This window comes from Gallinula chloropus (genome assembly GCF_964237585.1).
Source record: "Gallinula chloropus genome assembly, chromosome: 12".
In the NCBI taxonomy this organism is placed as follows: Eukaryota; Metazoa; Chordata; class Aves; order Gruiformes; family Rallidae; genus Gallinula; species Gallinula chloropus.
Window position 1 is genome coordinate 14838638 of NC_140097.1, and position 137019 is coordinate 14975656.

General features: G+C 49.2%; 4 protein-coding genes across 4 annotated transcripts; 3 read left to right on the forward strand and 1 right to left on the reverse strand.

The window, feature by feature from the left end:
- Window positions 1-2200: 2200 nt before the first annotated feature.
- PLXNB1 (plexin B1) lies at window positions 2201-38483 on the forward strand (the record flags this gene model as incomplete). Its single annotated transcript, XM_084269845.1, has 36 exons — window positions 2201-3334; window positions 7534-7716; window positions 8135-8263; window positions 9858-9958; window positions 10632-10764; window positions 11446-11602; window positions 14446-14554; window positions 14648-14756; window positions 15351-16205; window positions 16638-16763; window positions 17868-17990; window positions 18975-19068; window positions 19311-19477; window positions 20522-20673; window positions 22550-22655; window positions 24554-24690; window positions 25309-25485; window positions 25680-25848; window positions 26952-27194; window positions 28532-28708; window positions 29049-29197; window positions 29575-29675; window positions 30478-30695; window positions 30892-31070; window positions 31786-31852; window positions 32333-32479; window positions 32949-33126; window positions 33461-33564; window positions 34185-34269; window positions 34802-34968; window positions 35942-36102; window positions 36351-36498; window positions 37188-37252; window positions 37340-37415; window positions 37775-37849; window positions 38379-38483. The coding sequence occupies 36 exons, from the start codon at window positions 2201-2203 to the stop codon at window positions 38481-38483; spliced, it is 6606 nt and encodes a 2201-aa protein (XP_084125971.1).
- A 4849-nt stretch (window positions 38484-43332) lies between these two features.
- LOC311196068 (SRSF protein kinase 3-like) lies at window positions 43333-54212 on the forward strand (the record flags this gene model as incomplete). Its single annotated transcript, XM_084269563.1, has 14 exons — window positions 43333-43415; window positions 43948-44100; window positions 44392-44452; window positions 46177-46243; window positions 46421-46529; window positions 46981-47068; window positions 48052-48139; window positions 48358-48464; window positions 50565-50727; window positions 51621-51706; window positions 52141-52248; window positions 52583-52652; window positions 52735-52827; window positions 54025-54212. 14 exons carry the CDS (start codon window positions 43333-43335, stop codon window positions 54210-54212), a joined length of 1464 nt encoding a protein of 487 aa, XP_084125689.1.
- Window positions 54213-82382: 28170 nt separating this feature from the next.
- On the forward strand, window positions 82383-122053 carry SETD5 (SET domain containing 5; the record flags this gene model as incomplete). Its single annotated transcript, XM_084269780.1, has 23 exons — window positions 82383-82453; window positions 86240-86345; window positions 87212-87423; window positions 87730-87788; window positions 88176-88363; window positions 90027-90065; window positions 91554-91796; window positions 96627-96775; window positions 97090-97207; window positions 97643-97752; window positions 98039-98285; window positions 98464-98544; window positions 100777-101040; window positions 101898-102218; window positions 102814-103056; window positions 106586-106715; window positions 107937-108190; window positions 109278-109334; window positions 110782-111249; window positions 112653-112939; window positions 115872-116005; window positions 120110-120183; window positions 120372-122053. The coding sequence occupies 23 exons, from the start codon at window positions 82383-82385 to the stop codon at window positions 120963-120965; spliced, it is 4449 nt and encodes a 1482-aa protein (XP_084125906.1). The 3' UTR covers window positions 120966-122053.
- Window positions 122054-125740: 3687 nt separating this feature from the next.
- LHFPL4 (LHFPL tetraspan subfamily member 4) lies at window positions 125741-135797 on the reverse strand (the record flags this gene model as incomplete). Its single annotated transcript, XM_084269564.1, has 4 exons — window positions 125741-125749; window positions 125997-126013; window positions 126206-126442; window positions 135392-135797. The coding sequence occupies 4 exons, from the start codon at window positions 135795-135797 to the stop codon at window positions 125741-125743; spliced, it is 669 nt and encodes a 222-aa protein (XP_084125690.1).
- Between the last annotated feature and the right edge of the window lie 1222 nt (window positions 135798-137019).

Sequence of the window (137019 nt, forward strand, 5' to 3'; positions counted from 1 at the left end):
GCAAACAAAAGCCCCAGTGTGCACAGAACCTAAACACTGCGCTGGTACGGTGTGTGTTGGCAACTGTGTGCTCCAGGGGAAAGCTGCCAGCCTAGAGGCAGCATTCCTGTGTGTGGGTGTATCCTGACAGTACTACCTACTTACCTACAATAGCCCTGTGAAGCAGAGCTTTTCCAGAGCTTCACAAAGCCTATATTTAATAACGTGTTGTATTTATAATACCTTCCATCCGCTGGATTTCACAAGTGGACTAATCCTCTCAGCTGGTCTTTTGGTAGAGCAAAGATGCCTGTTTTACTGACAAAGGAGCTGGAAAGCAGACTTTTGTGTTTGGTGGTTTGTTTTGTTTGTGGGGGTTTTGTTGGGTGTTTTGGTGAGGTTTTTTTTGCAGTAGCAGGGAAATAAAAGCCGGATCTAGAGTCTTAGACTTATTGTTCTCCTCACCGTTACTGTGTTTTCTGCACGCTGCGTGCTGGGTGTTGCACAGAACAAGCGTAAGACACAGTTTGTGTGGTGAGAAGCTTGTGACCTAGATTGGCTAAATCCTGCAGTAAATGCTGGGGTAGTCTTCTTCTGAGGTGCTGCAGACCTTTTTCCACCTCTGTGCTCTAAGCACTGCTGGGCTAACAGCACTTTGAGTTGCCAAGAAGATCCAAGAAGGAAGATGCTGTAGGAAGGAAGCGATGATAGTTTGCCTTGCTTTAACTACAAAATTAACATCACCCCTGAGGAGCTGCCAAAATGAGCACAGCAGATTACAGGCCAGTTCTGGAGGAGCTACTGTGTTCATCAGCTCTGAGCCTCTGGCCCAGCTTGGCATCTGTGTAGCTACGTAGCTTTGATACCTTGTCTGCAAGAGGGAGGGGGAAGGGAGTAGATTCACAGCTGCATCACCACCTACTTCTCAATTCAAATAATGTGGTACTCATAGTAAATTGTGAGTAGTTGCAGCTGCTGCCCTTTCTCTGTGGGGAAAGCATTAATCTAAAGGTTGCAGGTACTTATCACCACATTTCCATCCTGCTGTGGGATTCCCTATGCCTGTTCCCTGTCCTATTCAGGGCAGTTGTTCCCATCTGTGGCATGGCTTGGGTGGGTCATGGTGGATTTCAATTGGGGTTGATCTAAGGACTATCTGGAGAGGAGAAGAACAGGTCTGGTAGTTCCCTGGGTCTGTCCAAAACCCACCCCATCTGGCCTTACCTGCACTTTGGGACTTGAGACAGGGAAGGAGAAAATCATGGTCCACAGAGCAGGCACATTTAGATGGCTTTTTACAGTACCAGTAGAGATGCTGCGGGGAGGTGAGTGCCAGCAAGAGACCTCTCCCCTAAAGAGTGCAGGAACAAATGGGCAGGATATAGTGATCTTCCCCTTCTCCTGGACGTGCTGCATATGCCCAAGGAGATAGGGGCTGGACAAGGCATGGGAAGGTTCTTTCTGAAGCACTAGTGGAAGTGGTTTAGACCCAAAAGAGTCTGATAGCCATAAGTGATAAAAAAGAGAAGGATTAATTAAGGTATCTAGATCAAACACAGAGCAAAGGGGCTATTAGTTTGCTCTGAATTGGATCCCAGCTGCAGTTTTATTTAAACAATGGTCCTGCAGGTTGTTGGTCTTGGACAGTGGTTTGTGTTACTGTAGTGTTGCTTGCTAACAACGAATGCGATGTCCAGTACAGCATCATAGGAGAGAGTCATGCAGGAGTCATGTTAAACTCTGCTTATTCTGATCTTACAAGAATAGTGATCAACTGTGATGTTGGAAAAAACCTTCTGGAACAGCATAGAAATGACCTTCCTCCTTAGATTTTGTCCTTGGTTTGATGAATCTGTGCATCTGACTGTTTATTTAGCAAGTTTAGTACAAGTCCTGGGCTTGTGGAGAGCAGCTTTCCCCAGTCCCACTCAGCAGGCTCTGGGAAAGCTCCTAGCAACTTCACTTGTGATATTGAAGCTGTGCCTGTCGTGCTCGTTGTGGAGGTGATTGAGTGAAGTCTCTGATACTCCTGCAGGCCTCTTTCTGCTGGTGGTACTGCAGATGTCTTGTGTTGGCTCTCAGTATCTAGTACTTTGCTTTGTATGTTTTTTCGTGTCCTCTTTCATAAGAGTGCTGTTGAATGGTTTTGAATGAGTGTTAAAACTTCACTCCTGCTTTACAAGGAGTTGTAACAGCTTTTCTTCTCTGCAGAGTGTTTACCATGCCTCTGGGAACATTCCTCCTTCCTGTTCTCTGTTTCTTGGGAGCAGCAATTCCACGGGGACTGCAGTATGTCACGTTCTCACGCAATGCTACGAAATTCCTCCACCTTTCTATGGACTTGGAATCTGGGACCATTTACCTGGGCGCCACCAACTTTCTCTTTCAGCTGACATCTGACCTGCTGATGAAGAACGTGGTTCAGACTGGACCCGTTCTGGACAGTAAAGATTGCCTCCCCCCAGTCTCAAAGCTAGAGTGCCCTCAGGCACACCACACCGACAATCACAACAAGCTGCTGCTGGTGAACGCGGTGCAGAAGGAGCTCATTGTGTGTGGCAGTGTGCACCAGGGCATCTGTGAGAAGAGGAGCCTCACATCCATAGACCACGTCCTGTTCCGACCAGAGAGCCCTGGTGACACTCAGTACGTTGCTGCCAACGATCCCAATATCACCACTGTGGGCCTCATAGCCTACTCAAAGGATGAGGTCCCCTTGCTGTTTGTGGGACGAGGGTACACTAGCCGAGGAGTTGGAGGAGGGATTCCTCCCATCACTACCCGAAATCTCAGGGCCCACGGGGGGGATGTTCAAGCAACAGACTCTCACTCCATTTTCTCCTATGAAGAAACAGCAAAACTGGCTGTGGGCCGGCTCTCTGAGTACAACCACCACTTCATTAAATCCTTCACCTACCGCTCAAGCGTCTATTTCCTATTCTACCGTCGGGACCTCAAGTCTCAGTCACGTGAGTACAAGACCTACATCTCACGGATCTGCCTGGATGACTCCCATTATTACTCCTATGTGGAGCTACCTCTGCTCTGCCAGAGCAAATCCACTACGTACAGCCTCCTGCAAGCAGCCTACGTCACCCAGCCGGGAGAAGGGCTGGCCCAGGGGCAGCTGGACACCAAGGGAGAAGTGCTGTTTGCAGCCTTCTCTGCCTGGCAGGCGTCTTCGGGCAAACTGAGCGAGGAGTCTGCTCTCTGTGTCTACGCAATGGAGGAGGTGGATCGCCTGACCAACTGGACTAGGGATGTTTGCTACATGAGAGATGGGAAGTCAGAAGAAGGGACGGAAGTGGCGTATATTGAATATGATGTCAGCTCCAACTGTGTCCAGCTGCCAGCGGTAAGTTGCTTTGCACCATTACAGGGAGAAAGAGTCATCTGCAGTGTGTTCTTGTGTTGCTTGGTGTTCCCAAAGTCAGCCTGATTCCCACAGGCAGACGTGGAATTTTTTGGGCTCAGACTGTTTCTTTGCTTCTACAGCAATGTGATGTAGGAATGGTTGTCCCCTGTCCCATAGCTGCTGCAGCTCATGCCCCGTGTGGGCACGTTTCCTTGCAGAGGGAAATGGACTGTGTGTGGGCAGGGCATCTGGTGTGACATGGTCCTATGGCCTCTCGAAGCAGCAGTTCAGGTTGTTCTTTGTCAGTTTCTACCCGTCCTGAGCTGTGCTGCAGACAAGGGGAGGAGTTACATGCCTGTACACCTGTCTGTTGGGAAGGGAATTCAAGGGGTGTGCTGGGTCCCTGATGCTTATGTTGAGGTGCAACTCACAACAGCTTCCTGGAAGGCCACCCAGGAACAAAAGCCAACACAAGCAAAACCAAGTGTCAACAGAATCCTAATTTCCTATAGACTGCGTGAGTCCCACAGACTTTGGTCCCCGAGGAAGACCTTTTCCTGACCTGGCTTTCTGTCTCCAGAGCAGTAAGAGGTGATAATCCTTCTTTAAATGCTACGACAAAGGCGTGATAGGATGTTGCAGGATAAAGATGTGAGCTGAAGCGGCTGTGACCCTGAAATCTGTCAGCCACACTGACTGGTGCTGCGATATGGGGGCCAGGGACACAAGCCCAGCGCAGCAGCTGTCTCCTGGGGCGGTGCTGGATGCAGGATCCCAGCATGAGGCTCTGTGGCTTTGGACAGCCTGTTTTCACCAAGGGCGTTGCTAGCCCTTAGCAGAACCGCATGTTATCTTGTGTCTTCCTTCCACAGAACAAGCTGTCCAGATAATTGTCTCTTCCCAGCCTTGTGCTACAAAGAGCGAAGTGGTCCCACAGAGCTTTGGAAATCTCTGGATTTGGATGCGTGGTCCAAAACCAGCTTTAAAATTATGATTTTCCTTTCAGTAGCTAAAGCTGACTGTAGAATATTTGTGGGACAAGGGAAGGGTAAAGAACAGGCTTGAAGCAGGCCACATGAAAGGTCAGGAGGAGTATATTAGGAGTTGGGAAGCAAGACACTGCCCAACTCGATGTCCTGCTTTCATAGTACTTCTTATCCATGTCCCATGTGTCCTTTGCAGGGCTACATGGAAGGAATCACCACAGTTTAGGGCAACTTGTGGCAGTTTAATGTCAAACTGGTGTGATCACTTCAGAAAAATCCTTCATTCAAAATGATGTCGAGTCCCCCCTGTACCATTTGGTCCAGTAGAGAAGAGGCTGCACAGGGTGGGAGAAAAAGGCCAGTCTCTGCTGTGTGATTCCTGGCGCCTCATCCTGGGGTCCCAGCTGCACGGTTTGGCACTAGCAGGCTGACTGAAGTATGGTATCTTATTAACAAGTGTGTCCAATGATATGTAAATGTCCTAACAAACTTTATCCTTCACCATTCAGTCCATGGTAGCGGTTGTCGTTAAGATTGTATCTAACAACACGTAAGGGTCTGTGCCAGCTCCAGCCCGCTCCATTCAGTGCTGGCTGGACGCGACTGTCAATGAGTATTTTATGCAGGAACAGTTTTAACTGGGTTTCAATGGTGGCAGCTTGTGCTGTATGTAAGGATAATGCTAATTAATTTCACGTTTTTCTGCCTCCAAACCAGCCTGTGCACAAGGTGTGCCCTTTTCCCTAGTTAGCACTGCCTCAGATTTGTAACTCATCAGAGAAGCTGAGGTTGAGTTTTACAGTTCAATACAATCTCTTCAACTGGGGAAAAAACAAGGCTTGTTTTTGTAAGGATTTCAGAACCAGTTCATCCGTTCGGTTTGCTGGAGATCCATTAGTCCTGAGATGCAGGAGATTATGTAGATGCTGTTAGTGCCTCAGTAATTGAACGTGTGTAACATGTTTCTGCAAGGCTTGGGAAGGCTGCATATCTTCTGTGGGTGTAGTTTCCAAGGTATGTAACTTGTCCTTTTGCACTGAGCTTTCAATCTCCTTCATGTACAGATAGAGATTTGTCCTATTGTCGCTTCCTACCTGTGGGATGTAGGATGTGGATGCCAGAATCCATGACAGCAGCTTCATCCAAACTTGGTCCATCACAGTAGGATGCTGGATGATTCCTCGAGTGTATTTTCCTCTACAGTGTTATTCACTGAAAAAAAACCATTCAGATCCTCGCAAATAATTCCTAATAAATCTTACAGGATCTGGACAAGTGGAGAAGTAGAAATGCTCAGGTTACAAGAAGGCGCTTGGAAGAAGTTTATGAATCAATCAACAGAGCTGATACGAAAAATCTGTGACTAAAACTGAATGATAGCTTAGAGAATGGAAAAAACTAATGATGGTTAGAAGTTGTGCTGTCCTCTGAGGCGTGAAGTCAGAGCCTTCTGCCTCATGTGCAGAAACTCAGTTGAGTTTGTATTTGAAAGAAAAAGCATAAAGCATGAGAATGAAAGTAGTGTTAGTCTAACCAGCGTGGTTTGTTACGGGGAATGTTGTGTTCGAGCTTTGCTTCCCTGATTAAACAGCAATGCATTTGAGAAGTGAATGGAGGTCAGCAGGCTAAATATATTTTACCGTGGGATTTCCACAGACTTTGTCCAAAGGTCCTGGTTTCAGTTTTTCCAGGAAGCAGTTGAGTATTAAAAAAAAACCCAAAACCCAACCCCCTCAAAAAAAAACCAACAAAAAACCCCCCAAAGTACCACACCAAAAAAATAACACACAAAACAATAAAAATTAAAGAAAAAACCCCAAGCCCAACAACAAAGCCCCCTGGAGAAATGGCAGGAGAGGGGATGGGGAAATGTCAGGTTTTCCGTGGGGTTGGCAAGCAGATGCCTCAAGAATGCCACGTTGTGCCGTTATCTCTGACCTCTGCGGGGGCAGCTCTGTTGCCTGGTGCTGGATGGTACCGTGCAGCTCAGCGCTGCCAAATGCAAAGCTACAGACACCAGGCAGAAGGAACACATAACCCTGCTCACAAGGAGTGTAAATTCAACCTCATTGCCCGAGGGAAGAGGGAGCTGGAGTCAGTGTGGACTGCGCAGTTAATGCCTCTGCTCCACACACAGCTTTGTAAAAGTAATTAGTAAGGGACTGGAGAGGAGGGTGAAAATATTATCCATAATGGATTTCATGATGAGAATCATTAGTTTACACAAGCCGCATTGTTTGGAGACAAGCCACTTATTGATTAAAAGATGGTGTTTTTAATGGTGATGGTTGTGTGAACAATCCTGCCTTCATTCTCCAAAAGGATACCCTAAAATTAAAGTGGACGCAGAACAAGGTGTCAGGAAAGAGAGAAAGCAATAGAGGAACTATCCTAGACAAGTCAGAGTTTGTTATGTAGGAAAAAGATGAATCATAATAGAATATCTTCTCTCTACACATACAAATAGTACATAAGTTAGCAGCTTTCAGTCAGTGAAGGGAGGGATCTAACAGGAACAGAAGGATGACTGTTTTTGCACAGTGCTGTGGACTTAATTTTCAGGAATCTCGCAAGCCTCAGAAGAATTGGAGCAGTGTGTGGAGATGACTCTTGTTTTGACATTTTGTGGGTATCTAGTTCCATGCACAGTACAATTTCTGTGTGTAGTCAGTAAGCTCTTTGGAGCAGGTTGTGCTCCACCCTGGGTTTATATATGTCCCAATGCTTCTGGATTCTACTTCAGGCTTAGAATTTGCAAGTGATACAACAAAAGCATGCTGATTGTTGGAGGTGATGCTTGTGGCCCATGCTTTGCACTGGAAGCAGAAATTCTTATCATCTTATTCCATTCTGAAAAAACACAGTGAATCTTCCCTGAAGCTGTATCACGGCAGCGTAGAGCTGGTAACGGGTTCCGAGTGCTTACGAGTTTAGCAGCTTTGATGTGTTTTGTTGCTGATGCTCAATGGACTTGTTGAAATGTCTGCAGGATTCTGTGAGGGTGCACACAGCCAGTATACCAAAACTAATTCTTAGAAGCTGGGGTGTTTTTTTTTTTTCTCTCAGTCAAAAAGCTTAGAGGGCTTCAAACCTGAATTCACATCTGGGGTACTTTAAGGAATCTGAGTGGAAGGAGATGGTGGGAAGTGCTGATGTTCCTGATGTCTGTGGGTTTTTGTACTGATTTCCATGTTCTTTCCACTCCCCCAAAAGGATACCCTGTATGCATACCCCTGTGGCTCTGATCACACTCCCAGTCCTATGGCCAGCCGGGTGCCCTTGGAAGCAGCTCCACTCCTGGAGAAGACAGATGCCCGTCTGACAGCTGTAGCAGTGAATGTGGAAGATGGCCACACCATTGCTTTTCTGGGAGACAGCAAAGGGAGACTGCACAAGGTATGACGTGGGTAGGAAGCAAAGAGGATAAAAGTAATCAGGGATGCTCAGGTGGAAGGGGGAAAAAAGCCAGTTTCTCTTATCCCTTGGGAAGTCAAGTTGATACCAAAGATCATTCCTATCAGATGGTCTCTTCTCACACTGGTGCGGGCTGTTGAGAATTTGAATGCCCTGAACAGTGGCCACGCTGTCTTTGGTTACATCTGCACTGAGCCAGTGTCAGGACTGGTGCACCCAAGTGGCTTCTGCATGTATTGTAGGCACATGCTTATGTGCTTGGACTCCCTGTGTTGATATATTTGGTGGGAGGTTGAAATCCTCGCGCACAGCCCAGGTTCCAGTTTGTTCCTGATGTAGGATGGGTGCCCCCAACTCCTGCTGTGATACTTTGCCTGCAACAACTGTGACTCTCTTCCAGGTGTACTTAGGAGCAATGGGAGATGCACATATATACGCTTCTTTAGCTATCCAGTTAAACAGCATGGTGAGCGGAGACCTGCTGTTTGACCAGCTGCAGGAGCACCTCTTTGTCATGACCCAGTCAATGGTAAGAGCAATCAAATCCCTTCCACAGCAGAGTTGAAAATGTCTGAGGTCCAGAATGTGAATTGCAGGCTATAAAAGGCTGCACTATTGGTATGAAACAAGGGACTGCAAACTCCTGGGTTCCTCTTGCGTTGAGCAGGAACTGTTTGGACAACAGTTTGCATCTCCGTCCGAGCAGAAGATTGTGAGCTTTCTGGGTTCACAAGTAGTGTGACCTGTCTTGGTTTTGCAAAAGATTAAAAAGAGAAAAGGGAGGGTTTGTGTAGTTAAAACTATGGCTTTTTCCTGGTTTTAATCAGTTAAAAGATGAAGCTGTTCTTCTGTAGGCATTTAACCTACAAAAAGCAGAAATGTATGGGAAATGTCTTCAGATAACAGCAGTGTGCTCTGAGGGGCATACTGTAGCCGTCCAGCAGATCAAGTCAAGCTGTGTAAGGAACCATTCAAGGCACCTTTCCCTCTTCTCTGACTTTCTGTAACTCTGTGCCCAGTGGCATTTGGAGGAGAAGAGGCATTGCAATGCCTCATGCTCTTGGGATATTTTTGTCTGCTGAGCGGGAAAACCAACTATGGATAACTTATTTGAGAGCATCTGTACATAACCCCTCGTGTCACTTCCTTGAGCTGGAAAGAAAAGGATCTTCCTAGCAAATAAAAAAACAGCCTTTAAGTTACTCTGAAGGAAATAACAGACAAAAAATGAGAGCATGCTGGAAAACCTCTGCTTCCCTTCAACCCCCTCAGCATGCTTTGAGATACTTAGAAATTCTCTAGTGCTTCAAAGCAGGAGTTGAAATCCATGAGTAGAAGATGATTAGGGAAATCTGAAATATATCCTTAACGGTAATTGTTCTGTCAATTACAAAATGCAAATTACATCATATACTTAGCAAAAGTAATAGGCTAGGGATTAGAAGATGGTATTTTAAAGTAACCGACAGTGTGGTAGTAGTAGCTGCAGTGTAGTAGTGGATTAAAGAGAGGACAAAAGGCTGAAAGCAGCAAGGAGAGTAAGTTAAAGCAGAAGTGTTTTGCAAGTGAAACTTAGCCCCAGGTGACAGAAGGGTTTTGTTCCACATTGATCAAAGCTTCTCGAGCCACTTTCAGTCAAAATGATGGTTCTGCCAGATAGAGCTGGGCAATAGTGCAGATGGATTCAGAGACCTCAGCTGGAGCTGCTGTCTCCAGCTTCAGTCACCTACACATCAAGAGACATGTTCTCCCATGAGTCCAGAAAAGCAGGAGTGGATGGTGTTCAGTCTGCTATTCTTTGATCCATTCTGTTAAAACACAGTTGTATTACTAAATGAAGTCTCCTTACAAGAAGTGTGGCAGATAACCCATTAATAGCAGTATGCTTTGCTTGCCTTGGTGCCTTTGTACAGCCTGATGTTTAGATGACCTTCTCCATTGTGTTTAGTGGCCGTTCACATGGTCTCTGTAAACTTGTTATTGTTTTCTTGAAATTTATGCAATATTGGGGATTAAGAAGTTGTTTCCACGAGCATGCGGGTGGTGGGACTCGAGCAGAAGAAGCCACAGACCTAGGCCTGTGCTGTGTGTGCTGTGTTGTCACCAATTTCTTTCTCTGACAGGTGGTAAAGGTTCCCATACTGGAATGTTCCCTGTACTTAGACTGTGAATCCTGTCTGGCGCTGAAAGATCCCTACTGTGGCTGGTGTGTCCTTCAGGGACGGTAAGAGAGATCCCTGTTCCCCTATAAGGATTTTGGAGGGATACTGCTTCAGGATTGGCTCTACTTAGTCTTTTCCTTACGTCTACATGTCTGGATTTAGTTTGTTTTCAGTTCCTTCCTGGGATTCCTCACTAACTTACCATTCCTCTGTCTGCCTCCCTAGAATGCAGTCAGCAGGCAGTTGCACACAAGAGTATTGTTTTTTTTGAACACCTCTCACGATGCTCCTGTTAAGTGGATTTCAGCCTGATTTTAGTCTGGTTGCAGCTCAAACTGTCTAATTTCAAATGTAGAGAAACCATCTCATCTCTTCTTCTGATGTCACTCTCTTATTTAACACTCTTTCACTTCTTTTTTCCCCTACTGATGTTGCACAGTGAGACATGGTTTATTCCAGCTTGTCTGTCTGCCTGCTGGCTCTGTCTCCCTCTAGAATGCCATAGGAACTAGTTTATGACCCTTGAAGCCCAAAAAGTGTCTACACATCTATATTTTGGCAGCAGTTCTTGCTTTTACTGAAGGCGGTAGGAGGCTGGGCCTTTTGTGGATTGTGTAGCACCTACCCCAAGACTCTAGCAAGGCTTCAGACAGCCAGTGTCAGCTTGGAAGCCAAATGGGTCCTGCTGGGGCTGCACAGCTCTCTCATATAAGGCTTCTTGCTATTTCCTTGCAGGTGCAGCCGTCGCTCCGAGTGCTTGCGGTCCAGGTTGAGTGAGCAGTGGCTCTGGAGCTTTAACTCCACACAGCAGTGTCTGTCTGTCCAGTCACTAACTCCAGCCAATATTAGCAGAGAGGAAAAGAGAAATGTGAGTGGTGATGATCCTCTGATGATGCTCAAGCATGTAGAAAGTTCCCTGAAAACTCTGGGGAGTCGCAAGTCTTCCTGTTGCTTGCAGTGGGATACTGAATCACTGAGCCTTCAAGTGTGTATTGTCTGTCTCATGTAAGGGACTTAACAGCTTGACTGTGCCAGGAGATAATCAGGCTTTCTCATAAAACTAAATGCTCTTGACTGCTAAGAGTTACTGGGTGTTCTGCACTTGATGGCTGTTTGGGGGGGATCCCTCCTGGGCTTATTATCTAAAAGGTGCCTGTGTCTGTGGTTTCACAGTGGTCCTGACTCTCACTGTCAGGAAGATCTGAAAGGAACTACTCAAAATTATGGCTTCAGTCTGGCATCCAAGAGCTGGCAGAAAAGCTAAGAAGGTGCCACAGTGTTTTGAAGTCTGTCATTGTGTCAGCAAGAACCCATCTTTTGATGGAGATTTGGGCACAGGGGGAAGTTGCCAATTGCTTACTGGGTGTCAAGCTTCTGGGAACGGCAGGAGATGAAATAGGCTTAGGAGGCATTGTAGGAAAATGGGTGTGTATGTATACAGCTACTTGGTGGGGTTCTGACCTTGAAAAAACAGAAACAGAAAATTAGAGGAAATAAAGAAGAATGTGTTAGAAGGCAAATTATCTACTGGATGTTATTGACTTGGTAGATATTCCTGGCCATCTCGGACTTACCCTCTCTGCGTGAGGAGGAATTTTACTCATGTTACTTTGAAGACTATGAAAGCCCAGCAGTCCTGACAGAGTCAGGAATCATGTGTCCTTCTCCAGATCCCAGCCGAGCACCAGCTTTGCCAACAGGAGCAGGTCAGTGAAATGCTTTAAATGGAGCATGAGAACTCTGATAACATTGTTGGGAGAGAGCGCGTCGTGGGTCCGACAGATTGCCAGGATTAACAGCCCTGAATGTATGTGGTCTGTCAGCAGGTGTTCATTTCATTTTGTCATAATATCTGTTTGCTTTCTACTTGTGTCACACACATCCTGTGCTATTTTGGGCTGTTGCCAAATTCCAATGCCAAATACTTGTAGTTGGAAAGGAGATCCTGCTTGAAGGGTTGTATGCAAATCTCAATGTGATATCAAATGCAGTCTAGAGTGGTGACTGGTTTGGCAACTTTGTCATAAATCTGGAGAGAGAATTGTCTTAAATACTGCTTTATTATTTAAATCAAACCAAAATGCAAACCACCTCAGAATCCACGTAGCAGTGGGAGAATGAATGCATATAAGAAAAGCAAGAAGACACCCATGATCCTTCAAGTTAGAAATAATCTGCAATGCAGCATAACCTCAGAAAATACATAGTCAGCCTTCTATTAGTATGAACAATAACTGGCTGAGTATTGCTAATTGGCCACTCTAAAGAACCTGGAAACTTCTCAGTTCATAGTCTTTGCCTTGGGTTTTACCCAGCCTGTCAGCGTGAGCTCTGATGAGCTGATGATCTCTTCTAAGAGGTGGTTCATCTGTAGTCAAAGGCAGGTGCTGGTTGGGAAACATTCCACACGAGTCACCTAAATGGCTGAACAGATTTTCCATGCAAGTATGCATCTGGCTAATAGGTCTGAAGCAATTTCTGTGGACACAACATGACAGCAGAACCCACCTGACAGCCTTATTTAGCCTCAAACACCTCCATTTTCAGTATTATTAACAATATTTCTATATCTGATGTTCTTCATAGTGATTTAGTCTGGAATAAACCAACCAGGTCTCCATTTAGGATGATCAGGCACAGAGAGAAAGGGCTTCATTTGCTGCCACTCCAGGCAGAGTGGGCAGGATTGGCTTCCCTGGTTAGTTCTGCAAATGTGGGTCTGAATTTAAGCCCAAATGTGAAGAATCAGTGTAGATAAAGCCACAGTTCAGTTCTCATTATTTCAGGCTTCAGATGTTCCTATTGACTCCTTTGGAAGTCTGTCTTGCTTTTATTTCAAGATTTCATAGATCCTTTACCCGTGTTACTTTGATACTGCATCTCTGAGGCTTAACAAATCATTTCTGTTTGCCAGCCTGAACTTGCTCATGAATGGTTTGTGTCCATTTGATCTGGCTGTGATGTCCTTTTGCTTCCACAGCTCTTCTCCTGCCCAGTGACCTATGGCCAGCCATTCTTAGTTTTGCCCTGTTGACTGTGCCAACTCCATGTTGTTACTCAGGCTTCCTCTTGCCTTCACTGTATCGCCAGCCCTTCTTTGCACTGTGTCTGTGCTCTGCTGCAATGCATTTGAATCAAGTAACCAGAGTCATATGCCATTTTCTAAACGAGGTCTCATGAGGGCCCTAAATACTGACACTTCCCTATTCCTGCTTATAATACTTACCCAAATATTTGCCTTTTTTCAGCTTTGCTTTAAACATTACATCCCAGCTCATCTGTCACTTGTAGCTGCTGAGCTCCAAGGTGATAGCACAAAGTCTTGCTCTTGATTTGCAAGCACTCAACCTCATTTTCTGTGCTGTTGAACAGGTTTATTGGCAGTCATGAGAAATAATGGCCTTTTTGGAGAAAGGAATATTTATAAATATGGTGTCATAACCCTGAAATCCTGGGAGGTGTTAGTCCTTCCACTACTGCCAAACGCAATCACCTCTGACAGTGATGGGAGCTGACAGTACTGCAGTGACTCCTGCTTCCAGCTGAGCGTTACCCTTGTTTACTCCTAACCATGGGTTTTCACACACACCTCATCATCAGCTGCTTTACCCAGCATACTGCTTCTCTTGTCATCCTAATCAGGAACCCAGTTTAGGCTTGACTGATCCTTCACCAAGCCAGTTAATTGCTTTGTTGTGAATAGAACTTGCTTGCTTGCTTGCATTGCTCTGTGAGGAGCAATGGATAAGCTTCTTGTTACTTTTTTTTTCTCAATAGCAAACTGTCTTGGAGAAATGGCAGCTCCTGGAGTTGAGCAGAGCATGCAGTCTGTCCCCATTATTTGGAGAACTAATACCCAACTCTAGGGTTGGAGGCATTTGTCTGGAACAAGATTAATTAGCTGTTAGTACAGTCATATGCAAAATATCTCCCTCAGGCTCACGGTATCAGCAGCAGTAAGGTTTTACCATCTCTACAGGTATTTGGTCTATCAGAAGACAGTGTTAGTCTGTTCCCAAAGAGAACTGGGCTATCCTGAGGCTTGTAGTTGACATGAGACCTGAATTTAAAGCAGATAAGCCTTCAGTTATTACAAGTGAGATTACAAGCCTTACAAACCTCTTCACTGACTCACTTGTTAGTCTGGACGTAGAACAAAGCTCTCATGGCGAAAGCAGTATGTGAAGGGCATGTCAGTTCCAAGGGCTTGGTTTTCCTTTGGATGACAAAGGGAGACTATCAGCTTTGAGACAGGAATGTTGCATCTTCCTCTAATACAGAGATGACGGTGGAATTACAGCAGATAAAGATGGAGGGATCTCCAGACTAGTCTTCCTTCCCATGGGTTGGCAAGAGTTGTCATTCTGACAAACTTGTCCAACTCGCTTTTAGTGTCCATAGGATAATCCAGTGATTGAGATGCTAGAAGCCTGTAAGGGAATCTGTCTCCATGTTTGAGACTGTTTTTCCCAAAGCATGCCGTGTCTCTTAACAGTATGGCAGACTTAGAGTGGCTCCATTTCTGAGAAATTTTTGGTTTCATTTTCAGATTATGTCACCATAAAGCTCGTAGTGCGTTTCCATGACATCTTCATTGCTTCTGTGGACTTCTCTTTCTATGACTGTGCTGCAGTGGCCCTGCTGTGGAAATCGGCACCGTGAGCACCTGTTTTTTCTTGCCTGTAGTTATAGGGAGGGTGGCTGTCCCTTCCTGGGTTGTCTGAGCAGCTGCTTGTCTATCGTTATTCCAGGTGCCAGAAGTGTGTGAGCAGTCTCTGGGGATGTAACTGGTGCATCCAGCAGCATCTCTGCACCCACAAAGCAGCCTGCGAGGAGGGAGTCATTATCTACAATGAAAGGGTGCGTCTCCTACTCGGTCCTAGTCCTGTAACAGCCTCATTGAGTTGCAGTGAGTCAGATCTCAGGTAAAACAGCAGCTGTCAGTCACATCGGATGAGGAGGTGAGCCCCCCATTGGAGTGACACAAGACTCTGCATCTCTGACGTTAGAAGGTCCAGCTAGGTTTCTGGAGAAGTGTCATCAGATGAAGTAGGGTCGCCTGGAGTTATCCAGCCTGTGTGTTCCAAGTGAGGGATGAGAGCAAGCTGTCAGGGAAGCTGTGAGTGGGGAGGTGGAACAGGTACCTGGTTTGTGGCTGCCATGGGTGGCCTTGCAGTTTTGTGGGGGATGAAGGCAGGCAGACCTCTCTCTGAGTGGAGGTGAGTGCAGGCATCTGTGGGAAGCAGGAATGTCACCAGTCTTCTGCACTGTGAGCACTCTCCAGTCCCATCCCAAGACAAGGTGCCATGAGGTGAAGCTCTCACTGGAATCCAGAGGGTGAAGCAGGCTCTTGTTAACACTGCTGCGGGAAGCGATATGGAGTGGGTTTCTGTCTGCATTTGGTTGTTTCATTTCTTTCTCTCTTCTTACCTCACTATGTCGGTTTTTTTCTAGGCCCAGATCCCAACCTCAAGCGTGTTTCCTTCTTCAGCAGCTCCCCTCACCAAGTCCTCTACTACAGCCCCAACCATGGCCACAAAACCCGTCGCTCCCCCGGTGCGTGTGGTACCAAGCACCGTCCCCCCCACAGAGCCCAACCATGCCACGCTTTCTGTGGCCTCTGATATGATGACTGAGCCTACAGACACCCTCAGCTATACATACCTGACTCTCTCAACTGAAGCAGCCTCTCTCCAGGCTGTCACAGAATCCCCTCTGCCACCACCAGCAGACAAACCTGCTGTCACCATGCCAGAGATGACTTCTCCTGCTGTGTCTGTCCTCACCAGCCCATCCAAAGCCATGGATCAGGCAGCCATGCCCACTGAAGAGCCCACCACTGTCCAGGAGCCACGGCACTCTGACCCACCCACCACCCTCGTGGGTAGCCCTCTGCACACATCTGCAGCAGCTGTAACACCTTCCCCTCATGTCACTGGTTTCAAGTGGCCTCTGAGTCCTTTTCCTACCACTGAGGCACTGACCTCTGCCATCCCATCTCCCCAAACCCCCAGCCAGGTGCCAGGGGGCCCTGCTGCCTCTGACTCTCCTGGATTGCTGGGAACTGAACTACCTCCTTCAGAGCTCCCACCGTCAGCTCCCCCAGACTGGCTGCTGGAGGAGGGCACGGAGCTCCAGGACACAGAGGACTGGATGGATTTACTGCAGGCTGAGAATGAGACATCTCCCTTCTCTGCTTCTACTCTTCTGTCGGGTGATGGTGATTCTTCAGAGAGGGATGTCCCTGACTTTCCCAGGATCCTCCACCCTGACCTTGACTATCAGTACGATGCTCCTGAGTTTTGGGAAGATGTAAGTTTCTGGGGTTTGGAATTTGCTATTTAAGGCTGTATCACTTGGAAATTTTCAGACAGGTTGCTGGTCTGGCATTTCAGCACCTGGGAGAGGTTGAGGTTGTGCCCTCTAAGAGTGTAAAAGCTGACTGCTGTAATGTGCAGTGAGAAGCAGCAGCCTGAGGAAGAAAAATGTGTGAGATACACAGGCCTCATAGAAATGCTCCTGGCCTAAAGGAGGCAGCTGCTGTGATGGGCAGCATTTTCCCAGCTTTCTGCTGCTCACCTCTCTGGGCTCTTGCATTGCTTTCTTGTGACTTCCTGGTAAAAAAGCACAGCTGTGTCTCCATTCAGGCAGGGTTTGTTTCTCTGTTGATGTGTTAGGCTTTGATTCCCTGTATCAGAGCCATGGAGGTCTCTTTCTCTGAAGACCTGTGTCTGTTCCCAGAATGAAGAGCTTAGCTGGGGTCCAGATGCATGCCCCTGTGTGCAGCGAATCCAGGGATCTTCGCTGTTTCCAGTCAACGTGGCAAGGAAGATAACCCTGCTGGGAAGGAACTTCCACCTCTACCAGGTAGTCACCTCGACCCTTTTAGCACTAAGAAACTGTTCTAATGCAGGGTGCTGTTTGGGCAACGAGTCCTCTGGACTGATAAAGATACATGTAAGTCACAGTCGTGGCTCTGCCTTAGGTTGCTGCTGTGTGCAGAAACACCTAGAGGAATGACCTACTTCTGTGAATAAAGAATTGCAGAGCTGGATTTATGGGTGGGTAGGAGGTCACCCAGAGAAAGGGGGAGTACAGGTGTACCTCAACCTGCTGGAAAAGATCTGCATGCATTTGGATTAAGCTGCACCTGTGTAGACAGTAGTTCTTGGAATAACTTCCTGCTGAATCTCCTCTGATCGTGTCTCTAAGCTAAAGATAAGGCATCTGTTCCCTTCCCTTTCCTTCCTGGCATGCTCACAGTAATGAGCCTGTACCTGTCCTACCTGAAACTTCTGTAGTGGGGAAAACCACCCTGGAAAGCTATGTTTCTTGGGTGTGCCTCTGATAAAAATTCACTTTGCTTCTCAAGGCAGGAGACTGATTTAGTAACCTTTTCCAAACCACCGCCTTGGAACACACAGCCCACAGACTAATTGTTACTTTGTATGTTAAACCTGATATACTGCACTGCTCCCAGGAGCAGAGCTGGGCACAGGCTCATATTCCGTCTTTCTTACAGGAAGTGTTGAAGAAATTGAGTGGAAGATTTTCAGAAGAGAGAGAAGAAAAATGCACTTCCTGTGTTTTGATGTGCACTGCCCTAATCTGTGTGCTCCACTCTTTGTTTCCAAGATGTTATTTCAGGGACATACCAAGTCAGAACTTCAGTCACACTGTTTTTTCTTTAATTCCTCCTCCTGTGCAGCGTTCTCCTCACACTGACATCAAGTGCTCCCTTCTAGGTGTTTTGTTTTGTGTTGATTTACCTTTAATAAATGGAGGCAGTGACAGCACAGAGGGCCCTTGAATATAATGTAGAGTTGGTGTAATGAAGGGAATGAGGAGCACGCTGCTCACACAATAAGAGGCTTGGTAAAAGGTTCTGAATTGGAGAGGCAGGAGGACGCTGTCACGTAGCACGAAGCTCTGTGTAGTTGAGAAATGGTGTCATGTGTATCTTCTCTGCAGGACCAGCAGTGTGACTATGAGTGTGTCCTGAATTTGGAGGGGAGGACAGTGGTGATGGATGCTTCTGTGGAGGGAGAAGAAACCAACCAGTCCCTCTGTTACATCACCTGCCAGATGAACCAGGTGAGTGCTTGGAACGTGATGTTGTTTCAGAGCTCGTGCTGGTGCTGGTTTTGCTCAGCAAAGCAGCAGGCTGGAAGGCAAGCTCTTTGGGGGGTGGGGAGAGCATAATTTGTGATAATATGGAATATTTAGCTCTCTGGGTCCTTCAGTGTGATGCTGCTGCCAGGTGGTACTGGTACCTTCAACTTGCAGGAAGACAGGGCAGTCTGAACCTCACGACCTCTTGCTGTACTTACTGTAGTACAGGATGATGCCGCCTCTGAATCACTGCTTATTGCAGCCTGCCAGGACACTGCCACTCTGGCTTTAGCTTCAGGCCCTGTTGTTCATGGCTCTCAGGATCCTGACTTCTTCTGTGACAGCAGTTATTTCGTGAAAAGAAAAATTATATTTATTCTGGGTTTGTTCCTGGTGGCAGAAGCTACAGCCTGTGTGTAACACAGGCAAAATCAAAACAGCCCTGTGCCTTTCTGGATGATACGTGGATTTTACTTAGGGCCAGGTTTGCAAGCAGAGGCAGTATTTTTAGTTCACAAACTACTATAATTAAGGGAGAGGAACAGCATAGGCTCTTGTGTACATGAGCTCTCCAGACCAGTTGCAGTCCTACATCTTCAGCCCCAGTGATGCAGAGATGCCGGCTTGAGCGCTTTTCTGCGCAGACAGCTCGTAGCCAGGAATTGGCCACCTCAGAGTGGAGTTAGGAAGTTAGATGAGTACTGTTGTGAGTGCACATTTTCAGTGTTCACCCTAGTGAACCAAATGCCCGCTCCTCTTTCTGGAGCAGAACTGTGAACCAGTGAGGACAGGCCCATGCTGCCAGTGCCCCAGCTAACGCTGCCTCGTCTGCGTTCATGGGAAGCTCTGCATAGGCTCTACACACCGGTGCGCTATGCTGGAGGGATGCTGATGCTTTTTTTGCCTATTCAGTTGGCTTGTTTGTGCCTCTTAAGCCCTTTGTGTTGATCATCTCTGTCTTTGCAGTACAGTTACACAGCGCCGCAACTCGAATTCAACGCTGTGGTGTTTGTGCAGAGGCGACGACACCTTCGAGTGGACAGTGCTGCAGACCTTCATGGTAGGAGCACGACACCTCCCCAGCAAAGAGACAGCAGATGAGGTGGAAGGGAATTGAGGAATCCTTGAAAGAGGTTTTTTTGCATCTGTAGTAGTCCTATTGCAGGAAATCATGCAGCCTCATTTCTGTTGCTTGTCACAGGGAAGGAGGAGAGGGTTCTGTGTAAGGTGCTGAGTTGATGGGTTATTCTGTGCTTTGGGGGATGTTTGCAGATGCCTCTCAATTTTTTTTCTCCTCTGCAGTGACTTTTTACAACTGCTCTGTGGGACACACTGATTGTAGCCGTTGCCAAACGGCTGACTCAAAGTACAACTGTGTATGGTGTGGAGGTGACAACCCCAGCTGCATCTTCAGAGGTTCCTGCAAAGAAGAGATAGAAGACTTATGTCCAGCACCTCTCATTCACTCTGTGAGTAACTTGCTCTCTGGTGCACTGCACCCAGAGCAAGGAGGGCTCTATTCTCCAGTTGAAATCTAAGGGCTGTGATCTCAGAGTGTGAACAGTGCGGCTCAATAGTACGTTGGCCATCTGAAGAGCAAGTTAGTCCTGTTCTGCTGTGATCCCTTGGTGATGTGAGGATGCTAGACTTTTTTGTTGAGCTTTCAGTTTGCTGAGAGAGCACAGAGGGGAAATGTGCATTTGTATCTCATGTGAGCTGAAACTGGCACACCAGAAGGAGCAGAACCATTCAGGAGCTGGGAAAGGATCCACAGATTGGATCCTCCAACTGTCCCAAGCCAGATCCTGAAACATGTTGGCCAAACTGAGCCTGGGGCAAAGGAGAGCAGAACGTAATGGTAACAGCACAGCAAGGATGGGAAAAGCATGACAGGTTACTGGAATGAATTATTTTTGTCTGTTTATTTTAAATGTTTCTTGCTAACTGCCACATGACAAGTGTCTGTAGCCATGTGTCCCTTTTGCTGTCAGCTTGTCCTCCCTCCGGTGGCACACAACATCCATGTGCTGCATCTTGTCTTAGTTTATCCTGGATGCTGCTCAGGGACAAAGCTTTGATGTTTGTGCAGCATGCAATTCATTGTCGTACTGATGCTGAGGAGAGAATGGTGCTTGCTGCTTCACACAAGTAACATGGATTGGCTTGAGCATTCCCACTCTTCAGCAGAAATGCCCTGTAGAGTGGTCAGCATGTTGATGAGAAGGAAAAGTGGGGCCGTCCTTGCCTTAGAAGTCAGTAGTGAATTCTCACCTCCAGGGGGGACTGCTCTCACAACAGCTGAGGTATAGGAAAGAAGGCTCCAACTAGTGTTCTTTCTTCTCATGAGAGTGCAGCCTGGTACTAGTCCAAGCTGGTAAAAGAATCTATAGCAGTGATCTGACCAGGCAGAGTTTGTAACGGGGCAGCTGAAGGTCCCTGTGCTGTAGACCAGTTGCCAGACTGGACAGGTCTGAGTTACTGTGACATTTATACATGCGCGGATGTCTTTGCAGGTGTATCCCCTGTCTGGACCAGTGGAAGGTGGCACTAGAATCACCATCACTGGCTCAAACCTCGGGCAGAAACATCAAGACATTGCAGAAACTGTCACTGTTGCAGGAATTCCCTGTGCCGTAGATGCTCAAGAGTATGAGATCTCTAGCAGGTAGAGTATCTGTGAAACCTCCTCCCAGAGGCAGGCACTGGCTTTCCCTTGGCTGCTGACACCAGCCTGAGATGTCGTTGCCTTTGCTGTAGCAGGTATTGAGCCTTGCCTGTTCCCCAGGACACCTGGGGTACTCCCCTGCATAATGTTGCTCTCCAATTAGTTACTCTGCAGTAACTCCCAGAGAGAAGGTCGTGTACAAGGCGATGACCAAACAGTACTGCCGTATGCTGACCGTGCTGCCAGCCCAATCAGGGAGTCACAGGCACAGAACCACACGCCTTTGTGGGTGTCTCTCCCAGCCACAGGGTGACATCAGTTAAGGGAAGGACGTGGCTTGAGCAAGTGTCACTGCTAGGAAAATATCCTGAGCATGCTAACGGAGGGTGAGGATGGAAACGCATGGTTGGAGGTGCAGCCTCTGCTTGAGTCAGCACACCCCTAGACTCATTCTTCACTTCCCAGCCCGACTTCCACCTCCCAGGAACAAACCCAGTGAAAGGACCCTCTCAACCTGGGACAGACCAGGGAGTCCTGGTGGACTCTTTGCCAGCCTTCTGGTGGCTACAAGTACCTCACAGGTCACACAATGCTGGGAGGACTGTTAGGAGGATGAGAAGCAGAGACACCTGTCCTGCTGAATCCAGCTAAGGTCCATGACAGAGGACTGGGTAGTGTGTGCTTGGCCAGGGCAGGACCATATAACATGGCACCGTAGTCAGGTATGCTGTGACGGGGGTGTAGCTAGGAACCAGGGAGAAAGGAATGCTTGTGTAGTTGGGCTGTGGCAGGGCAGGTAGGTGGGAGCCTTGGATGAGGGAGGGAGAGGAGCCAAGCCACCAGCAGGAGAAGAGGAGAGCAATTGTGAGTAACCTCTCATCGGAGCTGTCACAAACCCATTTTCCATTCCATGGTAGCAGTAGTTGTAGCACCCTTCCCTCTGGGAGCCAGGTAAGATCCTGCTGGGAAATGGCCTGCTGTGTTGAGCAGTGTTGTCCTGTCTGTGCGTCTTGTTTGTCTGGATCCATCTGCTTTCTGTTTTCATCCTAGAATTAGAATGTAATCTCCCTGGGGTTAGCGCTGTCTTTGTTCCGTGTCTGTAAATCACCTGGCATCACGGGGGCCTGGCTTGGGACCACACTGCCAAAGTGCAAATTCCTCAGCCTCTGTGGTTGGTGGGGGGGTGTAGCTGTGAACCTAGAACCTGCTCCTGAGCAAGGCCCAGACAAATTAATCTCCTGCTTTGGAGGAAGGCTGGGAATTTTCCTGCACAGTAGCTGTTCTGTTAGCAAGTCAGAGCTGTAACATGGGATTCCTTGCTGCCCTGTTCAAAGTACAGTCTGACGTCACCTTGTCAGTATCTCCCACACCAAATTGCAGTTGGAAAAAGGGCTGGGAAGAATGGGTTGTACAGATCAGGGGGACTGGCTGGTCCCAAAGAGGCTGGTCCCTACTGACTGAAGACCAATGCCAACTAAACCTACAGTCTTGAGTTTTCTTCTGCATCTGACACAGTGCTAATGTGTGGATTGAGCACCACTAACTGCGGGTCACTGCAGATGTGACTGATTTGATCAGCCCTGGACAATAGCAGTTTTCCTGGACTCTGTACCTGTGATACAGTGGGCTTCATCCTGTCTGTCCCCAAAATAATTTTGGCTAGGATGGCCCTGTTCGGAACCACCCCCTGCTTTTTTCCTGCTGCACCTAATGCAGCTTTTAAAGGTATTTCTCAATGCTCAGTTGTATGTTCTGAGCATGGGATAAGGCTTTAAGAAAGGACCTGTGTTTGCTGGATGGTTTTAGGACATGAGCTGTATCCATTGCATCATCTGCTCTTCCCCTGTGTGACACTGTTCTTGGATTATCCCTGCAGCATCGTGTGTGTCACTGGTGGGAGCTGGACAGAGAGATCTGGGCCCATTGAGGTGGAAGTGCCTGGAGGAGGACGTGGAGTTTCTGCACATAGTTTCACCTATCAGGTAACATAATATTGCTTCTCTAATACCTCTCCCTGCTCTTCCTGTGTCTCTGCTAAATGGCTGGCTGGTGCATGGACTCATGAGACTCTGACAGGCAGTTGCTGCTGGTGGTTTTGTGTGATTTTTTTCTGGTGTTTGTGTTGTGTGGTGGGTTGAGGTGGGCTGTTTGTTCCCTCTTTAGATTATAGGAACAGCTGTATTAGGTAATGCCAAAGCTCCTGTAGCGTGAGGGTACCTTTCTGGCTTGGAGATTATTTTTTTCATTCATGACTTAACACCTTACTGAGACTTTTGACTTTCCTTTTATTAATTTGCAAATTGCTTGAACACCCTTTTAGCTTCTGACCTTCAGCAGCTACTGGCAGCAAGTCCAAAGTTACTGGCATTGTGTGGAGAAGTGTTTAGTATTTTTTTTTATGTGTTTCTGATAACTTTTTCACAATTTGAACCCAGCAACTATGAAATAAAACATTGAAGTTGTTTTTAGATACAGTTACTCACATTTCATCCTTGCTGTGCACCTTACAAGTTGTATACCTAGCTGCATGCCTCCCCTTCCCATTGGCTGCTTCGTTTTGAGCTGTATAGAACCATTTTACATACTGGATTGTATTTGGTGCTCTTCTCTTGGTTTTGGTTCTGTTATCAGGGCCAGGAAGATGATTAGAGGGCTGGAGCACCTCCCCTATGGAGAGAGGCTGAGGGAGCTGGGCTTGTTCAGCCCAGAGAAGAGAAGGCTGCGGGGGGACCTCATTGCAGCCTTCCAGTACCTGAAGGGAGCAGAGAAACAGGAAGGGAATCAGCTTGTTAAAAGGGTAGATAATGGCAGGACAAGGGGGATGGATTAAAGCTAAAGGAGGAAAGGCTCAGATTAGATATTGGGAGAAGTTATTAACAGAGAGAGTGGAGAGGTGCTGGAACCGGCTGCCCAGAGAGGTGCTGGATGCCCCGTCCATGGAGGTGTTCAAGGCCAGGTTGGATGGGGCCCTGAGCAACCTCGTGTAGATCCAGGCTGGAGATTGGTTGCCCTGCCTGTGGCAGGGGGATTGGAACTATATGATCCTTGGGGTCCCTTCCAACACAGATGTGGGGACAAAAGGTATTTTTACTGTGGTGTAAAAATCTCTCCTTAATTTGCCTTTGCAGCAATTCCTACGCTTGCTGTGGTTTTGCTGCCGTCTGTGCTTAGAGCTGGCAGAGTCGTCGTAGCTACCAAAGCACTGTTATATGGACAGGAGCTATGTTGGGTTGCTTTTTTTTGCTGTAGTCTCCCTGCTCCTTCTCATTTTTGATGTATCTTGCTCTTCACTGATCAGCAGTGACTTACTTGAGTCACTCTGCCTGGCTCCTCTAAATTTTGCTGTGGCTCCTCAGCTATACTAATGGTTTGTTACTCCAAGTACTTTTATCACATTTAATTTCCCCTTTCCAGGTCACACACAAGTATGTTTTACAGTGCAGGTCTCAACACAGATTCTTAGGGCTCCCTGCTGATAATCTCCTCATGTACTAGACAAGCAGGCAACTTATTTGCTACCTTGTTTTTCCTAACCTGAGTTATTAATCCAGTTACTGATCTGAACAATCCCTTTGAACTGCTAATCCTTGGGATTGTGTGTGAGGCTCACAGCTCTGCTGTTTGCAGCATCCATCTGTCTTTTGCAATCTGTGGTCCCCAACTTGTGGTTCTTGTCGGTGTGATTGCCCCTGCTCTGCTGCCCCTGCTCCATAGGGTAACTGCTGGAGCCCAGCCGAGACCTGCCTGTAACTGGGATCTAGAGCTTCTGTTTTCAGAGCACTGGAGGCCACTGGACTTGTTCTGCTGTTTTCTTTCCTCACCTTACCTTTGGAGGTCTTTGTCACTCACCTTTTTGGTTTTCTTCTTTCCCCTTTTCTAGAACCCAGAGCTGAAATCCATCGTTCCGACTCAGGGCCCCAAAGCGGGAGGAACCTGCCTCACCCTTCTGGGCTCCAAGCTGCTGACTGGGCATCCTAATGAGATCAGTGTCCTGCTTGGAGACCTGCCTTGCCACATGTAAGACCAGAGCCTGCCCATGTGCTGGCAGTGCACTGTCCTGAGTCCTCCCCAGAGCCCTGCAGGGCATGATGCTGGCTGGCTCAGCCCTTAGCACAGGCTGCTGGAGCTTCGCTCTCCTCTGCATTCAGGACATCCTCCTCTAGAGGGTCATGGCAGCATCCACAGCCATCTTACACTCTTGCCCACGTTCCCTTGGATGCAAACACAGTCTCTGTTCTGCATACCTCTTGACAGGACTGTACCCCACCCTGACAGCTCTGCTTTTGCTGATGGGGAGCTGCAGTTGGCTACTACAGAATAACACTAAGAGCTGCTTGTTCTCTCGCATCCTGGGGTGCATACACCTGACAGCACTGCTGGTGAGAAGGTGCACATGCCTTGGTAGCATGCTTCCAGTCTCTTCGGCCTGGACAGTGGCTGTACCCGCTTTTTGTCCATGTGCTGCTCACTGACAACTGCCCAGCAATTACTGCTTGCTTACATAAGCACGTTTCAGCATTACATTGGGGAAATACCAGAAGAGGTTTGCAGATGGTCTGCAATGAGCAAGGCACAGTACTATGAAATCTGTCTCTGACTGTTAACCCCTTGTTCTCTCTTTTCTGTCTCTCCAAGCCTCTCGGAGATGACAGAGGATCAGTTGGCGTGCCAGACGAGCCCCAGCAATGTGTCTGCAGAACTCCCAGTCACTATCAAATATGGGGACCAAGAGCGGAGATTGGAAGGATCCCTCTTCAGATATACTCTGGATCCCAACATCACTTTTGCAGAACCACCTAAAAGCTTCCTCAGGTAGAAAGGCTGAGTGCAGCTTCCCCAGGGCTGTGTGCTGAGGCAGGTACTACAGCACCAATGGCATCTCTCTCAGTTGTGCTTTGGAGTAAAGCTAGGCTTGTCGGAATGAGCATGAGCGGAAGGGTGGGAGCATGGGCACGACACAGCTAATGAACAATAGGTGGGTAAGGTCAGCTACTCTTCTCTTTCAGTGGAGGGAGAGTGATCAGAGTTCATGGGTACAACTTGGATGTTGTACAGAAGCCGAAGATCCGAGTTACGGTTTCTCCGTCTGAGCGCCGGCGGCGAGGACTGGGGCGGTGGCGCAGAATCATCCCGGACACCGAGTGCCCTGAGGATGCTCTGTGCGGCGTCCACCAGGTACCATGGCAGAGTGCTCAGCGGAGCTGAGGGTGCATAAGGGTTGATGTGTTGCTCTGGAGAAGTGGACTTTCTGTCCCTAGGGCTTTGTCCCCCACTTGCTGTTACCTGCTTGGGTCGTGCCAACAGTCTTGGCCAGGTGGAAGTGCTCCTGTCAGGCTGAGAGGCTAAGCGCTTTCACAGACATTCCCCTGAGCTGGGTCTGCCTCTGCTTAGCGATGTGCAGGACTTGTGATGTGGGGCAGGAACAGCAGGGCAGCGGTGTGGAGATAAAGAAATCTGCAGCTGAGCCAGAGACCTTGCATGGCTCAGCAGGTCCTCGCTCCAGACTCTTCCTTTTGCACAGTGCAATCCATCTCTCTACCCCCTGGGCCCTCTTTCACTCTGAGATGCAGAACCAGGCAGAGCTCAGTGAATTTACCAGTTCCACCAACATCTTGTGCTCTCCTGCTGCTAGTTGTCCTGAGATGGGTCGCTACAGAGGTATAGATGTGGTCACACAGCATGCAGCAGAATTTGCAGAGGTACAGGGTGTCTGGCAGCCAAAGGGCAAGAAGGATTTGCTTTATTAGTGCAAATGATGGAAGGCTTCCGGTAGGTAAACTGGGAGAACGTGCTCCAGATGCACGTGCTGCACTAATAGCTGGGTTACCTACATTCTTAGGTGTTTGTGGCTGGGGGGAGGAAAAAAGGAATACTTTCACTTGGTGTATAAAGCAATCCTATAAACGCTTCTGCCACAGAAACATTCAGGCCAGGAAATCAGCGTTGCATTCAGGGTCTAGAGCAGGAAGCTGATACCTCTCCAGAACTTGGTGCCAGGGGAATTTAGTGCCAGAATTTGCTATCAGAGCTGATTCCCACTGCTGAGACCTAAGTACATGCAGCAAATCCGGTGCTCTGGAAACTTCCTTTAGAGGAACACGGGGATTTCCACAGATCTTGGATTCTTCCCTCTACAGTTAAGCGGAGTTCCTCTGGCACTGCTCCTCTGAGAGGAATGCAGACTGACCCCAGATGGCTGAGAGCTGGGAGGTATTGCAAAGCTGCAGGACCAGCATTAGTGTTTCACTACTGACGCATTTTTTGCCTTTCACATTTAGTTTGAAGAACCCTGTCTTGTCAACTCCTCCTACCTGATCTTGTGCAAAACTCCAGCCATTAACCTGCTGTTGCGGAGTGTCCATATCAAACTGGAATTTATTCTGGATAATCTGAGCTTTGACTTCAACTCATTGCATCCCATGCCCTTCTCTTATGAAGTCAACCCCATCCTAAAACCATTGAATGCTGAAGATCCTGCCAAACCATATCGCCACAAGCCAGGAAGTGTCATCTCTGTGGAGGTAACACAAATAACTTGTAAATAATGCTCTTTGCACAGATTTCTCTCTAATCTGAGTGTTTTAAATTGGTGTCATGCAGCATCTAAGGTTTTAAAATACCTGACAGGCTTGGAAGCTGTCACAGCACATCTGCTCTGGCCTTTGAGAAATGATACTGAAGAGGAAGGAAAAGAGTGCATGAAAAAAGCCTCTTGACTCCATAAATCATTATTAAGGGCCTTGTGGAAGCTGCTGTGCTTGGTTATTTTTTATCCTAATAAATGATTTGTATATGAGATATTGGTACTAAACAAACCCCACATCCTGCTTTCAGCTGCCAGCTTTTTCATAACTTATTAAGTTTCCTCTAGAAGTAACTTAGGAGTAAAAGAATCCTGGCAGCAGGGAAGACATGTTACTAGGTAGAGGTAGGAAAATCATTCTTTAAAGTTGATACAGAAGGGCAGAGTGGCTGATGTTTTTCCCTGTACGTGCAAGAAAAACAACAGAGGTATTTCTTTTGTCTGGCAAGGGAGTTTCTAATCCAATTCTCATTCCACAAGGTAACACCTGCAGCTGAAAACACACTTTCACCACTTGCTCTTTTCTCACATGAGTAAAAACTGTGAGGATGTACTAAGCTAGAAACATCTAGACTGCTGCCATATGGGTACTGAATGCATCTTGGATGAATAGGGCTGTTTGAGAAGACTGAAAGAGAACTAACAAGACACAAACTTTCAAAGCCCAAGGAGGTTTGATCTGCCAACCTGTCAGAATATCCTGACGCAGCTCTGGGCAAAAGCATGAAGAAGCTGCTGCAAGATTCATCTTGGAAAATATTTAAACATAAAATATGTAATTAACATCAGTCAGCATGTTTCTATAAAAAAAAAAAAATCCAACCAAACAAACAAAACCCAAAGTCTTAATCCCCAAAACTTAAAGCAGGTTTGTGTTAGGAAGAGCATAAATGTGTTACACCTTTGCAAGTCATTGACTGACTCACTTCTGAGTGCTTAGGTTAACTGCCACGACCTTTTTACATGTACACATTGTGTGTATGTATATATTTTATGTGTATATGCACATACAGTGACCTTAGTCAGGCTGTGGCTGAAGCACCTTAAGATGACTGGCGATTTATGCAGCATGGTGTGGGGCTCATTTAAATTGCATGCAAGGGAAGCTTTTCACTTACAAAATGAGCTTCTGAGGCCATTTCACTTGCAAGCCCAGTCAGAGAAGAGAAAAGGCTGTTTTCACCCTATGGTATTTGTTTCCTCCATCTTCTCTGGAGCCATGGAAACAGAGTTGTGTTTTCCCCAATTCAGTGTCCTGTTCTACATCTGTTCCAGGGGGAAAATCTAGATCTGGCTATTTCCAAGGATGAAGTTATGGCTATGATTGGGGAAGGAGTCTGTGTGGTGAAGACACTAACAAGGAATCATCTCTACTGTGAGCCTCCCTCTGAGCAGCCAGCTCCACGGCACCGCACGAAGCGGGAGGGCACAGACTTGCTCCCAGAGTTCACGGTAGGGATCAGCAGTGCCATAAGGAATCCTGTTGTTTGCTGAAGCACAAGCAAGAAGTAGTGGGGGAGGCAGGGAGTGAGATGGGAAGAGGAAGAAAGGCAGGAGCCGTGGTGGGGGACAGGGAAGGTACTAGGGGGCCAAGGAGCTGCTCTTGTTCTCAACTCTACTCTTATGTACCAAACATTGCCTGAAAGCAAATGGTGTAGCTGGATTCAGGAGTTTGCTGTAGGACAGCTTTGCTACAGCTGTGTGCCACCTGTACCCATTCTGGAGAAACCCTGTGGCTTTGCACCCCGTTGCTGTGCTGAGCTCACATCATGGCACACGCTTTCCTACACAGGTGCAGATGGGAAACCTGAACTTCCTCCTGGGCCGAGTGCAGTATGACACAGAAAGCCAGCTCACCTTCCCGCTGGAGGCACAGATTGGCTTGGGTGTTGGTGCATCCTTTGTGGCACTGATTGTTCTGGTCATTGTCTTCATATATAGGTAAGAAACTCTGGAGTTGTATGAGGTCTTTAGGTTCCATTACCACGTTTCTCACTGGATATGGCCATATGTAAACATCTTGAGCCTAAACAACGTTCTGGTTATCTTTATTTGGAGCCAAATTCTGAACCCCTAGTGTTGTGGAGTGTGTGAGGCATGCTGTACCTGATGGTCACAGCCTGCATTGTGGTTCCTTCAGAGCCCATGCCAAATGGGTGCTCTAAGAGATACATCTAGTTTACAGGACACTGGTATCCTGGGAAAATGATATTCAGTAGAAGTCATTTCAACACTATTGCATTTGGCAGCAACACAATAGTTGGCAAGGACAATCCCTGGGCTAGGGCCACTGGGAACAATTCTACTTCTTATTGCAGGAGGAAGAGCAAACAGGCTCTCAGAGATTACAAGAAAGTTCAAATCCAGCTGGAAAATCTGGAAACAAGTGTTCGGGACAGATGCAAAAAGGAATTCACAGGTCAGTCACAGAGCTCTTAAATTCTTGCAGCTTCAGGGAAGCTTGAAGAACCACTCTCAGCCCTTCCTCTCTCCCTTCCTGTATACTTGCTTGGGCAGCTCAGAGCAGGCAATAACTTTACCTTCTGCCAGTCCATTGAAACATAGAGCCAAATTCTTTCATTTTTAATTCTTTCTTTAATTCAGAGCACAGTGATCTATCCAGAGATCCCTCTGATTCTCCAGTTCATTATCCAGGTTCAGATGAAGAGCTAAAGGTCAGAGAGATCTTGGAGAGATCTTAAGGACAGCTAGCCCGGCCTCTGTGCAGGACAAGGTGAATGACCCCCTGTCTTCTGGGCCCACAAACCTTGTACTTAGAGCAGTGAGCCCTTGTGTGGGAGACCTGGGGTTCTGAAACTGGTCGAGTGACTCAGGCTGTGATGCCCAACTAATGTGGGAAGCAGTGAAGAGCAGGAGATCTCTAATCCTCTTGTAGGTGGTGCCTGTAACCACAGATCTGGGCTGAACAGTGGCTTCCTCGTTATAAAACTGGAAGCCAGCTGCCAGCCCCTGACTGTAAATAAGAACAATCACCAGATTCACCTTTTGGTTCTCCCCCCAAGGCTGGAAGTTTATTAGTGCACTTTCTCCCAGGGCCTGGTCTAGTTTTAAATATTCTAGCAATGGGATCCCAATGTGCCTCTTCCTAACAGGAAACAGCCTTCTTCTTCCTCAGTCCCTGCTGGCCCTAGCTCCTGCACTCATCTCATGCTCTGCATGAGATTCTATGGTCAACCTCATGGGCATTTCCTTTCCCTCAGACCTGATGACTGAGATGATGGACCTCACAAGTGACCTTGTGGGCACAGGAATCCCCTTCTTGGACTACAAGTCCTATGCAGAGCGTATTTTCTTCCCGGGCCACCGTGAGTCACCACTGCAAAGGGACCTGGACATCCCTGAGTGCCGACGGCAAACTGTGGAGCAGGGCTTGGTCCAGCTCTCCAACCTGCTCAACAGCAAACTTTTCCTCACCAAGGTAACGTCCCTCTCCCTGCTTGCAGCCTGCTGTGGGGTCAGGGCCACGATACTGTAGCTGGTGGCAGGAAGCAGGCAGTGCTGTTAAGGTTCATTCCTGAATTGCTCCCTGCAGCATGACTTCTCCCAAGAGCCAGCAGCTGTGACTGCCTTGTCTTCAGTAGGTTCACACACTGACTTCTCTCTCTCCCCACCAGTTCATCCACACTCTGGAAATCCAGCGCACTTTCTCTCCGAGAGACCGGGCCTATGTGGCATCACTGCTCACCGTGTCGCTGCACGGGAAGCTGGAGTACTTCACTGACATCCTCAAAACTCTCCTGAATGACCTTGTGGAGCAGTATGTGGCCAAGAACCCCAAGCTGATGCTGCGGAGGTGAGTCCACCAGCCACAGTCCCACTGCAAGCTACCTGAGGGGACAGAGCCTTTCTGCCCACCTGGCAAGCTCTGAAGCTCCAGTGAGTAGGATAACATCATGGCACAGGCTGCAGCTGTGAAACCAGCATGTGTCCAGACAACGTGCATCAGGAGGAAGCAGTAACAGTGGTAGTTCTCTCTGGTCAGCAATTGGCAGGGAGTATAGCAGGAAAGGTGTAAAAGAAGTAGGAAGCTGGAATTGTCCACTCCAAATCTCTCTTTGGAACTCTGTCCTTGTGTTCAGGTATCAGGGTTCTGCCAAATGTGCTACCCTTGCTTTGCTGTGTAGAGGTCCCTGGGCTCACAGTCAGGCCATGTTTGGAAGCTCACCTGAAGCATCTCCTGTATTTGGATCCCCATTAGCCTCCAGTCTGTCCTGATCTGAATAAATTTCCCTTGTTTGAGGCCTACCAGAGGCTTTCCTCTGTCCCCTGCTTGCTTGTCTCCCCATTTCTGTAATTTGGTGCCTCCTTCAGGCTAACAAGTGCCTCAGTAAGTGGTACCAAAAGCATTAACCTTACTGGTCTCTGAAGTCCTTTCAAGTTATTTGGGTTTTCCCCCCCCTTGATCCTGTATCACCACTTAATCTTTTCTCAAGGGGAGTGACCTTTATCTCCAAATCCCTCCCTGCTCTGCACCTTATTCCTGTGACCAACCTCATGCTCTCTTTCAGGACAGAAACGGTGGTAGAGAAGCTGTTAACCAACTGGATGTCCATCTGCCTGTACGCGTTTGTGAGGGTGAGCTCTTTGTCCCTTTGGGGTGTAGAGGGGTGACAGCCATGGCTTTGCTTGGTGCCTTGCTCATGGTGAAACAGTGCTGGAATTATCCTGCATTTCGGGGTGGGAGTGAGAGAGCTGGGGGACAGGGATGCTTACCCAGCCTGCATGCTGTTCATTGCTTCCAGGATGGCTCACTAGATCATGGAGGGCTCGGGGTAGCTCTTTCACCCCCTTGGAAAGGGGGTGGCAAGGAGACTCTCTCTGATTAGTAACACGGAGGCAGAGCAAACTCTTTGTCTTGTGTGTCCCCGTGGTAGCTGGCCCGTGCAGTGTTCCAGTGTCCCTGTGCATGGAGCAGAGCTGGCAGCAGAGGCTCTGTCCTTGCCTGCTGTGACTTACGCTGCTGTATCCTCCTCTGCTCGGGGGTCTGTCGTTGGGCACTGCTGGGAGGAACAAGCTGAATTTGTCTCAGGTGAAACTCCTTCCTTTCTGTGCCAGGATTCCGTTGGGGAGCCCCTTTACATGCTGTTCCGGGGAATCAAGCACCAGGTGGACAAAGGGCCAGTTGACTGGGTGACAGGGAAAGCCAAATATACCCTGAATGACAACCGCCTCTTGAGAGAGGACCTGGAGTACCGGACTCTGGTAAGCACCAAAGCTTTTGTTCCCCCTGGGCTCTCTGGTGTGCAGGGCTGGATGTCTCTGCTCCCATTGTGAATGCAGAAGGGCAGCATCCTGCCACTGTCTCCTGGGAGCCTGGTTTAGCCCAGCAGTGTGACTCCACAGATGAACAAGAGCTCTGGTAAATCAGGTGCTTTAGCCCTAGGCTGCTGGGAGCCATTGCCAGAGTCACCTGGTGTATGTGCTGTGCTCTGCCCTAGAAATAAGGGGATGAAATTGCTGATGACACGTCAAAGCCCCTCCCCTGCTGCTGAACTGGCTTCCAGCTCTTGACACCAGCCTGAGAACAGTGTGTTTAACATCTGTGTTTTCTGAAACTCTTCCTGTGAAAGGGCTAGCTGTTAACTTGCCTTTGATGCCGACCATCAAAGGCGTAAATGTGTGATGTAATCTTATCAGCTGAGTCTCTGTGACCTTTTCTTTCCTTCCCTAGACCTTAAATGCTTTGACACAAGCAGGAGTTGCTGCAGGAGGGGCAGAGGACTCCCAGGGGATTTCTGCAAAAGTGCTGGACTGTGACACCATAACACAGGTGAAGGAGAAAATCCTAGATCAGATCTATAAAGGGACACCGTACTGTCACCGACCGGACCCAGACACCCTGGACCTTGGTGAGCTGAACTTCTTGGTGCCAGAACTCAGTGAGGAAATGAGAGAGTGGTCGTCTGCTCAGTGCAGCGCCCTGCCATGTGTGTCTGTCATTGTCTGAGCATGCAGAACCTGGGGGGCTGTGAGTCCGCCTGTCCCTGTGCCAGAGACGCTGTCCTGTGGCTGCCAGACAGTGTTGTTACAAGCACTTGCTCAGGGCTGTGAAACAGCATGAGTAAAGGCAGACGAGGATCAGTGGATGTGTAATGAGGTCAATAAAGATGAAGCACAGCAGACTTCAGGGATCCCTCCAATTAACAGTTTATCTCTCCATTTTCTTTGCTTTAATGGATGCAGAGTGGAGGTCAGGGCTGGCAGGTCACCTGATACTGTCCGATGAGGATGTGACATCTGTTGTTCAGGGAACCTGGAAACGCCTGAACACTCTGCAGCATTACAAGGTCAGAACTCAGTCTACCACTGTCTTGTCTCTCCTTGTCTTCTATACACTGCTATGCTCTGTGGCTCTGGTCTCCCAGTGGATCACTGTCAAAAGGTTGGAGCTTTCTTGCAGTAGTACATTTAGTTTAAGTCAGCACTGAGGCTTGTGCTCTGACTTCAGCAAGCCCCCTCCTTAGCCCGTACCTGAGGCAGGGGCAGGTGCTGAGCTTGGAAGGAGATGGACAAGTTCATGCCTGGTGGCCGTTGCAATGAAGGCAATGTTGCTGGATCTGTTCATGTTCCAGTCCAAATCAGTAGGTGATGAGAAGTAGTTTCTAGGAATGGAAAGAGGGTTTAACTACCTTGCACCATGTGTCATACCTTGCTGCAACAAGTTCTAGTTGTGAATGACCTCAGTCCCTGAGTATTATCAGCTTCATCGTCCTTTGCACATCAGTTTTTTTAGTTGGTACAAACAAGATTCTCACACCACTAGGAATGACAGTAATGGTGCCTCAAAATCCCTGTTTCTGCCCTTATTTCCACTAATGGTACAGTCTGCTTTGGCCTACAAGCACTTCCCTGTTGTGCTGAGGAAAAACATGCCATTTGTTTGAATGTTGATTTGTCTTCTCTGCAGGTGCCTGACGGAGCAACAGTAGCACTGGTGCCACGCCTGACCAAGCACATCCATAGGGAGAATCAGGATTACATCCCAGGAGAGAGTGAGTTTTATGAGTCTTTGCTCTCTTAAAATTATGTTATAGCACTTGCTAGTTAGTTGGACAAGTCTCTTGGTTGATACACAATTTGGACCCTCACAGGATTGTCAGAAAACTGGAAGCTTGGGCAGGTGAGATGGGAGAGAAACAGGAGTGTGAGAGCAGGGGAAGGCCAGGGTGGGCATGGAAAGGCAGGCTGAGCGCAGTCTGCACCTTGTAGGGCTGTTAATACCTTCAGGCACTGAGCACTGCCAAGGGTGGTGTTGGGACACCTGGTAGTTACCCTACTGTCTGGCCAAGCCAACAGCCCCGTGGATACTCGTGTTACTCCTTGAAGGTTTTGGGTGGACAAAGACAACCTGCCATAGTACTAACAGCAGCCGTAGTCTGTGCAGGAGGATGGATCGAGGCCTCCAGAGGTTCCCTCCTGTTGGTGTTTCTATCATACTGTGAAGTCACACTTCCTTGGACCGCAGCTGGTCGAGCTCTACCGTGAGAGAACGGGCACTCATCTGTGAACAACTGTGTGTTTCAGAAACACCAATGCTGGAGGATGCAGATGAAGGTGGCATCAAACTTTGGCACTTGGTAAAACCGACAGAAGAGCCAGAGCTTCCCAAGCATCGGCGTGGGAGCCTGAGAGATCGGGAGCGAGCCAAGGCAATCCCAGAGATCTACCTGACACGTCTACTCTCAATGAAGGTGAGAAAAAACACAGATTGTGTTGTGCTTGGGATCTTGCCTTCCTTCACATCCCCTGGGCAGATTGCAGGGATGTGTACAAGAGCTCCTTTGCCTGGGTTGATGCACATGCCAGTAGTTTCCCATACAATCCCATCACTGCCATGCCAGGCTTCTACTATTGGGTGAAGTTTTGCAGAGCCTCTAGGAGAGTGAGAAATAGTTTTGTCCCCCATGTCCACCCCATGTTTGTCTTTGTGTGTCCCACCAGTAAAAAGCAGGTATGTTGTGTTTCACAGCAGAGTTTCTTTGGCAAGAGTATCTGCCGGGCTACTGTGTCTTTCCACCTTCCACCTCACACAGGGCCATGAATATATGACAGACCTGTTACCTCCTGGAGCCAGCTGATGCTCATAGTGCGTGCCTGTTGTGTACAGATTCAGCTGTACTCATAAATTGGGTGTAGCGCTTGCTCACACCTCCTCTTTGCTTTATTCCAGTGTCATTGTTAAAAAATTGATGCAGGAGAACTTGTTCTTCTGCTCTGTTCTCAAGAGGATCAACTTTTGGCACTGTGGTTCCCCAGCAGTGCCCTGCTTGCAGTAGCACCGTTCCTCAAGGGACCGTGCAGGCACTTTGCCAGGCAGTGCCTGTGTTCTTCCCACACTTACTGAACTTCCTCTCAGTGCTGAGGAAAGTCCTTCTCCTTGTTCCTGTCTGGCTGAATGCAGCAGCTGGCAGCCAGCAGCCCCTCACTGGGAAGTCTCTACGGCTCGGTGACGTTCCACCACATTGGGAGCTCTGTTCTTGAGCTTCTCCCTAGCCTCAGAAACTGCTGTAGCCTCCTTTCTCCTTTGCTGCTCTCTGCAGCAGAGGGAAGCAGCTTTGGACCGATGAGGGGAGGTTGCTGAGCAAAAGAGGGTAACCTCATACCTGTGCGAAGCCTGAGCTCTCCTCTGCCTGTGCTGACTCTGTCCTGCTTGGCTCTCCACAGGGCACGCTGCAGAAGTTTGTGGATGACTTGTTCCAGGTGATCCTTAGTACCAACCGACCTGTCCCTCTGGCAGTCAAATACTTCTTCGACCTGTTGGATGAGCAGGCGATGCACTATGGGATCGCAGACCCCGAGACCATCCATATCTGGAAGACAAACAGGTACGGTGCTCCTGTGGGCCCTGGAGGAGGCACTGCTGGGCTGTCCAGAGCTGATTGATCCTTTGCCAAGCGACAGCCACCTTTGCCTACTGAGGAGGAGAGAAATGAGTGAGGCAGCAGACCATGGTGTGAAGAGCTGGTTTTGCTGGGATGGCAAAGCTGGGAGATGCCATCATGTGCAGATTATCTTTCAGCACCATAGCTGCTACCTTTGCTCATACCCTGGTGTGCTTCTGTCTTCTCCGTAGCCTGCCCCTGCGGTTCTGGATCAACATCATCAAGAATCCCCAGTTTGTTTTTGATGTGCAGACGTCGGATAACGTAGATGCTGTGCTCCTGGTCATTGCCCAGACCTTCATGGACTCCTGTACAATAGCTGACCATAAGCTAGGGCGGGTAAGTACAGCCGGAGAAAGGAGCCTGGCTGGCACAGGTAGTTGAGCAGTGCTGACCCAGGGAGGAGATAAGGTTTACACAGCACTGCTGGGACAGCAAGCCAGGCTCCCCCTCACTCCTGTGTGCCACTGGAGATCTGGGGAGTGATGTGGACTCCTGGGAAGAGAGGAGGGAGTTGATGGAGTCAAGCATACAGAAGAAGTCTTTATTTATGGCTTGAATCTACTTGGGGGACAGAGCTAAAGTCTAGCTGACTGTGGCAGCCAGTGTAAGTCTCAGAGTTTGCTTTGGAAGGTTCAGGTTGGCCATCAAACTTCTTACCACCACTGCTCCGTCCCATGCAGAGAGTGGAACAGTCCTGCATGGGTCACCAGAGATGGGACAGGTGGCTCTCTGGAGGAGTTCAGGATATGCAAAACCATAGCCAGTGTGATCTCATACTAGTGATCACCCAGCTCCAAGTGAAGGCTGGACTAGTCATCCCTTCACCCAACACATCCCATGGTTCCTCAGATGCATTACTAGAAGGGAGCCTGGTATTCAAAGTACCTCTCCATGCAGAGGACAAAAATTCCCAATCCTGAATGAATGAAGGAGAGAGAACAGTGGTGATGGTGTTACCTGCTAAGGTTAGTCCACAGCATGATGAAGGAGCCTTTGGTAATCAGTTGTGCTTTTGGATGTTCAAGGACTCTCCAATCAATAAGCTGCTCTATGCCCGGGACATTCCTCGCTACAAGCAGATGGTGGAAAGGTAAGTAATGAACCTGAGGAGTCATTGCTCAAGCAGTAAGGAGGAGGCTAGGAGGGTCAAATGCTAATTGTCTGTGTACCTGTGTAGGTATTACGCAGACATTCGTCAGACCATCTCTGCCAGCGACCAGGAGATGAATTCTGCCCTGGCTGAGCTATCACGGGTAAATAACTTTCAGACATCATCCTCGCTCCTCCCCTGTGCATCTAAGTAGTAATGCAATGATGAGCTACTGCAGGTGAGCACACAGTTCTGCTCAGACCTACTGACCCTTCCCGGTGGCTGCTCTGCTTTGTGGCACCAGCAGGAGAGTGAGGGCCTGCCCTGCTAGGGCTGAAAAGTGTAGTCAGGGATTCAGGGCAAGGAGTTACAAGTTTTTCCTTCCCTAGGAACTACTGGTGAATTCCCTTTCCTGTTTCTTTGTGCAACAGGCGCGTTTCCTAATGAGTTGTGAGGATGCAGAACTTAGAAGAACAATTGTTTGGTGTCTCATGGTGTTCTCTAATTTCCTCTCTTATTCAGAATTACTCAGGTGACCTCAATTCCCTGGTGGCTCTGCATGAATTGTACAAATACATCAATAAGTACTATGACCAGGTGAGTGTGTGTTTCCAGCAGCTATGAATGTGTCCTTCTCCTTTTACCATCCAACCAAAAAACCTCCAAAAATTAATAACTGAAGGGCAGCCAGACTGGTGCAGGACTCTGTATTGTTTCATTGGTGTGCGTAACTTCCATGTCATAAATTTGCTTTATTGTTATCCAAGGGAAAGGGAGGAAATCACACACACACAAAAAAGATTTATCTCTCTATTGGAGGCTGTTGGTCTTTCACCTGTGCTTCTTGTTTTGACTTTGATACCCAAATACTCTACTTTAAATGAAATGCAATTAGTTTGGATTCATTCACTAAATCAATTGATTCCAGGTGAGAAGTTTAGCATTCTTCTTGCCCTGAGAAGTCTCTGAGTTATTAGGATGAATCCAGAATATTTATTCTGTGGTTAATTTGAGATTAATTACCACATAGCTGCTCTAGTCTTGAGCACACTGGATTCTACCTTGGGGCTGGCTGGCGGTGCTGCGTGCTGGAGAAAGGCTGCCCGTGAGCTCTGTCTCGTTGCAGATCATTACTGCCTTGGAAGAAGACCCAACGGCACAGAAGATGCAGCTCGGATACAGACTGCAACAGATCGCAGCTGCTGTGGAGAATAAAGTCACAGACTTGTGACAGGCTCAGACAGACTGAACGGGACAGTGCTCATCCCAGCCCTACGCAGGGTGTCCTGCTGCCATTGGAACCAGACTCTCCAAGGAACCCACGGGTGACGTGAGAGGGGATGGCCAAGGCAGCACAAAGTACAAGCATCTTTGCATCTCAGAGAATATTTTTTTACAGGTTTTTCTTTTTAAAAACAAAACACACACACAAAAAAAACAAACCCCAAACCCAGACTTTGGTTTTCCTCTGACAGACCGTCAGGGGACTGCACAGCTCCTTCCTACAGATGTGAACGTGCCAAGTTTCCAGCCAACATTGTGGAAGAGCAAGGTGACAACACCAAGCACCATGTCTGTGGAGCCCTCAGCCTTGCACGTATGCCCTTGCCAGTGCTGGAGGGTTCCCTTGCTGCAGTCAGCCGCTTCAGCGGGGACACAGGAAGGATGCAGGATGTTTTCCCCAGGCTGACAGCTGGGCATACCTCTGGTCCTGGCTAGCAGGCGCTTCTGCAGTATCCAACCTGAGAAACTTCCTTGCCACAAAGTCCCCACTGGTTCTGGATGTTGGATGTGGGAAGAAGTGTCTGATGGCAAAGGTCTCTTGCTCCCCCGTGTTCTGGTCTCTGACAGCTCGTGTGGAACACCTGCTTGGATGCAATGTGCTCACCATGTGCACGCTTGCCCAGAGGCCTACTGTAAAGGGACAGCACCCTGCACCCTTTGCCTCTGGACAAATTCAGCTGCCAGTGAGAGTCGCTGTCTGTCTCTCCTCTGTCGCTGCTGACACAGCTCAGCCAGCTCAGGATCCATCTTCCTGGTTCCTTGTGGGTCACAGGTTGCCCAGCTCTTTGGAAAAGCACAACAAATGCCTTGTGCCACGTCCCTTTCCTCCGGTGTCTAGCTGTTCTGCTGCTCTGAACTGGACTTGTAAATACCCTCAGAAAGTTAATGTATTTAAATGCTAAAGGAGAATGTTTAATTTTGTGGCTTTGAGACAAAGTTTTCTTGGAGAAGTATCTCTGTGCACTTCTACTGACAAACGTCTGTCAGCACTGGAGCAAAGTTTTCTCCGCTGCTTTGTCTGCAGGGGTAACTCGTAGATGTGTCTGTTGTTGTCACAGCAGCTTGCTTTTCCCCGCTGCTCAGTTCAAGGCTTAGCTGTGTGCTGTTCTGTTAGGCTCACCTTACACCCGGCTCAGCTTCACTTCCCAAACTCCCACTGCAGCACATCGAAGGGTTGCTGGTGAGCTGTGACCTCGAGGAAGCACAACTTGTGCTCTTCCTGGGGAGCGTCGGGTGTCCTACGAATGGGGATGGTTTCTGCGAGGAAGGAGAGGCTGGAGCAGGCACAAGCACAGTTCATTGCCAGCTGTCACCGGGCAGCTCCTCACCACTCCCTCCTCGGTCCCTGCACCTTGGGTGCAGAGTACTCTGCCCTCCTGGGAGCAAATCCCTGTTTATGAGGGTTCCCTACTCTTACCCCTGCTGCTAATTCCATGCTTGTGTCCTGTGTCCCCAGGGCAGGCAGGCAGACAGGTCTGACTCCTCTGTCGCTTCCCTCAGCCAGGGTGATGTGCTGCCTGGGAAGGACTAGAGCTAAGACAGGGCAGGATCATGGCCCTACCTCTCTTTACACTGTGTACAGCAGTAATTCCAGGCCCATTCCCTCAGCCCTGTGTCTTTGTGTGAGTGCTGTGCAGTTGTAAAGCTCTTCTCTGAGCTGTGTAACAGCTGATGCTGGACACTCTCCCTACAGAGCCAGCTCTTCCCTGTCACGCTCTCTCAGCAGTATTTCTGGGTGCTCTGTGTGCCCGGAGAACAGCTGGCATCTCAATGGCATCTCCTGCTTCTGTCCCGCCGTACAGAGCAGTGGTAAGCTGGCTGCTGCCAGGCAGAAAGGGGAGGGGATGGGCAGAGTTTTGCCCCTCTTTCCCCAGGTGGACACCAGTTTGGGTCTTGCTCCTGCCCTGACCACCCGTTTCCATGAAACTTAGGGAAGCTTAAGCACCTCCAGCACCTCTGCCTCCAGCAAATACAATTACACCAGCCCAGAAAAGACGTGGTGGAGGAAAGGACTGGCAGGAGGTTGGTTTGAGGCAGACGCAGGAATAGCAGTGGAGTAACATTGTCCCTTTGGGTGTTGACTGGAGGACTTCCCGCCACAGGCAGTGAGGTGTAGTTTGTGACTGCTCCAACCCGCTGCGTGCCAGGAGCTGGATTTGTGGCTCTGCAGACTGTCCGTGTCTGCCCCTGTTTCTGCGGAATTATCTCCGTGCTTTCCCAGAGCACGGTGATGTAATTCTGAATCCACCTCACGCTGGCAAAGGGAGGAGGACTTGGTGGCTCTCCTGGGTGGTGATGACAGGAGTCCAGGTGTATCTGAGAGTGCAGCCTTTCCGGGGGTGCTGCCTGAGGCCTCCCTGCCTCTCGGTAGTGCTCCTGCCTATTGGGAAGGATCCACTTTCTCCAGGTGCATCTGTGAGTCATCTGTGATTAGAGCAATAATCAAGACTTCAAAATAGAGCTAAATAGAGGTGATTGACATATTTAACATCTTGAGCTTGTCCGTGAATCACTGGACAGGAGGCACTACCACTGCAGTGAGGGTGGAAAGCCCGTAGCACCCATCTCTTCTCATCTGTCTGCCCTCGGGGCTGTGGGTACTGGCACCCTCCTCGCCTGCGGACACGCAGCGATGGCCCCTCGCTGGGTGGTGAGGCATGTCCCCTCTTCTCTCCGTCCGTGCCCCTTTCCTGTGGCAAAATCCGTTACTACAACAGGGTTCTGTTGCATTTAAATTTGCACAAAACAGGTTTTATTATGAAATTCCCTATTGCGGGGAAGGCTTATTTATTTATTTCTCACGATCCTTCCAAGTTTCTTCCAGTCTCTGCCTGATTCCACGACCAGCTTGTTGGACACTCTGGAGAGGGACGGATGGAGAGTCCTCTCCAGGTGGTCCTGTTCTTCATACAGGTAGCGAGTTCTGCGGGCGGTGGGAGCCCCGGCACGGTGACCGTTCCCGAGCCACAAGTGCGGCAAGGGGACGTCGCGGTTTAATCGCGTTCTCAGGCGACGTTCTCGAAGGGCGGGCGGTACGAGTGAGGTAGTGCTGCAGTCAGAGAAGGGAACTTGCTTCCACGGTGGTCTGGATGAAAGGCCAAGAACTGATCAGTATTAAGGTACATCCCCGTTAGTGTGTTTGAATGTCTCTCCTGTTGGTGTGACTACGAGTAGCTGGCGCCCGTGTGATGTAGATGTGAGAGCGCTTGTTTTCATCCGTCTGGTGGCAAATTTAGGCTGCACCTGGAAGCTTCTTTTTTCTTTTTCTTTTTTTTTCTTTTTGGTAGAAATGATGGATTGTTGTTGTTTTGGTTTTTTTAATGGAAGTAGAAGGTTCTTGGATGCTGCTGTCTTGGTGGAATGCCATTTCTTTTTCAGGGTGTGCCCTGGTTGCAGCGAGATGCTGCTTTTTTGGTGCCTTTCTTGTCAGGATGATTCGTTTGGTTTCTAGAACAGCCAGTGCGTTTGCTCTAATAGTCTTTCTCCCGGCCCCTGTCCTGGTGACTCTGCCCCCTCCCAGCCTTGTGACTTGGTGTCTCTCCGTCTGTTGCGGTATGGTCCGACCTGCATTTTTGCCCTGCCATACCTTGAGCTCTGCTCAGAGCACCCGAGGTACTGTCTTTCTCAAATTGGAATTAATAATTAATATAAAAAGCTTGAAAAAAAAAAATCTGAATTTTGTTACATAGTGTAATAACTATTTGTAGATACTGTTCTGAGATGTAGGAATCTATTGGTGATACGAGAGGTTTTGTCTGTAAATAATCAGTTTAGAGTCCAAATGATTTTAATAAAGAGAATTCTTACACAATAATTCAATAAATTTTAATATACAACCTGAGTGTCATGCCTGCGTTACACGATGCTGCTGTTGCCCAGAATCTCTTTGCCTCTCTGTACTCCTGAGTGCAGGTCCGGGGCTGTGCCAGCAGCATGGGGCTCTTCCCTCCTGCCCCACCACAGGCTCCAAGCCCCCGGCCGCCGCTCTTGGAGATAACCCTGTGCCACCTTCTGCTGATGGCTCCTACATCCCGGTGTCTCCCGCTGTAGGTGCGAGGGGAAGGGGGTGGGGGGTAGAGCTGTTCTGGGGCACAGCCCAGCTCTGCGTGTGGTTTTCACAGTGGGTAAGCAGTGAGGGGGTTGCTGGAGGTACAGTTTATGTTGGTGGCTGCTGTCCACCACTGTTTCAAAATCAGCAAAACAGCTCTTCAACTAACTGTACAGCTCCTCGCCAACACAGAGCTGGCGCCTGGCCCCTCTCCCCTGCCTTTCCCTCTACCCCACCTCACTGTCCCCCTTCACGAGCGGAGCTTTGGCTGCCCCCTCATATCTGCTGCTCCCCCTCATATCTGTGTAATATTGCTGCTCCTTCCCATACAGTGCATGTTCTCGCCGGCCTTTCAGGCGTGATGAATGGCTCAGCACCAAGCCTGGTGCAGCCTCTGCCTCCTCCCCTGTTATTTTTGGTGTGGGAAAGGCAGGTGAGAGGAGAGGGGCACAGGCAAGGGGAGAAGTGCTCCAGGAGGCCCCGACCTGGGGTTGGCAGCCAGGATCAGCAGCACAAACCAGCCTTAACCCTTTGCTTCAGGGCTGGGCCTTGTTCTCTGTGCCTGGAAACCTGAGCTGGAACAGCCATGGGCCCCAGTGCGGAGGAGGCCACAGCCTGCCCAGCTCTGGTAGTGGGGAAAGGAAAAAATAAGAGTGGTTTGGGGTAGTTTTTCAAAATTTTTTTTTGTTGTTACAATGTGTGGCTCCTCAGTGTTGTGTGGGGGCTGGAGGCCGGGTACCACCTAGGCATGACAGGGCTGCTGGGCGAGCAAGGCTGCCTGGACGATGCTGCTGAGGTCATGATTCTCTGTGAAAAGGGATCAGGGAAAGAGTGAGCTCTGCGGTCACCAGTACCAAGCTGTGATTGCATTGGGGTGCCTGCGGGCTCTGCTGGGGGGCTGAAGAGCTTCAGGCACATGGGTGGGTTTGGGGAGCTTGGCCCCCAGCAGCCAGGGGGACTGTTTCCCCCAGGCTGAGGACAGCTGTGCCGAGCAGGAGACGGTGCCAAAGCGGAAAGGCTGGGCCATGAGCCCTGCTGCCATGCTGCTGGGAGGAGTGGGAAGTGCCTGGCAGCCCCACGGTTTCTGGGTCTGGGGACAGTGGAGCAGAGAGGAAGGATTTCTCTGTTTCCATCTCAGTAGAGCTGTGAATTTCCCTCTATAAATAGTTGCTGTGGAGACTGCGGAGCCGCAGCGGGCTGATAGACCTGCTGCCAGGGAAGCTGGGGGAAGCAGAGAGAAGCCAGCAGTAAAGTGAATCCACTGCAGCTGTCCTAGGTCTCCTGCTATCCCGAAGCCAAGGTTGTTCCCAGAAGCGGTGCTGTGATCTGATACCCTACCCTGCTCCTCACCACGTCCATCCAGCGATGCAGAAGACTTAGGTCTGCTCAAGGACACCCCTCCCAGGCAGCGCAGACTGAAAGGAGAGCAGGACCAGCTGGTATCTCACTTCAGGGAGCTCCAGATCAAGCCAGATGACAAAGGGAGCAGCGTTCCCTGCCTGCAAGCTGCTGCACGGTAAGTCTGTGCAGGGTCCCTGGGGCTCGGAGCCCTGTGCACCGACGGGGCTGAGTTTCCACTGCATGTTGTGGCTTGCAGGGATGCTGCACTCAGCAGGGGCTTGCCAGGGCTGCGTTTGTGCAGACAAAGGTACGTGTTGCTCTGACGAGCTCTGTGACTCCAGAGGTCCAGGCAGTGTAAGGTATGACTGTGGGTGGGCAGCTCTGTACACTGTCCCATGCAGGTCAGGTGGAGGAGTTGTGGGCAGAGGTGAAGCACTGCTCCCTGCCCATGGTTCTTGTGGAGCAGGCAGGACTGGAAGGGTTTTGGGACAAAGTTCTCTGACCTGGTGCAGGCCAGCAGCAAGCCAGTAGGATCTGCACAACTTGGCTCTGAATGACAGAAGGGGAATAACAGCAGGTTTTAATGTAAAGACATTGAGCAACGAAGGACTCTACAGCATCCGTCATCCTTTATCACAAAGCTTAGAAAAGTACGTTTCGCTCTCCTACACCAAGTTGCATAGCAACGCTCCGCATCCTTGGCCAGTGCGTCCGTGTAACCAGGGTGGTTGGAGCTGAAGTCTTGCAGCCCTAAAGGCGGACTTGGCTCGCCTCCGCAGCAAGGAGGACACCGGGGCCCGTGCGCCTGGGGTGTATCCGCTATGCTCAGTCTGTGCACAAATAAGGGAAATTCTTCTTTCCATCTCTCTTTCATGGCTAAGCCGTTAGTGAGTGTCTGGTGAAGAGCGGCCACACGGATGCACAGCACCCCAGGGATTTATGCCTAAAAGGCTGATTCTGAACAGTAGAGCCCCTGTGGTTAGAGGCAGAGGAGAGATTTTTGAGCTCCTCTCAGAATGTTGCACCGGCTTGGGTGAATGGAGGAATGTCAGCTCTGGCAGTTTGGGTTGTCCTAGGCAGGATCAGAGTCTTGAGCCTGCTCTGACCCATAATTAGCCCCATGCTGGGAGCCTGAAGGCAGGCTGCGTCTTGGGCTCATCAGTGTGTGGAAGGAAACTTCAGTGCTTTGAGGAAGTCGGGCCTCCTGTCCCAGAGCAACTCCCCATCACCGCACCCGCTGCCACCGCCAGCCCACAAATGCTATCTCTGAAAATCCTCCAGGGCAGACAAGCTCTTAGCTGTAGTGACTCGCCATGAAGGATTTAAAAATCAGTATTTCTACCCCTGCCAATGGGCTAGTTGGGATTATTATCTCCTGTTACGAGCTCTGGCAGCGCGTGCTACCCTGAAGCTTCGGCCGTACACCGAGTGCCGTTCCCAGCTCCCAGAAGGCTGGGTTGCAATACCCTGGCCGCACAGCTCACATCTATATTTCCATTAGCAGCACAGGCTCTGGGCTGCTATTTCAGGTGATGGGTGCTGAAGCCAAATCTACACCAGGGCTGTGGGGTGGGGAGGCAGCAGTTGCATCAGTCTGTCTGCGCTGTCTCGGTGTTTGTACCTTGGGCTGTCATAGTAACAAACCCCAGGAACAGCCTCCACTCAGTCACAGCCTCTTGCTAGGGTGTCACAGGACGGTCATGGCAAACCCTGCTCTGGCGCAGGGCTGCAGACAGATGTGCAGCGCTGCAGTGTTTCACACGTGGGCTCTGTTTCGCACACAGCTGGAGTGTGAGGCTCCTCCGGCCAGCAGAAACCCAGACGTGTCCCCTCCTCAGCTGGGATGGGATGGGGAGCGGGTGTGTTCCCCAGCTGTGTCCATGGGAGGGGATCCCACGGTCCCCGCTGAGCCCCTGAAAATCTACCCTGGGCACAGGGAAACCTGAGACTCCCACCTGGCCCCATCCTGGCCGTGCACCGCCGGGATCCCTGCCCAGCTCCAGCCTGCCAGCTTTCTTCTGAGCTCTTAAAATAATCCCTGCCTCCACGTGTACCAGCCTGGCACCGGGCCTGGCAAAGGGAATGGGAAAGAAGGGGGCAAGGGGACAGCAGGGTAGAGGAGGGAGCCCTTGTGCGCAGCCAGTGGTACGGCTGCCCTCCAGCACTCCCAACTCTCTTTGAAGGAGTAATACACTGAGGATATCACACTGCCCAGAAGTGGTTCCCTGCTGCCTCCCTCCCCTCGTGCCAGGAGCCGCTGCTGCGCTGTGCCATGGAGGAGCAGGAACGGGAGGAGGTGCCAGCAGCCCAGTGCACAGGTCAGTCCTCTGATGCACAGCTCCAGAACCGAGATTGTGCCAGGCTCATCCCAGGCCAGAGGAAGCCACCAGGACCTGTCTGGCCATTCCTCTGGGAGGACGGCTGTCCTCAGCAGCTCTTCCAGCCTACAAGTGGCAAGAGACATCAGTAATGTCTCTTGGCCATGGTCCCCACAGGCGGCCACCACCCTGCCCGGGAAGGAGAGGTGTTCAACACGCGATACCAGGCTCTGTGCGAGCTGGGCTGCGGTGCCTTTGCCACCGTCTGGCTGTGCCAGGACATGAGGTGAGGAGCTGACCGTCTTTCAGGGAGGTGGGAAGGGGTGGCCAATCTCCTGGGCAGGACCTGCCCCTCTCCCAGAAGCCGCAGAGCACAGTTGCCTGCCTGGGAGCACATCGGCGTCCCCGAGCACCAGGGAAACCTGGCAGCAGGATGGGTGAGATACAACGAAGACCCTGAAAAATCAAGGAACGTAAATGAGGTGGGATCAGCTCTTGCTCTGCATTTGCTCCTCTTGTTAGACACTGCAGTACCCCTGCTCTGCCTGTTTCTTTCCAGTCCCTCCCCAGTCCCTGGGGCAGCGTCACCAGGAGGGCTGCCAATGGGTCTGGCATGCAAGGCTGCTTCCAAGAGGGCAGCACCCTCTCTGGGGAGCCCAGGGCCAGGAGAAGGGGAGGTACTGCTGGTTAGTGCCACACTGGCACGTGTCAGCTGGCAGCTGTGATCTGTTTCCCAGGAGGAAGAAACATGTGGCTGTGAAGGTCCTGAAAAGCCGGGAGAGCTTTGCTGAGGCTGCCCAGGACGAGGTTGCTCTCCTCCGCTGTGTATGTATATTCTGGGGCTCTCTGCTTTGCTCTGCAGGAATGGTCACCACATTCAGGTCTTGGTATCAGCCTCATCAGCCCTTGTCCTTCCAGGTCTCAGGCTGAGCAGCTAGGTAGGGATTGGGGTGGGTTGTGGCAGGGAAGGGGGGAACCCCCAGAAGGTAGGTAATTCGTGGAAATTGCCTTGGCTTGGTGCTGGTCTCTGAAATGGGCTCCTTCTCCTTCCTCCTGTCACACTGGGACATACTGGCTGTGTCCCACCTGCCCTGTCAGCCCACTTCTTTCAGCTGAGACTGAAATTCAGGAAACAGAAGGAACGTAGAGGAAGAGAAAGTGGAAAAGCAACAGAAAAAAGTGGCACTGATGTCCTTGTGCAGGAGATGGGAGTGTTTCCAATGTATTTGTGTCATTCCCCGCTCAGAGGGCTCTATCGCAACACTGATCTGTAAGTAAAGGGAAATACCTGGGAAAAAAACCCACCCAAAAAAGCAGGATGCAGCAAAAACATCATAAACATCTGAAGTCAGACAGCTTCCTCCTGCCTCTGCTAACGGCTGTGGTAATTAGGTGCTTGTATCTGGGTCTCAGCTAGTTGCCTCTGAAGACCCCTTGACCTGACAGTTTTAGAAAGCTCCTGGTCACAATTCTCCGAAATGCAAAGTGACATCAGCTCTAGATGAGCAAAAGCCATTGAACCATGAGGCCTTTCACCGGCAGGTTTGAGAGGTTTGGCTCACACTGTGTGAGTGTGCAGTGCTGGCACAGCGTAGCACCCAACCCAGCACCCTGGGCCAGCAGCAGATGGGTGTGAGGACAAGCTAAGCACAGTGTTGCTCCCCTGGCCTACAGCAGCTTCCAGTTGGAGATCTCTTAGGCCAAGGGTCATGAAGTGCCAGCTCCTGGAAGAGTCTGTAGAGCAGAATAAAACAGGCACAAGATGTCTATATATATATGTCTCTGCACCTTTCTTGGAATCTCCTCAGGTGAGCAATATGAAGAAGAAGGACCAGGCAGGAGAAAACATCGTCTGTCTGTTAGATGACTTCAGAATGATTGGAGAGAATGGCTTCCATATCCTTCTGCTAGCGCTGCCGCTCCGGGGCAGCAAAGCCCAGAGTCACAGGATGCTGTGCTCCCATGAGGATGAGCAGAGCAGCAGTGGGGCCAGGGCACGTGGAGGTGGCTGGAGGGGAGAGGCTGGATCGTGAGATATTTTGGGGGCTCTGGTGAAGGGCAAAAGGCTGGTGGTAGCATCTTCTCTCTGTTAGCAAATCCCTGACTCTTTCCACATGTGTGCTTGGTGTTTGAGGCACTGGGTCCTTCCCTGCGATGTCTGATGGGTAACTACGCAGCCCAGGGACTCCCTCTGCCTTTTGTGAAGAAGTCTTTACAGCAGGTGAGAACTTGGCTGGAACAGGGTGAGGGCACCAAGGGACCATTGGCTGGGGAACATGCCATAGTCTTCATCCTGGGCCAGCTGCCACCACCTCCTGTGGGACTGTATCTGCAAAGAAAGGGACGATACAGACTGAGCTATTTTTTTAAGGAAAACAGTACCTTTTTCAGGTGTAAGGAGAGAAAACATTCAAAAAGATGCAGCGCAGAAAGTCATGTTCCCATTAACATAGGGGCACCGTGCATTACTGGCCAAGCCTTCAGCCTCATTGGGTTTGGGAAGGAGACACTGCAGACCCGCACTGGGGACGCGGTGGCACTTGTGTTCCCATCACCGAGTTCCCTAGCAGTCCTGCTGCTCGCAAGGACAAATAGCCTTGCCAGCATTATGCTCCTTGTTGGTGAGCCATGTACCTCTCTGCCCTCCTGCTGCCTTGAGAAGTCCCCTCTGGCAGCAATGCCAGCACCGGCATTCCCCTCAGCATCCAGCCGTGGGCAGCACTGGCAGAGCCAGCAGCTTTCTGCCTGGTCCCACCGAAGGCTGCTGGAGATCTCCCTGGACACCGATGTCTTTCCAAGGCTTTCTTTCTAAATTGCTGGTTCAGTTGGCCAGACCTGCCCTCCCAGGGTGAGGTTTCCCTGCTCAGAGCCAGCTCTTCCTTCGTCCCTTGTGAGGATGTGGTGTGCTGATCAAACCAGGCATGAAAACCGAGGGGTTTATGCATTGGCCAGGAATAGCTAAGGAATGGGAAACTGGAGTGAGGCCTCAGAGCGGTTGAAATGGCATTTTGCCTCTCATGCTGAGACTTATCAGAGTCTGCACCTCTGCCAAGATGAAGACTGGCCGCCCCGATTCCTGTGCCCTTCTGGGCACACTAAGAAAGAAAACCGCTTTCTCCTTCATCCCCTTTTCGGGAGTAGCCTCTTCTTCCTCTAAAGAAGCTCCACTAACACCTGAATAAGTCACACCAAAATGTAGTGGCACTACTCTCTGGTCCCTATTTCACACCCAAGGGTTTTGTTTGATCCATCCCCTTATCTGTTTTAATTGTAAAATCTCAGAATCTCTCTTCCCCCCGGGATCAGCGCTCAGGCAGTATTTACTTCTGATTCATTCCAGTTCAGCTATTTAAATCTTTCCCCGTGTTTCACAGTTACCATTTAAGGTTGGTATTTCCCCAGGGCTGATGTTCATCCCAAAATAGAACTGGATAAGGCAGACAATACTTGCCAGCCCTTTATGACTGACCAGAGTGTTTAAAAAATATATATAAATCTCCCAGCAGCGTTTTCACCGTTATTGATTCCTGATAGCGACTCTTACTCTCCAGCAGCTGTTGTTTCTCTCTCCCCTGTGACAGGCCACTCTCCTGCTCCATCGCAAGCTGTTCTTTCCCTACATGGCTCTCCTGCACTACCCTTAGGGCCTCTACACCACACGCTGGCTCATCGCCTCTCCCTCCTCCTGCCCCAGTTACGCTGCACCCCCACGTCTTTCCTTGTAAGACGGAACACCCTCCCCCCCCTCCCCATGCCATGTCACTCTGTAGCTGGCTCCCAAATTCCACTGGAATGACAATCAGCGGGAAGGCATGGGGGGTGAACGGGCACACAAACAGGGGGGCTTTTTTCAGGAGAAAGTTCAGCTTTGTGATCGCAATGCCTCCTCCTAGCCCTCTGCTCTTTCCATCTCTCCGGGCTTGCCCATCCACACTGGTACCTGTGTATTTTTCAGGCAACCTTCTGCTGCATGTCACCCCCTAGCCCCAAACAGCCCCTTCTCTGCTGGGCTCCTTAGGTCCTCTTACTCAGCGTGCTGGGCACATGGGGCTCCAGCACCTGTTTCTGCAATGAATCCCCTTGTCCCTGCTCCCACAAGGCCACCCCAACCCAAGGCACCACTCTGCTGGCTGCCCTCCAGCACAGCTCAGTGAAATCGCTGTCCAAAACCAACCTATTGGTTAATTATCATCAGTGGCCCCTTTCTGTAACACCAAAACATCTGCAATGTTGCTGTGCCCAGCTGCTGCACCGGCTGCTGGGACAGGGGATGAGGTGGGGACCCTTGTGTTGCTGACGTGATCGCTGCCCGCTCCCCCAGGTGCTGGCGGGGCTGCACTTCCTGCACAAGCGCTGCCGCATCATCCACGCGGACATCAAACCGGAGAACATCTTGCTGTACAGACGCGACAAAAGCCTCCGAGGGCTTCTGCGTGATACGCTCGACTGTGGGCAGAGAACGGATTTGAGGTTAAAGGGACCAGGTGAGCGCTCCGGGGTGTGTGTGTGTGGTGGTGTTTTTCACAAGAAAAGGGACTTAGGTGTTATTGCCAGGAGGGGAAAGGGGAGGTGGCAGATAGAGAGAACTCAGGAGTAAGCTCCCATCTCCTGCAACACCCAGTACAAAACGGCGCAGCCAGCTTCTGCTGCGATGCCTCTCCTCTCTCTGCTGAAGGCATACATGAGGCCAAGCAGCTCGAAGCTACTCAAGACACCTCTGGAAATGTGGCCTGGCAGGTAGGTTTGTGTGGAGGACAGCCACAGATCCTGGGCATCTGCTAACAGCCCCACCACGACCTCGGGACCCACTCCTGCTTTCGTGCAGGACAGTTCCCTTGTGTCTGTCATTTGCAGCCATCAAAAGGTTTACATACGCCATGGGTTGACTGAAAAGCTGCATGACATGGCACTTCTGCTCTTCATTTCCCATATTTCTAAGGTTTGGAGGAGACTTTTATGTACCCTCTTCTGGGGTCAGATGAAAATGTAACCTTTGCAGTGCTTGCCAAGCAGACTGTGTCCAAGCTCCATGACAGCCAGGACTGATGAAGTCTATGGAGGCATGATGTTTTGTGTCTAACCAGTGCTTTCCTCTGAGCCCACTGTAACCTTGGTGCTAGAGGATCCTTGCAGTAGGACAGGAGCATGTGGTCACACTGCTCCACTCCAAACTATTTTCCTCCCAAACACCCTCTTCAATTTTGACTGGACACCAGCTGTTCCTTTGTGTTTCCTCAGAAAACAGAGATGGTGACAAGAAGTGTTTCGGGACCTTTTAATTTGAAAAACTTTAAAGGCAGGCCCACAGTCCCTCTCCTGTGGCGATACATGGCTGTTAGTTCAGAAAGGCACAATTTCTCCCTGCTTCTCCCTCTAGGTGACGATCCTGGCCATCGATTGGAAGAATCTGATTTGATGAGCATAGACGTGAAAATCGCAGATCTGGGCAGCGCATGCTGGACAGTGAGTCTGCTCAGTGTCTCAATCCCACGCTGCTGCAGGATGCTGGGTGCTGCATTTCCACCCTGCATGTCTGACCTCTTGCAGCTGAGGGGTTATTTCAGTGTGCTGCCAAGATGCTAATTTTGGGGGGTGTTATATTCAGGGGGGAAAGGAATTAGATTCAGCACTCCCCACTCGGAGCAGGCGCTGTGCTCCTAGAGACAACAGTCAACTTGGGACATTTCTGCAGTTTGCAGTTAGTCCCTACAATTCAAGATTCAACCCCATGTTGGGAAGTTTAATTCACCCTGGTGTGAGGGGGGCTGAGAATGGGCCTGCCCTGTCCTGCACGGAGATTAGTGTGTGCACTGTTCCCCTCCTGCTCTGCGGGATGCTCGTGATCACAAGTGTTGCTGTTACTCCTTTATGGACGCTAACCAGCTTGTTTGTTTCAGTACAAGCCTTTCTCCAAGGAGATACAGACCCAGCCGTACCGTGCCCTGGAAGTGCTGCTTGGATTGGACTACAGCACTCCTGCAGATATCTGGAGCACGGGCTGCCTGGTAGGACAGGGGACATGGCTGCACCTGCTGCATGGGGAGCAAGGCTTCCTTGCCTCTGCATGCATTCCCTTGGGATTGAAAGTATGCTCCTGATAAAATGCACCGAGTAGTTTACACTAGAAGGTAATTCGTGCTCTGTGTTACACATAGATGTGACCAAATGGAGGGCACACAGGTGTTCCAGTGGTTCTGTTTCACTGTGATATGGATCTGAGGAGTGTACTTCCATGCTGTAGGATCAGTTTGTGCGATAGCAAGGGAAACCGGTGCTCTCAGAGTTACCCGGGGGAAAACCCCTGGGCCAGTTAATGAATTAACACTACTCCGGTTCTAGGCATTTGAAATGGCAACTGGGCAGCGTCTGTTTGACCCTCAACCTGGGAAATACTTCTCCAGAGATGATGGTAGGACACCATCTTATTAGTCATTTCACCAGCAGAAGCAACACAATCTGTGTGTCTTGATGCATTCTCTCTCCCTGTTTAGATCATGTTGCTCGTATTATTGAACTCCTGGGAAGAATTCCTCCCCACATCGCTTTGTCCTGGAACAAGTTAACTAAATTTTTCAGCAGGCCAGGTAAGAATTGGAGTAAGGAAGTTTGCTCTAAAAATCTCTGTGGATCTCCAACATACCTACTCAGCTCACAGTTTTCACCCTGAAAGTTGTACAGTGAAGGCTACGAGCAGGGAGAGATGAGTGGAGATTTCATAGAAAGCAGTGACCCCTCCTGCCCTGCCTACCTTTGCAATCCAGGAGCATTCCAGGGATGAATGCAAAAAACCCAACCCTAGCTAACTCCTGTTAGGGAAAACATTGCTATTCTTTCCATTCTGTTCTAATCCAAAGGAGAAATAGGGACAGGAAACAGCTACATGTCAGGAAGGCTGAAGAGCACGTAACTGGTTGGGTTTCACCCATTCACTGGCAGAGAACAGTGATGACCAGGAAAAAGACACTCATATCCCTCCATCCTTCCACCGCAGCCACTATATTTAGGATTCTGACCCAACTGTAATGTCTCTTCTGCTTTATTCCCCCAGTTCCCTTCCCTTTTGACTCAGTAGGCTTGAAATCCCATTCTTTGCCTTCAAGGCGTCACATGACTCCATCCTTCTGCAATTTAGCCTTGTCATCCTCACTCCCTGCTTTCACGAGCCACCCAGCCTCAGCCCCCCCCCCACTCCATTCACCACCGAGTGCTAGTCTCAGGCTGTAGTTCAACAAGCACACCTGTACCCTGTGCTCCCACTTAGTCCCTCTGCAGTGCTCAAAAGGAATGAGTCAAAACTTGCTCTTGTTTTATATTCATTCTCCCTACGAACCAAACTGGTCCAACCTGAATCACTTCATTTACACTATCTGCTCCTGGGGCCAGGGATAGCTTCTCGGTCAGCAGTGGCGTTCTTCCGGGCCAAAACCGAATTAAATGCGAGCAGCTTGGGAGCTCTGGCGCTGAAATGGGCCAGGGCATGTGGGGTCATGCTTGGCTAGGCCCAGGGCACCAGCAGCGGTGGTTTCAGCAGGGCTAGTCTGGGAAGGCTTCACTCACTCGGGGCATGTTCCCTACGTGGTGCTTGGTAACGGGGAAACTCCCAGCACGGGCTCGGGAAGATGATTGCTGAGAAACACCCCGGGGCTGAACCTGAAAGGGGCAATGCAGGTGCTGCTTAAGCGAGTCGAAGGGACGCTTCGGGCTGCCTCGGAGGAGCCGCCCGCGGGAAGCGAGCGATCTCGGTCCTGCCGGGCGGTGACGGTGGTGTGCTTCCTTGCCAGGCGCTCTCCTGCGGCTCTCCAGGCTTCGCCCCCGCAGCATTCCCGCCACCCTGCAAGACGGACACAACTGGACCAAACAGGAGGCCGCCCCCTTCGCCGGCTTCCTCCTGCCCGCGCTGCAGTACGCACCCGAGCGCCGCGCCACCGCCGCCCAGTGCCTGCGGCACGCCTGGCTCGGCGCCCCGTGAGCTGCCGCCAGCCAGAGAGGCACGGCGGGCCCCGCCCGGCACCTCCGCCGGAGCCGCTTCTTCCTCTCCGCCGCGGGCCCCGCCGCAGCGGCCGGGCCCGCCCTCCCGCGGGGGTGGCGGCGGGGCGGGCCCAGCCCGGCCGCCGTGGCGGGGAGTGGGGGGGAGCAGCAGTGGGCGCTGCGCACAAGATGGCGGCCGGAGCGGGCCCTCCCTGCTGAGCCCCCGGGGTGCGCGGCGCGGCCCTTCCGAGTGACCCCCGGAGCGGGGCGGTGGCCGCAACCCCCTCTGCGCTGCCTCCGGCTTTGTTCCGCGGCTCCGTTCGCCCCTCTCAAGTGTCCCCTTTGCTCGGCAGCGATTCCTGTCCTCTGCTCCCCGCGTCGCTGGGCTGTTTCCGCGGGGGGTGAAGGGCACAAAGAGCCTTGCCACGCCAGCCCCTCCTTGCGGAGCGCCCGTTCCCGGCCGCGGGAGGGACCGCTGGCCGCCGGCGCAGCCCGCCTTCCGCTCGCCCCAGCCGGGAGAAGGGCGGGGAGCTCCGCAAATCGGCGGAGCAGCGCTGGGTGCGCTCCGCGTCCTCCCAGGGAAGAAGAGGGTCGCGGGCACACCGCAGGGACAGCCCCTGGGCTGGACACGGGCGCAGACACAGGCCTCGTGCCGCTGGGCGCCTCCTGCCCCGCTTAGCGGGAATCAGTCTCCCGCGCCCCACTTCCCACCGCGCCCCCCCTCCCGCCTCACGCTGCCGTCCCGCCGCCAGCGCCCGACGCCCTTTGTTTGGTGCTCCGGGGAGAGAGAACCAGGCCAGCGCCGCGCCCCAGCGGTGTGCTGGCACCGGCACCTCTCCCCGCCGGCCGCCGCCTGTGAGAAGGCGGCAGCCCTGACGCGTCCTGCCACCCTCGCCTCAGGAGGGCCCACCGGGCCGTGAGCGCAGCCCGGGTAAGCGGGGAGCAGGGGCGGCGGGCTGCCTTCCCGGCTTCCCCCGACGGGAGCCCGACCTCACGGCCGCCCCCTCCCCCCGCGGCGCGGACGTGCCGAGTGGCAGGCCCCGCACAGCCGCGCATGCACCCTGTCTCCCTCCCTCGCCCCCTTCAGTCCGCGCATGCGCAGCAGAGGCGGCGGCTGCCGCCCAGGAATCCCGGCCGTCCGCGCCGCCCCTTCTTTCTGCCACGTGTCCCGACGCGGGAGTTACCCCGCGGCGAGCGGCGCCTCGGCGGGGGCGGTGACGGGCCCCGCCCCTCGGCACGTAGCGCGGCTCGGCCGGCAGGCACTGTCGCAGCACGCCCGGCTGCACCGCGTCGACACTGACGGCCGCCTGTTCCCCTCCCGCCCCCTGCCGACTAGCAGCTCCGCCCGCCAATGGGACGCGTTGACCGTGGGGCGAACGGCGGGGCGGACTCGCGGCTCCCAATGAGACGGGAGCGCGGGCGGGGCCAGGAGGAGATACAACCAATGGAAAGTGTGGGTGGGCGGGGACGCAGAGGCGGCGGGCGTCCCGGCGGGGCGGGGTGTAGCACCGCGGCAGCCAACGGGGAGCGGGAGTGGGCGTGTTTGGGGCGCCCCTGGCGCCGGCGCCGGGGATCCCCGTGCGCCCAGTGCCGTTTCCGCCCGGCCTGGGGAGAAGCCGCCGCTACTGCTGCCAGGGGGAGGGGCTGGCGCTGCGGCCGCCGCTGAGGGCTTGCTCCCGCCGGCCGCCTAGGAGACGCCGTGGCGCTGAGCCGGGCCTAGTGCCGCGCGGGGGCCCGGGGAACGGGCCGGCCAGGTAGGCGCGGACCGGCGGGCTCGGACTGGTCGTGTCTGGTGGCGGGACTGGCGGGAAGGGACGCCGGGGAGGGCGGCCGTGGGGGGCTCCCGATGCGGGCTACGGCCCGACGCTCCGCCCTGCTCTGCCTGGGGGGCCCGGGCGTCAGGGCTCCGCCGCGGCGGTGGGGCAGCGGCCCCGGAGGCCCGGCCCAGCGGCGCGGGCCATCATGGCGGTCCCGGTAGTTCGCGCCCGTTCGCGGTGGCCGGGCTTGGGCCGGTGGTGGCAGGCCTGTGCGGGGCCGGGGCCGGGCCTGGCCGTGGGGCTTTGTCGGCGGAGGACAGCGCCTGGGAAGCCCCGCTGTAGGCTGGTCTCCTCCGATCCCCGTTTTTCCCCCTTGTTGTCCCGGGGGGCCTCGGGGGTCGCTGTCCGTCTCGGGGCAGCCTCCTCCGGGCCGCCGCTGCCTGCCGCCGCCGCCCGCCCCGAGCCGCCGGCCCCTCCGGGCCTTGGGGGAGGCGGTGTTTGACCTGCATTTCTGCTTTCTCATGGGGCCCGTGCGGCGCCTTCCCCCGTAACCCCCTGCTCCCAGCCCGCCCGGCGCCGGGGGCTGCAGCGCGGATTCTCCCGCATTTCTCCGTCCGTCACGGGTGGCCGCCGAGGGTGCGTTCCCGGCCGGCCGGCCCCGCTTCGTCCCCCGCCGCCTCTCCTCCGAAGGCACCGGCAAGGTCACTGTCGCTCGGCGGCTCGTCCTTGGGTGCCGGTGACCGGAGTTCACCCCCGTGTCGGGCGGGGAAGCGGTGGCGGGCAGCGTCTCGCTGTCCCCGGGGGGAGGGAGGGAGGTGAGGTGCGAGGCCGCGTGTGGCCCTGTGGAAGCGGGGAAATGGGTGTAGCAGCGGGGGGGGGGGGGGGGGCGGTGAGGGGGGGGCGGGGGGAGCGCAGCCGCTTCCCGGCCCTGTCCTCACGCTCGTCTGCCAGAAACTAAGATCCCCCGGGTGGATTTGGGAAGGAGGAGGAAGGGGGGGATTATCTGCGGGGTTGTAGGGAGCACAGTGCACTGCAAGGCTGCGGTGGCTGCTGCGGGCTCTGGCCATGAGGTAATGGGAACACGAAGGTATGGCTGGGCAAGGGAGCGAATGCCTCCCCTTGTGCGAAGGGTGCAGCTGGGTCTTGAGGAACTTAGTGTTTGGTGTCCGATGGTGCACCGGTACATCGTGGGTTTCATATGGTTGCGCTCCCCCCACCCCCACTTTGGCTCTGCATTACTGGCAGAACCTAAACCCTGAAAATGAATTTCTTATTTCATCAGTAGATGCAGGAAATTCCCTTTTTCACTTGAATAGGAAATAGTAGGATTTCTTTTCTTTTTTTTTTTTTTCTTATTGGTTGACCTAGGAAGTCATCTTGACACCAGCCTTCTGGTTGGGCTTTTGTTGGGCCTTTTTTTGGTGTCAGGTTTTTTTTTTTTCCTCTGGAGATGCAGAGAGGAGGGTGTTGCTTTGCTCTGGATCCTGTGGGTAAGCGTTGAAGGCAGTGACAGCAGCTGCTGTTGGCTCTGGAGCTCTGGTTGCTATGAGAGAAGCTTCAGTAGACTTGGCTGCTATCTCCAGGGAAGGACAGCAGAGCAGCCTCCATTAGTGTGGTGGAGGAGAGATGGCTGGCTCACATTCAGCAAAGGGTTTTACTTTTCGGGCCGTTTCCAGAGGTCCAAAGCAGAAACAGGGGATGTATTTTGATCCAGTGAGACAAAAACCTACAAGGTGGGCTTTGTCACTGTTCTCGACTGGATGGAATTGCAATAAAGTGTGGGTTGGAAACCCCGAGTTACCCTTTCCAGGTATTTCAGTCTGTGTGGAAAGTAGGGCAGCGAGAATTGATATGATCTTCCTGTTAACTGAAGGCTGCAGTCGTGTCTCTTTTGAACTCCAGTCTCCTTTCCAGCCAGTAACAGAGCCAGATGCTTTTCTTATTGTTTGTATGTCTCCTTCCTCCCCTTCCATCGCCTGGGCCCCACTTGCCTTATTGACTGGAATTTCTGCTGTGTGCAGTGGGTGTGTGCGGCAGACACCAGCCTGCTAGTGCTGAGAAGGGATTTTTCCATTCACAGGCCAGGGAACCGTCAAAATAAAGGCCCAGCTCAACTTTGGGACCGCAGACAGAAAGCACAGAGAGGAGTTTCCCTCTGCTGCAGAGTAAAATTTATCCTCTGTGCTTCTTAGGCAGTCGTGTGTCAGAATGTATAAAAATCTCTGCTGTGCTGTGGGACAGGGAGGTGAAACCTCCTGTGAATAATGGAGAAGATTCCTCTCTTTTGGTTGACTCAAATCCTTGATGAAGGAACAGTTTGCAGGAGGCCATTTTTACCGTGACTCTGTATTATGGAATCTGCCAGCCTCTCTCTGTCTGCTTGACTGCAATAGCTTCCTTTTTTTTTTTTTTTTTAGGAAGAATGAGCCTTTCTTATCTGCTGAACTAACCGTTTGGCGCTGGCTGTGTCATATTGTATTGTTGACGTGGAGCTATCGGTGTGTTCTAGTGCACTTGTTAAAGACAAAGCTCGTAGTTGAGGTATGAGGTATGGGAATACGTTAGCATTGGAAAACAACTGCCAGCTTTGCAAACTTAACAGCTATAATGGGGAGTCCCTTGCCCTGGCCTGAGTTCCCAAACTTGGAATTAACTATGAGCTTGAAGCAAAAATTCCGGACCAGAATAATGTGAGAGAGATTAAAACATGCCCATAAATCCGCTTGACTGGCAGCAATCATGTGGTAGATGCCAAACACTGAGTGTTTCTTGTATTGAGCACCCAAATTGTTTCACAAAGTGGGGTGAGCAACTTTTAACCCACCTAAGATGGGGCTGAATGTGGTATCTGCTGCCCAGCACAGAGCAGCGTGACTAGAGTAATGAATTTAGGATTTAGGGAGTATGGAAGCTAGCTCCTCACTTTAATAAAATATAGCAAGTGATCTTTGTGGGCCCTTAGTCTTTGTTTACAGTCTCTCTGGATGTTATAACGGGGAATTAATCTGCTGCCTCGCATCCTGTTGGACAACTGGCACCGCTTTGACAAGGCCCTGGCTTTTCGTTTTACTGTCATCTCCCAAGTGACCTGAAAATAATATTCCTCAGCTAATGCTGCCTACAATTTCACCACCCCAAGGTGAGGCAGTGAAATCCCACGTACGTTTAAATCCCTTTTTAGACAGAGGACACAGTTACAGCCAGATCTTTTTTGAAAAGTAATAGGTCAAAGATGGGGGTGGGAAAACCACCATAGGAAAGGGATAGTAGTGAACTGGCATCACAGAATGTGCAAAAGTTTATGCTCTTTTTCTGAGGGGGAAATCCAACAAGAACTGCTGATTTAAATTTTCCAGGTGTTCACTGAAGTAAAAATAAAAACGGCGTTTTGAATTCAAACTTCCAGGTGCAAAACATGCAAGGGAGAACGAAATGTGTGATGTCCCAGCCCTGTAATTTATTAGTCTGCCTGGCCTATTCTTCCTCCCATTTTGGGTGATCAGACTTTTACAAACTTGTTTTGAATGACACAATGAGATTAAAATGTTTCTATCTGTTCTGGTAATAGTAAACCAGGCATAGTGAGCATCCAGAGGTTTGAAACTTCAAAAATCATTGTTCTCATGGCAATATTACTGTATTACAGATGCACGTTTGTGTTCTTACTCTGGTGTTGTGTGTGTGTAACTCTGAAATCTGGCCAGTGAACTCTCCTGTTATGTGCAGCGTGTAAGAAAGGGTGCAATAGCAAAGTGGTTTTATATATACAAGATGTAGTAGCAGCACTTGAGTCAAAAGCACTAAATGTATGTTTAAACATGTAGCATGTGAGATATTAGATCTCAGTTGCCCCGATGAAACTTAAGCTGCTATTTGATTTTAAAATAAAGACTTTGTTGCATTTTACTTGTCTGTTGAGGTTTTTCTTTTCCAAATCAAGAAAAAAGAAAGGGGGGGGGAGGGAGGGCGGAGTTAAAGCTGTTACAGATTCTACAGAGCGAGACTTTGGCTTCCATGACCAACTTGTGGCAGGAGTTAGTGCACAGTAAGTTTGCATTCGCACCATTAACAGACAGTTTTGTATAAATCTGTCTTAGCCTAAAGCTTTTGCTTATGGTGATGATGGAAAAAGTCCCAGACAGTAATACAGCAAGAGTTCAACATCTTGAAATTGTGGGAGCTGAGGGTGGGAGGGTTTTTTCCACTTTTTCCTTAATTCCCTATTGAAATTGCTTGGGGGTTTCTTTTGGTGTTTTTGGATTTGGGTGGTTTTTTTGTTTAGAGTTTTTTGGTTTTTTAATAGGATTTGCTATTTTGGTGGCAATTTTCCAGTATTCCTGTAGCAAATCAGCCGAGCAGCGGCCCCTGTCCCTGCTGAGCAGGGGGAATGTGCTGTGCTCCTGGCCTCCCCGCTGAGCTCACGCAGGGGTGGGACTCACTAAGCTGCTGAAGTTGCAGCTAGTGCCCACCAAGCATGCTGAGAAAGAGTTCTTCAACTGCTCCTAGTTTAATTCCACACAGCCCCCTTAATTAGTAAAGATGCTCTTTGTCTTGGAGGATGATAGACGCGACAAATCAGGAGATTCTTGTTCATCGTCCCCCCTTCCTCCTCACCCAAGCTAGTGGTGAAGTACTATTTTCCTGTAACAAAAATAGCTAAGGGGATTTTTCCCTCACTTCAACTGATGAGTCTGAACTTGAAAAGTTGTAGCCCAAAAGAAGAAATCTGCAGGGAATAATAGCCCTAATGCTAGGTTTTGTTGCCACAAGCCTGTAAGCATCAATATTGTTGTTTAAATTGTAAATCTGCCACTTTCTGATCCTGAAATCTGATTTAAATGCTTAAACAGTAGAACGAGCAAATTATATTTTTAAATAATAAACTTGAGAAAGAAAAGCTTTCTTGGTGAGTTTTATTTTCCTCCTACCAGACATATACAAACCCCAATTATTTTAATGAGCAATATGGGAAAAACTCAGAAAAGTGTACTGATGTGCTCAGACTTCAAGGTGGAAAAATGTGGGAAGACTTGTCAGCAGTTTGAGCAGCAAGCTTTTAGTGGGCAGGAGAAGTAATTTCTTTTGTGGTCAGGAATCTAATAGTCCCACATTCACCAACATGAAGAAAAAAAGGGGGAGCAAAGAGGGAGTAACACAGAAGAGTGGCGTTGAGAAACAGTCAGGAATTTGGCTTTTAGAGTGAAGTTTAGAAGTGATCTGTTGTTTATGCTAAAGTTTAATCCTTATAAACTTGATAACGTAGACAGGTCTTGCATTCCTCCCTGAGGGTCATGGAAGGGCTAAGTTTAGCAAAGGGGAGGTATCCCAAGCAGTCAGATCTATGCAGTTTTCAAGGCAACAAACTTTTTTGCTTATTCATCCTGTTCTGAACAAGCTTAAGTTATTTTTTCCCCCCTTACAGGCAGCCTTTTGAGACAGAATGAGTGTGAGTTAGTTTTAAAACCAAAATGCTTAAGCCTTAAAATATTTCAGAGTAATTTTGGAGTAGAAAGGTCATGGTGCTTTTGATGTGCTCGTATTTAGAGCGTGATTACAATTGCAATCATACACATTGACAAGAAGATATTGTCTGGATTTGGTAGCTGCTCATTTAGTGACTCAGGCTTATTCCTGTTGTCCTTACAGAGCTCATACCAGGGTTTTCTCCTGCAGCCTTGTTGGTTTACAGCACAAATTTTTTTTCAGTGACTCTGCCAGAAGCCCGGAAAACAGTTTGAAGTTTTGATACCGAGAAGAATCCTCTTGACTTTGAAATGAGCAGTTTGAAATGCAAGCCCTTGATAGGGAAGGAGGGTGAAGCCTTGCCATCAAACTTTTTAACAGAACATGCCTGCCACTGCTGATTCAGTTGGGGGAAGGATGCAGCTTGGAGTTGTAGTTTGCTGGTGCCAGATAATACAGTCTTGGTTTTGCATAGACTTTGAATTATGAAAATAAGTGGCTGGAGGACTTCTGAGGATTGTGTTGCATGGAAATATTTGGATAACGAAGCCTGTACAGGACAGCGTTGCTCACACTGGAGTAGGGAAAGATGCAGCTTGCTTTTGGCAGTAGAATACAGAAGCTGCAGAGGAGATAGCTGGTGGGAGGATGGGACTGGGAAGGCTGAGACCTCATCACAGCTCCAGATCGCGCAGAGAATGGGAGCAGAGCAGTGTTTTCTGGTGTGGCCCTGTTTCCCAGCTGGGCATCTACCCAAGTGGCACCTTTCTGGTTGCTCTCTAGGCCTGATACCCCTTCAGGATGCTGGTGTGGAAGCTGCTCCCAAAGAGCAATTATCAGATGTTTTTATGGGAGAGTGAGGAGGTGAGAAGGCAGGAAGGAATACAGCAGGAAAAGTTTGAGAACCGGTGATTTAGGAAACTGAAATGCCTGGGGGAGTTGAGTGTGGAGCCCTTAAAATGGTGAACATGTTTCAGCCTGAGTGCAGTATCAATTTATAGATACTTGGAAGAATGTGAGCCTTTTGCATTCATGTGGCCCTTAACTAAAGACAGTAAAACAAATTATTTCCTGTCTTTCGGTGGCATTAGGTTGGAATAACTTATAATCATGCTGCAAGAATGCTTTCAGTAATGTGGCTGTAGATTAACTTTCGCCACAGCAAAGATCTGGAAGCTTCCTGTATAAATACAGCTAAAGTGAACCTTTGAAGAGCAGACAACTGCTTGATCGAGTTAAGTAGAGTCTGCTTGACTGTAGAGGAGGCTGGCTTTCTGTTTCAAAGTTCTCTTGTAGTTCCACAAAATTCAAGGATGTTGGGGCTCAAGATGCCCTGAAGGTTAGTAAGGAACAAGGGTACTTGTAGGGTGAAAGTCAGGTTCTAAGCTTGCTACAAACGTGCTTTGTTGTGTAGTACTAATACCCACCTCAGGGTTTGCTCCTATATGGAAATGTGTGTGTTGAAACTGGAATGGGCATTTGTGACACACTGCATGCTCTTTGCATGACTTTGTGTGGGATTTTGGCATACACTAGTGCTACAGTTCCATAGCAGTTCAAGCTGACCTGACGTGCTGCTGCCACAGTCCTGCTTGCCTTCCCACTGCTGCTTTTGCCTGTTCTGACCCACGCCTGCACTGGTAGGGAACGGTTTGGGAAGGCTACCATGATGAAAACAAGTGCATTTCATTTTTGGAAGTAAAGAGTTTTCTGTAGGTTTCTGTCTGAACTGCTCGACCGTGGGGTCAGGTTAGCACCAGTGCAGAAAAAGAGATGGAGAGGCTGCACTGAAGCTCTGCCAGCTGAAGTCAGCTTGAAACTATTGCAGAACTGCACCCTGTGAGTGAGGTTACTCCGGGTGAAGTTACACGAGACAGCTGAGTGCATCCAACAGCCCTGCTGCTGAATGGGGGAAGTTTTGCTCCCCCTTCCTCTCTCACCCAAGGGGGACTTCTGCCTTTTCTCTTTGCCAGCTCTGGTTCTCACTGCATCCCTTTTCTGAACTCCTTCATCTTGCTAACCCAGCAGAAAGCTCTGTTGGGGGTTATTTTATGTTTTGGGTTTTGCTGGATTCCTTTTTTTTTTTTTCTTTTTGCCTAGATAGCAAACAGAATTGGCTCACCAAGGGATTTGACAAGCTTCCAGAACCCTCACAAAATAAATAGGGGAGAGCATATGAGTGGAAGTGCAGAGGATGTGGTGGGGACCGGAGAAAGGGAGCAGGGTCTCTCCTTTCCAAGCCAGCACAGTGCGGTGCTGTCCCATGTAACTTCGTGCTCCTTTTAAAGGACACTGAGCTACCCTCTGCTGCGGGTGAGCAGTGTGTGAAATACTGTGAAAGGGGTTGTGCCTTTGGTTGCTGTGCTTGGAGTGCTTTCTTCAGGCAAACCTTAGTTCCCTGCTTGAAAGTTGATGGTGTAGTCTTTCCTTCGGCTGCCCTCGTTTGCTCAGGAAGCTGGTCAGATATGAGCTTTAATGTAGGCTTGATCTATGATGTTGGAATAGTGTTACAACCTAAGCATGGCACTTAACTGCTTTCAAAATTGCAAGTTCTTGTAGGTATAAGAAAATAAATACAGCAGAAAGCTGGACTGTTGTCTCCTTTTGGAAGATGGCAAAATGTTTACTGGTATACAAGTGTTAGAAATGTCTGTAAGTAAATGTACCACACAGTGTTCCTTATCCTTCTTTTATAACCTGGCAATTAGAAAGTCTTTATTTTGCATTTGCTTCCCAGTCACCTTGACTTGTGAGATACCAAGGCATGCAGAAAATTATGAATTACTGAAGATACATTGTCTATCGCATGTGTAACAAGAATATAGTAGTAAAAAAAAATCCTGGCGTGAATTCCGTGTAACCTTGCTGAAAACAGAGAGCCAGAGTGCTGCTGGAACAAGGCGAAACTGTGATTTAGTCAAGGCCAGCTGCAGCAGGAACGTGAATCCTATTTCTTTAATAGGGAAAACTTGGTTATAGCAACATATATTTGAAATAGAGCGATTGACTGTGTATTGCAAATCCCAGAGTGTGCTGCTCTGTCCTATCACTGAGCTGAGGCTTTTAGTTTCATACCTAGTGAGGCTGTTTGGTCTAGTAGAAGTTAAGGCAGCATTTTGGCTATTTGTATTTGAATAGAGTTATTTAAACGTCAGCATGTCATGACGTGTCCAAATGCACATTGCTGTGCAAAAATCTTACGTTGGGCGTTTCTTATGTCTCGGGAATCTCATCTGTTGCAAGGATAATCTTTTATTTAATGAAAGCCTTTGCAAACAGCCCTGCATCAGTCACTTTGCAGTAAGGGAACTAATCAGATTGTATTTGCTGTCTTATGCTTCACAGCCGATAGCGTTTGTTCTGACTTTGCAGTGTGGTAGCTGAATACTTAGGTGACCTAGGGAGAGATCCTGTGTGCTTTATCTGAACGGTTGTGTCCACTCCCTGCCTCTGTGCCCAGGAAGTACCCAGGATTTGGACACATCCTTTGTCTGACAGTGGCTGGGTAGAAGGTGGAAAAATTTACAAAGTAATAGATGCTGTGTTTTGGGGTATGCCATCCCAAACCTGTCTCTTTAGAGAAGTGTCTTGTCAGTAGGAAGATCTCTGCTGAGGTTGAAACTGCAACTTGTGAGATATGTAAAGGAAATGCTTTAATGCTGCCCTGCAACGGTTCTGTTCAGAGGGGCTGTTCTTTGGGGTGGGGGACGCTAGGAAGCTGAAGTCCCAATCTGACAGCATCTTTTATTTACCTATGGAAAACACCTTTAGTGCTGCTAGAAGAGTGGTGCTCCTTTCCTTTCCAGCTTACCTCCTGAAACTCTTGGAGCACAGTGAGGATCAGTTAGAGAAGCTCAAGAAGCTGAGCACAGAAGTGTTAGCATGTGGCAGCACAGGTCTGCTGGGGGATTCTCTTCAACTGCTGCAGGTTCGGAGCAGCCTTCAGGAAAAACCCAGGTACACACGTTGTAAGAAGATGAAAAACTCACAAACTGGGAGAAGACTTCCCTCACAAGCTGCCAGAGAATGTAAGAGTGAAATTTGTGTGTCAGTTCCTATTTTTTGCTCCTGTATTTCTAAGTCTTACATACACAGATTGAAGTAATAAATTAATAAGGAATAAAGCATGAGCGTATTCTAAAAGTGGGACTAAACCTGGGGTCATTAGTTAGGCCGTTCTTGGGCACAGCTTGGGACTGTCAGCTTGAGACTGGTCAGCAGAGATTCACTGAATCGTGTGTGGAGCAGAGGGCCTTGTAGGAGCAGGGAGAATGAAATGGTATGGCCAGATGTTGAGGTAGCTTCTCTGGTTTTTGCAGAACTCCATGAAAACATACCCAGGACCATTGTGGCGAAATCCTTTGACTGAAAATTCCTCCTGTTTTTTTAAAATCATATTGCAGAGTGGAGATGGATGGGGTCATTTGGGAGCAGGCTGTTCTTGGGAGCACAGCTTGTAGCTTTCTGTTGCTTTTCGAGTGTCAGAGTTTAAGGCATCATTCCTTTTTCTGAGCAATAGTGAAGTAGGCAGTTCCCATGAGAGTTACTGTGTTGGGATAACATTGCAAGGAATTCTGATACTTTCAGTTTTACGTGAAGAGAAGGTTGTGAGGGAGGAAATAAATGGCCTTGACACATACTTGAAGAATGATGGAAACTTTTCAGCGTTTTGTAAAACAAAATTACCTAAGTTATTAAGAAAGATGGTTGTTACTGAAATGGCATGTGGGTTTTAAATGTAAAAATTCATCTGGAACAATGGGACTTGCTGTGGAGTTCTGTTAGTATTGAGGAGGTGTAATTTACCTTAGGTTAAAATCTCCTGATCATCCCTGCTCTTTGGGAGGCTGCCCCTTTGCACCTGGGATGCGCGCGTGGGTCCTTACCCTGTACAGACTGTGAATGACACAAATGAAATGGACACAGCAATTTAGCTTTTTTTTCAGGGTTGTGGGGTTTTTTCCCCCACCCAGATGTTGAAGATGCAAAGTTCAGCCAGAGCAGCTTGTCCCCAGTCCTGTTCTGTGCATCTATTGCTTTAGCTCTGGCTTTCATGTGCGTGGCTCCAAACGCTGAGTATGATATCTCAGAAGCAGTTTTCTGGTTTTACTGATGGGAAAAGTAAGGCACAAAAAAGACATCAGCTTGAGTAGGACATGTTACAGTCAATGAGGAGGTAAAGCATGGATTATTTCTTTGGACCCCTGGTTTAGTGGTGCAGATTGCTTTTCTTGGGCTTTTTAAAGCAGCTGTCTCACACATGCCAGTCCTTGCCTCTGCCCATGTGTCCCATGTTCTATACTGCTGTGTGGCTTCTGTATATACACCTTTGGCTTTGTTCAGGAAAGCAGTCAGTGGGTTTAATGCTGATGTTAATAGATGCAGTGGGGAATACACTGTGTAGCAGATGGGTGAAAAAAATCTGTACGAGGAGTCGATGGGGGGAGTGTAGTAGCACGAGCCAGGGTAAATTTTTCTGCTTGTTTTCACTAGCAGCATAATGCTGCAAGATAGTTTGGGTTAAGAACAATGTTGCTACTCATTTGTAGCAATCAGGACTGATAAACTATGCGAAGGACTTTCAGAGTATCTTGACAAACTGTGTTTGGATGCGTAGGGCACACAAAGTCTATCTGCATTATTCAGGAAGATAATTCCTGTCTGTGCCATTTTCCTCCTGTGTTGAGATTGTTCTCCTATCCGACTGCTACCCAGCTGAGGTCTTGATAGTTCTCAGTTTTTCCATAATGACAAAATCAAATTAGCCCTGCAATGACTGGTGCGTGTGAAATTCCTCTCGGTTAAAGCTTGTTGCCCTGAATATTCTCTGACTAATTTTTATTGGGAGAATTCAGCATCTTGCATTTGAAAGGGAAAGGAGAAAAGATGCAGATTGGGAAATGCTGGTGTTCAAGGTACAGGGAGGAGCACGTAGCTTCCTTCCAGAACATAATCTGTCCAGCTGTGACTTAGTCATCTTCAGTCTTACATAAAATGTGTCCAATCTAAATAGTTGAGCATCTCCCTCCTGAATGCGGCAAACCAACGTCTTTTATGCTTATGTGAGGCTGTAACAGGCACAAGCCATCTTCTTTGGAGTGCCTTCATACTTGTGAACCTGCAGCATCCATCATGCTGTCAAGCCTCATTTACTCATGCAATGGGATTTTTTTTTTTTATTATTCTGTTCCACAATTTCTCCAGGTTTAAAGAGGTTCCTTGCTGTTGGCAGGGAATGCAGCAATGATAGTCCCAGATAGCAGAGCAGAGAACGTAACGTGAGAACCAGAGTGACTCTCCCGAGTCAGACTGAAGGTTTTATTCATCTCTGACAGGGCCAAAAATTGATGCTTAGGGAAGAATGTAAGGTGAGAGGATCACAGGATCTTGGCTAACATCTTTCACTTCAGTGTAGTTCATGCTCTTACATTTAATACAGCCCTGCTCTCGGTTGCTTTGATTTCACAGAGCTGTTTTTCGTGGAGAGTGGGATAACTTGACTGCTGTTACATACTTTTGTATGGATAGATATATGTCCACATTAACCCTTCATTGATAAAATGATGGGGTTTTTTGGAGGGGCAGGGGAGATTTTTTATTTAGTGACTGAAGCAAGAGCTGGTAAGGTTTGTAGGGACTGGCCTGTGTGAGTTCAGAGATACTCTGTGCTAGTGAAGGGATGACGGATATCCTTCCTTAGCTAGTTAAGGAACCATTTCCTGTGAGTGTGGTGTTAAAGAAACATATTGATAAAGATAGGTGCTGGCAAACCTTACCACTGTGGACGTGGAAGGTAACACTTAAAATGATATCAATACATTCGCCACTAATATGTTTCATGAAACTGTGGGGAAGTTAACATCTTAAGTCTTCCACTGCATATGTGGGTGAAGAGTCATCTTTGGAGACATAGTTAGAGCTGCAGCTTCGCTCGGGCAGTTTGAAGCATTCTTCAAAGGCTTCTCAGAAAGTGTTTGATGTAGTTTTAGTTTTAAAACAGAAAGTTTTACACTTTTTTCATAAGTACTACCAATGTGCTGTGTTCACTGTGAAGACTTAATGGCTTGGGTTGGTGCTGCCTGGGGACTCGTAGGCTGCCATCGTCTGCGTGATTTCAAGATTTCCCCCAAAGAATTGTGATAAATCCATACGCTGGTTTTTGCCCTGTGCTCAACAAACATGGTCTAGCTCGTTTGTAAGCTGCGATGCCCAGTGTAGAAATGACTAGGTGAGATTTTCCAGGCTTTGTTAGGTGGAAAGTCAGACCATCAAAACGTTATTTTTGGCCTCAAAATGCATAGTTACGCAAACACTTAGTGGCCCTAGAGAAATGAGCGATGCCATGAGCAACCTGATCCAAACTGCCCCTGTTTTGAGGAGAGGAGGGGGTTTCAGTAATCCCTTCCAACCAGGATTATTTTGTGTGTCTCTGAAAGTTGGACTGGGTGCCGGAGGTGTGCAGGCCATGCCTGTCTTGGGTGGAGAGGGAAGAGTCAGGAGGAAGATGGTGGGGCACTCTGACGCCAGAGTGGTTGTGCTGGAGGAGCTGCATTAACAGCAGAGATATAAAATGCCTAGGATTGTGACTTGGAAAGGACTCACCTAGCTTTATGGAAGGTTGAGAGATGAAATCAGCTTTTAACGTACTGTTCTTCAGAATCTTTTTGTCTGGATAGCATCAAATATTTGATAAAGCTTCTGTCAGAGAGACACTAGTGGGATAATAAAGTATGTTTAGGGAGCTCCGAATTATTTTACCCTGTTTCACAAAAGATATGAAATCATCCAGTTGCAAGGTGATGCATTTGGTAGTAAAACTGCAAACCCACCTATATGTTGTGGGTATTTTGGAAAGCCACAGCTCAAAGGGCTGTAAGGTTATAGCTAGTGAGCTCTACATGATCCTTGAGCCAGTATTTTATTTGAAACGATTAATGCGTTTCTGGGACATATTGAGGAGAGAAAAAAAAACCTGGGGGAAAGGAATGTGAAGCAAAAATAAGTAATCTTATAAACACAGCAACATTGAGACTGATACTGGAATTGAATTTTGGTTTCCATGCTTCAAGAAGAATGCCAGTGTATTTGGAGAGAATTCAAAGGACAGCTGCAGAAATGATCCAGGGACTGGAAAATAAGCCTCATGATGTGAGGCTTAAAGGAGCTCAACTTACTCAGCTTATTGAAAAGACAATTGAGAAAGGACTTCATCCTTCTCTAAAAGGACTTGTGAGATTTGCTGACAAAGGCATAGCAATATCAACTGAGGTTAGACTAATTCAATCTTGGAAGTACAAATTCGTAGCAATGATAGTAATTAAATATTGGAACGGTTTATAGGCAAGGGGAAGGGAGCAAACATTCATCTTAAATGAGTTTGGTCTATTTTAAAAAGTTTTTTCAAGAGAAAATAATTGTGGTGGTACTCTTTGGTTTGGTATTTTGTTATTAGTTGTTTTTCCAAAGATGATAATACTCCTTTCCCAACACCAGACTTAAAGACTCTTTAAAGGTTTCATACATTGATCAGTTGGAGCAGGTTCAGATATATGCATTTGCAGTCAAAGCCACGATTGTGAGGTTAAGCTGGATTCAGAGTAGAAATAGTTAACCCGGTGCTAGAATACTGCCTTGCATAAGACACATTAGATGTGAAGGGAACTCTGAAATTTAATGCTTTGTGGCTTGCATCATTGGAACTCGGTTCTTTCCCATACTGCATTTTTTCAGATGTTTAAGATATGGTTAAGGCTTTCTGAAAGCCTCTACAGAGAAGCCCTGATGTAACTGTGTACACTCCCTGTATTCAGATGAGCATTTTTGAATTCCAGTTGACCGCAGCAGAAGTCTGTAAATCTTTTTCATCCTTTTTTAGAAACAGTATTAAAAAAATTGCACAATAGCAATATGATTGTAATTCCTCTGAGAGGCAAAGTTAAGTACAAGCTCTCCTGGTAGGGTTCATTCTTAAATTAATGTAAGATACTCTCTGTGTCTCAAGTTAACTGGACTTAGTCGGAAAGTTGATTTGTGTTTGAAAATATGAAATAATTGTCAGAAGCAGTATTCTGATGGCACTTGTTTGCTGGTTTTCGTGCCATCCAAATGAGAGTCATTCAGTGATTCTGCTCCTCCCTCACTTTGTAAATTCACCTGGGGAATTGAGTGACTCAGTTTGGTAATGGCTCCAGATTGTGCTTCTACATTTTATTTGCGTTTGTCCGTTCCACCACTCCCTCGATGGCTGCCCGGTTTCTGTACTTCCATAGCTGCAGAGCCCTTGAATTCCCTTGTGGTAGCTCTCCAAATGTGCTGCTTGGTGCAGGCAGAGCTCTGGTCGGCCCTGCCAGTGTGCACGCTCATCCTTGCCTGCGCAGAGGTGGATGTGGAGCCACCTGGGCTGCTCTCACCTCTTCTGCATGGCTGCATTCCTGCCTCTCCTCCTCTGAGTCCAGCCAGGGAGGAGCCCCATAGCTCTCATCTCTGCAGCTGTGCAGTAAGCAACTGCTCCCATGTCCCAGGGAATAAGCAGCACCTCAAAACTCTGTAGCTTTTTGAACATTGAGCCTGTTGATTAGTCACATAAATTGAGCCCTTTCCGAGGTGGGAAAGAAGTTGTTTGGCAACTGCAAGTTTCTTTGCTTAGGGCTAAAGGGATAGCAAACTGCAGAAACGTGTTGGGGCACTATGCAGCGTAAAGGCAAGGCCTACAGCTTCAAGATCTAGTGCAGCAGTCCCTGCTACTCACCTTGTCCAGACAGCCCTATCTGTCTTAACCTGCAGCAGCGACTCACAGAAAATGCTGTGCACAAAAGAGGTTGTGAAGGCTTAGGAGCAAAGAAATCTCACCCTTCCCTTGCCTGCCTTCCTTCTTGCCATAGAGTGGCTGGTGGAGAAGACCTGTCAGCCTCCTCAGGGTGAGCAGCTCTCGTGTTTCAACCTCTCAGTTTCATGCTGTACATACCTGCTCTTAGTTGCGTTTTGTGATAATGGTGGAAACATCCTCAATATATTATTCTGCTTGTAATTCAACGTTCAAAAACTGCAGCGGTTGTGGTGCAGGGAGCATTTCGTTACTCATGTGTTACAGAACCACTTGCTCAGCATCGCGTTCGTGTGAGCACTCTTGGCCAAGTGTTTGATGTCAGTACTCCTGTGTTACCACCCACATGCAGTTAAGGTAGCTGGTTACAGCGTTGTGTGCTTATAGACCAGCTCGTCTCAAAGGAAGAAATTACTAATTAATTTGCAAGTCACCAGAAATGAGTCGGGTTTAAGTGACTTTTGTCTTTATTCAGTCCCTGGTTGCAGGTTTGTGACTGCTGATATCTGGTGATCTGCATTTACTTTGAAAATGTGTTCAACTGGATTATCCACTTTTCATCTTGTTAATAAAAAATGGGCTGGTTAAAAAGTGACTGTGGCTCTTGGTGCTGTCTGTACTGCTGAGCTTTGCATGTCTTGCCAGCAGTTATGAAGCAGGAGCTTCCTGAGTATGTCACACCTTTTCTGTGATTGTGAGAGCAAGCCTTTGGTTACCTTGTTTTACAAAAAAAATGATAACTTATCAAAACTTTTATTCCTTAAAGATTGATGGTCTGGTATGTTGGTTTTTTGGTGGTTTATTCTGTAAATCTGACTACTGTGACATTGTAATTGGGTGACCGTTCATCCAGCACAGAGAATCCAATGTGCAGAGCTGGGACGTGCCATGCTACCCCCCACGTTTTGGGATCGTGTGTCTCAGTGCCAAAATACCATGTAACACAAGATGCAAGGTAGCCAGAAAAGTGAGCCCCTGTAAAGAGTCTCTCTTGAATATAATTCAGTATCAGCGAGTGGGTGGAAGCCCCAGAAGGGGAAATGTGGCTGATATGCTGCCTTTGTGATTGATCTCTGGCACGGTGCTACTGACTTCTCCAACTGGTTTTATGCTGGGAAAAGTAGATCTGCAGGAAATGCGTCAGTTTTCTAGGGGTCCCAGAACCATCTTAAATGACTAAAAGTGCCGCTGGCACCCGTGCCTGGGCAAGTGGCACAGTTGGTGGTGTACCCTACAAAGACATCCCTGAGAAGGGGATGTAGTGGGGCAGAGCTTTGAAAACTGCCACAAAACTGAAAGATTGATGAAGCCCTTATTAACCATGTAAAACTTCACTGGGTTGTAATGCTTCTCAGTGATTACATAGCTCAATTAGTGAATGCATCTGTGTGTCTTGCTGTGTGAAGTGCGGGTTGCAGGTGCTTTCATAGCCAGGTTTCCCACTCAAGGTGCGTCAGGCAAACTGGTGTTTGTTGGGACGCAGCACATGAGCATTACGTAAGCTTGGAGTAACTTCCTTATAACGTGGAGGAAAATGTATTTGCATGATCTTGAGCCCAGGTGCAAGGCTGCAAAACTGGCCGGTCACAAACCGCAGAGGCCAGCCCACAGCTGGGAGGGCACTCAGTGGTGGTCTGAGCTGGGGGGAAGGATGGAAACAAGGCCGATAATGGAAAGCAAGGCCGAACCTTGGCTTGGGAGCCATAGATCTGTAATTGCCACACTGTGATGTTGCCATGGCTGCTCAGGCTGTCCCTTCATGGTTTCCTGGTGTGTGAGAGCAGGGCCAAGGCTGCCGGTGAGCAGAGAGCTGCCATACGTGTTTGGGGAGCTCAGGCATGCGCTGGCAAAGCCCTGGACATGGGAGGATCCCGGCTGGGAGATTTGAGGCTTTGAGCTCGGTCTCTCCCCATCTCTTCCCTCCAACAGATCAGAGGACGAGCTGTGATTTTTGCAGGACTTTAAAAATCTTTTTACTTCTTTCTTGCTCTCGTAAGGTCCTTCGTTCTACCTGAAGCTGTGGCCATGCTAGGAGCGAGGTGGCAGAGTGAAATGGAGGGTCCTGGGGGGCATGAAGAGAGGCCTGGGGAGGCTTGCTGGGCCTGGATGGGCTCCGGCATGTTTTGATCTGAGATCCTTTGGCCGTGTTGCCATCTGCATAGCCTGTGAATAGTTTTCTCTGGCACAGACCTTGTTCCTCAGTGTTGCATCATCTCTGGGAGAAAAGCCAGGTCCGGAGCCCCAGCACAAAGGCTTTCTGAAGCAGATGAAGCTTGTTCTGTGTGCAGAGCATCTCCCTCCTTCCTGTCGTCCTTTCCACAGGATTCCTGAAGCGGCCTCAGTCCTAGAGCCCCTTTGTCAACAGCTGCTTTATCTCCTGTCGCTTCCTGCACACCTGGCTGATGCAATGTCTGCTTTGGAAGCGGCTGCTGGAGTCTCCTCTGGAGCTGGGTTGTTTGCCCTGGCTGGGAGTGGCCAGGCAGGCAGCCTTCATCACGTGGAGGCCTTAAATAGATGTATAAAGGACGTACAGCCAGACCTGCGAGCAGGGAGTATTTAGCGGGATTACGGAGAAATCTTTTTTCCAATTCTAGGACTGGAGGTTGCAATCCTACTCCTGGCAACTTGTTTGTGGTTAGCCTTGCACTGGTTGCAACTTCGGAACGCTGCTCCACTGCTCTGTGCCAGTAAATTCTGCTGATTCCCCTTCTATATTCAGCAACTTCCCGTGACTCTGGACTGTCTGGATTCTCATGGGAACTGTAATTCTCTGGGTTTGGATTTGATCCTAGTTATTGCCCTTTATTGCTCTTTCCCTCTGACCTTGCATGTGGTATAGGCTTTTCTCTGAAATCCCTTCAAAACACAGTGTCAAGGTCTGGAGGTGCTAGAGGTGGTGGCTTGTGGAGTTGTTTTGTTGTTGGTTTGCAGGGGGAAAATATTTTAACAGCCTTTTTAATTTAGGCTTTATGCATTTAGGAAAGTTTAATAATTGCACAGGTACAACCATTCATGTGAATACTGTTACATTCACAAGCAACAAAATCTAGAACAAAGAAACACTTGGGTCTGCAAGGTTTGAACCAGTGCCACTCACATTATTTAAATTAATCTTGAGTCTTTAATTGCAGCCATTTTCTAGTGAAGGGAGGCCTCTTAAATTGAATCTGAAAACATAGGATTTATATAGATGAGGTGTGGCAGACTGAGCAGTGGTGCTTTCTAGTATTGCTGTTCCCAGTTGTCTGCTGTGCCCCACTGCAGAAATTTATTGCCCCTACAACTGTATCTAAAAAGGAATAAGTATTTTACCTGCTTCTGCTTTTAGTCCAGTTCTCTTGGCATCAACTTGATGGGACATGGCAACATTTCCTTCCTGCCAGCTGTTTTGGCAAAGGCTTAGAAGGGACAGTCAGAGCAGTAACATCAGCTGGCACAGCTGGATTCACTGGAGGTTAGTTGTCAAGCCCTTAATCTCCAAATATCAGTTCTGAACCTTTTTGTTTGCTTTTTTCTTTTTGACATACAGACTTTTGACTGTTCTTCACCCCGTGGGAAAAGAGACCAACTATCTTGGAGTATAGAACCAGGGCAGCAATTAGGATATGGTGTTCCTCTCTCTGCACTTTTTTTTTCCCCCTGCAACTGTCCCAAATCGAAAGTTAGTAGTAACTGTAGAACTCCTTCCTGTTTCATTTATTTGGGTAATTTTTGTGTAATTTCTGTGGGGTCTCACGTATAAGTGATCTTATTTTTGCTCTTGTACCTGTGTGTGTCTGTCAGGAAAGAATAGAAAACAATATTTGCAAAAAATAAAAGTGTTTTGGGGGGTGGGTCACCTTCCTTTCATTTTTGAAAATATAACTTTAAAAGCTTCAGTATTTGAAGAATGTCACCTTCAATGACTTGTTATGCTGTGAGATAGTGGAGAACTTCAGAAAAATCCCATAGACACAGAAAATCCCAATAGTTCTTGGCCTCTTTCTATGCTAAAAATACTGGTTTACATTGCCTTTATTACCTTTATTTTAATTTTTTAAATTTTGAATAACATTTTACAGTGGTATTATATAATATAGGTTGCTAGACTTTGAAAGCATTATATTGTAAAGTTTTCTTGAATACATCCTCTGTTTATGGCCCTTAAAATTATGAGGACTTTGATATGAAGTTCTCAGTTGGGATAGGCCTTTTCCATTTACACTGAGGTTGTTATTCCTTTAAAACACCATCTCTGTGGTCACCCAGCTCAGCAGCCTGTGCATGCAGACTGTACATATGCAGCTAGGTCCCTTCTCATTACATCCTGCTGTCTGCCTGTCACCTCTCTGTTCTAATTTGGCATCTATTTATTTGTGAAATTATCCTTATGTATGACTTTTCAACCAATTTCAATTTTGTATAAATTAAACTTTCTAGCAAGGTCCTGTGATGGAAATCTGATGTTTTAAGAAAGTCCAAACAAACCCTTGTCTGTCGTCTCCATCTCCGGAGTGTGTTAGACTGTAAAGAATGAGGTTGAATTGTCTGGTAGGAGGTATTTCTGGAAGTCTTATCTGCTCTTCCTTTGTATTTTATGTTAAGAAACAGAAGCACAATTAAATAATACCTGAAATCTTTTGTGATTCCAACAGAAAAACACAGGAGATTGGGGAAGGGGGTACTACAAGACAAAGAAGTTACGCAAAACTTCTTCACTGCTGAAGCAGCAGCAGCAAAGTTTTGAGGTTATTCTTTTTGCTTTCCTGAGTAATCCTTACAGTCTTGGGTCAGTTGCTGAGAATACTTGACTATGCATTTTGTAATTTCCCTGCTTGATGGTTTAATTCCTTTCAGTTGCTCACTGTCATCGTTTGTAGTCCCTTTGGGTGTAGTTTGTGAAGGAGTTAAGCTAAAATTGTTTTCTTCGTCAGATGAAATGATGGAATCCCATGGATGGACATGATGAAAATTGCCTTATAAAAGAGCTTAAACCTCATTTAAGTAAATTAAATCAAAAGATTTTTAATTTCCAGCTGTTTACCAAATTTTGTCAAAATCCATTAAGCATGCTTGTTCCTCAGTTTTAAAGGTGGCTTAGATAGCCTTCACTGAACTGCCCTATCACCCTGACTTCAGCTGAGTACATGTATTCGTAGACATGTGTTGAAGTAGTTTCTAGCGCTTTTATAAAGTAGAATCATAGAATCTTCTGAGTTGGAAGGGACCCATAAGGATTGTTGAGTCCAACTCCTTGCTCCACACAGGGTCAGACAAGTTGGAGCCTGTAATTTAAGAATAATGGGAATCGTTCATGTGATTTCACATCTCGTGTGGAACAACCTGACCAGTGCATAGCCCCATGGATACCAGAAGCTTTTTGACATCACCTGTGTCCTAACTTGATCCTTGACTCCAAGTCTGGTATGGCCTTGTGAGCAGGATCAGGTCTTGCCAGGTTGCTGCTTTTTGATGCTCTTAATTTTTAAATGTCGTTATTCTTGTTCCAAGAGCATGTTGGCGCTTTATCGTGGCTCTCTAGGTCCCAGAGAGCAAGAACTAAATATAGGCATACAAGCCTTTCTTTTTGCACATACTTACTTATGTATGAAACAGGAGAGAGTCTTAAGAAAGCTCTAAGACAGATAAATCTTTAAACATTGCACATACTTGTCAATAATTTGGCTATCACTGTATGCCTACATAGCTAGCAATGAGTACTTGTGTTGCCTGTTATTTTGATCCTTTCTGTTGTAGACAAGGACTGAGTTCTTCCAGACCCCATGGGATGGAAGGATGGATGGATGGATGGATTGTTGTCTGGCTTTGTCAGTCAGCTAGCAGATGATATATGGTACTAATGATAATAGCAAATACTTCTGTCAATATTTCATTTTTTAAAACTGGCACAGTTGTTTCCTCGCTGATTAGTGAAATCAGCTTGGTTTCAGTGCAGAGCTGAGCATTTATATCAGTAGATTGTGGCACAGTTTGGGTACTCTAAGGAATCTGTATGTTTCAGAGTAAGTTTGAGCTAAATGCCTGCTGTGCCTCTGCCTCTGTGTTGGTGTCCTTACAGAAATGCACGCCTGAAATTCTGGACATCTAGTGTTGTGGTTTGGTTTTGGGGTTCTCTGTTTTGTACATGAAACCCCTTGATCTGATTCTGTTTGTACTAAAGGTGCTTGTCCTTCTGTGAGCATCTGCCCATGTCTTGAGGTTTATGGGTGTGCTGGAAAGAACAGGCAATGCTTGCTCGGGTGGACTGCACATGTGTTTGGGTGGTACCAGCTGAGACATGATGCTTGAACTGCTTCAGCATCATGGTGCATGATGCTGAAGCAGTTCATGTTTATGTTAGATGTCTCTGAGATTCTTGTCTATTCTGAAATGTACAGGGGAAAAGATGGATGAATAGGATCCATAAGCCTGCTAACACTTTTTATACTGCTCCACTTGCAGAGAGGTTTGATGCAAATGGCAACACAAGTATGAACTTTGCTGGCTTGGACCCAGATGCGGTTGATGGAGAGGATGCCAAGGAAGGCTGCATGGCAGAGCTGCTATTTCCAGTTTGCCACCACAGTGTGAGATGCAGGAGAAAGACACGCTGTCCGTTTTGTGACTGGGAATGGCTTGGGAGCATAAAGATGCATAGCTTGTTACAAATGGAGCCTGTCCTATAGAGGTGACCTGCAGGCCTGTTGCTGAGCACAGAGAGATGGGTGGCAGTTACTGTTTGGCTAGCAATCCTGGGTTGTCAGAAGTCTTGGGTCTGCATCCAGTTTGGGGAATTCAGTAACTGGGAGTGTGGGGAGTGGCAAGGGAAGTGCTTGTTTGTCCTGTGCTATCTGTGAGCAAGAGGTATGTGAGAAGTGGCCATTGTCAATGCAGGCCAAGGGGACTTTCCTGTCTGCTTTCCCCCAGCACACCTGTTGAATTTGTGTATCATCAGAAAAGGCTTTTCTTGGTTTGTCCACGGTGTGTTTTGTACTGGCATTACCTCCTTACAATTCTTGGCAATGCAGGAGACACTGGATGCAGGACGTTATTTGAAGTCCTCTGTAGATGTAGACTCAAAAATGTGTACTGATGCTACAGAAGAGTGGGCTGAATCTCTGTCCTCCCCCTGCTTGGTAACTGCTTTCCCATTGGCAATCAGAGGGTATAAGGCAGGTGCTCTTCCTGCCCACCCAACCCCCCCCCCCCACCTCCCCTGCCTCCCACCACCACCCCAAGTTTTGTCTAACACCACCTGAGCAGCACCCAGTTGTGGTGGACCTGGGCATCTGGATTGAAGTAGCTGCACCAGGGGAGGTTTCAGCTCGGTGTCAGGAAGAGGTTCTTTACTGAGAGCAGGGTCAGGCACTGGAACAGGCTCCCCAGGGAAGCGGTCACAGCACCAAGCTTGACTGAGTTCAAGAAGCATCTGGACAATGCACTCAGTCACATGCTCTGACTTGGCTGGCCTTGTGTGGAGCCGGGGGTTGGACTCGATGATCCTTGTGGGTCCCTTCCAGCTCAGGAGATTCTATGTGCAGTTTGTGAGGCCTGCCCAGTGGTTTTGTCTAGGGGTGAATTTTTCCACAGCTCTCACCAGTATTTGTATACCATCTGTCACCAAGTGACATACTGCGGGTGCCCAGAGGTGTCTGAGAGACTGGGGCACTAGTGAAAATGGGATCAACAAACCTCGAAGAGGAAGCTCTAGCAAGCTGTTGGATTAACCATGCTTGATTGTCCCTGTTAATACTGATTTTTAACACCACAGGTAATGAAAAGTGTTTCCAACAGTACAATTTCTGCATCAGCTCTGTCTGTGACATGGATGGCAGTGGCTGTGAGCCAGTGCAGCGCTGCGGCTGTTGCATCCTGAACAGTTTTGAAAATTAAATTCACTGTTAGAGCAGGTGTTGCCTAACCTCCACTTGGCCAGCTGAGATTTATTACAGGCCTTCCCATTGATACAGGATGTTACCTGAACTAATTGGATACCATATATTTACATTTTAGCTACTTCAGTTTAGGTCTGAATGTGGGTGAGTCCATTGGTGTGTGACTTGTGTCGAGTGAGAGCAGGGGATGCCAGCACTGGGGTGACTGTGGGTGGATGCTCACCTGGGCTGTTCTGATGATGTTGGGGAAGACCAGGTGTCTTTCTACTGGTATGACTGGTTAAGGAGGATGGGGTGCAGATAGAAAAGTGGGGGGAGGGGGAGGTATATCTTTACTCATTTTTCAAAACCAGCTAAGTATTATTTGACTGATAGACCATGACAATTCTTGTGTCTGATTGACTTCAGGAGGAATTGTATCACCAGGTTTGTGCTGTGGTCTAAAATTCATCAAATTTTCATTAAGACTTTGAAGTTTAGGGAAACTTCTTCCAATGGCACTGGAGAGAACTTGATACAACTTTTTCTTCAGATGCAGCTGTATATTTTAGGGGAGGGAGGTAGGAAGGAGCTCAGGGATTGTATATACAGGAAATGAGCCAGTTCAGTGAGTGAACGTTCCAATCCCAACCACAGTATTTTCTGTGCAGACTCATGTTTTGGGTGTTACCAGGCCAAGTTTTGTGAAGACCAGGCTGTAATCTAGCCCATGTGGTCATGGACAGTACTTGAGGTTGGTCTCAGCAGTACATTTTGAATGTTGCGTTGCCAGAGTTGAAAGTATGCATGAAACAGCAGCAACAAACAGCAAAATCTGCACATGGATGGTGGCTGGGCAAGTACTGATGGGTCAACACAAGAGTGACTGAGTTGGGACTTGCCTTGTCTAACCTTTCTGTTTGGTGTTTCACCTTACTCCAGTAATCTCTGTCCCAAAAGTGTGAGTTACAGTTGCACTGAAACAGTCTGGTGTTTCTACGGTTGATAGAAAGAGGGTTTCAGATGAAAAGTGGCTGAAAACTTGTTCCAGTTAGCCCAGGACTGACCAGATAACCTGTGACTGTCGAGTGCAGAAGCTGCACCTGAAATGCTCTCATTCTGCTGAGTCATGAGCAGGCGGGAGGCTGGAATTTGTCCTGATGAAATCTCTGGTTGCTGCCAGCTGGGGATGGTCATGGCAAAAGGCAAGAGATCAGTAGGGGGTGGGGTAGAAAAAAATCAAGTATGTAAAAAGAGGTGGTTTTTGGTCCTATTTCAGTTGACCTTGTACTGGTGTTTTATGTGACTCTGGGTTGAAGCAGAAATGGATGTCTGTGGCTTTTAGCTGCATTTTCGCAGCTGTTTGTTTCATCTGGGGTCAGTGTAGAAAGCACAATTCTATCACAAGCATGAAAGGGTAAATGAGATACTTCCTAAGGTCCTTTTATTTTTCTTTTTCAACAAAACACAGTCAAGGACACCTGAGCAGTCTTGGGTTGGAGCTGCTTGTGACCATAGTCCTGCCCTGTTTTCTTTTTCATCTCTCACCTCCCCGCAAGACTTGCTTTGGGGTGTAACAGGGAATTGCAGCAGACAGGTTAGAGATCTTTATGTGCTACTTCTGTAACTCACTGTACACCTGTCACACTGTCAGAAAGATTTCTCTTGGGGATGCATACTGAAGGAGGAAAATACTCCCTTCTGCAAAGAGCAGCAGCCTGCCTTTTAAGACAGGAAAATGCAGTAAAGCGTGTGGCATTTAAACTTCCTGACTCTCTCACTCTTCCTTTGTTTGCCCTTGTAGTGAGTCTGTGTTTTTATGTTTCTGGGCTTTTTTGTGTGTTAAACAATGGCTGGACTATGGTGTCCAAAGGCAGCTCCCTGTGAGAAATTCACTACCCGCAGGAAAACTTGGCTCGTGGCCTCCCTGTAGCCCAGGAGGGTTTGCTGGCAGAGCCCCCGAGATGCCGGGGAGCATGTGACGGCCGGCTGCGAGCGCAGGCTGGCTCCGCCGCGCTGCCGGAGCCAGGAGAAGACTGCGGAAAGTTATTCAAGGCTGCCCTCAAAGTTAAACGTGCAGAGAGGTTGGCTAAATGATAAACGCTTTCCTTGGGGTTCAGAGCTACCCTTGCTATTTGCCAAAATGCAGCCTTGCTCTCTGTCGTGGGGGTTTCCTTTGGAGCTGTGTAGAATAATCACTCCTTTATGAAGGTCTGTGCTATTGAGGTTATTTATATAATGAGGAGCTGGTCCTGTTTTACCTCCGTCCGCCATCCGACCCTTGGAAGTCTGCATTTGTCGGCGGTTTCCCTCGCTGTGGTCAGCAGGGAAGGTGGAGCCTGGGCGGGGTGGGGGGGGAGGGGGGGCTTCCCTCCCGGCACAGCCGGCGGCTGCGCCCCGTGATGCCGCCGTGACTCACCCCAGCTCCCCACGCTGAGCCAATGGCCCTGCCGTGTTTCTCGTTGGAGTGGCCTATACGCGCGCGCCCAGACGTCTGACGTGGCTCTGCCGCGGGGAGGTGTCAGCTGGGATTTCGGAAAGTCGGGGCCCGCTGCGTCAGGGCTTGCCAGACTGAGTAATCGGTGCAGAATCCAGGACAGGCCTCGCTTTTCAGGGGAGGCCGTTGGTGGCGCGGGGATAGCCGCTCTGCCGGTCATGCTTGCCCGTGATGTGCAGCCAGTGAATGCAGATACAAGCTGATCTGGAGCGAGAGGTCTCAGCTCAGTCCACCTCTGCTCTGTCTCATTGTCCTCCCAGATGGGGCTTTGCCTGCCACTTGTTTGGGGAAGGAGTTAGGCAATGCTGATGAAGGGCTGTGGGTGATAGGTGACAGCGCCTGCTTATATGCAGAAACAGCTAATAGGTTGCTTAGCTGATAATTAGTCCTAAGTTTACTTGCGGGGAACTATCATTGGCTTTATGGCAGAGCAGCTCGTTGCATATCAGAATAACACTGTAATGAGAAAGGTTAAAAAAAAACCCAACCCAAAACCAAACTACTGCTCTCTGCCTCTGCCCTGGCCCCACTTATGAAAATGAAGTAAAAACGATGCAGCATGTGACTGATGGAAATCTATTTCTGCTTTTCTTTTGCTGTGAAAACCTTCTTTAGGGGAATACAGGGACACCTCATCCTGTAACAGAGATGCAATTCTTTTTCTACCCTGGTAGGTTTCCCCATGTCCGTGACGTGTTGGCCGAGGCTCTGCGGCTCCTCTCCGCCCTCGGAGCGGCCAGTCGCTGCCCTCTGGACTCCGTGATCCCCGACGGGCGTCATGAGCATTGCAATCCCTCTGGGAGTCACCACACCAGATACGTCCTACTCCGACATGGCTGCAGGATCGGAGTGAGTGTTACCCCACGGAGGCTGGGAGGGTGTCGGAGATCTGTCCTAGAGTGGTGCTGCAGGATCAGAGCTCCTGCTTTCTCCGCTCGGGAGAAAGGGGGTGCTGGTCCACTGGCTGTGTGAGATGTGAATGCAGAAGCAGACTGAGTGTTTAACAAATGCAGTGTTATGGAAGTTGGTAAGTTTGTCAGGAGATGAGGAGAAGGAGAATTCCAGCAGCATTAGGCACTCAACCATGGGTTTTGGATCAACTTGGCTATTAAGTTAAGTATTCCTGCTCAAGTGCAGGAAGTTATGCGTTTTCTGTGTCCATGCTTAACATTGGCAAGGTACAAGCCAGCTCCTTCTCCAAAAACTGTTATATATGAGGGATGGATGAGTATGCTCAGCCTCCTTCTCAGTAGAGCCTACTAGGTCTGTAACTCAGTGCCAATCTTACATGGTAGATTTTGGAGCCTGGCCAGAGATGTGAGACAGCACTAGCTCATGTAGGCATCTTTATGTTGTTTCTGGCCTTGAGCAGGTTCCAAGAAGCACACTGCAGTGGGTGATCCTTGAGGGTCCCCACCACAGGACCCGGTGCAGGGCTCTTGCCACGGTTCCATCTCTGAGGCCTGCAGGAGGGGCCTTATCATTTATTTGAAAAGACTCTGCTTCTGTAGGAGTCAGGAACATTTCAAATAAGGAAAATATTGCATTGTGATCTTGTTAGAATGATGTCATCGAGGATGAGTACTATGTTTCTGTCAGGGGCGAAAGGGAGGGCTCAAGTTGTTTCTGTGTGCTTCTACCTCCTGCTTTCTCGTACCCTTCTTTGAAATACAGACTGTAGCATCTCATTACAGAAATTTACAAAAAGCATTTTGGAGATAGATTTCCCCCATGTATTATTTAAAGGTACCTACTGTGCAAATGCCTGTGTGTCACATTGATCAATGTAGAACAGATATTGCTCCAGACTATTAATTTTGAGCTGTGAGAGCAGTGGGCTGGGGTATGAATCATTGTTTTTCCCTTCCATCTTGCCCTGATTTGACTATGCACAGGGTTTGACTACGCGGTTGCACTCTCTGCAAGACTGCTAATGCTCTTTTTTTCCTTTCGGTCTGTCTTGGCACTGGCCCCATTTTAGGTGTTGTTAATGATGCTTCATTCCATCCCAAAGCCCCTATTTTTACATACCCTTTTTAAACTGCGAGTCAGAATCTAGTAAGTCACTCACCTGCAGTGGGTATACGATCCTTCACTTCTCAAGAGTTAATATTCAGTATTGCTTGTCACCATGCTTCTCCCACACCAGCACTTTAAAGACTCAACATACAGGAATTTTAAACTGTTTATGACAGGAGAAGGAGTGCTAAATAGTTTACTCGTGTACTAGGTGCTTTGCTTTCAGAGCTGAGGATGGTAGAGAGGAGAGCCAGATACATCTATGCATGTCCCTTGTAGCATTTAAATATCAAAAAAGGCTGCCTGTAAACCTTCTGAAAAGCATTTTCTTTTTCCCTGGCTTGTAAGAAATTTGTAGGTCCAACTTGAGACTAGGCTGGAGTGCTTTGAAAAAAGGCTTTTGAAGATTACTGAATTGGTTTCTCTGCCCATTTTCTAAAAATTGGGAATGCCAGGGCTTTATTCTCTCTGGGCTTTGCAATGATGCGCTGTTACTGCTGAAGTGTCCTTCGTGAGTCAGTTCAAAGTTAAGGCTATCTTCCACTTCTCCTTTGAAACTCAGCTAGTTTGATGCATGAAGTCAAGGCTACCTGAGCTTCCTGGCTCTTACAAAGGATTCATTTCAAAGATCTGCATCAGGAAGGCAGCAGGAAGGCAAAAGGAAAACTAGCTGGTCCTCTTTTCAGGCTGAGCCTTACCATCTTCCCTTTGCCTCTGATACAGAGAGGAGATGAAAACGCTGAAGGATGTTTGTGTTCATCTGAGGGTGACATGGAGGCTGCAGAGTAGTTTTGCTGTGTTAGTCTGACTGCATATTAGGAGTTGCTGGAGCTCCTTGGCGGGCTGCTGCCGAGGAAGCACGGGCCCCAGCGTTGTTGCCCCTGGACACCGTTGCACCAACAATCTTGAAGTTTTATTGCTAATGCTCGCGACAGCATCGCTGGTATTCCAGGCTGACTGTAGTTAGGAATGTGGGTGACTTGGACAGAAGACAGATCTGCTGCTTAGGCTGTTCAGGCTCTTTTCCTTCTAATACTGTTTCTGAAAATACGATTAAACCCGAATGGATTTAACTCTGTACCAATCCTAAAGTCCCAAAGGACTGCTGCAAAGATCCAGCAAGGGTGGATTATGTGGCAAGCTCTGCACAGCGTCTTTTATTAAGAAGTATATATTGTCTGAGAGGTACTGCCGCCGGTACCTCCTGCTTTTGGCAGTTTAGCTGGCTGTAGTTACGTTGAAAACGAACTGAATTTGTCACGCGCCTAAATCCTGAGCTGCAGGAGTGGGGTTTACATAGTTTACGGTCGTCTATTTTTCTGCAGTTCTTTGCAGCATAAAGGAGCCATAATTTATTGTAGGAAGACCTATCCACTTTACTTCAGAAAAATAATATATCAGGTTTAGTGCCAGGGTGGGGCAAACAGTGCAGCAGAGATTTCAAGAGCTAGTAGGAAGTCCAAAGGGCACAGGGGTGACTGTTCTTGGGTGGTGCCTAAATACTGCCCCACTCGTGACCACTGGCCGTTGGTGTTTTGAGTACTGCTCGATTCACACTGGCATTATAGGACTCTTTGAGAATCCTGCAAGATCTCACCAGAGCAGCAGAGGTCCAAGGTAAACTCTTCCTTTCCTGTATTTTTCTCTCCTGCTTGCTCGGCTCCATGCTGTGATTTTGAAGATGACTTCACCTGCAGATACGATTCAGTAATACTTTGCTGTATTCTAGTACAGGTCCAACTTCTGATCAGTGCAGAGGTTACCTGGTTTGTATCTCCTGCTTGTAGCAGACACTGTGTTTCCTTGGTGCTATTCTGTCTGTAGCCTCATTATCTAATACTCCCTGCATTGAATTGCAGCTGTCCCTTCCTGAGCAGGGTTTCTGCAGCTTTCTGCTGAGGGATATACCTTTCATTTTTAGCTGCTTTTCTTCACCACCGTGTGGTGGAAGAGCGCATTGTACCTCAGCAGCAGATTTCCTGCTGAGCACATTGCACACCATGTTGCTGCATAGAAAGCACAGGGTGAATCTGATTTCTCTGTGGCTGTTCTCTGTCTAGGGCATGAATTTTGTTGCCCCTTCATAATAGGAATCTGCAACTGCTGGTTGTTGCTGTCAGGATAGCTGCAGGTTTTATGGGAACTTTATCGCAGGACGCTGGACTTGGCTGTCTGAGGGAGAGAGACACAAGCACAGCTGCAGGAAAGCTGCTTAGCTGCTCTTTGAAATAAGCTGTAGCAGCGATAACATGGCAGCGCTGTGCAGTGGCTTTGCAATTAGGCTGAGTTCAGATGTGAATGTTGAAGTAGACCCAACTTCCTCAACTATAAGGAAACTGAGTTTCTTACATACTAATTACCTTTTGAACTTCCTAGACTGAGACCCAGTTTTTAATGAGATATCCAGGGTGGCCCTTACTCAGTTGCTTCCCTCTGTTGAAAGCAGGTTCATCCTGTACTTCTGCACACATGATGCCTGGTGAAGCACATAAATAACACCTCAATTTCATGAAGTTTCTTCATTTTGAGCTCATGTGTTGAATAGAAAAGAGCAGTGAAATACTGGCACTAAAATGATGTTATATTGATGGGTTTTACTTCTGGCCCTTTCTGCAGCCCAGAGTCTGTGGAAGCTAGTCCAGCTGTCAGTGAGAAGAATGTGTACTCCAGCCACGGCTATGGGGCCACCCAGAAACACAGCTATCGCGGGCTGCCTTACGCAGTGAGTACTCTCTCTGCAGTGAATCAGCTCTTTACTGTCTGCTTTACTCTTTTCTCCTTGTTATGTAGTTGTTTGCCTGTTAAGCCTGAGGAGTTTTGGCTTATTTATTAGGGAACACTGAGTTACAGCTGAGTTCTGCCATACATTTTGCATTTGTGCGTTTATTGTATGTGAAGTCTGTAGCAAGCTTTATGAATGTTCTAGGTGATAGATGTTTTTACTGAATGAAGTATATGAATGAAGTGTGACTATATATATAAATATATAATATTTTCCTGGTGGTAATTTTATGCCCTGGTTGGTTTATTGTGCCCTATTTGTACTTGTTTCAACTGCGCAGATGTTCGTATTGGTAACTTATAACTATGAGAAACAAGGAACAGTCAGGAAGAATGGGAGAGTGGGTTGAAACTCTGGGATGAACAGGATGTCACAGAATCATTGAGGTTAGAAGGGGCCTCTTGAGATCACGTAATCTGAACTCTGTGCTCAAGCTGACTCTGCTTGAGCCGGTTGCCCAGGTCTGTGTCTGGTTGGGTTTTGAATGTCTCAACAGACAGAAACGCCAAAATGTCTCTGGGCAGCAGGTTCCAGGTGTAATCTCAGATTATTAGCAGGACAACAGTTAATGTTGTCAAATAGGTGCCTAGGTATTTTCATAGGTTTTGAATTTAATTCATTAGTGCAGAAGATGACTGTTCCCATCTTCCAGAGCTCTTGCTTTACCTGCTGAGTAGATTGAGGGATTCAGACTATGGTTTTACACAAGTTGTTAAATAATAACCTGGGAACTGTGGCTATGGGACTTCAGTTTCTAGGCATCGTATCTTCATGTTAAAAGTAGTACTGCAAATACTCGTTTTCAGGATCATAATTATGGAGCCCCTCCTCCTCCAACGCCGCCAGCCTCTCCTCCTGTCCAGACCATTATACCTCGTGCAGAACTGAACGGCCTGCACTCGCCTGATGAGGAGAACTCCGGGGACAGTGAGAGCTCCTCAGAAGGAGAATCAATTCCCACTTGGTGCCACTGCAGTGTCTCCCAAGATGGTTTCCTCCTCAAGTGTGAAAAGTGCAGGTAAGCTTTGGTGCCGTGCAGATCTGTTGACTTCTCGTACCAAACTGTGTCACGTTTGGGCTGTGGGACAAACTTCCTTTTGCTAACTGGAGCGTTCTTTCCAGTGCTTTACCTAGTATTGACCCTCCTCCTTTGCGTTGTCAGCCTGACAAGTGTTGGTGGCACCAGGAGTGGAGATGAGGATGTTAAATCGATGTTCTTATCATCCTGGGCCCCACTGAGGGCACGCATCTTGTGACATCCTGTTGAATTTCAAGTGACTTTACTCCTACAAACCAGCTTCAATTGTGCATTCTCCTTTGGCAGAGGAATGAGCAGGGGGAAGGTGATCAGACTCCGCCGCCGGAAGCAGGACAACGTGTCAGGTGAGCTTGAGGTTGTAAGTCTGATAATGGTGACTTTTGCTTTCTTTCTACAAGACCTTTGTCTTTTGGCTGATGTAATCATCTAACTGTGATCAGTGCTTGCTAATGTTCTTTGCCTCCCAACCACTGGGACTTTCTCCTCTCCTCCTGCCTCACCTCAGTTAGCTCTTGGGAAAACCAGGTATCTTGTGAACAGAAAAGGGGAATGTTCATCAGTACTGTTCTGTGAGACATGAGGAGTTTGGGTGGGAAAACTGAGGTGATACTGTTTTCTCAGGGAAGAGCCATGCAGGGTCACCAAATTGTCCTGATGAAAATGGACATAAGGGTAAGCTGTTCTCTCTGGGATGAATAAAAACATTGTTAATGAAGAACTCCTCTCTATAGGTGGAGACAGCAGTGCAACTGAGAGCTGGGATGAAGAACTATCTCCCTCTACAGTGCTATACACAGCTACGCAGCACACCCCTACAAGCATCACGCTGACTGTCAACCGCGTCCGTAGAAGCAAACCTAAGAAGAGGAAGAGGAGTACAGAAAAAACCCGTGCTGCTCCAAAGGCGAAAAAGATCAAGGTGTGTGGAGTGAGACAAGGTTGCTGCAGTTCCTGCTAGATGCTGTGTGGTGTATTGTTGACAAGCTGGCAGTAGACAAACTTTTGTCCTGTAAGGAAATGCTCTTTCTGATGTAATAACACGACGCCTTGTATTTGTGACCTGCGAGAGTACGTGGCTGTTGGTTTAAAAATTACCTTACTGGAACTCCACCCTGATTTCCCAATGCTGTCCATTCATGCTAAGAGCTGGGGCTCATATTTTCCCTTCTGCTCCATTAGGATTTGGGGAATTAGCTTTTGGACTCCTTGTGGCAAAGGGGCTGTCCTGGTTTTGGTCAGGATGGAGTTAACTTCATTTGTAGCAGTGGATGGAATGCTGTGTTTGAGAGTTAAAATGAAAGCAGTGCTGATAACACCCTGATGTTTTTAGTTCCTGTCAGACAGTCAAGGACTTTCTCAGCTCTTCGTATTTCTCTGTTCATGAGAAAGGAGGGGCAAAGCCAGGACAGGTGACCCAAACTGACCAAAGAGAGTATTCCACGCCAATTGTGTCCTGCCCAGGATATCAGGGGCTGATGGGAGGAAGAGCAGGGGCAGCTCCGGGACGCGCGGTTCTTGGGGGACAGTCAGGTTCCGGGACGGCTCTGGGTGGCACAGCCTGAGTTGTGTGGTTTGGTGAGAAACTGCATTGTATATCAACAGCTTCATATATTCTTGCTCTAAAGTTCTGTTAGCATTGTTGTATTTTATCTTTCTGTTATCTTAGTAAACTATCCTTACCCCAACCTACGGGCCTTTTAGTTTCTCGGTTTTGGGGTTATTTGCCCCTTCCTTTTCCCTTCCCTTGCCTCTCACCCCCACCACCACCACCACCACCCCCCTTCCCTCTTTCCCTGCTCCTTTCCTTTAAGGAGCAGGCAGCTGTGTGGATCTCGGCTCTCAGCCGGGGTAAAACCACGACAGGGGCAGTCTGTGAATGGAATGAAAAATGAAGGGAGCATGGCATTTCTAGCAGGCTGTGTTAAGGAATCTGAGCTGCAGAGCTTCTTGGCACTGTTCTCCAGCAACAGAGATAGTGCCTGTGTGGAAAACTATGTAGGTAGTGATGAACATTTGTTGAGGGATGACTTTACTGTCTTGTTTGTGAGGCTTTGAGGACTGAAATAATTTTGGATTGCTGATATTGGAATGCAAGTGTGAGAAGCTGGTTCTTTTCCATCATCTGCTAGCTTTACTGTGATTTTCCCCAGGTTAGGTTTCCCTTGAAGGTGTTCTGGTAAGCACCAATTAAATAAAATACTGAGAGCAGGAGCCATCTGAGGTCTTCAGGTTGTTTTGTTGTGAACCAGCTTGATTTTGTTGCTAGACCTTTTCTTCTGTCAAAGCAAGTGGGATTAGTCTTGACAGCTTTGGTTTTGACCTTGAGATTTTTACTAAGTATGGAGCAGGCCTTTTTAGTTCATAAATCCTGGCCATCAAGCTTTTCAGCCATCTCCACTTTGGATTTGCATTGCAGTCTTTTTCAAGTCCGTTGCTTCTTGTGCAGGTCTTGTCATCTTTTGTGAAGGGATGATCTAGGGGACTAAGTTCTAGTGTGGTTTTGGGATGCTAATTCTGAGGAAACATTAATACTTTGTTTTTTCCTCCCTCTCTCTCTCTCTCTCTCCTTGTTCGGGGGACAGGCTTTTCGAGAGGGCTCACGGAAGTCTCTGAGGATGAAGGTGAGTAGAACTGAAAACCCTCTGTGATGGTGGTGGTGGGTATTTTTGCATTGTGTTTTTTGCCTGGGGAGTTTCTGATTGTGGGCCCAGCCTGGGAATAATCTCAAGGTTTACCAGGCCCTGCGAGCAGGGCTGTTTAAAAGGGTGTCACAGGAATTGCCCCTTGAACCTTGCTTTGGTTCAGGTAGCTTTCTGTAAGGTAATGTCATCCAGTTCCAAGGGACTGATTCATGACACTTGGGAGTAGGGTGTTTGGTGTAAAGGATGTGGAACACTTTTCTGTGAGGTCATTTGATTGCGTCCAAGCTATTTTAACCTTGGGCATCTTAGTACAAGCTAGGAGCCCCTAGCCTTGTTTCTTTCCACACCTTACTAGGGATGAATGGCACAATTCCTGTCTCTCTGACTTTCTGCAGTACTGGCAGATGTGGCAATCGGATAGAAAGTTTATTTGACAAAAAGGGTAGATTTGCACTTTGAGCTAAACATGTTCTAGAAACACAGGAGGTGCCTTAAAGTTCACTCTGTTCCCTCTGACCTCAGTACTGTAGCTGACAGTGGCTTCTAGCAGGTGGCTCAGAGGAAATGGGACAGTCCTGTGGTGTGTCTGCATGCACCTCTCTCTGTAGTACACAGATTCTTTGAGAGGGTATAAATGCATGAAAATTCTTCATGCTTTTACTTTATATGATGAAAATACCAATCTTCAGTGGTCCTTGTCAGTGATACCTCAGTGTCACCTTTTTCAGTCCCTTATGGCACCAGTTGAGCTACTGACCTCTGGAGTATTATTTGTTGAATTTCTTCAACTACTGTCAAGCAAAGAATGAAGCTGATGCATTTTTTTTCCTACCAGCCTCTTTTTTTCCCCTCCCTTACAAGATGGCATAAATGGATTACCTGATTTTGCCCTCTCTTCTTTACACTGCTTAAGGCTTGCCGTTTTAACCCGCTGGGTATTAGCTGATGCTCTACATTCAGTTACTTGAAACCCTGATGACCATTTAGCTAGAAGGTTCAGAAGTATTTTTGGATCAGTCACAGCACAGATTGAGATCCAGTCAGCATCATCTACTGGCATTACATTGGACACGAGTGGGTTGACTGTAGGACAAGCCTACATGAGATTTATTTGCCTTTGTGTGTGCTGTTCCTTTGCTTTTTTTAATCTACTTATTTTTTTTCCAAAGTGACTTAAACTTTTTCTGGCCAAGTCCTAGCTAATTTTCTTGTACATAGCAGTGCCAGGTACCAACTCTCAAGGGGTCTTAAGAATCCTGCATGGAGAATTCTGTGCAGGACTAAGTGTCCCTGTTGTACAGTGTGTGGGAGGATGCAGGTTCTGAAAAAGCTGTCCTCAGAACCGATGCTTTCTTAGAAGGGGGATAGAGTTACCTTTTTTTTTGGTAGCATATTGATATGCTCAGAGTGCTGTGGATGGGTTTTCTCTCTGAGTGCTAGCCGTTCACCCTTTGCTGTTTGGTGCAGAATTCCCCTTCGGAAGTGCATGCCTTGGATGAAAATACAGCAGAAGGGTGGGAGAATCGAATACGACTCTGGACAGATCAGTATGAAGAAGCCTTCACTAACCAGTACAGCGCTGATGTACAGAACTTGTTGGAGCGTCATCTGAACTCTAATAAAGACTATGTGGGCAAAACTGCCATGCTTGACACAATCAACAAAACGGAGTTGGCCTGCAATAATACTGTTATTGGGTCCCAAATGCAGGTAAGAACCTTTCCCACAGAAGTGGGGTAGGTCAGGTCCTCTGGCCTTCTAGACATAAGGCGTGGCCACGGGTCAGCAATATCCTATCTGGTTATGTAATTTCAGACTAATAGGCATAGATTGGATAAAAAATGGAATAAAAGGGATGCCAGTACCAAGGCAGATTCAGAAACATGTTCAGCCACATCAGTGTTGCTATGTTGGGGATATCTTGTGCAGTTCTGTGTATTTTGTGTGGTTCTCAGGTATTTTACCATAAATACTTCTGGTCAGTGAATGGCTTGAGACAGAACCAGATCTATCACTTGCTTGAGATAGGAAATCTCCTGCTTTCCAGATGAGTTTTTCTGTCCTTGTTTTTTTCTTTTTTTTTTTTTTCCTGGCTCATGTTTATGAAAAACTGTTAAAGACACTTTCAGAGTTATTTCAGTATTTTGGATTGTTATTTGAACTCTGGTGCCTTTCAAATACTACACGACTACAGTTGATTTCAGGGAACCATCTCTCCCTAACTTTTCTCTTCTGAGATGTGCACTGATTGTGTCTTGCCAGCTTTATAGAGTGCGTATGGACAAGGAGAAACAGGAAAAGGATGTGTGTTTGTGGTTTGTCCTCCCTACTACTCTTCTCAGCTGATGTTTCATCTGGTCTGTGCTTTACTGAACAGAGAGCAGCATTCCCACTGAGTTCAGGCTTTGAAGGGCTTCTGTCTCCAGGACATAGGTGCACCTGAGAAGGATGGGCTCCCAAACAGATGTGGGGCACCCCTTCTGTTGAAGGGGAGCAGTCAGAAACCTGAATATCAGGTATATGTTTGTGCCTGAATCATTCTTGTTTTTATCAGCTGACTCACTGCTCTATGAAGTTCAAGTGCTCCCTCCGCAGGTGAAGCACATCAGGCAGAGGCAGTAAAAGGAGAGTGCAGAAAGAGGACTTTGGACCCAAATTCCTTGCACTCTTGCCTCTAGTTCTGCAATAATAACACTTCGGTGGGGGTTGGGGAAAAGTACTTCTTGTCTATGTGAGTAGCCTTCCTAAAGAGAGCAACAGAGGAAATACAGGGAAGAACAAGTTCTGCTTTTCTAGAAATATTAGTATTTTCTAAATGTAGACTATTCTGTCTGCTTCCTGTGAGTTTTAGGAAAAGCCCTGAAATAAGTAGTAAAACATAGGCTCACTTTTCTTATCACCTTTGTACAGTACAACAGGACAGATGATATAGGTACATACGTAAATGTGCTGCTGCTTCTCCTCATGCTTGCTTGCCATCTCCCTTCCCTGTACAGACACAGGTTTTCCCACAGGGAAAAGCGTCAGGCGTTTCAAATCAGAAAGCTCCAAATGCTCTATATCCCAAAGAAACAAGAAGAAAGTTGCGGAACTTCGTAGTGCCCTGCAGTTATGCTAAACAAACTGTACATAGGTACCTGTCATCACACTTGCTGGGAAAGTGTAAATGGGCTTAGTGGCTTTGTAGTTCCTCTTGGATGCTGAGGAAAGACCAGGTGGCTGTCCTGGGATGTTGCTTGTCAGCCCTTCTGTCCTTGTTTTCTCTGCTCAGCAGACTCTGAGGAGTGTTGTGAGAAAGGCAACCTGCACAGGTCTGGAGCGCGTGGTGGCTCATCCTGTGCTTTCTCTTTTTCTTCCCCTCATTTGTCTCATCTCTGCCAGACAAACTTGTCTTTTAACTAAATATCATTACCCTATGTAAAGGTAGTTTTTTAGGGAGATCAGGAAATAAGTACTTTGAGCTAGGAAACAAAATTAGAGAGGTCATGTCAATGTGCAGATTGCAGCTGTGTGTAGAAGATGGGAATTGTAACTCTTCTGTTTGGACATGAAGACTTTGGAAAGAGGGGAAAGGAATAAAACCAAAATGTTGTGTATGCCCTGCATACAGTCACAGTTGAGAGAATTGCTTGGCTTGGGTGAACAATGAGCCAAGTGTAGTCCCTGTATACTTAAAAAAAAAAGAAGAGAGGAGAAGAAAGCTTGAGAAAAGCTTACTCAAGGCAGGAGGAGGAGGGGGAGATGGTCTAAAAGTTTTATGTGCAGGATACGGGATTTTGAGCCTTGGAATGTTGTGGATAAACCAATTCTCAACTGCTCTAATGGTGTAAAAGGAAACTTGTGAAAACATGAAGCTCTTCAATTTCATGACTAAAATAATCTTAGTCCTGGCTACTGCTGAAAACTGTGCATCGTTTTTTTGCCTGCTGTCACCAAACCAAACCCGGGGTCAGTATTTGCCATGTGTCCCCTGTTAAATGCTGACTTGAGCTCAATCCTCCAAATGATTTCACATTCTGAAGTGAAGAGTGAAAGGGCCTTTCTAAAATAAAGCCAGAGTATTATGCAGATGTTGCTCTCTGAACATATTAGAAGAGTTTTGTCTGATTAGCAGTCAGCAATCCCCAGCCTGTGACGTCAATAAAATCATTTGCTCTTTTCACACATGGAAGCGTGGCAGTTAATCCTCCTCATATTTCTAATTTCAGAGAACAAAACCAAGCAGAGTTGGGTCTTACCAGAAAAGCTATGAGATCATCCCTGTTTCACCAAACTCAGATAATTGTTAAGTTTTACAGATGCAGAATTTCTTCCCTTCACAGGCTCTCTTCTTCTCCCACCACTCCACTTATCCTGCCTGTGTTCCCCGGGCTGTTTTCCAGCATCAGGTGAACAATAGTACAAGTCAGTCATGGGCCAAAAGCGAGAGTGAAAGCTACCAGACGTTAACTCACATCTCTGAAAGATATGAAGAGACTTTAATAGAGTAATAGAATAATTTAGGTTGGGAGGAATCAGTGAAGGTCATTTGGTCCAGCCCTCCTGCGTAGGGCCGGCTTAGATGATAAGCTGATGATAACAAACAAGTGGTTGTAGAGAAACAAAATCACTCAGAGACACGTTTGTGTCCCAATCCTAATTTGTCTACTAACTTCAGATAATTTCTTCTTATCTCCTTCTGTTACACAATACCAAATCTAGTCCCACTTATTCTCTGTTACGACAGTTGGATAGAACAAAGTGTATTTGGTGATTTTTAAAATAATTTAGCTGCAGAAAACTCCTACTACTCTTGGCAATGTAACTAGTCTTACCCAGAAGTTCAGTTGTGTCATGGGTTTGTTGATCAGAAATCAGGTCCAGCAGTGCAGCTTCAGTCTGGAAAGAACATTTTGTCTTTTCTGCCCGTTCAGTGGATTTGAGGAATCCTCTGTGAACTCCTGTCAGGACCCAAGATGCGAAGAGGTGAATGACACCCTGCAAGGCTTTACAGTCTCCCAAACATGCAGGTTTCCCCAGTTGCTGGCAGATGCAGTGGTATGTGAGAGATACGCCCCATAGGCACGATGAAATGTAACACTGGATATATCTCAAAGAGGAGATCTGGAATATCAAAACCATTACTCCCATCTGCATAGGTTTCAAATTAATATTTTTATAAAGCTGTCTTTATCCTGGACCTAAGTGAGAGAAGTCAGCAACTAGATCTTTTACTGGTTGATCCAAGACCTGCAGTATAATGTCATATGAAAACCATGAAAGTCATCATCTTCCCAGAGAGGCTGAATTCAGAGCACATACAAGATTCCTACCAAAATAAAAAAAGTCTGTTTCAGTACTTTCACATGGTCAGGGCAGAGGGTTCTGTTTTGGTTCCCAGTGCTGAGTGCCACCTTAAGGCATTAACTTCATTTTCACAAGGCTGAAGCGTTGTATGTTCTGTGTTATCCAGACTGAGCCCCTTCTTGAGCTAATGTGATTTCTGTCCATTTGAGCAAACAGCTCAGTAGCTGTTACTGACGAGAGAACTTTTATCAGGAAGAGTTGGGAGGGTTTGCATTTAATAAAATCTCGTCTTTTACTTCTAATTTAGATAGATGACTGTCATTCTTACTGAAGTAAGAACACTTATGCCTCAATTCACTCTGGAAGAGTATCAGAACCAGGTCCTTACGTGCAGTGAACAGCATGCTTAGGAAAAAGCCAGGTACAGCTCTTGTGGTGAGGCAGCCAGCCATCTTCACATCATTTTTACTTGAAGTGAGGTTCAACCTGTTAAGCAAGAAAAGTACTTCAATTTTAGGGAAGAAGTCTTTCTTATGCAGTAGTGCTTATAACGTGCCCTCCATTATTCCCTAAAATGTGTTGTCTTCAAATGTCTGTGCTTAGAATGTTGTGGTTTCCTACTGTCAAGGCACACTGTTGTGAAAAGCCATTGTAATGGAGCTTGTAGCCTTTCAACATAAAGAAGATTCAGCAAACTGTTGCTACTTAGTTAAAATTTATTTCTTCTTGTTACAATGAGTAAAATCAGTGGCACTAGTTAAGCAGGCAGATGAAGAGAAGTTTCTAGATGGGAGATAGAAATTGCCAGCTTAAGTCTTTAGCTTGTTAGCTAGACTTTACAATCCTCTGCAGAAAGAAAAGCTTGTGCTTTTTTCTTCTGAACATGTGACAACCCACAATTTAGGGAGGATTTGAGTTATTCTGACTGAAAGTGGCCATAATTGCAGAGCAGTTCTCTGTTAGCAGCAACTGACAGGTCTGGTTATGCCTCTTAGCTGCAAGACTAAAATACTTGGTCTGATAGCTTTGTGAGACTACTTTGAAGGAAAGGAATAAATACTTTTTGCTTTTGATAAATATTATTGAGGTCAATGGTCATTACTAAAGCATTACAGAATAAACAGTAGATTCACTTGGTGAAGTTTCTGTGTGTTACTAGTAGAGTGATTTTTCTATTCAGGTAGGTAAAATATTTTGGAGGAGTTAGAGGCCTTTGGTTTCAATTCTCATATTTTGCTCTGGCTTTTGTTACAGCTGCAGCTGGGAAGGGTGACTCGGGTTCAGAAGCACCGGAAGATCCTGAGGGCAGCAAGAGACTTGGCACTAGATACCCTTATAATTGAGTACCGAGGGAAGGTTATGTTACGACAGCAATTCGAGGTCAATGGGCATTTCTTCAAAAAGTAAGAGTACTATGAAGTGATTAGTATGAGAGCATCGTGGCACGGAGAGACTAGCGTCTCTGTGGGATAATGCACTTACAGGGCCCTTGTCAGCTGTGCCATCTGTAGAAATGGGAAATCAAATAACACAGCCTCACCTTGATGCTCTGCTTATGGACCAAAACCCTCTGAAGTAGATCTGTTAATGGAAGTGCATAAGCCTTCAGAGCAATTGCACTGATGGAAGCACTGCTTCCAGTGACATGAGGGATACCTGTTTTAAGTGCCATGGGGATTGAGGATTTGAGGACTGAGACATTCTGTTACTTCTCCAGGCCATATCCCTTTGTGCTGTTCTACTCCAAGTTCAATGGCGTTGAAATGTGTGTCGATGCCCGCACCTTTGGCAATGATGCCAGATTCATCAGGCGTTCCTGCACTCCAAATGCAGAGGTAAATTCTTTCTTCACCATCACTGTAGTTGCAAATGCACATTTTACACAGGTTTAGCATGTTTTCCCTTTTCATGAATATTCGAACTGAGAATTCGGTTAATGGGGTGAAATCTCTGCATTTTGTGCTTGTATGGTTTATACTTGGAAGATGAGACCAGAAGGTTTGGGGATGTGAAGTTTTAGTTGGGAAGGAAAAGGTTTCTTTCATAGCTTTTGCTTGGCTGCAGAATGATAGGGTATGCAGGTGGTAGTAAGTGTTAAGTAGAAGAGCACAGGATGAGACAGCATGATGAAGCAGGCTTTTTCCTATGGAGAATTCAGGGTAATTATTCACTGCATAGATAAGAGCTACTTTGCAGAAGGACGCTTCCCTCTTGGAAGTAAGAAGTGCAACTTGTGGAGATGTTAGTTTCTCTCTACTTTGTTTAACAAGGTTCGTCATGTGATTGCTGATGGGATGATCCACCTGTGTATCTATGCTGTTGCCACCATTGCCAAGGACACAGAGGTTACCATCGCCTTTGACTATGAGTACAACATCTGGTGAGTCCTTCACCTCACCCAGGAGCTCTCCACTGCCCTCCTGGACTGGACATCTTCCTCCAGCCCTTTCCTCGCATTCTACATTTTGCTCCGTTTTCTACTGAATTGCATTTTCCGGCTATTCTGTCCAGTTCTGCTGGCATATTCTCCAATAGAGGCCATAAGGTAGCCTGCTGTCCTTGCTTTGGCACGTGGTGAGATGTTTAGTAGGAGATGCATTGAATGTCTCGGTACAAGGGTTGAGAAATGGAAGAGTGACACGAATTATGTTTGTGTTTTGGAGCAGCAACTATAAAGTGGACTGTGCGTGTCACAAGGGGAACCGGAATTGCCCTGTGCAGAAACGTAGCCCAAATGCTGCAGAACACCTACCTCCACCTGTTTTAGGCACACTGATTGGGGCAGAAACACGCCGGCGAAAAGCCCGTCGAAAGGAGCTAGAAATGGAACAGCAGGGCATTGCATCAGATGAGAACAGCAGTCAGCAAACAGAGGAAGTTCCTGAGGGACCAGCAGCGGTCAGTGACAATGAGGTAAATCCCTTGACGGCTTATAACATGTCATATCGATTTTTATCATTCAGTGGTATGGGATCTGCACCAATACAGCCCTGGGGTCTATAGAACAGAAACTGCCAGAGCACTTTTTTAAGTCTTTAGCACCTTAGATTGCGAAGGGAATTGTAATAATAGGTCTGGGCTTCTCTTCCAGGTGGCAGAGAAGGAGGAGAAACAAGAAGGGGAGAAGGAGGAGCCTGTAGATGAACAGGGAACCTTGGTGCACAACCGACGGGCAAGTACCTCTCTCAGTCTAGGTACCATCCCCCTTAGGACTTCTGTCAGTGGCCAACAGGCCGAGCTGGTAATTTCACTTGTTTCAATACAAGTTCCAGCTGTCAGTCATCTTCGGTAATTGGATTTAAAAAAGCCACAAGAGCTGCAGCAAAAAAAAAGCCCAAAATCCAGGCTGACTCCACACTGCAGGATTTATGAGTGCTGAGGAGTAGAAGGTACAGGATGGATTTGCGTTCCTGGTTGAAAGGTCTAACTGTTACTTTCAGGGCTGTTGTATAGTCTAAAACATACAAATCAGCAGGTTGCAGTCAGCACCAGGTTCAAAGAAGGTAATTGCACCCTTTTTATGTTCCTGCTGCCCTTCCTTATTGCCAGTAAAAGAAATTACAGAGCACTGTGACGAACAAGAACCTGATTTTTGTTAAAACTTGACCCATTTATGGCTTAGGTTTGTTAACATATCTCTGTGTATGGGTTCAGAAACACGTTGCCATGTGGGGAAAAGGTAAGATCAAGCGGCAACAGTTGGTAGGCCACCAGCACTGTTGGCACAGCTCAACAAAATTTGCTATATTCTTTATTAGGAAAGCCCTTTGCGCTCCCAAATCATTGTTGTCTTAATCAGTCTTCTTGAACAAAATACTTCTTACTGCTTTTGGATCTTGAATAACACAGTCCTTCACTGGCTGCCTTCTGTACTGAGTAGAGCAGGGTGTGGGGGGATTGTACCTCCTACTGTACCTGGGATTGGTCCCTGGATTGGAAAGTTTTATGCATGTCTGTGAAGCTGGTTTGACTATTGAATTGATTGTTATTATAAGTAAAAGAAAATAACAAACACAAAATCAACCAGCAAAAAAAAATTGAGGAAGAAAAAGCTCTCCCATCCTTCTACAAGTGAACAAATGTCTTGGAGCTTGGAGTTCCTTGCCTTTCCTTTTGTTCACCGAATACCTTAATCATCCTTCTTTCTCCAGCTGGAGATACGGATCTTCCATGTGTAAATTTCATGTAAATGCTTTAAGTATTGAGATAGCCACAGCAAATTACAGAGCAGGAAGATATCCTTGGATTATCTCATGTATTTTTTAGAACAGGCAAGATAAAGCAGTCAGGTTCTATTGGAATGTGAATAAGAGTGGTCTTCCATCAGCCTGGTCTTGAGTTTGGAGGGTACATTTAATTTTAATGAGGGGAAACTGATCTCTTTCTGGGACAGTACAGTTCAAGAAGACTGAGTGAAGTGCTTCCCATCAGCCTGTAAGCCCTGTTCCCGTATGTTTCACCAGTTAATCTCCTTTAATGAGATTCAATTTTCTATACTTGGAACCAGGTAAATACCTGTATCTATAGTTTTCCTGGTCTCTAAATTCTTTGTAGGTAGTGAATATTTTTGAAACAAAACCGTAAATGCCAGGCTGCTGTGATTGAGCTCTGCTGTCTTCATCAAGATACTCTTTCCTTTATGACAAGGCTCAGAAGGCACTTGACCTCACTTTTTAAAATTCACTTGATTCAGCCTGGTTTTTGCCAGTCACTGCAGCATTATTGTACTGGGCCTCTTGTATACATAATTAACAATTATTTCTGATACAGCTAGGTGATTAGATTTCCCGTCCTTTCTGTTTACCCAATAAATACCTTTGTTTTGCCTCTCTGTTCTCTTCCTGTTCTGTTTTTCTTATCCACTGTGTAAGCTGCTTAGACAAGAGCTTTTATTTTTGAGCCGGGTGATCTCCTGACATCAGGGAAGGAATCTGGATCATTTTAGTGTGGAGCATTATACTTGCTGCAATTACCAATTCACTCACTTCTGTTGCCTCTGGCTTCTGTCTGCTTCCAACACATGGTCATTAGCGAGTAGCTCCACTTGTTTTCAGGTTACCTCTTTGCTCTATTTATTCTTTCTTTTGGTTTTTAGTTCTTCAAAATTATGCATTTATTTGTGATCACTTTATAAATATAACTCAGTAGTATCGAAGTGGTCCTATTTCAGAACAAAGTCTAGTTCTTGTTACTCTGTGAACACATAATTATGTTGCTATTCTGGGAAATTTGCCATGTTGAAAGATGCAAATATTTGAAAAGAACCGGCTTCTCTCTGACCCCTTTCTGGCTCTTGGCATTGCTGTTTGGCAGTTGTTCTGCTTCCTGTGCTTCATCCCCTATCTGTTCTTGACTCTTCCTCTCCATTTGCAGTGCTGACTTTAAGTTTACTCTTGTGTTCTAGTCCCGAGAAGACAGGAAAGTAGAAGCCATCATGCACATGTTTGAAAACTTGGAAAAGAGAAAGAGGAGACGGGAGCAACCATCAGACCGGAACAGCACTGATGCTGAAATCAACATCAGTTCTGAGGCTCCTGAGCTGGAGGAAGTAAAAACAGAGACTCCTGAAGCAGAAGATGGAAGTTCAGCACTGAGTGCTGCTGCTCCAAATGTTTCTAACAGTAACAGCAGTACTGGGGTGAACACACGGCGGTCTTCACAAGTAGCGGTAAGACAAAGATAGACTGTTAAATAGTTTATACCAAGCTCAGATGGATATATCTGATCATAAGATCATTCAGGTTGGGAGGGGCTGCCAGGGTCTCTAATCCATTCTACGTCAGGCAGCGTCAGCTCTGAGGTCAGACCAGGTCGCCTGGGGTTTTGCCCAGTCTTGCCTTGAATAGCTCCAAGGATGGAGATTGCACAGCCCCTCTGGTGAACCTCTTCTAATTCATGACTGTTCTCACGGTGAAGGAAATTTTGTCTTGTATCTGGTGTGAACCTCTCATTTCAGTGTATGTACATTGTCTTTTGGCTTCCCATTATACACCACTGCACCTTCTTGGTGGCTTCAGCTTGAATTTAGGAAGATTGTTGTTAGGTCCCCCTAAGTCTTTTTGGGCTAAGCCGAGCTCCTTCACCCAGTAGGCCCATTCTGCACTGGTGTGAGCTGAAGTTGGATGTATGGCTGCAGGGATTGAGGAATTTTTTTGCCTTTTCTCTGTGAATGTTTGGGGTGTTTTTGCTCTGAATGCACATGTTCTGCCTCGTGTGGCAGGACCCAGAAACTTACCTGGAATCGCATTTGTCAGCTCAGATCAGGAGTAACAGTAGTTACCCGGAGAGGTGTGGCAAGTTTTGTACTGCTGCTTTCTCCCATAAGACCAATATTCTGGTTGAGTCCTTAAGAGACGAGGTGAAAACGCTGGCATCCCCAAAGCCATCTTACGAGCCAACATAAACAGTCCAGTGGCATTTTAGGAGTCAGGTAGTGTCAATAAATAAATCTCAATCCTTGATCCTGTATGCAGAGAAAAGGAATACTCTTAGAAGTGCTTGGACTAATGACTGTTTATGTCATAGGATGCTGTCCCTGAAAAAGCAGTTACTAAGCCAGCTCCAGCAAAACCCTCCAGGCCCCGACCAAAAAGTCGCTTCTCTCGATACCGGACCAGTTCAGCACAGAGACTGAGAAGGCAGAAACAAGCCAGTTCCCAGCAAGCTGAACTCACACAGACTGTCCCAGAGGAAGGAAGCACTGCCAGCTTGGTAACGGCAACAGATGTCAGCAGTGTAGAAGGTCCAGGAGAAGGCAGACAGTTGATGGGATCGGACCCAACTGCGGTCCTGGCTGCGGGATCTCAGTCTAATCGAGCTGCAGTGAAGTACCCCAAAACTAAAAAGGTAAAATAGGTCTTCAAAATAGTTACAATTGTATGACTTTATATTTTAAAATGTCTTTGGTGTAGGAATTGGTGGCAGTATCTTTCTGAGGTGGTGTGGAGTGGCAGGCTGGGTATTAATTTGGGATAACGTAGAACATGTTTAGCTTTCAGCCTAGATTTGAAGACCATGAGGGAATGTGACTGTGGACTAGAACATACAAGCTGGGAGAAACTTGTAAGGGAAAGGAGGAAAAATTGCGGAAGCTAATGAGCACCTGGCACACACTGGGCATAAATCAGCCATTAATACATTTAGGCTTGTAGCTAGAAACTAGTTTTGAACAAGGTGATTAAGTTTTGGGAGAATGTTCCAGTAAGATTAATGGAGCATAAAATCAAGTGACTTCTGTAAAACTGGATTACCTGTTGTTGTGCCTGCAATGGATGAGAACTGGGTTCAATGCAAGAACTCCTGACTGTGTCTCTTCCTATTGAGGAGGGGAGCTTTAGCGTGCAGGCTGACATCACCATTGCTTCCCCATGTACCTTTGTGCCATATTGCCTTTCTTCTTGGCCTGTGCTAGTGGCACTGACGGGTGGTTTTTCTCCTTCAGTATCTTGTTACCGAATGGCTGAATGACAAGGCGGAAAAGCAGGAGTGCCCTATCGAATGCCCTCTGCGCATTACTACAGACCCAACAGTTCTGGCAACTACCCTGAACATGTTGCCAGGTCTCGTCCACTCCCCGCTAATTTGTACCACACCTAAACACTACATTCGTTTTGGTTCACCCTTCAACCCTGAGAGACGTCGAAGGCCCTTTCAGTTGGATGGAATTTACAGCTCCTGTAAAAAGGTATGTTTGCTCATGTCTTACCTTCAGGGGCTATATACTCATTAAGCTCTTACTGGCACCCTTGTAAAGTTTGTATCCTGTTTGAGCCTCTTACCACGTATTCCTGCTGAGCTGATCTTGCTGGTGTGCTAGTGTGGTCTGCAGGCTACGAGTCCTGACCCTCTCCTAGACAGAGTTCTGTCTTCATCTTTGCCTTCTGCCATGGTAGAACTGTTGTGTGACTCTGAGAAACACATACTTTCAAATCTGCAGTGACTGTCTGTTACCCAGTGTACATGAGTCAAGGAGCTTTAATTGCTGCCCTTAGAATGGTTTATGTTACTATTTTCACAGTCAGAGGATAGTTGGCATTGTGGGGATAGGACAGTGTTGCAAAAGACTTCAAGAATACAGTGCCTCAGTGAAGATCCATTGTCTTTGGAGAGCCTTTGTTTAACAAAGCTTTGAGTTTGCATGTTCACAAGAGCAAGACCACAGCTCTTACTTTGGGATCATTTATCTACAACAGATACTTGTGGCCATGAAATAAGCCTGAACTGAGCCCAGCTGAGGACTTCATTCCTCTAGAGATGGTGTCTGGCCAGTGAACACTAGAGTTTCCCCATGACAGGGAAACAGTAGTCCAGATTAGTTTGTTCAGTCAGATTTCTGTCTGAATCTGTCTTGCCTATTGCCCATCAGCTTTGCTCAGAGGCACTTTCAGCCTGGGAACAGTTTTAGGGAAATCCTTTCTGATCTTCCAGTCTTGGTAGCTTTCAAAGTCAGATGCTGTGTTCTGGTTTCTCTGCCTTTGAGGGAGATTTTCCAGAGAGAAACTTTGGACTTTGATGTTTCTACCTTCAGCCAATTTGTTGTCGTGCAGTAGCAGGCACCTATAAAAAGAAGCTAAGGTCTCTCTTGAGTATTTTCTTCGAAGGTAAAGTTCTTGCTGGTTCGTAGGTACTCATGTGAACAAAACTGTTCGTTGCCATGGCCCTGGATAATCTCCTCCTGCACCATTAAGCTGAGAACTGCAAGGTTCAAGCTGCTTTTTTGAACCCTTGACAGAGTCTTTGAGCCTCAGGGAAGAGGGAAGCGTCCAGAGCAGAACTGGCAGAGTTATCCAAGTTCTCTGCTTGGTGCACTGGCTGCACAGCTAGCCAGCAAGCTCACAATTCAGTGAAAACTGCAGTCATGGAACAAATCTTCCCAAGCTACCTTTGGCTGTTTTCTAGTCATTATAATTCTCACTGCCGGAGAGGGAACAGGCTAGTACTGCTCTGGATGACTTCCATTTAGGCCACATCCTCCCTGAAGCTGGGTGTCCAAAGCTGGATACTTTGTCATTTTTAATGCAGAAAGCTGCTCTGTCTCTCGTAGCCTATACCCATTTTGTGCATCCCAGTATAATTACTTTGAGTTTTCTGTTTCAACAGGTTGAATTAGACTCATCTTCAGTTCATGTTTTACTGTGTTTGCTAGAACAACCTGTTAGTTAGCCTGTAATTTCAGAAGTGAATGTTTCTGGCTTTATATGGTACTTTGTTGTAGCTTGTGCTGAGCTGTGTCCTGTTTCTCCCCATCCATGTCCTAATTTAGTAGGAAAATCTTGAATACTGTCTCCTACCATGGTCATTTTTCTCCCAGGTTGGCATCATCTGAAAACTTGGGTACACTGCCTGTTCCATTCGCTGAGTAATTAATAAAATACCAGAAGCTTCTGGTGCCAGAACAGATGTTGCGTACATGCGGAATCCGTTAGATTTCTACTTTTTGAAAGTAAACAATATCTGTTCTAGTACAGGTTTTCATTCACTGGGTAGGAGTTCGGCAGGTTTTTTAATGAAAAACGTGTGCTACCTTTTTTTTTTTTTAACACTACCAGTCTGGAGATACAGAAAAAGTTGTCATCTTGTGTTCAGAAAGCTCCCAGGGGAGAACTCCTTTTCAGCCATCTGAGGACTAGAAATGGCCCCGAACTTGACAGTGCATGCTCAACACCTGATCTTTCTGTCTGGTCTGGTTCTGGCTGCTCAGTCAGAAAGGTTGATTTATAAAGGCTGCAGAAATAGATCACATATTTTCTTGGATTGTCAGCAGGCCTCTTCCCTAAACTACTGAGGACTGTGCCAAATACCCTCAGCTGATGATCTCAGTTTGCATCCAAAGCATGCCAGTGTGTGAACCTCGCAAGGAAACTGAACTGTATAACCCGCTCACGTTAATCACACATTGTACAGTGCTTTGGCTGCCAGATCAGATGCCACACTGGAGGTAGCAGTGCTCCAGAGTGGATGACTCTTCTCAGTTTTCCTGATGGCTGCAGTGGAATCCACTGAGATATATTTGAACAGAGAAGAAACATCTGCTGTACAGTAGCGGAGGCCATCAAAATAGAACCTGTCACCTGCTCTTCATCCTCGTGTTGAAGTTTTCACTTTGGGGATTGTGGCCACTGAGTTTCTATTGCTCTTTCATAATAGCTTTGAGGAGTCATAAGATATATGCATGTATCTCTAATAGGATACATATTGCTGGCATGCAGATGAACTGTGGATTACTGAAAGGTAAACATGATTTTTAAATCTCTGGGGGAAGAAAAGGCTGAGAAAGTGAATCCCTCAGCTAAACTGATTGTTTGTCATTTTTCAGCAGTTTCCTTCATTTTATTGAATCACCTAGGTGTTTTCTCATATATTGTCACAGTTGTTTGGGTGTTTGGGTTTTTTTTTTTATATTAAAGCAAGAAAAGGTTTCCTGCCTGCCATCAGGAGTCAGTTTGTATCAAGATCAGGACTAGCACACCCACTGCAGGTTTGCTGAGACTTCATGTTCACTCATATGAGATGTGAAACATTCTTTATTGTCCATGCTCAGAACACTGCTGTGACTTTTATCTCTTTTAGTAGCTGAAGAAAAGCTTTGCCTTTCCTATTCTCTTCTTGGCTTAGCCCCCTCAAACTGCTGCTTGTGCTTTATCAGATTTTTTTTCTTTCTGCTCTTTGTCTCTGGCAGCAAGCACAGTCCCAGAGGAATTGTTATGTGATTAAACTCAGCCATTTCTCTGCCAGAATTGTTAGAGCAGAATCTGTGTTAAGCTCTAATATGCCTTAGTGGAACAGGGAGACAGTTTGTGTGTGCTCCTGGGCAGGAAACAGCTCTTTTGCAAAAATCAGGCTTTTAGTATAGTTCATCATACTTATCTCCCTTCCCTTTTAATTAAGATTGCTTTTAATACTCCTTAGCTGCCCGAGTTTTGCATTTTATCTATTAATAATTTGCTCTTTACTTATCTTTGCTGAAGACTGCTGATCCCCAGAATACATCTCATCAAGAGCACATAGTCAGCCCCATCACAGTAGGTGTTAGACTCAGCGCTCGCAGCTGTGTTCTAACAGGTTCCTGTCTGAGTGCATGCGAAGGAGGTAATATCAGTGTTCTGAGCAGTCTGCCCTGCTGCACGCAAGTGTAGGAGTTTGAGTACATCCTGCAAGATCACATGGAAAGTACCAGAGGGGTTGCACGTTTATGTAGTCTCGTTCTGTTTCAGCGCTGGATCAAACAAGCCCTGGAAGAGGGGATGACTCAGACCTCACCAGCTCCGCAAGAGAACAGAACCCAATGTCTATACCAAAGTAACGAGAACAGCAGTTCTTCCAGCATCTGCAAAGATGACACAGGTAAGTGCTCAGAACCATCAGGACAGCGTGGGTGCTTGAGTTAAACTGGGGAAGCTGCCAAATAACAAAGGCAGCTGCATAGGGTGACTTCTTAATGTACACTGCTGCTTGATGGCCCAGCTGTATGGCAGGTGAGAATGTTCCTTTGCCATTAGTTCAAATTTCTGGAGACCCCTTCTAGCTTGAGCATGTGTAAAGTTTCTTAGTATTTTCCTGTGAAAAGCTAATCACTTTATCTTACATCATCACCCTCAGTGCGATGGGATCAATTGTCCAATAGAGGGGGGAAAGCAAAAAAAAAACAAGGAGAGTTCAATATCATCTCTTTTCAGCAGGGTGCTGTTAGATGGACAACTAAATATCTGCTGACTGTAGGAAGATATAGCAAAGTCTCACAGGCACGTATGTAATAAGCGAATGATTAAGTAAGTCTCAAAAGATGGAGAAGCTAAAATCTGTGAGTACAGCAGAAGAATGGTTAAATATCACATGTGAATCTTTCTACATAGAAAGAGGGTGAAGATCTACCTAGCCAGGGATCAGTTTTCCAAGGATGACAGGCAGGAAGCTAGACAGCACACAAATAATACAGAATTGATTATTGACAAGTCAGATGAATAGAAAATGAACAGAATGCCAGAGCAGAGTGCATGTCCCTGAGCAAGACCTGAAGAAACATACAACTGAACTGCAGAATTTACTGAATGCTTTTTTTTTAACAACTGAGCATCAAAAAGACATCTTAATTTCAATAGGGGTAGGCCTGAAGGAAAGGCATTAATTCTTTGTGGGAGTGAAATGTGTTTGGGGTGTATTGATGCTGTCTCTAGGGAACTGGTAGGCTCAGGTAGTACTTGAGTTGCCTGTGGTTTGTAGCAGTGACAGTGACATGTCCTCTGACCCCTCTCCTCTCCAATTTTATCCCTTCCTGTCTTTCTTTCCCTTAGCTCCCTCTTGTGCTTGCTTCTAGTTGAAATATTTCCTTTCCTGTTCATTGTGTGTTCTTGATTACATATCGTTCTGTCACCACTACTGAGACGTGTCTCAAGACAGGTATAGAAGTACTTCAGAGGTACTTCATATTTAAGAGTCTTTCCTAGTCACATTGGAGGCTCATGGGGCTCCATTTGGGCTGGGAGTGGGGGCAAAGAGACAGCATGTGATTTGCACATGGTTAAGGTTAATAGTTCAGTCCTGTCCTCAGCTCAGTTTGTTTTTCAGACTTGCTGAGTCCCCTGAAGAAATGGAAGTCTCGCTACTTGATGGAGCAGAATGTTAAGAAGCTGCTGAGGCCGCTGTCTCCCGTCACCCCTCCACCTGCCATCCCTTTGGTTCCTGGTTCAGCGAGCCCACAGCTGACTACACCCTGCTCATCTCTGCCAGGAGAAGAGGAGAGTCGCAACGGTTATGGCATGATGTTCTCACCAATTCCTTCTCTGGCTGCTAGTCGCTGCAATACTCCACTACAGTTTGAGGTAAATCTGACCAGGGACTGGGAATGCTAAAAGGAGAGGAACTGGAATATCTGCAGCAGAGGTAACGCTAGGGACACCTTCCTTTTTGAGTGTGTGGCTATGTTCCTGAGCAGCATGTGCTCTATTAAATGCCAAACTTTGCAGCAGCCCAGCCTCCCCTCACTTCACAGCTGTCAGGAACACCAGTCTAATTCTTTTCTCCGTTTCTCCACAGTAGCTCCCAAATTCTGCAGGCTTTTCAATCTTCTTTAGTCACCTTTCCTCACTTCAGATCTCCATGCCAATGTGGCTTCCAAAGAGTGCAGCAGTGCTCCACTTCTCAAAGACTCTCTGACCTCTTTGGCTCCTCTGTCCCTAAACAGCTTTCAGTAGCCCCAAGTACAGTAGAAATGCTTTATATGATTTTTTTTTTTCCCCCTCTAATAAAGGAGTCTTAACAGCTTGGTAGACCATAGGCTGCTTTGTTCAAACTTTTGTATTTCCCTCAATGCAGCTTATTCATAACATCTCTATTTTAGTGTCATGTCTGTTTCATTTTGTTATCATCAGCTCTGACTTGAGTGAATACATCTCACCATGTGTAAAGCTTTATACCTCAGTCCTGTAGCACTGTAGGAAGAGAACAGACAGATTTTTTTTGTTTCTAGTATAAAGTCTATGAAAGTTCACTGTAGTGTTTGAGGGATCTTAGTCACCTTTTGTTTGGGCGGAATCAGGCTTTCCTTTTCTCCCATGGCCTCACACTAAACGCCCTAAGCGGGGCGCTCGATATTTCATTCTGCAGGCTCTGTACTGACAGCATCAGAAATACGGAGAACAATACGCTGCTGTTGTTGACGTTTATGTGCTCCCTTCTGGGCACTGAGTTGTCACCTGAAGCACAGTAACCAAGTCCTGTCGCTGTGCTTCCAGGAACTTCGGAAACCATGGAACTGTCGGAGTCCCTGTCCAGGGTGGGGCCAGTTCCTGGGATGGTCTTTGTTTAGAATAACCATCGCTAATCTCTGTGCTTGTGTTGTAATTGATTTTTACTTTGCTTCTTGAGTTTTAAAGTAAATGAGTAACAAGGTGCTCTTCCCTCCCCTAGAACGTATCCTCCCCTGAGAGTTCCCCTGCGCACAGGCCTGAGTCCATGTCACCAGAGGTAAGTTACCACACTGAGGCCGGGTGTGCGTGTGCGTGTGTGAGGCCATGGTAGGAGGGGAGGGATGTGAAGTGCGGAGGGGGTGGGAATAAGGGTGGAGAATCGGTCACAGAAAGGCTGGGTAGTTTTTCAGGGTTATGATGAAAGAGCAGACAAATTGAAGACTGAAGTTTATTACTCAGTTGTTGGCACTGGTGGGAAGCAGGTAGTGTGAAGACCTGGTATGTCTCAGCTACTGAGGTGAAGGTGAGAGAGGTCTGTGAAAACCTTAATCAACTTCAGCCTCAGCCCAGCAGATAAGTGGTGTCTGATATTTACTCTGTAGCAGCAAAATGACTGCTGGGGAAGAGAAGGGAAGGCATTCACTAGGAGTTTTGACTTATGAGGACACAGTGGTGCTGCACCTGACCTTCTCTCTTCGGCCTTGATCCATCCCTTGTTCACTTGCAGAGTTAAAATGCTGAGGAGATGCCAGAATGTAGTATTCTCTTTACCCAGTGGGCTGCTGTAAAATGTGAGGTGAAACACCTTCCTTGGAGATTGTCCCATAGTAGAAAATACCCACTTATCTCCAATGTGGCAGATTACTTGGAGCTGTGATATAGCCAAGGAAATGTGCTCAGCAGCAGCATTCGGGCAGAGCCGGTGCCTGGTGCTGCTGTGTTTCTCCCTAAGCACTGTAGTCCCACAAAGAGGATGAAATTGTGTCAGTTATGCTCATTGTCTGAGATCCTGACATGTTATCCTGGTGAAGGAGGTGATTATGCCATTGCCCTGGAGGTTTTTTGGCACTTAAAGTAGATAAATGGATATACCATTGTGTCAGTTCCTAATGCTGCAGAAACTGTGACAGCGCAAAAACGGTGCCATTATGGGTTTGTTAGAGCATGGGAAATGTAGGAATGCTGTATAAATGAAATGAATGTACTATTGTTAGGGATTGCCAAAGCTCACAATAAGTGAAAACAAATGGCTTAGAGGTTCTGGGCGGGCTATTGTTGGGAAGTTAGTAGTGACTGACTTGGGACAGTCAAGAACTTTGCTAATAAAACAATAAATGGACAGCAAATATTGTCTGTTCTTTCTCATAACGAACTTAGCTGGTACTATGTGTTAACATTGGCTTTGGGACATATGAGGCAATTGAAAGTGCTGGGTTTTCTTCATTTACTGCCTGGGGATAGTGCTGAGGCTTATCCCCTTGCTGTAGTAAGACCACTAAAGGGGAAAGGGCATCTCCTACCAGACAGCTAAACTGGTTGTTACTCTCAGTCATTCCGCTGTAAAATGAACAGCACGGTGCAGGAAAGATCCAAAGGGGTCACCGGAAAGAATGGAAATCAGTGGGCTAGCGTTGTACAGAGTATGTTCTGACTTAAGCTTCTGTCCCCACCCCTGCCTGACCCTTTTCCTGACTTTCCACCCCCCTCCTTCCCGGATTTTCCAGCTCTGCCTCCGGTCCGACCTGGATTTGAAGGGTGGGTACCTGGATTCCAGTGCAAACACCTGCCCAGAACGACCATCGCTGCTCAGCTTTGGATCCTCTGATCTGACTCCACAACCCTCCATAAACTCTACTTCAGAGATGAACTTCCCAGGGAAAAGTGGGGAAGCACAGATGCTGCTACGAAGCTCTGATCAGGCTTTTCGGACAGAGTTTAATTTAATGTATGCCTTCTCCCCACTGAACGCTATGCCACGTGCGGATGGGTTGTTGCGGGGATCTGCTCCTTTGGGGGAGAGGAAGCCAATGAATTCGGAAGCAGGATCCTGCAGCTCTCCTGCCGAAGGGTATTTCAGCAGACATGAGTCAGGGCTGCTTAAAGAGACGGTGCATGGATCCATGTCTCCCTGCAGCGAGAGAGCTTGTGAAGGCGTCAGATCTGCTCCCCAGAATCCCCCCCAGAGGAAGAAGGCAAGTATTCTTGTAAAAGGAACTTGTAAGACTGAGCGGGAACAGTTGGCACCACGGGCAAGAGTTACAGGGAGAACAGAGAGAGCAGATTACAACTAAAATGTGGGCTGGGCGAGTCATCCAAGCGTCCAGTGCCTGCATGAAAGTAATCTAAAAGTTAGTGAGCCACTCTTTAGCTGGGATCTTGATGTGAGAGGTGGAAGAAAAAGCCCACAATGAAAATACCTCCTCTGGGAGCACAGAAAGGAGAGTGTGATGCTCACAGGTTTCATAAACAGTTGTTAAATTGAGGCAAGACCAGAGCAGTAACGCGGTGCAGCTGTACTGGTTGGTGGAGATAGTGTTTCTCAGGACAAAAGGGGTCCTTACTGCGAGAGAGGGTCTGATCTTTCAAGGGAAAACACAGGCTGTTTACTGGAAGGTTTTAGAATATTTTCCTAGTATGGAAACACAACATTACAAGAAAAGTAAATGAAAGTTGTTACTTAAATATTAGCTCTTTGTATGCATCAATACTGTTTCAAGAAAGCCAATGTGCATTGGCTTCTACTGGCAGCTCAGTGGCTCTCATGGGGCTAAAACTGAGTGGAAATGACAAACCAGACATTGCTGTGATAAAACTGGGTACTTCTGGGACAAATAAACATCCATTTGTGTAGATGTCTATTGGTTCCTTTCCCTGTAGTTGGAGGTTTTTTTATTTAAATTTCTTTTTTTGCTGCAAGACTGGTAACTCAGGTCACTTGTGTAAGTGTCCAGCTGGATGGAATGTCTTAGTTCTGTCCGGTTTCTGGAGGGTTTTGATTTTTCCCTTTGGCTTTCTTTCAAAGTTACGCCTACCTTAAAGCTTTCATGTGTTAAGCTACTTGTGGAAAGACCCTGTTCAAGCCTTCCTTACAGGCATTGAATCATAATTGATCAAACCTGCAGCAGGGCTGCCTTTGGTGAGTAATTTATGGGGTCTGTGCCTCATAATAACTTAAGGGAAGGCACAGTGAAAGGCAAGTGCTCAGCTGGAAATACTTGTGTGTTTTCGGTCCTGCTGTCCCTGTGTCACAAGACAGCCTTACCTGCCACCATTTGGCCTGTGCCTCTGCCAAATCTGAGACTGCTTTGCACAAAATACATTTCTTTTAGCAAAGGTATAATTTATTTGGGTGGTAGAGCTAGAAGGTTGTTGCACCAACTGCTGCATCTGCTCAAGCAGGCCAAAATTCTGTCTGAGGTTTTACCAAGTTTTAACATTAGCATGGCTGAACAGGTGAACAGGACTCTGAAGATACCTGTTCTGTGAAAGAGGCCTGTACTCTCTGGTTTTGAGATGTACAGGTACTGATACCTGTTTTATATAGTGTCCCAAAACAGAGGCTCCCTGACTCATGGCTGCTGTTCCTCTCTCCCAGGTATCTCTACTAGAATATCGCAAGCGGAAACAAGAAGCCAAGGAGGGAGGCGATTCAGCGCGATGCACAGGGACTCCTACCCGACAGGGCAGCAGCAGCTCTGGGACTGACACAGATGGCAACAGCCTGACGGGCTCCGTAGTACGAACCCCATCCTCCCCACAAAGTGGCTTCTCCCCTTCGCATCCCTCCCTGCCTCATTTAGAGGACGTCAGCCCACCAGACTCGAGGGGGGCTAGTTCCTCAACGTCGCTCAGCAAATCCCAGGACAGCATCAGCAGTAGGTGGTGAGTGTTACCCTTCCAAGCAAGCTTGAGAGTGCTCCACAGAGAAGGGCCAAACTCCCTGGGGGACATTTCCATAACAATAAGTGCAGTTGGATGGTCTCTTGCAATGTTCTCTTTCATAATTGCTAAACGACTGTGAAGGATACCAACAGCCTTCTCAGCCTGCCGTTTAGTTCTTGGTTTAAATATCAAAAGTCTGGCTTGAAAAATATGAAGTTAAACAGTTGTCTCTCTCTTCCACCAGTTTCCTTTAAAGCTCTCAGGTTTGAAGGTCTTACTCTTGTGATGAGAATATAATCCAGGTCTTTTCTTGCTGCTCCTTCCCTCTGTTTGGACATGTGTGATACTAAGTCAACTCCTGTTCAGAAGGCAAGCTAACAGAGCCCTCTGCAACTTTGTGTGGGAGAAGCAGGGACAATGAAACAACTCCAGCCTCCCTAATGCCTTGTGCATACAGCTTGAAGAGCAGTTACCAGACTGGTCAGTGGCTTGTCAAAGGCTTTGGAAAAACACTTTTGTCATGTTATCCTGAGAAGGTTTGATAAAGGGAAGGGCTGATCTTCAAAAAGTTTTAAACCTGATAGTAATGTCTGGTCCAAAAAAAGAAGTACTACAACGTGGACTGTGGCGTTGTAGTGTCAGTGGGGTGATGGTTAGGGTGTTCTGCTGATGGGAGCTGTGGAGTGTGCTGGCTCTGCTGCTTTGCATCCAAGTCCTGTTCATGGTGTGCCTTTTAGTGCTGATTCTCCACGGACGCAGCTGTGTCACTGCTCATGTCATGGCAGGGGGTGGCATGAGATGTTGAGCCGTGCTGAAGGTAGTGAGAGGTATGAAGTCATATGTTGAAAGTGCTTCAGAAATGTCGTTTGGGGTGAACTTGCAGGAGTAATAAGATCTGTTTCCTTCCCTTTTCCATTACTCTTCAAGTGGAGATTTGTCCTGTACCTCTGACAGTCCTCTGTCTGCTGGGTGAATTCCCCCAGATGTTGGGACTGGCCACAGACAAGGCCATCAGATGTTGATTAGTTCATAATATTTTTTTAATAACCAAATATTATTCTGTGCAGCGGTTGATAACCTGTGCCCTTCTCCTCCTGTGCCACTTCCTTCTGCCTGCAAAAGGGTGAAAGAAAAACCTAGCTGAATGGGGAAAATACCCCAAGTTTTTAGGGTGAGGTGTCGGCGTGGCAACCTTGCTCTAGTACAGTGTTTTCTATTCAGCGAGCTGCTGCTCCTGCTCCTCAGCAGGTGCCCCGGATTCAGTTTCTCACACAATTTCACGAGTAAGTATTGTGTGGGAATAAAGATCTTATTGTCACGGGGCACTGGATGTGAAGTTGAAACCATGCTGATAGGTTTTGAAAGCAGATTCTCTGCCTGTAGAATTCCTGTTCTCTGGCAGGTGAATGGGCAAGGGCAGCCAACGCACGGTCCGCTTCTTCCTCTACAAAATACATTGCAAACCGCATGCTACCGAGTTGAAGTTGTGACCCAATTTCAGTGCTTACATCCCCAATACACTTCCAGACATTTACAGTAATCAAATAGAATATTAGGCACAGAAGAAAATGGTGGGAACAAAAATGATGTGCCTTCATTATTAGAGTTGTCTGGATTTTTTGCTGAATTCTACAATATCTGCCGGTAGCTTTCGTTTAAAAAAAATGAAGTTTCTGTCTCTTTCAGTTGCCAAGATACAGCCATCACAATGTAAACAGATGTGCTGCTGCCCAGTAAACCCAGCCTTGCAGAAAACTGTCTCCAGCAAAACAATAGCAGCAACGAAGGTCTGAATTCACCCCCTCACCCCATTCACCTCCATGAGGTGTGAACTCTGGGCCCTTCTCCCTTCTGCTTCAGTGAGGGGTGAACTTCAATATCTGGGCTAAAGAAGAAAAAAAATCCAAACCTAATGTCAAGAAAAAAACCAGTTTCTAATAACTCTTTTAAAAAAAGAAATACAGAAATCTAATGTGTGAAGCTGTGTGTATATGTGGTACGCAGGGCACTTCATATTATTCTAGATACTTAAATTGAGGCATTATTAAGGTGTATGTTCTTCAGTGCTTGGGGTAAAGACATTGTGAGTCCCTGATCAAGGTGTAACTATCTTACAGGTTAAAACAGGTATTTCTCAAGAGATTTGGCTGCTCCTGTGCATGGTAGATTGAATATTGACCCAAGGGTCTGAGATTTGTCCGTGGCTCTGCTTTTCTTCTGCCGATTTGCTTTAGGAAAGCCACTTCACCTGTTTTATCACCCTCAGACTAGACACTTGTAAACATATAAAGGAACAAGGTCTAGCACTGATCTTGAGCAGAGAGTTTTCACATTACAGAATAAATGGGACAAAGTAGCATTAATGGACAAAATGGCCAAACCTAGCTGTGCTCCAGGAACACTGTGTTATCTGACTGTACTATCTTGACACTGTTGTTGTAAAGGTATTGGGTTTGCTGCTTCTTAGCCTGAAACTAATGCATGTAAAATAACTGCATCTAATTTTAAAACAATACCAGGATTTTCAAAACACGGTTGAATCTTGAAACAGTTTTTCTGGGAGAAGGTGTCCTGTAATCAGGTGATTCACTGAACTGGATGTTGATACCATGTTTTTGATAAAGAGCTCAAGATTCTGTGTTTGAGGGCAGTGCTCTCATGGTAGCCAGTGACTGGCAGTCTAAAATCCCACAGGAGGTCTATTCACATTGCAAAAGCAGTTCAGAAGTTTGTTCCTTGTCTGTCTAGAGATCTGGCAGTCTCTGATCCCTCCCTTCTGTGGTAGGGGTTTGCATTTGCTGTACCATCATACCAGTGAATTTAAGCAGAAACTTAAACCCGTGATTATACCAAGGAGCCCACAGCCCCCTTGGTCACGTTGCTCTCAGCTGAGTAATGGCAATCCTCAGCTGCTACTGGGTTTTTGTTGCAGGATGGTCCCAACATCGGTGGAGAGGCTCCGAGAGGGCCGAGGCATACTGGAGAAGGTGCTGCGAAGTGGCGCGAAGGTAGCCCAGAGACACGAATCCTCGCCTACCTGTGACGGTGCTGTGGAGAGAGACACAGGTAGGAAGATGAAATGTTGGAACACTTGGCTTGGTGGGAAATGATGGGCCCTGATGACTTTGGAAACTTGTCTGTGAAATTACTTCTACCTTCATTCTGAACGCTACCAACGCCTTGTAAGAGCCTTCTGCAAACTGTCCTTCATTCTTATTCAGATATTGCCTGAGCTTTTATTCCTCTTCTGTTAGACCTTGGAACACCTCCAGGTTTCTTCAGGGTTTGGATTCAGGACTACCTGCATCTTGGCTCTGGCAGCGACAGCTTCTTTGTCCTTGGACCAATGGGTTAAGCAGTGTTGCCTCAATTGCCCCTGTGTCCTGTGGAGGAAAGTGCTATCATTTAATAAATCTAGTTGGCTGAACATTGAGATAAATGTATTATCACACTAAAAATGCAGGTGTAGGCTTCAGGCAGTGCTACGAGCCAATTTAGCTTCCAAGGCTTCCTTCAGTTCTTTTTGAAGTTACTCGATTCTCTGAGTTAGGATATTTGTCAGGTTGTGAAAGGCACTTCCTTACTGAGATGAATTCAGTTCTGTGCTGATGTTCTTTTCTTCTCTGAATAAAGCCTTGTCCTCACTGAGTAGCACGCAGGGTCAGTGAGTGTTTGTAACTTGAGCTGGAATCATACCCCTTTCATCCATCCGTGGTCTAAAGGTGCGATACAGCTTTCTGTGGGATGGACAGACCATCACTGCCCAATTCCTCAGCTGTGAAAGGAGCTATTTTTCTTCTATTTATCTTGCAGTCTCTGCTGAACGCGGTTGTTTTCCCCTAGCAGATAGTGCCCTCCGAACCCTGATCGCACTCGGGATTTACAGGGATGGATCATCATGTTTAAATAACTTTGTATGTTGCCATCAGCCCCTGCTTCCTCATAGCTGAGAGCTGCTCTTAGAGGCTGCTGGCTGATGCAGTGACAGCTTTCCTATGGTCTGCAGTAGGGATCTGAATCTCTCTGGAAGCCAGAACGTAGTCATTGGGTATTTTGGACTTGGAAGCCTTAGTGCCTGTAAGGCAGGCCAGTGCAGAGCGGGCTCTGGGTAACTCGGCAGCGATAGCAACTTTCACCTTTGGGGTATCTCATTTCTGAGTGTTTCAGGGTGAAGTGAAGGTATTTATTTCACTCCCACTTGGAGTTGGAGCAAGGTGTATTTGGGGCACTCTGAAAACTGGCCTCTCATCTGGGGCTTTGCTGCCTTCGTACGCCTAAGCACATCTCTTCTTGATGCCTTTCCTTCAGGGGAGGCAAAATCCAGGCTCTTGCAGCAGACCTTTTGCCCACTGTAATCTGTACAGCTCTGGCTTTTCAGTCTCACCCAGGAGCCAGGCTCTCAGTCTGGAGTTCGACTCTCAGCTACATCGATCCATTTTTCTTCCTTGTTACATAAAACCTTCCTGCTCCAGAAAACTTAATGCTGCAGCTGACAAAGGTCTCTTTGTCTCTTTCATCCTAGTGCAGCAAAATATTTTGTTCTTTTCCTTCCTCTGGCAGTTTCTTCAGTAGCATGTTTAGATTCTGGGACCCACCTTCCCTCCTGCTGATTAGTGAAACGAGCGAGTGGCCGAGTCCCTGCCGGTCCTGGTATCATCACCTGTAGGAGTTGTGAAGACACACGTGTCTACTTGATGTAATGGATAATTATATGAGGGGAAAGAATTAAAAAACCTCCCAGCTTGGATGGGAGGTTTTTTGTTTGCTGATAGGACATAATGGAGTCTTTGTGTGCATGACACGCGTCTGAGAATTGCGGCTGCTCCCAGTTAAAGCCAATACTTGGTGTGTGTGTTATATGCCAGGAGAAGCAGTTCTGCTCTATGTCCTTCCTGTTTTAAGAAATGGGAGAGGGAAACATTGGCTTTATCTATCTTGGGCTTACCTGCAGCAGATTCAGGAAGGCTATGATTTATTCACCTTTTGTAATTTAGATTCTTCCCATTGTCCTCAACTTGTGGAGGTTCTTGCTATGAGCAGGCCTTGCCAGTAACTCACGCAGCCCTACTAGTGTGCCAGGCCTTTTCAGCAACAATTTCCTTCAGAAATCCTTAGGTATTTTTTTTTCCTGATTCTCATACTCAACTTCTGTTAGTTCACAACGATCTCCTGGACTGAACAGTTACTCCTCTGCACGACTGCTTAACAAAACATGCCCTGAACTTCAGGCTTTGCCTCCCTGCAGTGCAGCACTCAGCATGTCACCCGCAGCAAGCAGCTACTCGAGGCGTCTGATGTCACTTCAGAAAATGAAGGTGTCACAAGACATGCGTTGGAAGCCTCATGCCCCAATCTCTTCAGGTCCTGTGCCCTGAGCAAGAATGCTCCTGAGCCTCACCAGCAGCCAAGAGAACCCCATCCAGGTCCCTGTTTAGCTAAGCCAGCAGCTGTGATGTAGCATGGAGAGGACAATTGTGGCAAAGCCGTGGGCACTGCTGGCAATGACTCTTGTACCAGTGCATCTGGTGCAGAGCCCAGACGTGTCTGGCAGCAGGACAGAGGAGACTTAAGCCAGCGTGTCCTGTTTCATGGCTGAGACACATCTGTCATATAAATTTGATACTAATACCAGCACTATTTCACCAAGGCACTTCAAATGCGGCTGCTGAGAATCCCTGAGATGCTGCAGATAAACAGCTCTGTCTCATTAGACTGCAACATCACTCTGATGTGAAATCTCCTGGTCCTGCCAGTTTCCCTCCCTCCAAAGACAGGATGATTGCTGCTGAACCCCAGGGTTACAGCGGTAGCAACTGAGAAACAGGCGGCAGAGTGGATGGGTCATTGCAGTAAGTACTTCTTGCCTACCCCAGTTCAGGTTTAGTTATTCGGTAGGACAAGGAGCCCACCCACCCTCTAAGGTATGTATGGGTGTTAGAAGGGTGTGCTCTGTCAAGAAGCAGCTTATTCATAGAACCCCAGACTGGTTTGGGGTGGAAGAGACCTCAAAGGCCCCTGTCATGGGCAGGGGCAGCCTCCGCTAGCCCAGGGTCCCCAGAGCTCTATCCAACCTGGCCTTGAATACTGCCAGGGATCCAGGGGCAGCCACAGCTTCTCTGGGCGCCCTGTGCCAGGGCCTCCCCACCCTCACAGGGAGGAATTTCTTCATAATGTCTAATCTAAACCTCCCCTCCTTCAGTTTAAAGCCATTCCCCTTGTCCTATCGCTACACTCCCTGATAAACAGCTCTTCTTCAGCTTTCCTGTATCCCCTTTAGGGAATGGAAGGCTGCAGTAAGGTCTCCCTGGAGCCTTCTCATCTCCAGGCTGAACAAGACCAGCTCTCTCAGCCTGTCTCCATAGGAGAGGTGCTCCAGCCCGCTGATCATCTCTGTGACCTCCTCTGGACTTGTTCCAACAGCTGCATGTCTTCCTTGTACTGGGGGATCCTCCTGATCTCTCGCATAACTCAAGTGGATCAGGGTGCACTGTGCTGCTGTGTCCCCTCAAACCTCAGCGCTTTCATCGTCTTGCCCTGTTCCTGATATTTCTGAGGTGTGGCAGCAACGCCACGTGGAGCAGCTCAGTTGACATGAGGCACAGTCCCCTGAAAGGCAGCCAGGGTGCTGGCAGCCCTGGCAGCCTGGGACTTCATCTCTGCCAGTGTCTGGATGTGCCTTTGAGGAACACCTGCAGCAGGATCCTCCTGACAGCCATCCGGGAAGGGACAGGCTTATCTCCCCAGCTGGAGCCAGAGCAGATCCCTATAGCCAAGGCTGGGAATTGCTGAGCCCTAGAAACTGTCCTCTGCCCCTCATCTCCTGGAAAGCCGTGGGAGCCGAGGCTGTGTCTGTGCAGTGTCACTGGGTGCAGCGGCTCAGATAGGCTGCTCCAGGGCAGGTGAGCTGTGTGCTAAGCAGAGCGCTGGGGAAGGGCAGTGGCAGGTCCTGTCGCCTGTGCGGAGTTTGGATGTGTTTAGGTTTTCCAGTTGCTCTTTGCTGGGGATTTCCTGTTGCCGGAACGCTGGTGGCTGCAGAAGCAGCTCCTGTCCCAGCTGTAGCTGGGTGCAGAATGAGACAGCTGGGGTGTGTGTGCAGGGGGTGGTTTGAGGGGGAACTGCTGCAGCCTCGCTCCAGAGGGTGAAGTTTAACATCTTGCCTGTACATTGCAGACACAGCAGGAGGAGACACTCCAGAAGCCCACAAAGGACCAGCTGTTTACAGTCCTTCACGATACAGCTACCAGGTAAGTTCTGTCACACGTTACCTGCCTCTTTTGAAGCAAAGGTCTGAGCAGGGTTAGGGGGGAAACTGTGTTTGGCTGCCAGTTACTCCAAATCCTGCTGCACTGAGCACTGCTGGTGCAGGAAGGATGTAGGGAACTGGGAAGTCAGTGTGACATGCCTTTTCTTTCCCCCCCCACAACTTGTCCAGCTCCTGCAGTCTGACAGCCCCCAGGCAGAGTCGCAGACCCTTCTCCAGCAGAGCTCCTCCCCGTACAGAGGACATCTAGCTCCATCCCCTGGGTACAGCTATCGAGCGGCAGCACAGAGGACAGCACACAGCCTCCCTCATGGTTCCTCAGAAACATCCCTCTCCTCCACCTCATACTCCAGCCCTGCCCACTCAGTCTCCACAGACTCCTCTGCCCTGTTTGCAGGGAATTCGGGGTATTATGGCAGCCAGCAGCACTCTGGCAGCAGCGGCCTCCTGAAGAAGAGCTGCCCCGCTGCTGCCAGCCCAGCACAGCAGACGGCTGTGGACTCTCATTCCTCCGAGTCGAGCTCCCAGCCTGGCACAGGCGCATCGGGCTCCACCTCTGCTCCTCAGAGTGCTAGGTCACTACAGTCAGACTTGCGGACTATCAGCCTGCCCAGTTCCGGGCAGTCTGTTCTCTACCAGGGCTCCCGGGGGGCAGTGATTTCCAGTGCACAACACTATCCGCACCGTGGGGGAAGCAGTGTCCATCAGTACAGACTTCAGCAGCTTCAAGGTTCTGGAGTAAAGACTCAGACAGGACTTTCCTAGGGCTGCCTGGACTCCAGGAGGACGAAACTGCCCATAGCTCCTTCTAGTCACCTCTGGAAGTGGCTCCTGGGCCGGTGTTGGGAGCTCGCACCTGATGCTGTGGGGTGCCCAGGGTCAGAGGCTGAGGTCTGAAACGCACGGGTGAGATTTGTGAGCAGTATTGGCCTCTGGCCTTGTAGGAGAACATGGATTTCTCTGAGGCAGAGACTGTAGCAAAGCTGTTCCCTGACACGTGGGTACATCGCAAACAAAAAAACAAAAAAGAAGAAAAAAAAGCAAAAGCAAAAAAAAAAGGCAAATGGTTCAAGTGCAATGCCTGTGGTGCAGCCTCTGTCTCTTGTCCGTGCCCATGCCATAGTCACTCACGCAGGACGGGCATCTCTTTGAATACGAAAGCAGTTTAAAGGAAACATTGGGGGAAGTTTAACTCCAATCCCAAAGCTCTCTTCATAGGTCAGGTTCTCGGTGCGTTCTGGGGAGGGCTTTAATCCGTTACGATCATTCCAGTCGCAAGCAGGCGAGCGCACACGGCTGCCTTTGGGCCTGGGTCACGGCTGCCGCAGTCGGAGCTTTTTCCAGGATGAGTCTCTGCAAATGTGAACTAGGAGGGGGGGGCTGGAGGGGGGTGCGCCGTGTCACTGCAAGGGATCCGGGATGCACTGTCGCGTGCCGCTCCGACGGGACGCGATCGCCGCGTCCATCGCAGGTCTGGGAATGGGAGCGGTGCTGGGGCAGTGCTGCTGCCGTGCCGGGGGAGGGCACAGACACAGACACGCCGGGGAGGGGAGGGTGGGGGGTGACCGGGGGCCCGACAGGCAAAGCGATGCTGCGGCGTGCGGGGGGCTGCCTGGCGGGAGGTGGTGGTCAGGTGTTCGGTGGGGACCCCGGTCTCCGTGCGGTGCCGTGGGATCTTTCCCAGTCGGTCACCCGCCGAGCGTGGCAGCAGAGCCAGCCCAGACACAGTGCGCTGTCTGTTCAATTCCATACGATTGCCAGCTTCTTTCTCACTTGTTTACTGTAATATCGGGCGTGTTTTTATTTATCTAATTTTATATTCAGTTATAACCATAGTAGGTTAGCTAATATACGACAGGTGTCATCCCTGGTGCTGCAGTGGAACTTCTCCTTTCTCTTGGATAACATAATGCTGTGAGTCTGTCTCCCCTGTCTTTTCAGATGCACAGTCTTCTTCCTTTTTTTAGGACTGTTACAGGTTTCTCTAATTCACAGTTGAAATCAGGTGTTTGTTCAACCTAGGGGAGACTTTTAAAATATTGAAACAAAGAATAACTCTCACACTGTCTGGCTGTGAGCGTGTTGGGATGGAACTTGTCACCCCGCAGTTGGGTGTCTGTATACTGTATAAAATAGGTGTAAACTTCACTCGGCTTGGCCCTGGGGGTGCAGCCTCCCCTTTCGTGCTCTGAGCAGCACGGGGCAGGCAGGCTCTGCCCTGCCAGGTGGCAGGAGGGGGCCGGGGCGTGAGGGGGAACCCTGCCCAGAGGCTCTGGCACCTTCGGGCGCAGCAGGGGGGCAGGAGGGGGTGACCCTGGAAAGCTCTTGGAAAGGTGGGGGCTGTAGCTTCTTACTCTAGTGGAGTTTTTACACCGTGCTGTAACATTTGAACTTTCACAAGAGATGTAATAATTTTGATAATAAAAATACTTAACTTGAAAACCTGTGTTTGAAAGTCCCTCTGTTCCCTTCCCTGCTTCAGGCCCAGTCGTGTGGCAAGGGGGATGTGCCCTGGTCTCTTCCCTGTCCCTGCAGGTAAATGAAGCCTTGCAGGATCAGCCCTGCGGATCCTCCTGTTCCCAGCATTGGGGTGAGGCCAGGGCTGCAGTTCCTGGGGAAGGGAAACTGGGGGATGTGAGGTGCTGGCTGTGCTGTGGCTCTCCTCGCTGGAGCTCATCTGGGAGGAGATGGGGTGAGGATGTCCCCTGTGCCACCACACCTGCTTCACAGCCTGGTTTATGCTGCTCAGAGCTGTTAGCTGGAACAAAGTTTGTCTTTCCCTTGGGGAGTCCAAGACAGGCTGAGCCTGTAACGGGGCCTGCCCAGTGCATCCTCATGCTTCTCCTTGCAGCTGACACATCCCAGGTGCCCAAAGCCTCTGGTGTTCAACCACCCCTGAGCATGAGAATGTCCCCCAGTGACGCTTCATGGGCCTGTCTGTGGCAGCTCATCCTGCCCATGTGTCCCCCCCTTCCCCAGATCCATCTCCTCTGTGCCTTTCCCCAAAGCGGCTGCAGCCCTCCAACATCCTCCCCGCAACATCCTACCCCCCCATCTTGAAGCCTGAGTGAGTCAGTCCCTTCCTGTGCCATGTGCCTGCACGGGGCTCACCCAGGCTGTGTGTCCTGTACCACAGAGGCCAGCACTGGCCAAAGCTCTCCAGGTGTCCCAGATGTCCCCAGGCTGCTGTTGCGCTCACACAGCCCAGACAGAGCTGCCCCGTTCCTGGACCGACAGCCACGTGAGTCCTTTTCCCATCAATACGTAAGAATTTGCTGAATTTCAGGCGGCTTCTACTGGGCTGTGCAGGGTGCCCATGGTGTGCTGTGGCTCCACAGCCCCTGGGGAGGACCCGTGCGTGGGCAGGTGAGGAGGGCTGAAACACTACTAGTGACGGAGAGGACGCCCACCCCACCCCCAGGCCTTGCAATGGGCTGGGACAGACCCTTTCCCTGGGGACTCACGCTGACCAGCATGGGCAGAGGCTCAGCCCCATCCGGTGCTGGGGGGGCTCCCCTCCCTCCCCTGCCATGGCTCTGATAACCCCCTAGGCCATCCTTCCCACCCCTTCCACCTCCTGGCAAACCATTTCGTCTGTCTTGGCGCTGCCCAGAGGACCCAGTCCCAGTTCCCGCCACACCACAGGTCTCCGAGCTCGTCTAGTTTGAATTATATTTTTCAATAAGGTTTTGTGAAACACTGTATCAAACTTTGTACTAAAATACAGATATATTACAGCTACTGTATTCTTTTCTCCACTGATTTTCTTCATTTGTTTTTCCAATTCAGCCGGCAACAGCACTCACAAGCTGGCGAGACCCGGGCGCTGTTGGGGCTGGGGGCTCCCGCCGGCCCCGCTCCAGGGAGGCAGCTGCCGGAGGGACGTGGGTGCTGCTGGAGGGGCGCGGGCACCACCGGGCTTGTGGCTGAGGCTATTGGCAGAAGCATCACTGGCACACACGCCGTCCCGGGGCTCTTTGGCTCCCAGCAGGTGTTTTGGCACAGCTCCGTCCCTCACCGCCGCCCCACGGGACCTCAGGGCAAGACTTACCGGCTCCCTCTCCAGCCCTGAGCACCCGGGGCTGGGTGTCCATTCCTGCAGAGCCCGTTGCTGCCATCTCCCTGCAGCCTCTGTGCTCCATGGCGCTGCCCTGTTGCCTGCGTTGCTGCTACTCTGCCCTGGGCTGCCTATGTGGGGCTGTGGCCCCGCTCCCAGGCCTTGCCCAGCACCCGGCTCCAGGCCTGCTAGGGGCCCGTGAGCCCCTGGCCTGTGACTCCCCAGGGAGCTGGGCCCTGGCCCTGCAAACAGCCCCCGGCTACTCGCACCGAGAGGCGGCCAGCGCTGAGGACTTTATTGCGTTTTGAGGGCTGCGGCGACCTGATGCTCCCGCAGCTGGGACCCAGGAGAACCCACACAAGCCGGTCTGGCCAGCCGAGCCGTGGCCACCTGTGCCAGGGAGGTGTTGGTGCTGGCTCTGGGTGCTGTGGGTGCACAGGTGAGGCTGGGTGGTGCTGGGAGGCTGCCAGGCTCAGTGCCACCCGGGGCAGCTGCCACTGGTGCCCTGCGGCCATCGCCATGTGCCAGCGGGGTGCGGCCAAGATGCCGGGGTGGGCACAGTGGTGCCTCGGTGCCACCGGCCACACCGTGTGGCAAGGAGAGCCTCGCCATCACCAGTGGAGATAAAGCACCGTATGGGGATGGGGAGGGGAAGGCGTTTGGCAACAGCCCGCGGCCGGCTCGGGGAGGGGGCTGGTGGGGGGGTGGGGGTCTCCTGTGCCTGCCCAGGGGGTTTTGCATGTTCAGCTGCTCCCACTTACCAGGGCTTACATTCAGCGGCGGTGCAAGTAGGTGTCCTGGCAGTAGCGAGGCCCCTGTGGTTCCTGCACTGGGGTGGGGAGCAAGCGGCAGCCTGCAGCCCCGGCCGCGTGCCAGGAAACGCCACATCCTGGGGCTGGGCTCCCGGGGTGGGGGGCGAGGGGGCTCAAGTCACTTTACCCTGTTTAGAGAATATGAATTTACACGTAAAAGTAGGGGATGGGGCCCCATCCTGGCCTCTGGCTCCCTCGGCCGTGGAGACAGGATCTTGGAGCTGTACAAAATGGGAGCAGGGAGGGGCCTGGGGCCCCGAGCAGCCGGTGTGGGGTGTCACTGGGCGCGCGATTGGGTGGGAGGCAGCGGGTCAGGAGTCCTGGGGATGTAGAAATCTGTTAAAAACTCTGAGATTGTTTTTTCCTCAAAACAAAACCGCAGTTGGATACTGTTCTCAAACGAAGCAGGTTTGGGGCGTCCTCCCCCGGCGGCGGCTCGCGGGCGGTGGGGAGTGCGGAGCTGGCGGGGTGCATGGGATGGCAGTGCCGGCATGGACATGGAGGTGGCCGTGGATGCGGCGGGTGGCCGGCATATCCCCAGCGTGGGCGGCAGGGCCCCAGGGGCGGCGCGGGATGCTGTGTGGCCGCTGGCAGCAGATGAAGGGCGGGATGGGGAGGGAGCGCCCAGGCTGCCAGCTACGGGAAGAGGGTCCTGCTGCGGGTGCTCAGCCTTATATCCTCTGTGGGGAGAGCACAGTGTGTTGGGGCCGGAGTCAGGCACTCCCAGCTCCACCATCCCACCACCCACATATGCCGTGCTTGCACCTGTCCCTATCACTGCTTAACCCAATCCTGCTGCCTCCCTTGCCCCCACGGCCCTGCACAGCCAAGGTGTCCCCCCCCCCGACACAGGGCCACCCAGTACAGTCACACCCAGGCACCACGCGGTCAGGGCTGGGGAACAGGACAGGGACGCTCAGGACTTACCGCAGTGCCGACAAAATCTGTGGAAACAGAAGAGAGGGCATCAGGCAGGGCAGGAGCTCAGCAGCCTGCTCTCCCCGACCCGGCCCACCTGGCTTTGCAGGTGCTGGTTAAGCCCAGGGGCCCCTTGCCCAGCTGCAGGCTGCTGGAGGGACAGTAGGCTGTTCCCACCCAGGATCCCCCCCCAGGACCCCCAACAACACAGCGCTCACCTTTGCTCTCTGTCTTGAGCTCCTCGTGCAGCAGGTCGTTCTGCCGGTTCCCGAGGACGAAGGCCAGGAAGGAGAGGATGAGTGCGTTGAGGATGCCGATGATGGCCAGGATGTAAGCCCAGCGCACGGAGCAGTCGCCCAGGGAGTACTTCCCTGTCTTCTCCCCGCACATGTCCCGTATGGTCTCTGCATCCCAGCCGTCAGGAAAGATCATGCAGCCCAGCACCAGGCAGAGCGCTGCAAAGGGGAGAGGAGAAGCAAGCATCAGAGGGGATGGAGAATGGCTGAGCCCCCGGTCAGTGCATGAGTGCAGCCTGTATCTGCTTTGGCACCGCAACAGCCAGGCAACACGGTGGGTGACAGCCACCACCCAGGGATTGCGTTTGCATGCGGCTGCACCAACCCTGTCGCACACATGAGTGGGGACATCAGGAGTTTGGTTTCTTTCAGCATCAGCCCCAGGACCAGCAGTGCCCCATGAGGATTTCTCATCACAGCCAGTTCCCTGTGCACAGAGAGTGGCTGCGGGCAGAGCTGCCGCCTGCCAAGAGGTTGGTCATCCCCAGAGCGCCTGTGTCCAACCACCTCGCAGCCCCATGGGCACCACCACTCCCAGCAGGCTCACTTGCTCCTACACACTCTATGCCAAGCAGGGAGACATTGGGGAGCACCAGGACGAATGGGAAGGGAAATGCTGAGACAAAGCCCACAGCTGTCAAGGTAAGGAGGTGATACTTTTTCTAACCACAGCCAGTACAAAAGCTCCTCGCCCTGTATCAGCTGGGAAGGATAAAAATAGTGACGATGCTGTAGAGAAGCTGGGGTGTGCTGTGAGTATTTTTGTCTGGAGTTGGGAGAGAACTGAGAGGCTTGTGCCCACACGAGTGACAAAGTGCCTCCCTGTCCCTCATCGCTGGAGGGGGCAGCAAACACCCCACCAGGCACCGAGGGGGGCATCCAGTGTGCTCTCGGGGTGCCGACGTGCGCTTTTAATCGCTCTCGGTGGGGGAGCGGGCGCAGGGCATCGCGCTGGGGCTCGGCACGGCCCTCGCAGCCCAGTGAGCTGTGCTGGCAGCTCTCCCTGGGGAAGGGTGGGGACACTGAGGCAAGTCGCCCTCGCAGCCCACACACCAGCACGTGTGACACCCACCAGCTGCTGCCACCGCGTTGCTGCTGATTTACAACCAGCACCGCATGGCTGCGGAGCGCGGTGCACGCGTGAGGAGCCGGCAAGCCAACATCACCAGGGATACCCAGCCAAGCATGGCCACGCTTTGGGGAGCTCCCTGACCCCTGGGACTGGCACAGACCAGCCCCCCTGCTTTGGAAGGAAATGGGTGCTGATGCTGGGCACTGTACGTGGGGGAGCAGCAGACCTGTGCCAGGGACTCTCCTTGGGAAAGTGGAGGTGCCAAGAGGGTCTTAGGACCCGCTGAGCTCCCAGTGACACAGCTGTGAGAAATGCTAAGGAGCTCTGTGGCCATCCCTGGTGAGGGGGGTGGCCAACAACCCAGCCTAGAAACAGCTACAGCTGTAGGAGCTCTGCCAAAAGCATCAGAGACAGAGGAAAGCATGGTGATTGGTGAAGCAAGAGCTCCAGTGGCCTGGGTGGGCAGCAGCCTGAGGCAGGCTGTAGGAGAAGGCAAATTTAAGTTAAAAAAAACCCCAAAACAATGCAAAATCGGGTGCAGATTTTACCTGCAGGGGCTCAGGCAGGCTCTTGGTTTTGGTGCACAACCCTCAGTCATCCCTTTGCAGGAACAGAAGAGCAGCTCCTGGTCCTTCCCTGGACTCTGCAAGCATCAGTATTGCCTCTGCAGTTCTGAGCATGTATTTAGGCTCCAGGTGGATCTGGCTGCCCTGGTAAGGCAGGAGCTTGCCAAGAGCTCGTCGCTCTGCAAACACTGCAGAGGCACGAGGAAGGGTCTCCCAAGGACATCAGCAGGTCCCAGACGTGGTGGGATGGGGCAGTGATGCTGGAGGCAGTGGGTTAACGTGCCAGAGGGCTATGGCACTCGGGAAGGACACGAGATGGAGTTTAAGGCAAAAGCAGAGAGCAGCTCAAAGAGGCACAGGAAAAACACACAGCACATGAGCCACTGCTGCGGTGGGTTGTCACCACACAACCACAGGGGACAGGCAGTGATGGTCACTGCCAGGACCACCAGGACCAGCTCTGACAAGCATCCTCCATTTCTGCTCTCTCCTGTCCCCATGTGCCTGCTTTTTGCTGGCAGCAGGGCGAGGGGGAAGCCTGTGCCCTGGCCTACAGAGCAGCTCTGGGACCTCTGCCTGAGACCTCCCAGCCAGAGAGAATTAAACTATGAATTTGCTACCAGGGCAAGGGAGCACTCCCGAGTCACCACATGTATCCGAACACCTCTGCCCGAGAGCAACCGGCCTCTTCCCCATAAGCCCCTCGCTGCTCTGCAGCCCCCTGGGAAGCAGCCGTGGCAGTGCCATGCCACCACAGGTAGGCCCTTTACCAGCCAGGAGTAGCCCAGCACTCTCCTCTTCCTGCCTGTCCTACGTGTTCCCAGCAGCAAGCCGAGTCCTCTGCTCTGTCACAAGCAATTCCCTTTTCTGTGTGTCCCCAGGACGCCCGGTGTCCTGGAAACACCTTCCCATGGCTCGCAGCAAGGACTGACACCAAAGTGAAGAGCAAGAGCAAGGAGGGGATCCCTGTGTGGTTGACAGGCCTCGCAGGCGCTGCCCTTTTCAGCACGCCCCTCGCAGAAGGTCTGACGGCTGCGAGAACGGGGCTCTGCCTGCCTGTCCCTCTGCCTGCGGCACCACTCCACCAGCACCTGCCTCCAACCACCCCAAGGTCCCTCACCAACCTCCAGGATAACCTTGGGGCTTGTTCAGAACATCTCTATCTACAGCTTGCGGCTGCCTGAACAAGGCTGAGTGGTGACTCCTCCAAGAGCTGCTATTAACAGGGAAGAAAACCAACCCCAACCCCCCCAGCTCCCATCCATTTTGTTTTTAAGTCCTGTTCCTCTGAAGGTGTGGTGCTGGTCCCTACACATTGCTGGCACCAAAGGCAGCCGGCCACTTCCTCACAGCCCACGGCTGATGCCCTTCCCCTGGGCCCTGGGCTCCAACTCCCTCTTCCAGAACTTTCCCAGCTGGAAAGACATATTTGGGACTGGGCATTTCCGTGATCACTGGGGCAGGGTGCATGCAGGGGGGGGATGATCCAGCTGTGGTTTGCAGTGCTACCCACAGGATCCTGCTGGGGCTCAGCCCCAGGGGGAGCTGACATTCCTCAGCTTGATTTGGCAGCAGGTTCATGGCTCCCCACTCCTCAGTGGTCCCTTGGCAGGGTCTGTCCTCTAGAAGTGCAATGAGCATCTCACGGGCTGTTGCTAGCCTGGCAAAATCAGTTAACTGAAGAGAAGGCAAGGCTCTGGCTCCCACTGCAAGCCTGGGGCAGGATTTTAGCAGAGATGAGGCTTCTCCTGGCAGGGTGACATCCCCAGTAGGTGTGTTTAATCTGGAGGATCTGAGTGACCTGTGTGTTTGCCACCACGGTAATCCCAGCACTGCCCCAGTCCTGCACCATTTTTTTGGTTCTAATTCCTGCAGGATTCAAACCTGACTTTCTTTTTAACCATTTTTGCTGTCTAGTTTAGTCTGCAGGTTTGGGTGAAGACTGTCTGAACCTGCTCTGGCCTGCCATGGCTGGGAAGGGCTGAGGACATGCCCTATGGCTGAGAGACGTGGTCTCCCCACAACCACAGGGGGAAAACCCATCAGCTGCTGGGTGCAAATGGGCTTGGGGACAGCAAGGTGTTTGTCCCCATGGGCAGCAGCTCACCCTCCCTCAAGTTCAGCGAGCTGGCTGTCTCCTGCCTTTGTGCACATCACTCCCACCTTCATGGCAGCCATGTCTCTTTCGCAGGGGGATTTTGGGGACATCCCTGGCCCTCATGTCTATCTTGTACCAATGGGAGGAAGCTCTGGGTGCTGCACCCAGGTGCTCACCATGATGCTGATGGCACACGGGGGGGTGCCCACTGGGATCCCTGATACAGTGCCCCTGGGCACGGCACACCAGCCCTGCAGCCCTGAGGAACAGGGGCTGTGCAGCACCTTTGGGGTCTGTGGTGGCTGCTGCTCACTAGGAAACCTCCTGAGAGCTGTGAGGAAAGGGAACAAATGCAGTCTCCCCCCAGCACCATTTCCTTAAAATAGAAATCCCTCAAAGATGCATGCAAATTAAAGGCAGCGTGCTCGGGACAGCCAGCACCGGCCATCTACATGGAAAGGAGCTCCCTCACGGCATTTCGTTCCACAGGCTGTTTCTGAGCCAAAAAATCAGCAGGATTCAGAATAGAGTTATGAGTTTACATGAATCAGAACTGACAGTTACTTTATCTGGAACAACAGTTAAGGGATGTAAGCTCCAGGACACGAGCAGCTCCAAAATGCCCGGCTCGGCCCCTCCCTGTGGGTCTGCAGGCACACTGAGCAGCTGCTGGGGGAGCTTTATGCTGCTTTCCAAAGTGTGGGGCTGGCTGCTGTGGGGCACAAGGCGCTGGATGGACACCAGGTCTGCTCCCATCCCCGCTGCACGTCAGGAGTGGCAGGGGAAGGAGAAGGGAAATCTTCAGATAAAGCTTTGTTGGGGGGTGGGATCAGAAGCCAGGAATTCATTAAATGTAAAGGGTTCTTTTTTTGAAGTGATGTCTTCTTTTTGCTGCAAGGTTGGCAGGTGGAAGCAGTTCGGCTGCAAGCGTGGATATCGGCACTGTTTCTCCCTTGGGCTGAGAAAGTAGCTGTCCCAGTTACAGTCCTAGCTGGTTTGGAGCAGTAGTGCCTGTCTCTCATCTTGCCATTAAGAATTTCAATGAATGTCTTTTATATATCCATGAAAACAATTTATTTGAAACCCCAAACTCTCTCTCCAGCAAGTCCCAGTTGGGAAGATGAGCCCATCCCGATGCGGCTCAGCAGAGCCACCACTTCACTGCCGGCACCAGGGAGTGTGTTGTGGCTGTGGTGTTTGCTTGGGTCAGACCCTGCTCTCCCCTGAGGCTGCAGCCCCACTGCCACACAGCTCAGCCAGTGCTGGGAACAGGCTTCTTAACCACCACTCTCCAAGGACGTGCCAAAATGAAGTCGTGCAGCTGCACCACGTGAGGGGTCTCCGCTCAGGCAGTGGGAAACGCAGCTCTGGTGCAGAAGATGCAGCCACTGACCCAGGCTCTGCCTCTACTCCTGGTTCACACACCAGTGGGTGGGAAGGGTCAAGCCCAGAGGTGAGTGTAGCTCCAAAGGGGCTCTCCCAAAGGGGAAAAAGGCTAAGCTGGATATATATTGTCACATTCTTCATTGGGAAAGGTGCCTGAAGTGGCAGAGTTAACTCCAAAGCACCATGAGTAAAGGCAAACCACAGCCCCATGCAGATGGCACGGCCCTGGGTAGAAAGACACCCCAGCTGTCACGCTTGCGCTCAGCCTAAGGCTGATGGAAGGTCTCACCACACCAGCTGCTGGACTTGAGCTGTGGGGAAATGCCTTTTCTTGTGGCCAGAAGAGCAGGAGTACCAGGGAAACACCTTCAACTGTGGCCAGTGACTTCCTCCGTGCCAGAGGGACGGTGCTCACCTGGCTGCCTCTGACCCTCAGCAGACTGTAAGTACAAACCCGAAGCCTCCCTGAAGACAGAGCCCAGGAGCCACTCGGCGTGACCGAGAGGGTCAGGCACAGGAGGCCTGCGGGTGCCGTGTCACACAGGGGGGGCTGCGACCTCTCCCTCTGCCCTTAGTGCCGGACACCGGGACAACTGTTTGCAAAGGGCAGAGTTAACTCGAAGGGTGAATGTGCCTTATGTTATAGCAGAGAATTAATTAGGGAGCTCAGGCTCCTGGGCAGCCTCCTCAGTGCCTGGTTGTCGTGGTGGTGTGTTCCTGTGCTCTCATCTCAAGCAGATGACAGCTACGTGGTCAGTGGAACAGAGGCAGCCACCATACCTGCCCCTCCACGGAGGGTGCAGGAGAGGGAAGGCCCCCACAGCCCATTTCTCTTCAAGCAGCATCTCACAGGACTTCCTGAAGGAGCTAACCCACTAATGCTGAGGACTGGGGTGGCATCAGCGTGCTGCCAGTCACACAGTTGTTGACGTGCTCACGTTAAAGGCCCATGTCTGGTTTTGTAACAGAAGGATTTAGCGAAATCTCCAGTTTTGCGTTCCTGGGATTTTGAGCAGGGCAGATGGCTACGTTTCTATTTGCGATAAAGCAGAGTCTTTCCCCTTAATTAGATTCAGTTTTCTCCTAGGGGGGCAGTGGCTTTTCAGCTGGAGCTTTCTGTGAAGTTCTAATTAAACCCTTCCTTGATTATCGTCCACTAATTAGACATTGACAATTTAAACTTTTTTTTTTTTCTCTGAAAAAGACACTGGCTGCCCGAGCCTCCTCCTCCCCTCCTCCCCCACCTTCCTGCTCTTCATTTTTCTCCTCTGAAGAGCCTGTTCGTGCCCTCACTCAGCAGCCCTGTATACTGCACTGGCCATCCTATGGGAAGAACCCATCTCTGCCCCATCTCTCTGTCTTTCACCATGCTGTTCTGATTTTCACCAGTGAGACTGTGAAACTTTGGGCCTTGATGTTGGTTCTGCTGTACTGGTGGAAGGTCTCCTTCAGCTAAATCCTCACCCAGGCAGGAGGAATACATTTTCCTTCTCTGCCCCTCCAAGCTCTCTGCTCTGGCACAAGCCTCTGGCTTCCCCAGCAGTAAATCTCTGAAGCTTGCCATCACACTGTGCCGGAGCCCGAGGCATCAGGCCACATCCCTGCCCTACCCATGCAGCTGCCCTGGCTGTGCCCAGGGAAGTTCAGCCCTGCCTGCCCCCCTGAGATGAGGCTCCCTCTTGGCAGGACACACTGTGCCACCTCTCCTCTGCGTCCTGGCCCTCCATGATGGTGAGGGTTCTCACAAATTCAGTTGTGTGCAACATAGGTGTGGCCAGGAGGTGCAAAGTGTGAGTGGGAACAAGTTCCAGGGCAAGGAGAGGGGTACCTGGCTGTGACAGCCACAGGGTGCTGCCCTGGCCACCCAAGCCTGAGCCAGGGCAGGGCAGAGGCACTGAGGAGGAAGCCCAGGGCTGCCTTTGGTGTAGAGCACTCTGCCAGACAGTTCCCTGCACAGCAGCAGCACTGGCCACTTGATTAAGCTGCTGACAATCAGAAGGATTTGGGCTCTGAGCTTGCCTTAAACCAGTAAATCTTCGGGACAGGGAAAATTAAAGATAAAGGAATTTCCTGATAAGCCAAGGCAGCTCCAGTCTGGCTGTGGTCCTGATCTGGGTGAGGAGAGGTCAGGCTTTCCAGCCCAAGCCAGCTGCAAGGGAGAGAGCTGGGCTAGCCACAAGCCCCTAACATGGGGGGGGTGGGGGCTGTATCCTCTACATCAATGACTAGGGCCCTTCTCCCAGGGGTGTCTGACTCGGGTCCTTTCATTAGGAATAAAGGGGAGCTCTGGCTCTATTCACACTTTGAATGCAGTGAGGAGTAACAGTGTCTTTCTACATGTGGTAAAACTGGAGAGATACAAGGCAGTGAAGGGTCCTGCTACCAAGGGAAATTCAGCATCTCTTCTCAGGGTCTTTCTCTGAGAAGGACAGAGCCTCTGTGGGGACAGCTTGGAGGTCTGTGCCCAGGGGCATATTTGGGATCCTTATGACCTTACACATCTGATCCCCTCCTGGGGAAAAGTCTGGGTTACTGTACGGTGTGTCCCTTTGAGGAATGAGCCTTTGAGGATGTCAGGGTAGATCTATGGCAGGGTTTCTTTTGTGGAGGGAACTAAGGAGGATCTATAGACTGGGCCACTTTTGGGGGAATGACTGGGCTTGATGCTGTGGTGATCTCTGAGGAGACAAGAAGGTAAATGCACAGCATTCCTCTGGGTCAGCCCTTCTGTGATGTCGGAGGGGGCTGAGGCCCAACATCTCTTTAAGGGGAATTGGAGGGTCTGTTTGTGCACAGGTGCTGTTACAGGGTGGGGGGTCCACACCACATCCCTCTTGCCAGTGATGGGGTCCCTTCAGGGCCTGGGGGTTCTCCTAAAGTGGGATCTTGTGGAGGCAGACTTCCTCAGGGATACCCTTGGGACTGGGTAGACAAGAAGACCTGTTGTGGGGTGCCCTGGGGGGGAGATGGGTCCCCAGACGGCACATCCAGGGTGTGCCAGGGCATCCTTACAGCTGGTCATTGATTCTGTGGGACAGTCCACGCTGTAGAGTGTCCCAAAGCTGGTCACTGACTTGGATGTACTGAGGTGTCTTGAGGCTGATCCCTAGCCCCAGGTGTCCCGGGGTGCTCCAAGGCCAGTGCCTGGCCCGGCTGCCCTGGGGCACTCCAGGCTGTCCAGGTGCCCCAGTGCTGGTGCCTATTCTGAGGTCCCCCGAGGTGGGCCCCTGATGCAGCTTTGCCACCACGTCCCAGGGAATCCTGTAGTTCCCTGGCATCAGATCTTGCCTGGGGAGCCCTGAGTGCCAGTGCTCAGAACAGGTGCCCACTCCCAGTACTCTGTCAGTGCAAGTACCTGGTCTGGGTGTCGCAGGAAGCCCTGGAGTGCCCTGGGGACGGTTCTTGGCTGGGATACTCCATGGCCCCGCAGCGCTTGTACCCTGTCCTTGAGCAATCCTGGTGTTCCCCATGGCCAGCCTCTGCCCAGGGAGCTCCAGGTGCCAGTGCCTAGCATCAGCAGCTGGTCTGAGTGCTCTGTCAGTGCTAGTGCCTGGTCTGGGCATCTCAGGAAGTGCTGGGGTGCCCCGCGGCCAGTACCTGTCCAGGATGTCCTACGATCTACAGCATTTGTACCCATCCCAACTTTCTCAGGTATTCCTTGTGGCCAGGGGGCTCTCCGGGTGCCAGTGCCCAGAAGAGGTGCCCAGTCCTGGTACTATGCCAGTGCTAGTGCCTGGCCTGGGCGTCCAGGGAAGCCCTGGGGCTCGTTCCTGGAACCATGGCCCTGCAGTGTTTGGACCCAGCCCAGCTTCCTTGAGCAACCTTGGTGCCTGCAGCCAGGGGCCTGGGGGCATCCGCCACCCACCCTTGGGGCTGCTGTCCCGGCAAACCCCGCTGTCCCTCGACACCCCCCCCCACGCACCCCCAATACCCGGAGAAGGCCCGTCGGGGCCGGATGCCCGCCGGGGGCCGGTGCCGGTGGGTACCTGCCAGCAGCTGCATCCAGGCGCAGATCTTGTAGACGGTGGCGGTGTTGCAGAAGAAGAAGAGGGCGAAGCAGGTGATGCAGCCCAGCGTCAGCACCATGGACAGCAGCACGAAGAAGGCCGCCGCCTGAAAGGCGCCCGAAGGGATGGTGCTGAAGTCGGTGAAGGAGCCGCGGCACGACAGCTCCCGGCCCGCCAGCCCGCTGCCCACGCAGTAGTGGAACAGCCCGAAGTAACCGGGCTTGGGCGTGTTGACGCTGTCGCCCACCCAGTAGGGCTGGATGAAGACCACCACGTTGATGATGGCGAAGCAGATGGTGAAGATGGCCCAGAGCACGCCGATGGCGCGCGAGTTCCGCACGTAGTTGTCATGGTAGAGCTTGGAGGCTTCCTGCGAGGGCAGCATCCTGCCGGCCGCCGCGCTGCCGGAGGGGGCGGGGGGGAAGGGGGAGGGGAAGGGGGGAAGGGGAAGGGGGGGAGGGCGAAACGGCGGGGAGCCCGCCCGGGGTGTTGGGGGTGGGGGGGCAGCGGCCTAGGCGCGCCCGCGGGCCGCCGGCCCCTGCGCCACCCGCGCCGCCATCTTGGCTGCCGCCTCTGCGCCCCGCGCGCGCCTCCGCCACGCGCGCGGCCGCGCGCCCTTCGCCACTGCGGAGCCGAGCCGAGCCCGCCGCGCGCGCCCCGCGGGGCTCGGGCCGCTTCGGCCGCCTTCGGCTCCGCCCGCCCGGGGCTCGGCCAGGTTCGGCTCGGCTCGCGACGGGTTCGGCGCCGCTCGGAAGGGGCTCGGACGGGTTCGGCCCGCTCCCCGGCGGCTCGGCTCGGTTCGGGACACGCTCGGCGCCGTTCGGCTCAGATCGGGCCGCCTCGGCGAGGTTCGGAAGGGTCGGTGAGGCGGGGCTGAGGCGGCGGCGGCGGGTCCGCTCCGCTACTCACCCCCGCAGCCCGGCGCCCGCTCGGGACTGTCCCGGGGCACGGCCCCGGGTAACGCCGGCAGACGCACGCACGGTCGAGGCGGGTCCGCAGGGAAGGCGTTCAACTCCCAGGCTCCTTGGTGACCCCGAGCGGGAGCCCCCCGGGCGGGAAGCAGGGCTTCCCGACCCGCTTGGAGGGGCTGCACCGGCACCGGCAGGGCCGGATCCAGCACTGACGCGTGTTTGGACGTGCGTGTGCCAGGCCGGGCGGGACGGGCGCTGGGAGCGCCCTGCAAAGTCCTCGCCGCACCCCGGCAGCCTCACGCTGGCCCCGAACACCAGGGGAGACCGGAGCAGCTGCGTGGCCATCGCTGAACTCGGTTCTCACGAGACGCCACGGGCCTCGTTCCCTTCCGAGTCTCAGGGTTCGCGGCTGATCAGCAAACCGGAGCTACGCAGGCGAGAAATCCCTTTGCGTTCCCCTGTGAGAGGGAACGTCTGCCGCCGGCCTCGGGCAGAGGGACGGCCATGCCGGTTAACCCACGGCACCGTCCCACTGCCACCCAGGGCACACAAGCTACTGCCGCCCCCAAGCACGCAGGGCCGTGCCGCGGGGCCTGCGCTACTGTTCGCTTCGCAGTCACCAGGACGACTGGCTTCGTGTGTGCGGCCGAACCCCCGGGGGAGCCCGTTTAGCCAACGCCCGCTTCGAGAGCCTTT